General features: G+C 41.7%; 1 protein-coding gene across 7 annotated transcripts; it reads left to right on the forward strand.

The window, feature by feature from the left end:
- Nucleotides 1-1,457: 1,457 nt before the first annotated feature.
- Nucleotides 1,458-103,996, forward strand: ZNF462 (zinc finger protein 462). 7 transcript variants are annotated; one of them, XM_084627745.1, is made up of 13 exons: nt 1,458-2,061; nt 48,301-48,552; nt 49,390-54,866; nt 55,910-56,074; nt 57,718-57,989; nt 61,010-61,128; nt 65,283-65,474; nt 85,715-85,982; nt 87,693-87,829; nt 92,938-93,161; nt 95,441-95,573; nt 101,346-101,460; nt 103,748-103,996. In XM_084627745.1, exons 2-13 carry the CDS (start codon nt 48,333-48,335, stop codon nt 103,947-103,949), a joined length of 7,524 nt encoding a protein of 2,507 aa, XP_084483871.1. In that variant the 5' UTR covers nt 1,458-2,061; nt 48,301-48,332; the 3' UTR covers nt 103,950-103,996. The 7 variants fall into 7 exon arrangements, with proteins under 7 accessions (XP_084483871.1, XP_084483873.1, XP_084483874.1 ...); XM_084627746.1 differs by lacking the exon at nt 1,458-2,061 and adding an exon at nt 2,648-3,314; XM_084627742.1 differs by lacking the exon at nt 1,458-2,061 and having other exon boundaries at nt 57,721-57,989.
- The last annotated feature ends 40,183 nt before the right edge of the window (nt 103,997-144,179 follow it).

The following is a 144,179-nucleotide window of genomic DNA, read 5'->3' on the forward strand; positions in this document are numbered from 1 at the left end:
CAGAGACCTGCTGCCAGACACAGGCACGCCCTGGCCGCCGGAAAGCCCGTCCCTCCCTTCCCTCCTGCTCTTTTATCCGCTCCCGAGGCTGCTCCATGTGTCTGCGTGAAACCTCCAGAGTCCGTGGGAGTTCCCAGGCTTCCCCAGAACCCCCCCACGCGCCCCACGGTGCCCCAGCCACCCTCCTTCCTCCCCTTTCTACCGCCCTGGCCGGGGATGCTCGCCTTCGTGGGAGGACGAGTTACTGGGAGCACTCTGGTTTTTGCTTTAACCGAGAGCGATGTGAGGGATGAATGAGACGCTCCATTGTTTTAATAGCTGATGGTTACATGGCATGATCTGATTAGCATCTGTCTCCCTTCCTCGCTTGGTCTGTAGCTGTTGAGTTGGGATTTTAAAGAGAACAGAGCTGTAATAAACCACCTCCGTATCTCTAATAAAACCCTGGCACCTTTAAGAAGATCCTCTCCGTCCCGCCCTCACACCACAAAAGGGCTCTTCCTGTTCGCCCAAACTAAAGCCCGATCAAAAGAACCTTTAATTAAAGTTCTGCTTCCTCTCCTAGCCATATAAAGTGCAGCACAGCTGGAGGACAAGAGAAGTGCCCGTGATGAATACAGTCATGCCCTTGCCCTTAGATTGCTTCGGCATCCCTACAATGTATTGATGTTTGGAGACCGGACCCCTCCCAGTCCCAGATTCCCGCCCGGGGGGTGATCTAGAATGGAAACGGGGGAGGGAATCATTTGCAAAAGAGGTGGCTCAGAACGATTTTTGGAAAATTACACTAAACAAAAATTCAGGGTATAACAACTCCATCTTTGCTTTCTTGCCTTCAACATCATGACACCTGATCATTATGAGCCTTGATTGTTACTTTCCAAGGTTTAAAATGTTCAGCTACAGACAAGTTGGGGCTGGAAGGTGTAAAAGTTATTTTAAGTAGGGGATTTCCTCCCCCCGCCCCGGCCAGAACATTTCACAGATCTAGAAAGTAATGTTGGTGCTCGGTGTTACAAGCTCTCTTTTTCCTACACGCTTATGAGTAATGAAAACCTAGCAATGGCAGAGTCTTTATGTCCGGGAGAAGACTTCAAAATACGTGCCAGCAATGGACAATCCGAGTCCCTTTCCTCCCCATCAAATGCAGGCTGGAAGGGAGATTAAAAACCAACCACGTGGTGAATCTGGTTTTATACTTTGCAACCTCCAGCCCCATTATGTTCTTTACCCCGCTCAGGGAAGATTAGCCTCGAGATGGATGTGCCTGAGGGAATCAGCTTAGGGGCACATCTGCATGCAGGAACCGGTTTTTGCCATGGCTGGTAGAAAGCTATGACCCAGCAGGCGAGATCCATCCGAGCGGGCTGTCTCAGCTTCGCCAGGGCTAATGAGCGCTTCGGTGCAGGAGGCGGTGTGAAGGCAACAGCTTGGAATGGGAAGCTCTTTAGATCGCTTCTCCCCCCTCCACGTCCTCGCGCTGGCCTCTGAGTGACTCCATGTCCCAAACCTTAACTTTGTAACCACCTTCCCTCCTCTCAATCTCCTCCATCTTCACCACCTCCTCTATCAGCATCATCTTCTCCTCCTCCTCCTCCATCTCTTTCTTTCCCTCTCTCCTCCCTCCCTGTCCCCCCTCTTCTTGCCTTTTCCTCCTCTCTCTTTCTCCTTCTCTTTTTTTCCTCCTCTTCCCCTCCACGTTGTTGTTGTTGTTAGAAAGGCTTCGTGCACCCCCTGGTGCTCTTGCGTTTTGTGTGGTAGGAGAGGAGATTGTCTTCTTTCTCTCTCTCCCTCTGGTTGCTCATTATTCAGAGAGAGACACAGAGGGTGAGAGAGAGAGAGGGAGAGAGAGACGGATATCTCAGGTCATCTGCAGCTGCAGCAGCAAGCCAGCGAAGGAGAGGGGGGAAAAAGCAGGGAAAGATGGCGATCCTCCATTGCTGAGACCTGGCAAGGAGCACATGAGACTCACATAACAACTTCCACAACAAGCGCAAGAAGAAGAGCTAGACAGAGAGGAGGAGGAGAAGAAGAAAGCAGCGGCAGCTTCGGGACGCTACTGTAAGTTCTTGCAATTAAAATCCATCTCCGGTTTGGCTTTGGAGAGATCATCTCTCTCTCGCGCCCCGTATTTTTCTTTCTTTCTTTCTACCACCCCTTCTTCCTCTGAAATCCATTCATTCGAGGAAGGCGAGGAGGAAAAGAAAAAAGGGGGGGTGTTTTGTTTGAAAGAGAGAGAGAGAGAGAGAGAGAGAGAAGTCTCTCTTGCATGGAGGAGGAGAAGGAGGAGGAGGAGGTGCTGGTGGTGGTGGGAGGAGGAAGGCGGTTAATTAATTTTTTGTTGTTGTTGTTGTTGCATTAAGGGGGGGGGGATATGGGGCGATAAGTGAGAGATCAGCAGAGCTGGGGGGGATGGATGGATGTGTGTATGTGTTAGGAGTGGATGGTGCCTGGGTGTGTGGACTTGGATCAGAGACGGGAGAGACACAGAGGAGAGAAACGCTCCGTGCTGGCACGACCCAGGCAATCGGGTGACCTCTTTCTTTTTCTTTCTCTCCTTCCTTCTCTCCTCTTCCTCCTCCCCTGGTGCAACGCTGGTCCCTCGCCCAGGTATTTGCCTCCTCGCCCCCCCTTCCCTCCGCCTCTCCTGAAGTTGGGATGTGGGGGTCTCCGGCTGGGTCTCCGGGGGGGCTGGTGGTTTCTGAAGGGGGTTGCTTGGAGGAGGACAGCGTTAGCTGGAGAGGAGAAGCCATTACACACGCTCCTGCTCTCCTCTGAGAGGGAGAGAGAGAAAGGAGGAGGAAAGAGCCTCACTTCTTGCTCAGTTCCCCGAGTGTCTCTGTCTTCCAGCCACACAGGGAAGAAAGAGCGTCCCCCCCAGCAGCTTTCCCTCCTCTCCCTTTCCCTTCCTTTATCTCCCTGTCCTCCATTTGCAAGCTGTCTGCTTTGGTTCCAGTCCAGACTCCACCACACAAAGCTCCCCCCTCCCCCCATGCAGACACAGTCTCCAAGCTTTTTATGTCTCCTGGAGTAACCTTTCTTTTCTTCTTAGCATTGTAGTTTCTACCCTACACAGAGTGAGATCCTCCTGAAGCTCCCTGTAGATGAGATATGATAGGATCCCTCCCTCCTCTCTTCCTTTTTAAACAAAACAAAACAAAAGTTTCATTTGTTTTAATGTCAGCAACTGGAAAGACCTTCAAGTTTGGGGGCTTTCTGCTGCTGCTTTTCGTGTGTGTCTGTTTGTCTCATGAAGCGGCTTGCATGTCTAAGAGGAAGTGACTAGTTTGGCAGAGAGCTGTGATCTGAGTCAGGTAAGCCATGTCATGTTCTGTAGCTCCACCAGAAAATGGAGGAGAGAGACAGAGAGCAGGCTCCCAGTAGACAAAGCTGAGATGGGAAGTGCTCATTATGGATGTCTCTCCATTTTTTGAAGCTTTGCTGGCAGTGGCTGGCTTAATCATAGTTTATTTTTTCCCTTAAGGGTTCTTCAGTTTTTCAGTGTGCAACATTTTTGATGGTTCTTCTCTGTGACTTCATTCTATAAGGAAATGGAAGAAATTTCTTAGGCTCTCATCCACACAGAGAAACACTTCCTGAGGTTTTTTCTCTCTAATTTTCATGTTGAAGTCAACCTTTTAGATTTTTCTTCTGGTTGAACTTCATGGGATTTGAGATGTTGATTCAGTTGGCCAAAAACCTAATTTTTCTTAAGTATTTGGAGGTAAGTGTCTATTGCTTGAGGCTGCTCAGGTTCTGCTCAGGTTCTTCTGCAGAACACCATGAAATGTCAGTCATTACCATAAGGGAATGTTGGTAGCCTGTATTGAGCATTTTCATTTCTGAGGCTCATCAACATTCCTTCTTTTAGATACATTATACATTTAAATGAAACACTGTTGCCAACTACTTTGGTTCCATGTTTGCAATGCCACAAAGCTTTCAGAGGTGCCTTGGGGCAGGCTGGGAAGGTGAAGGTTCTTAAGGTACCATAAAGGATCTGGTTTCTCATTGAGGTTTCTCTTTTTCTTCATGTTGTCTGACTTAAAAACATCCAACAACTTTCATGTTTCCTGTGTCTTAAAAATGCTTATTTCTGAAACTGTCTAGCAACATTGGTGTTCTGGTTTATTTTTAATGACATTATGGAAACCTAAGATCTTAAAAAAATATGATGGCATATTTCTTCAAAGCTTATTTCTTTTTACCTTTTAATATGGAATAGTTGAGGATAGCCTTAAAAAAAGGTTGGATAGCTCAGTGGTTTGAGCATTGGCCTGCTAAACCCAGGGTTGTGAGTTCAATCCTTGAGGGGGCCATTTATGGATTTGGAGCAAAAATTGGGGATTGGTCCTGCTTTGAGCAGGGGGTTGGACTAGATGACCTCCTGAGGTCCCTTTCAACCCTGATAGTCTATGATTCTGTGCCCCATCACCCTCTCCCCACCAACCGTTGCAGAGTTTATGCAGTTCTTCAAAAGTGCAAACTGGAATCCTAAAACATTGCAGCATTTAAAGGAACTACAATATACAGTTTGGAAGCATGGGTCAGTAGAGAGGTGTGAGTAAAGTGCTTTGTACTGTGTTCAGAATATTTTGAAGAGCTCAAGAAAGCAATATGGCGGTCGTAGAAAATAATACACACAAAAGTAGAAATACTTGGAGACGGTAGTTGTTGGAGTAGAACTTGGTGATGCTAGCTGCTAGAAGGTTTTAAAAACATTTTCTTGATCATTTCCAATTTTTTTAAATGGTAGTGTACGTTCAACATTTTAGGTGGTGTGGTTCCAGAGTTTTGGTTGCCAGTGTGTCTTGCTCAGTTTCTGAAAGGCTACAGACATCTGTGTCTTTCTTTGAAACAGCACTTTTGTGGGATGAACTTTGGAACCCTAATTTCAGATGTGTTTAAGGTTACACTGAAACTCAGTAAAAAACAAGGAAAATCCATCTACTGTCTGATCAATGGTATGGGCCTGATTCAGTGACCACTGAAGTAAATGAAAAGGCACTCATTTAATTCCATAAGTTTGGTTCTTGTCCTCATTGTCCTTCTCCCATCCCTATAACTGTGAAACTATTTTTAGATATATACATTCCATAGCCAAAAGAGCAGTGAATTTCTAAAATGAGAGAAACCAAAGGGTTTGTTCCTACCTACAGAACATGAAACGTGTTATCTTGCAGTTGGTATGAGATTTAAGGTGAAGTACCTTAAGGGAGGGCTGATTATACATGTTGTAGTGATGGCACTATAGAAAATCCTAAATTAGTCACTATGAATGTAAAAGACCACACAACACTCTTCATGTTTGGAGGAACATGGCCTTATTCTCACAGGAATGTTCCTGCTAGTGAAGATGCTTACTCTGGATATTTCCAAGCAGCAACTGAAATTCACATCACAGCAAATGGACTAGATAAGTATGGAAAAGCTGGTAAACTTTAAAGTAACTTTGGAAAGAATGTCTTATTTTCTAAATAGGAAAATAAGTTGTTCTCTTGACTTTGATGCTCTATTCCTTGGTTTAAACAATAATTAATTACAAACCTAATAAAAGCACATACCACCATGAGCTATGTTGTTGAAGAACATGGAATGTAAAAAAAGCACTATTGAATATTTCAAGTTGATAGAGACAAGAGATGCTATTTCACTATCCAGGAAAAATAAAAAAGTATTAATGTGTATATATAATGAGTTCAGAATGTGAACAATCTAATGTGAGTGCAAAATTGGTTGGTTGATATGGAAACTAGAACAATCACAAGCAGAAGTGTAAGATTTTGGGGTGGGGGGGATTTATTGTTGCAACTCAGTAAAGCTAAAAAGAGATTTAATCATGTTATGCATTGGTTTGTGACTTAAAGGAAGACTGGTATTTGGAAGCCATTAACTGATTGTGAGGATGGCTGATAAGTATTAGGAGAAAATGCTCCACATAGATACTTAGACATCTGGCAGATGTTATGCTGGGCCCTAAGGAATGGACAGTTTAATTTTAGCACTAGAAAGGAAATAGGAAGTACTAAAATCTTATTATAGGTCAAACTACAGTTTGAGGAAGGTTATTCCAAAAAACAAAGATACTTCTTGAAATGCCGAACTCTCAGAAACAGAATAGTGAGCAAAAAGCTACTCCCATGATGGTTGTGTGGACTTTCTATAAGCACATGCAGGTTTACAATAAGAATTAAGCAAAAAGAAAAGGAGTACTTGTGGCACCTTAGAGACTAACAAATTTATTTATAAGAATTAAGATTGTTCTATTCTGCTCTAATACTATCTGTGCATGTTGTTGCAGGTAATTTGCCAAATTGAGCTAAAGAACACTGCTTTGTAGCTTTTAAACTGTGGAAGAAGGATGTAATCTGTAAAATTGGTAAATAATTAGGTAATATTCCTTAACCAGATTTGTCTTATTATAAATCTATAATTGACCAAACTCAGGGCAGAAAAATATACCCCTAGTTGTATACTAATCAAGAATAAGAACACTTAGTTGAGCTAAAATGTTGCAAAGAGTAATTTGGGGAGGTGGAGTAGTTGTGGGGAAGAAAAGTCTGCAAAGCACGTCAAGTTTTTATGTCATTTTAAGTTAGTTTGTTTTTCTGAACTTTGTGCTAAAGTTCTGTCACACCATGGAGGAAGCCTTATAGCAATATTTATCCAGAAGGTTCCAGTAGGCTCTCTTGGACTGAAAGAATACATTTTATAAACTGTTCCAAGTCTTCTACCAGTGACAGAATTCTTTAATTTTCATTAATAATGAAAGGGAGTAGATTTGTTCTGAACTTCTAGCTGGTGGCTTCCAAAAAGATATCCATTCCCATCAGTCTAAACATCAGTGTTTCTCCAAACACTGTGGTGTACTGAACTATCTTGCTGATGACAGGAAATGATTCTTATGGAAATCTTTCAGATAATAGTAAAATGTAATATGAGCCCATGGGATTTGAAGACCAAGTCTTGAAAGTGTTAACTAAAGAGTGGGGGGTGGGGGCACACTTTACTCTTCAATGTGCAAAAGTAATTCTGAAGAAAAAACAGGGCTGAGATAAGAGTTAAGATTGCTTAAATGTTCTAAAATGTATAAGACCAAGGAACATGAATTCTTAAATCTAAGAGGGTCTGAAGAAGGTGGTGTGATGCAAGTCTTCAGTTGCTGGCAGAGACACAGTTAACATTGTAAATGGTTGAACTTCAGCATGGCACTTCTCCAAACGAGTTGACTGTTGAAAATAAAATGTTCCAGAAGAACTGGGAGAACAGGAAAGAAGTTAAAATAGCATGGTTTGTATGCCAGTGCTGAAAGAAGAAAAAGGGGGAGGAAGGGAGATAGCTTGACTTATGATAATTATCTTGTTGGTTGTAGTGAAAAGGGTTTAGTAGAAGCTTCCAAATGAGGGGACTTGATTAATAAGAATTCAGACTTCCCTTATGCCTTGTGTTTTGGAAGCATTCTTTTGTCTACTCAGCTTATTTTTGGGAGGTTGAAATCACTGGGGGGAAAAGTCAAATGAGATTATTTTTTTCTTTTTCTTTTTTTTCTTTTAACTTTGGGAATAAGACCACAAGATTTAACATTTTGCCATTGTTGTCTTAGAGTTTTGTGAAGCTACATGTTGCAGTACAGACACAGCATTAGAGAAGCTTTAAGATATGGCAAAAGTGTATCTTCATTTTCCAGGTACTTGGAAGTACCCAGGCTCATCTGTGGTTTCTATTTTTACTGTTTTCTATCTTCAGCAAGAATACTTTCATTGGTAGAATTGCTTTGTTCAGCTTGGGGCACTGTTTTATTATTGCAATATTCTCAAACCATTCTTGCCTAATTGCTAATTGAAGAAACTTTTCTTAAGCTATATTTGGAAAGAACTCCCCCCCACCACCACAGTGGAAGGTCAGGATCACTTGGTATTTATTCTCTAGGCATAACCTGCTCTGTTTTTTCAATTAATTGAATGTCAATCCTGGATAGAGCAACAAAAAGCTGTGTCTTCTGACCTCCCTTTTTCTCCTTGTGCTGAAAACCCCAATGTTTTTGGACAATCTGAATGCAGTTGCTGAAACCATGGAAGATGAACATGCACAGTTAGCCCCTGAAGGGGGTTCATGATGTAACTAGGTGAGGCTGGTGTTGTAAAGGCGTAGTATTTTGTGAAAAGGGTGGGCTAGGAAGATCCCTCAAGGAAGCCGAACTGTTGGGACTAGTTTTTGCTAAAAGAGAATACAGGCAAGAGATTGCGAGGCACATAACTATTGCTCCCAGATGGGGAGTCACATACATTCCTTCTAAGAATAAAAGCTTCATGATGCAGTCAGGACAAAGAGCTGTAGTCACAGCAACAATGTCATCAGTGATTAGAAAGGACTTATGGAAAACTTAACTGGGTAATGACCATTTCAAGGCTAATGTAGTGAAAGCTCTAGAAGCACTTGATTGACTTGCGTCACCACAAGGGAGTAGGCCTGTCAATTTAAGAATCCAGTTTTCACCATGGATGATGCTTATATTTTTAATTGGGAAGAAGATAAAACTGAATTGTTAGGTTTGTGCTGAAGTCTGTGGGACTCTCCCAGGATCTTGTGGGTATGGGGAACAAGTAATCTTCACCCCATACATTGTGGGTCTGCCTTTTCCCTTCTCTGATGAATGCTATATGTATGCAGTTTAATAATTTACCAATTGTTAAAAAAAGGAATGGGTAGCAGCATAATATGGCATATTTGCAAGACATCTTACAAGCACATCTGCGACCCTGACCTGAAGATTAAGAAATAGGATATTTAAATCATTGCATTGTTATTGCTAATGAAAAGCTTTGGAAGGGACCTGAAAATTAGAATCCCAGCTGCTGTCAAGGTAGAGGAAATAAGGCCTTCAAAGGATGCAAGGATTAGAGTGTCAGGAAAAGCAAACAGTAGCATCAGCACAAGTAGAAAATAGGCAGGGCTGTGCAGCCAACAGAAAACTAGGCTAAGGCATGCCGTAATTATGTGTAGTGGAAACTTGCTGGTAATAGAGCAATTGCGTGGGGTAGAGAGGCATTAGAATGATTTGTGAGACAAAACAAAGCAGATGTTAAGAGGCAGAATGATATAGGGAGACTGAGAGAAATCTGTGCTCATGATAATGAGGGAGAAGACTTTACTGAAACATACTAAAAATGGAATTTTCTGATATAGAGAGAGAGTATCTCTTTCCATGATCTTCTGGACAATAAGGGCTTCACTGCACCAGCTGAATGAGCAAGCTCTCTCTCCCCTGCCCCTTGTGTCTTTTTGGGTCAAACTGTGTTACTTTGGGATGACATCACTTGTCATGGGATGAATTACCTTCCTGAACATTCTGGATGGAGATTAAATGGACCCAAACTGCTGGAATACAACAAAGTGGACATTGATTGCAATGCTAATGGATTCAAACCATGATGGTTTGTTGTAGGAGGCCCATAAAAGACTTCCCTTCCACATATTGCCAAACTGTCTCTGCTTATTGTCTAAGATAGAATTGTGTGCATATTGGAGGTGGTGGGAGAGGGGGGGAGAAAACAAAATCCTGTACTCTTGTTTCAAATGAAATTTTTTGAATTATTCCTTAAAAAGGTAAACAAAATAGCTAAGATGCAAGGGTTCATGTGTCTGGAGATTCACATCAAGAGGTCAGTGCCATTTTACATGCAGAGTATGGTGTATTTACCTTTTAACTACTTGAAAGTTAGTTATCTGTTGAAGACTTTAATTTAGTGTTTAGTTGGGAAAGGGATCATTAATAAAGGGCTCACTGCAGTCTGAATGTCAGAGTTCAGCTGTCTGGTGATGAAACTAAAAGAAAAGTAAACTTTTTTTCCCTTTCTGCCTCCTTCCTCCTGTTGTTAATTTAAAATTGACAGCTCCAAGAATTCCACATTTCCTAACTTGGGATAAACAAAAGTTCTAGAATAACTTGTGAAGTTGATTAATTTACTGAAGGTTTCTGCTAACCAGTATATGAAGTGGACACTCCAATGTGCGTTTTTTAAAAAAGTAGATCAGAAACAGGAATCAAATAATCAGTGGGGTCATTGATGATCAAGGTGCTAAAGGAGCACTCACAGAACACAAGGCCATTGCGGAGAAGCTACATGAATTCTTTGCATCAGTCTTCACAGCTGAAGAACTGTGCCAGATTAAAGTGTCAGTAGAGGAGGTTTTGGAACAAACTGACAAATTAACAGTAGTAAGTCCTGAGGACCAGGTATTCACCCAAGAGTTCTGAAGGAACTCAAATATGAAATTGAAGAACTACTAACTGTGGAATGTAACTTATTGCTTAAATCAGCTTCTGTACCCGATGACTGGAGGATAGATAATGTAACACCAATTTTTAAAAAAGGCACCAGAGGTGATCCTGGCAATTATAGGCCAGTAAACCTAACTTGAGTGCCAGGCAAACTGGTTGAAACTATAGTGAAGAACAGAATTAGCAGATACATAGATGAACATAATATGTTGGGAAAGAGTCAACAAGCCTTTTGTAAAGGGAAATCATGCCTCACTAATCTGTTAGAGTTCTTTGAGGGGGTCAACAAAGGGTGGACAAGGGTGGATAACGTACACTTGGACTTTGAGAAAGCTTTTGACAAGGTTCCTTACCAAAGGCTCTTAAGCAAAGTATGCAGTTGTGGGATAAGAGGGAAGGTCCTCTCATGGATCAGTAACTGGTTAAAAGACAGGAAACAAAGAGTTTCCTTTGTCAGTGGTCAGTTTTCACAGTGGAGACAGTTAATAGCAGGATCCCTCAAGGTCTGTACTGGGACCAGTGCTGTTCAACATATTCATAAATGACCCGGGAAAAGGGGTAAACACTGACGTGTTAAAGCTTGCAGATGATACAAGATTACTCAATACAGTTAAATCCAAAGCTGACTGTAAAGTGTTACAAAGGGATCTCACTAAACTGGGTGACAGGGTGACAAAATGGCAGATGAAATTCAATGTTGATATATGGAAAGTAATGCACATTGGAAAACATAATCTCAACTATACATACAAAGTGATAGGCTCTAAATGATCTGTTACGCTCAAGGAAGAGATTTTGGAGTCATTGTGGAGAGTTCTCAGAAAACATCTGCCCAATGTGCAGCAGCAGTCAAAAAAGCGAACACACTGTTAGGAACCATGAGGAAAGGGACCGATAATAGAAAATATCATAATGCCACTCTGTACATCCATGGTACTCCCACATCTTGAATACTGTGTGCAGTTCTGTTTGCCCCATTTCAAAAAACATATGTTAGAATTGGAAAAAGTACAGAGAAAGGCAACAAAACTTATTAGGGGTATGGAGCAGCTTCCATGCGAGGAGAGAGTATAAAAACTGGGACTGTTCAGTGCAGAAAAGAAACGACTAAGGGGGGGGATAGGACAGAGGTCTATAAAATCATGACTGGTGAGGAGAAAGTGACTAAGGACGTGTTATTGATCTCGTCACATAACACAAGAACCCCAGGGGTCAGCTAATGGAATTAATAGCCAGTAGGTTTAAAACAAACAAAAGGAAGTATTTCTTCACACAACACACAGTCAACCTGTGGAACTCTGCCATGTGATGTTGTGAAGGCCAAAACTATACCAGGGTACAAAAAAGAACTAGATAAGTTCATGGAGGACAGGTCCATCAATGGATATTAGCCAGGATGGGCAGGGATGCAACTGCATGCTCTGGGTGTCCCTAGGCCTCTGATTGACAGGTCCTGGGTCTGGATGACAAGGGATGAATCACTTAGTGATTGCCCTCTGTTCATCCATTTGAAGCATCTGGGCATTGGCCACATTCGGAAGACAGGATACTGGGCTGGCTGGACCATTGGTCTCACCCTGTACTGCTGTTCTTATGTTCTTATAAACTCCTGAGATTATACAGAGGAATGCTGGTTGAGGCACAGAGCTATAAGTCAAACATGAGTTTTTGTTCCCAGCTCTGCCAGACACTTCGTGTGTGAAGCTGGACAAATCGTTTGCAATCAAAATTTCAAAAGTAACCAGACTTTTTTTTTTTTTTTTTTTTGGCTGAGTGCCTAATTTGAGACCTTTGGGGCCTGGTTTCTTCAGAGGTACTGAACACTTATAGCTCTCATCAGCTTCCGCTGGAGTTGTGGTTGCTCAATGCTTCTGAAAATTGGGTTGAAGTGATCTCTGGTGGAACTGAGGAATCCAGTGTTAGTGGTTGTTTCTGGGAAATTTTGTCCCTAATCACTCTAAAAAACAGGGATAACACTTATCCATGTCAGAAGGGATATTGAGAGGCTAAACTTACTGGGCCAAATTCTTCCACTTTTACTCATGTTGAAATAGAAATAGTTAGCATCCCCTTCAGAGTAAGGAACTATTCATTGTGTGCAGGAGGAGCAGAATCTGACCATTGCTTATTAAGCACTCTGAGACCCTGGGATGGAAGGTGCTATGGGAGCCCACAAGTTTCATTATTTATCATTTATTACCACTGGGCTACCACTCAAGTACTCATCCAGTGAACCTTAAGTTGTGCTGACTGATTGTCTGTTTTCAGATGTGTATTTCTAGCTAGGGTTTGTATGGAAGAGGAGACTAAAAATATACACACTGTGTCTATGTAATTCTTTATTTGGTAGTGGCTTGGTAGGGCTGAGCGGCTCAGGAAGGGAGCAGCAACAAAGGGGTATGTGTAAGTAGTCTGCTGTTCTACTAGAATCAGTATTTTCCTCTGCGTTTATTTTGTTTTGCGAAAAGCAGGGGGGGAAAATGACAGAGAATTGAATAAAAGCAGAAATACTGATACTGTCTCTTGTTCTGGTGAACAGAAAGTTCTCGTCTTTGCATTTTAGTTTTTCTCTTGCTTGTCTTTGTTCTGGTAATTTGCTCTGGCTACAGGATATAGAGGTATCACTGTTGGCAGGTTCTGAAACCCACATGTGTAGTAGGACCAGTTCAGGTATTTTGGACAGTCCTCCATTCAGTTTAAGGAAATTAGCGAGTGCTAAATATTACAAGAGTATCCAGAGAGTTGTCTAATTAATTAGCTCCTCACTACTAAATGGTTGCTATCCTCTTAGTACAGTTCCAAAGGCCAGAGCTTACAATGAAGCAAGGAAGTGCTTCAGTTCCTGGTCAGAAGTGCATCTGAAAGTTAAATTCATGTAATACCAAGTCTATTTGTATCAATTCCTTTTAGTCTATTGACCTTTTATCTTCTGTTGCGGGGAGGGAATGGGGGAGAAAGGATATCAGCTTTCAGCTTTGTCAGGTCATATAGAGGTCAAGTTCCCTTGTCTATGATGAAGCATATTGTATGAAACAGCATTGTGTATGATAGTATTTATGTAGAGAGACTATGACTTTACCAGGCCCCCTGGAGGTAAATATCACTTACAGCCATTAAGTGAATCAACATATATGATGGCTCTTCTGGCCTCTTGGCCAGTGGTTGTAGGATAGGAAAAATAAGAAGCATGCCTCTCTGGAGGTTATAGCTGACTAGCTAAGCAATGAGTTCACTGGACACTTTCCATTAGATAAAGGAAAAGTTGCTTCTCAGGAGTATATGGACTCTGCCATCAGAGGCTCTGTTATCAGGTCAGATCTGTGAGATGTTTCATTCAAGGACAGAATCTTGTGACTTGCTGAAACTGTAGGGAGGAATGAGTCAACGTATCTGGGACTCCCAACCGCATGAACAAATAAGCACACCTGAAAATATTTGTTGAAATGAATGTATCAGATTACAGAGCAATAATATAAGTGTTAGTATACCATACACCTTCCTTTCCCTTCCACCTTCCCCAGTGTACTCCATAGCTCGCAATAAGGGGGAATATAAGGCTTTCAATGTGCTATGCTATCAGGAGGTCACAAGGAATCATATTAAAACTGTTCATATGTTAATTATGGTTTCACAACCTGAAAATGCAATCCAACCTGAAGCCTTGAATCAGAAGTTGCAGCGGCAAGGTGGTACATTGGTTGACTTGAAATGAGCAAACCAAATCTTATATGCAAATGATTTGAAACTTTTTCTGCTTTTTACTTGCACCACTTAAATACTTAGCTGTCCTCCCCTGTTTCCCAGTGCTAAATGGCTCTCCATAGGTTTATCCATATAGCTTCAGTGATGCACTGTAATGTAGGGTCTGCTTACCCGTGTTCCGATCTTCTCTGTGGAGATGTTTATTTTAAGAGTTCATGTCTACTTAATTTTGCTAATACTGTACTGTAATATCAGATGGGCTGTTGCGACCTCAAGGGGTGAGTATGCTATTTTTAGTGTGTTTGAAGGGTAGATGATGTTTCAGATTGTGGAATGACTTTCTGGAGGGTTCATTACCATATACTGAAGTTTTGTATGCCATGGCAATGGAGTTCAGTCATATGATTATGATGAGGCAGTATCTTAACTGGGACATAAAAAATGGAGAACATTTACTTTCTTGTATCTGGGAAATTTCAAAGGTAGATGGAGCTAAAATGCTACACTGGATATTCTTACACTTGCCATCTAAATATAGTGAGAACTTCTAATCTTCTTTACAGGTGAAATAAGTAGCCTGTTGACAGCAATGCTTGCTGTTCTGTAGCCCACAGGTTTACCCCCTTAATCAGAGGACGCTTCATATCCAGATGGCTTTTTAATTAGTCAGATCTCTTTGCTACCTTTTCATGTTCTGGTTACTACAGTCTGATGGAAAACAGCAGAAGATGAGGACTTATCCTGCAAAAGCTTATTTGTGTGTAGCCCTTATTCATGTGAGCTGTCCCAGTGATTTGATTGAATTTCAGTACGATAACTCATGTGAGTAAATGTGTGGCAGACCAGACCCTCAGTTCCAGAGTTTGACTCTTGGGGTTTGCAGTGATGCACTTGGAAATGACAGTTTAAAAGTGAAATGCACTTAATTTTCAACAGCTACCACCTAAATACATAAGTTGTTCATTTGTGCTTGCGGACGGGGATACTGATGGAGTTCATTTACGCTCTCTAACAAGTGCTAATGCAATAGATAATTCTTTCACTTCTATTCATACCTCGTTTTTTGCATTCCCACACTTTGCATTTTGGTTGGGGGGGGAGGTGCAATTTGGCGTTTGTCTGATAAATACTTAAGTTGGATTTCATTTAGTGCCTGCATATCCCTGAGGTATGATTTCATATAAGGATAAGGCTTAAAAGAACTTTCCCTTTGCTCTGTTGAGTGTGCGCTCAGTAGATGGTGTTTAGATACTTCATATCACCCTTATATATAATGGTATTTCTGGAAGCTGGGGATTTTGACAAGTTACTTTATTTCTGATTTTGAAATATAAGTGATTATGATAGATACTAATGTAGTTGTCAATGAAAATGGATCAGGGAAAATGCTACCAAGGCCCTTTGTAATTAGAGGTGTGTGTCTGTGCATAATATAAGTTGCTATCCATGTGGTTGTACTGCTATGGTACTTAATCTGGCAGATCATTTAAATATTTACTCCAAAAGATCTTGTTCCCTGTTGGTGTGAAGCAGTATTTCCAGTTATTTTTATCTTAGCAACCCTGTTGGAGATGAACCAGACATTCTGCTGTAAACTGTCCCTGCGTTTTGATAGAATTTAATAAAATAAAGTTTAATGGTTTGATCCCAAGGGGAGAACAGACCATCTGGTTAACAGAAGGTTAGGCCGAGTAATGTATTGCTGAGAGTGGCATAAACCAACCAAGAATATCTGGTAATGTGTCCAGTTGCTGCATGTATTAAGCATTGAAATGGTGCTTTCAGATCTGCAGAGCCAGCAGTCCTGTTACCACTGCTGTGACGCAGGAGATAATTCTGTTGGGCAAGCAGCAGCATGGGGGTGGATCTACAGTACAGGATGTGTAATGTCAACATGAAGCACTGGAGCTGGCAGTAAGAAGGAAAGCAGCCATTTCATGCCAGTGCAGGAAGTCTAAATAGATTTTTCCCTCTGCATCTTCTCCTTCTATGTTGCTTTCATTTCAGTATTAAATGATTACCTTGTGCTTTGTCATCTGAAAACTTCAGCCCAGCAGGGTTTCATTTCTTTCTCTTTTTGAACCTGTCTTTTAAAGCAACTGAAGTATACTCCAAAGCATGTATGATGGGTAAAAAAAAAAAGGGGGGGGAGGGTTTGAACAAATCTGGAGAATGAGAAGGGTTTAGTCATGTGAGTCTTGAGCTTCAGATGAAGTTTCATTGTAGATCCTTTTGTCTTTAGTGCAGAGACAGTTTGTTCAAAAGCAGCAATCATTTGAGAACATTGTACTGCAGCTGTGAAGTGAAGAAGGGTACAGAATATTGCAAGTGATACTGCATAGACTTTGCAATTATGTAATTGCTAAGTAACCATGGAAAACAGTCACAGTTGTCTTTGCTTTTCCTCTTAACAGGAAAGTCCTACAGTTTAAGGTTTCTTTTTCCCTTTTTGTAAAAGCCAGAGGTAAATTAACCATGCTACCAGATTTTAAAAGCCAAATACAATCACTGGAGTGAATAAATCTGCAGGAGGAGACTTCATAAATGAACTTGCCAGGCATTCTGTTGACTCAGACTGCAAAAACCTAGTGGCTTGCAGTGTTGTGGATTCTTCTGTCAGCTGAATAGGAAATGTCTTTCTTTCTTTTTTTAAAACGGAGACACCTTCCTGTAGTCACAGCATGGAGTATACCAGAGGTTTCTCAGTAATGGGCATGGCAGAGCTGTATTTCATAACCAGAGCCCTCTCAATTTCTGTTGCCTGTTCAGTGGGATTTTGAAGGATACTATTACAGCCTAACTTGAATGAATACTTGTCTTGGATGCTGTTTTGTGGTAGCCCTGCAAGGTATGAGTAGCTTCAAACGTTCCTGAGAGCTGATGACAGAAGTAGTCAACCCACAGGTATGTTTTTCTAGTAGCATTTTGGGGATGGGAGGAGATGTACATAAAATGAGATTTGTCTAGGAAGACTGTTTGTTCTGTGCTCTAATAACTTCATCCCTTCACCCTTCTGCTCACTCCACTGGCCCCATTCAGAAGATTTTTGGTTGAAGTACTGTAAGTCTAGGACTTATGCTTACAGTATATATTTGTGGTTGTTTTTAAAGCTCAACTAAAAATGACACTGAACAATTTATCTGGAACTGGAATGGCATTTCCCAATGCAGATCTTCTTCTAAGTTATGTAAAATAATCCCAGGTTACAGTAGTTATTTCTGTACTAGCCAGTTCAAGGATATATCTGAGCCAAGAGAACTTACTTTAATAATAGAAGATATGGTTCCTTCATCACTTCTTGTATAATTCTCACTCTACAAAGCTTTGTTTTCCATTGGCTGATTGTCTTGTGTTTTCAGTATTATTTGACAACTTCCTAGCACACTTTGGATGAACTCACAGTCAGGTGTGTTTTCCCCATCACAAATAAGAAATAATGTTTCATGCTGTTCCCAAATTTTTGCTTGGAATTTTTTTCCTTCAAACTTCTTTGTGTTGTAGAAATGCTCTAAAGAAATCATATTTGACTTTTTTTTAAACAAAATAAGTGATTCACTGTAAGAATGGTTGATTATAAATAACTTCTAAAATAATATCTTACCCACAGCAAAGTTGGCAGTCTTCCATTGAGTTAGCCTGTTTCAGCAAGGAGCTCTGGCTTAAGATATAAAGCAATCTGCAGGGACATATGATCGCACATACTGGCTGTTTTCTGTGTTATCATCACTTGCTTTAGCTGATGACTGGGAATTACAACCATTGTCCGGAAGACCAGTGGAATCCGCAGTATGTGACACCAGAGAAATGGGCCTGACCTGTAAGTATTGAGTAGGTAGGATGCTAGAGAGCTTCTTAAGGATTTTGGAGATCATAGTGAGTCTTCATGGCATAGTGTTGTGGAGCAATCATCTAAGTGAATGTTCTTAATAGATATCCTTTTTTGTTTCTGGCATCAAATACACAAAACAGGTCACACTAGGCAAAGGATGTCTTGATGAATGACTGTGTGATTGCCTGAAGGAATTGTGATCTGTACATAACCACAACATAGCTTCCTGGGAGATCTCTCTTCTCTGTGGTTTTTAATGCCTGTGGTGGTGGTGTGAGAGATCAAAGTTGAGATTTGTAATGTAGTGACTTTAGAAAGAAGACATTGTGCAGTTGGGTAAAAATATTACCCAAAAGAAAATAAGGAACTGAGCATAACAAGAGTCAGTATGCATTATTCTGAAGATATCACAAGACCAACATTAATGTCCTCATATGTTCCACTTTATGCTTTGATTACACTCACATGGCTTGGTAGTGACTTCATCTAAAGCTCTCAAAGTATAATACTGGTTTGTGGTATATGGCAATCCAGCAGCCATATTGTCTCAGCATTTATCTGAGAAATTTCAGTAACTACCATGTACAAAATTATTTATAGGTTATATACTCGTAAATAGAAACTTGGCAAATTATCTTTTTATTTCCATGAGGAGATTGGACTCCTTAACTCATCTCCTACTCTAGCTGAGCTGAGTGCTTATATATAGCTATCTCATATTAATCAGAATTTGAACTCATCCCATGTCACTTCTGAATTTCTGTTCCTTGGCACTTGTAATAATAACTGTAGGTTTCTGAGAAAACAGCCTCTCTTTATTGGTCTCTGTGTTGCATGTTATTTGGCACACAGTATTCTAGTAGGATAGCACACATAAAATAGAAGAACAGGACCACAAAACTGGAAGACTGGAATCAGTGTGTCATGCATGGTTTTATAAGAATCTTGAACTCTAGGCATTCTGAAAGTGACTGGCTGGTAGGATTGTATTGGGTAGAATACAGGTTGAAGATGCCAACAGTGATGTTGGACAGTGGTTTCCTCTTCCTTCCCTCCCCCTATTTTCACAAAATGCAATATTTGACAGATCACTAACTTTTGTAACATGCCATTGAGATAGATACAGATCAATGAAAAAATCAAACCGTGAAGAACTTAGTTAAAAACATTGATCACAAACTCTGAACAAAATTTATATTTTGCAAATGCCGCAATGATTCAGAGGTCGATTATCTGGGAGATAACTTGTGTGCCTATGAAGGAGAAGTATAGAATAAGAAGAGATGGCAACACACCTTCCCCAGGGTATTCTATGGTACAGTGAGAGATGCATGTTTTCAAAGATGAAATTGTGGGAATGTAGAGTAATGAGGGATGGATGGTGTTTATCCACAAACTGCAGGAAACTGTTGGAGCCTGTTCTCTACTGTTCTCACAAACTGTTGGAGCCTGTTCTCTACTGTTCTCTGAGCCAGGCTAAAATGCTCAGATGTGGGGGAGTCCATCATCTCTGTTTCTGAACTGGATGCTTTTGCACTTAAAAATGAGTTTGACCATTCTAAATTGGGCATGACCAGAAGCTTTCAAACTTGGGTGACCTTGCAGCTTTAAAGAAATCGACTGGAACTGTTAGCTTCAACCTTACTGAAGGACACATTCTGAAGAGCTAGCTCATTAAGCAAGCTTTTGAAGGGTGTGCTCTGCAGAGCAGCTTCCTGTTATTTGGTTAATGGTTGACCTAGTTCTATTGCCATATGCTTCCTGGAATGGATTCTAATACAAAGTATGTGCTAAAGCAAGACTGGGATAATAGCAGGAAAGTCAAAGCCTTTGTGAAACAGTAATCATGTTACTGCTAGTATATTTTGGAGGATACTATAGTTACTAAAAATGGCAATATATTCTCCAGGAACTGTTTACTGATTCTGATTGCAAACTGTTGAGTATTAATCAAGCCCATTTATAATGTTTTATACATATTTTTTTCAGAATCACCTTTGTACAAAAGGTTTGCATCAGTAATTCTCATGTGTATGTGTCTGAGGCTAAAGTTAGGGACTGAAGCACTCTGATTGAATTTATAGCTGCAAGGAAAGATTAGATTAGATTTGGTTAAAAGCAGGTGATTTTTCCTGTGGTGGGATATATTTTTTTTCATTGAAAACCATAGATTAGTAAATCCGTTGTTGTTGTTGTTGTTGTTGTTTTGTTTAAAGTCTGGCTAGAAGCCAGAATCTGAGAGTTAAGACATTTACCTGGAATCAGCTATACTAGAGCACATAATTTAAAGATAACAAAATATACAAGAAACCGTGGTGGATAACATTCAGTTTTCAAGCAGAATTTTTAGTGTGCAACCAAGTGAGGTTCTGAAGAACCTACAGATCTTGCTTTCTGGTGGAAGTGAAGACTCTTTCCCTAATGAGGATACAGGTGCGTGGCAGCAGTTCTTTCATGTGTAGCATGAATTATGTTGGGGGAGGGGAAAATAGAAATTACAACCATCCTTTGTTGCCTTTTGAAAGCTCATAGGAGTATCAGTAGATAAGGTGAGTTACTTTTCTGGTGTTAGTAGTGTGGAAAATTAAGCTGCTGACCACACCCACTGCTTGACTATTCATATTAGCAGTGGTTGAGGAAAAGAGGTCCTTATGCAATTTCCCTTTGTTCTTTACTAGTCCATAGCATTGGATGGCATTGTTATAGGATAGTGGCTGTGGAATGGAGAATGGGCTGATCTCTAATGGGAAGCCATCGGGGGGTGGGGAGGCTGTTTTGTTTTAATGGTGTGGGTCATGGGTGTTGGTGCAACTTGATAAAAACAAAGGAAGATGCCACTGCTGCAAGGCTTGAGAGGTCTGGAACGTCTGCTGCCTGAGGAAATGCAGGAGGAAACAATCTGACTTTTCTTTACCCGTTGTCTTTAAGGTGGAGAATGGTTAACAAGGAAGGGAGGTTGAGTTCACCTTCTAAAAGGTATTTCCCATCCTCCTCTCCCCTCTCTCGTGTTAAATGAGGAAATAGAGAGTAAGGAAATGGAGTGGGGGGGAGAGCGAGCAAGCAATAGTTATGAAGTTGTGGAACCTCTCTCTGTTGACACACTCAGCTGTATTGCCATGGGGAATTGTGGCAGTGGACCCGTAGTATTGAACATGTCCTTTTGTCTGTGTGTATTAATGCTTGTCTAGTACAACCTCTAACTGGCATTTTGAGAAGTTGGTGGAAAGAACTAATCGTGTCTTGAAGGGTTGGGCAGAAAGTGTTATGAGTGAGGAAATCCACTAATCATGACATGTTACTGAGAAGTGGTTAAGGATTTGCCTACATGGGGGAAATTGACTGATGTAGGTATTCCACTATAATTTATCGATTCTGGAATAACTCCCTCATTTGGACACATTATTTCAGACTAAAAGTGATTCTTATTCCAGAATAATTGCTCCACTCACAAAATAAAGTAATTTTTATTCAGGCATGGCAGAATTTGGTTTCTATATTTTGTATAATTTCAATGGATAATATTGATGTTTGTTTATTTTTAAGCATTTTTACTGATTTTTAAATTTTCACAGTTGCAGGAAATTATGGTGTGTGTGGGGGAAATCAGAAAATAATTTAATGACAGTAGCCACTGAGATTCAAAAAGCTACAGCTTTATAACCATTAAAACACAAATTGTCAATGTTACATGTTAAAATATACAAAGTAAATATCCTTAAATCAAACTCTTAAGTCCTCAAGCAGCATTTTTCTTATTTTGCTTATCTGTAGATTTCTGTTATTATCAATGGAAATATTTTTTTCATCAGTTTGTATGTACAGTATAAGGTGAAATTGACTTTTACTGGCATTTACAGATAAAAATCTAACCCTTCCAACCCTGCTTTTATTCCAGAATAGTGTGTCTACATGGGCTGCTATTCGGAAGCAGCTATTGCAGAATAGCTACATAAGTCAATTCTCTACCCTATAAACAAGTCCCTAGATTGCTGAATCGAAGAGTGGCTATGAACATCTACTTTGGTTGTCTCAGCAGAGCTGGCCTGGCTGAGTTTTAGAAGTATGAAGTAGTTTATGCTCAAATCCACACTTTAGAAATAATAATGAAAAAAAATTAAAACATGAATGCTAAAGTGTGTGTGTGTATAGAATTCAGGGCCACTACACATTCCAAAGACACAATGATTGACTCCCAGCCTCAAGGGGGTTTCTGCTGAAGAAAGAGAGGACTACGTAATAAGCTCTGGAAGCCCTAGAGTTGTTTAGACTTTTGTGTGTTGCCTCAGCTGGAAGGATTGTTGCCTTTATCATTATAAAAGTTTTTGAGCATGGCTTCTCAGACTTGAGATGCTTAAGATTATTCTTCCATGGGGAGAACCATTTTCCATTGGATCCAATTCTACAGACCATTGAGGCAGAATCAGACTTGTCAGTCATGTACTTGGGACTAAGCTCTGTCCCTCTCAAAGAGCTTGCCAGCTTTGCACCAGGGAGCAAGAATCCTTCAAACAAAAATTAAAGACACTCTTTACCTAAATTTCTAAACTGGACTTTTAAACCAGGCTTCTCTGACCTTGGGGACCTGCAGGAGCATTTCCCCAGGGGATCTTATCCTTTTTCTCTTTCTCAAGGCCCCTCTGCTTCAGAGACACTGCTGCAGGGTCTGTCCTCCACCCTACACCAGGTCACCATGGTGAAGGCACCAAAGAAAAGTTCCAAGGCCTTAGATTTAAGAATCTAAGTATGTTGCCTGCTTGTTTCACCTGCTTGAAAACCTGCACTAAGGTCTCAACCCATTGGCACAAGCAAATACTGGGAGGGTTCCACTTGAGCTGCCTCCCTCCAGTTCTGGAACTTGTTTCCCAGCAGAATGTTCTGCAGACTCTGTGGCCTCACTATCTGCCCCTGTTGGAAGTGCAGCCGAAGTGCGGCTCTTTCAAAGATGCCAGCAGGAGCCAGCAAAGATGCCTACTGCCCCAGACCATGGCTCTGGCAACAGAAGAAAATAAACACATCCACTTGGCGAAAGTTTAAATACTGGTGTAGGGGCAAGAATAATTCTTCCAGTTCAGCCCAAATCTCACAAACCCAGGAATTTTCTCCAAAACGGCCAGGTCTTAAGCCTTGAGGCAAAAGCACTGAAAAGACAAATATCGGTCTTGTGCTAAGTGCAGACACAGTCAATTGTATCTTCGAGAGACCTTAGTGACCTTCCTATTGACACCTCAGCAAGTATAGAAGCCACCCCATGGGATCTTGATCAGTTTTTAAAGCACTCACAAAGCCATCTTTTTGAGTCAGCATGACGAGTTGTATTTCCTAAGAATTGAAGTAGCACTTTTTAAAATAGAAGCTCTCCAGACAGAAGTATATCAGAACTAGAGGTTCTTTTCTGTGGAGTCATAATGCAGTACCTTCACACAGAAAAAGGCATACCAAGAAAAGACATAGCTTTTATACCAAAATAAATGCCATATTCCATAAATACCAGGAAGTTGTTGCATTCCTTGCATTTTGTCCAGATTGTATTCATGAAAAAGATAAACAACGGCATAGCCTAGACAGCTGGAGAGCCATAAAATATCTATGTTGCACAAAACCACTTACAAGAACAATGGGGTTTTGAGCTCTGATTCATCCTCTCAGTCAAAGGAAAGAAGGCATCCACAGTGTGGATTGCCAAATGGTGCATAAGAGGCCTATAAATCAGAAAGGGCTTTGCCTTGTATCCTTGAAAGACTATGGCAAAGTTATGGTCAATAAGACAATATGTAGCATAAGACCAACCTGAGGAGAGAGCGGGGAAATCAGAAGAGCCTAATGTCTGTCACATGCACCATCTTTATATTATTCACTTTTCATTGGGACTAAGTTGTTGGGTGAATTCCGCAGATGACATACTCAAAGATTTATCCAAGTGGAACCACCTGCTTTCTTATTCTTGCTGTTTCATTAGAGGAAGGAAAGGGGAGGGAGTGAATTCCTTGTACCGAAAGTACAGATAAGACCTTGAGCTAACCAGCCATTTTGTTCTTCTGGAGCCAGGAAGCATCTTTCTGGCTTTGCAGGGCAGAAATAAGCACTGACTTCCTTTCAATAGATCAACCAGATAATGTGAGTGTGTAAGGGCCTTTAATCCTAAGGAGAATATAAAGTATCTCCTTTTTCCTTTTGGAGCAGTGCCACCTCAAACAAAAGCATTCTAAAAGGGTTACCTTTACAAAATTTTTAAAGAGATTTCCCCCTCTTTTCTTCTCTCCTCCACACCAGTACTTCAGATTTTTTAGAAAAGAGAAATGTATCTAGACATAGGAGCTATCATCCCAGTACCATCCTCAGAGTGATGACCCAGGTGTCTTCTTTAGGTTGTCTGTAGTCCCTGTTCTATCTTCTTTTAGTCTATATCTGTAACAGAAATAAGATTTGTAAATATTCTATGTCTCATTCAAGAAATGACTCTGCATTACCTCTTTACATTCTCCATAGAGCTCTATAGAGCTTCCTTTCCCCTCTTATCCTTGTGTATGAATTAGGAAAAGAGTATCAATTATTTTTTATCAAGGTATAATCAAGGTCCAGACTCAAGAGAAAATAATAAAAAAATAACCAATTATGATAATAAGTAAATAAAAAGATTTTGGGGTCTGTTCAAAAGCATCTGGCAGTCTGGATTTGGCCCCCGGTCCACTTGTTGACTACCTCTGGTGTAGGCCATAATGGATTTGGCCCCCGGTCCCCTTGTTGACTACCTCTGGTGTAGGCCATACTTACAAGTAGGGGGACACTGTATCCTGGGAAGCAGTGGTACTGAAAAGAATGCAGAGGTAGATAACCAACTAAACATGAACGCTAAGTGTGAAGCTGTGGCTAAAAGGGCTACCAAAGTTATTTTTCCTCCCTTGGTATCCTGCTGTTAATTGAATTGTCTCGTTAGACTGACCTCACACTTGGTAAGGCAACTCCCATCTTTTCATGTATTTATACCTGCTCCTGTATTTTCCACTCCATGCATCCGATGAAGTGGGTTCTAGCCCACAAAAGCTTATGCCCAAATAAATTTGTTAGTCTCTAAGGTGCCACAAGGACTCCTCGTTGTTTTTGCTGATACAAACTAACACAGCTGCCACTCTGAAACATAATCTTTGGATGTATGAACAGGGAAAATATTCAGTAGGAGAGGATACTACCTCTACTGGTAAATCTACTGAAAAAGTATATTCAGTTTGGGGGTCAACACTGTGTAATCTAAACATAGGCATAACAAGATCCTATGGCTGGAAGCGGAAGCTAGAAGACTTTGAATTAGAATTAAGGTACACATTTTTAACAGTGAGGATAACTAACCATTGGAATAGCTCACCGAGGCACTGGTGCAGGAGATCATTTTAGCACATGCTTAAGTGCTTTCCGGAATCAAGGTCTAAAGGCTGTGTGTGGTACATTCTTCATCACTTTGAGACTTAGTATCTTGATTTTCTTTTAAGGTGCCCATGTCTTTTTCTAAAATAAGTTCTATGTCAAATATGAGTCCTTCATCTCAGTGTAGGAATAGCTGGTTGAAATTCTATGGCCTGTGTCCTGCAGGGCACAGGCACCAGTTTCCAACTTTCCCCGGGGGTGCCCCATCTCTTCTCCGACTCTTCCCGCCTAGTTTCACCCCCTCCCCTGAGCGCGCCCCGTTCCTGCTCCTCTCCTGCCCTCCCAGCGCATCCTGCACGCCGTGGAACAGCTGATCCACAGCGGGCAGGAGGCACTGGAGGGGAGGGGAGCTTGGCTGTCGGTTGGTGCTAAGCATCTGCTAATTTTTTTGGAGCACCCACCAAGTTGGTTCCTATGCTGCAGGGGGTCAAACTAGATGATACAATGGTTCATTCATTCATTCATTCATTCATTCATTCATTCATTCATTCAGCAGATTCCCAGGAATCTCTTTGGATTCCTCATCAAGTGACAGCTGGATAGCAGTGGGCACAGGTCCACTGCTTAGTAGGAACAAAGGAGACAGATCTGAATTACACAGCCACCAGAATCCTCTCTCACTGGAGAGGCAGTGCTTGCCTACCAGAGCAGCATACACTGGAGGCAAGCAAAACATCAAGGCTGACTAAACACTGGAACAGGTTATCTTGGGAGATGGTGGAATCCCTGTTGGTGGTTTTTAAGAACCTGTAAGACAAACACCTGTCAAGATGGTCTAAGTATACTTAATCCTGTCTCAGAGTGGGAGGTGGGGATGGCCCTCTTGAGGTCCCTTCCAACCTTACATTTCCATGATTCTAGATGCCTTCTCCTCCACAGGGACGGATATTCGTGTGTGCTTTGCCCCTGTTTCTCCTAATCACCATGAAAACGTGACAGGGCAGCATCTAGAATTCTAGCCACCCAGTAGCGGCCTCATAGACCATCCTAAAGATGGCCATCTCCCCAAACCAGAAACTTAGTTTCATCAAGAATCTTCTTCACCAGGAACCCACTCAGTTATCTGGACTTTTGCAGATTTGATTTTTACAGCCTGAAACCTGAGAGTCTGATGCTTCAGGTATCTCTGTGGTGACTGCAGCATAAAAACTAGCCTAGAATAGAGTTCAGCAACATGGTTGCTCCTGGAAATTGGCTATTAAAGTCTTGGAAACCTTCTGTAATGAGTGCATTTCAAGCAGACCTGAGGGACTTGTTCAGTTTGTATATAGACCTCAGCCTAAATATATTCCAGATGTCTGTCCGTCATCCCTTGTTGCCGCATGGATGATCTCCATAGTGGATTTAAGCTTCAATTAGCCTAAAGTTTCAGTCTTCGGTCCTTCATTGTTATGAATCAAAGACTACTAGTATCAGCTTTGTCTTCACATCTTCAGTTTCTTTGTAACTGTTGCTCAATCAAATCTGCCAATTGAAGAACGATGCATCAACCTGATTCCGTAAGACATCTTTTAATTATCTAGTGAGGCCTTGCTGTATGTGTCTATCTCCTTTCTTACAGTCATTACTTCTGCAGCAAGAGTAAATGAGTGGGGGTTCTCCAGCTGATAGAGCTTCTATTGTAATTTCAGCCTTGGAATTCATCTTTGGGACCCAAAGTGCAGCGCTGCAGAAGTCTAGCTGTCTGAGTCAGAATTCAAAGGGGGAAAGAAGGGGAGGAAAAAAGCCTTTTGTTTTTGTTTTGGAATGAGCAAATCTAAGCCATGAGTAATATCCTGACCAGTGAATGTCTTTCATTAAGAAAAGTTAAAATCAAAGGTAGGGGACAAACTTTCTGTCTTCCACTTGGCTGTGCTTTTAGCACTTCTAGGAAAATCCTACTTCCAGACCTGGTTGTGACTGAGAAGAGGAAACCTTTGTCTCTTACCTGAATGTTTACTTTCCTGTCTTCTACTATTTAGGTCTGCAGATATAGCTCAACTGAGTTTGTGTGCTAAACAGAAACCTAACTTAAAAAAAAAATTCGGTGATCTTGCACTGCAGGTGTCTAGATGTGTAAGATACGAGATAAAGTTAGTTAAATTGTCAGCTCTGGGACAAGGCTCTTCAGGAGGGGCATGGCACCAAGGTTTGGATTACAAAGACCTGAAGACCCATTGCAGGCTCTGTGGAGATGGATACTAGAAAAATACAGTCAGGTAAGAAACTTTTTTTAATTTTATTTCACATTTGCACCTCTCCTTTCACACACCTCTCCCCCCCAGCAACCACCACCACTGTGCCATAAAGAATCTAGTCACTTAAGATCAGTTCCTTAGCTGGTATAAATTGGCAGAGCGCCATTGAAGTTTCTGAGATGCACACTGCAGAAATCTCTAAAAGTATAACATGCAACATTCTAAGACTTGCACAAAATTCTGCAGTTAATAAAATAGAGAAATGGGGTGAGGGTGATACATGAATTAGTCAGACTATCTTGCTGTGATCTCTTTGTTTTACGGGTGAGGCACAGGGGAGGAAAAGCTTCAATGCATAGGAGAGGACTTTGCTCCTGTTCTGCTTGGTGGCTTGCATCTGGCTATTTTTTTTTTTTTTTTGAAAACTGATAGCAGAAGAGTATCTAACCTTCAGGAATGAAGCCCTTCAATGTGGACTATGTGACTGGATCCAAAGTTTAAAAATAAAATACCAGACTGCCTTTCTGAGGATCCAGACATAGTATGCACACACACAAAATCTTGATTGACCAAAGCTGTGTCAGTTACTAAGTACAGAGGAAAGGACAATGAAAACCCAAAGGGATTCTTGTTCCTTAAAAGGAAAGAGGAAGTAATTTAAGACTTCTGTACCTTCAGATACCAATTTGTAATGCTCCTCCTCTTCAAGTGAACTGAGAGACAGCAGCGACAGTTGCTTGCTAGACTGACTTCATTGGTGTTGTCTGTCTGGCTTTTCTTCCCCCCTCATTTCCTTTGTGTTACTGGGTAATAGGTCTGAGTGGAGCACCTACTTTTCAAAACATGCTTCTTTGCAAAAGTAAAGTCAAACAATTAAAAGGAAAAAGCAGAAGACGCTTCGACTTTGGCTTTGACCTGGTCCTGATCATAGTGGGGCCAGTGCACTAACCGTGTTCAGAGGAAGAAGTAGAAGAATTCAAGGAGCCATCTTACTACTCTATGGCTGCCTCATATACCTGTGGAGTTAGGAGGCCTTGCTGGTAGGAGGTGGCCAACTTTTACCCTTTCCAAAGACTTAAGAGATCAGAGCAGCTTCAGAGAAGAGGTCAGATCTCCCCTTAGGGCAACTCTCAGTTTACCCTCAGGGAAAACTAAACTTGTTAAACTAAGAACAGATGGGGAGGGTAAGAAGAAGGAAGATATGAGCATTCATTTAGAACAGAATTGAGATGTTAAACCAAACTAATCAAGGAACCAAAGGACACGAAGAGAAGAAATAATTTAATTCCCTGAGTACACCAGTGCTAGGAACCTGGGTAACAAATAAGGGGAATTGGAATTGCTCATTTTAAGAGCATAAATTCAATCTAGTTGGTAGTAGTAAAACCTGGTGGAATGTTAAAATCAATAGTTATAAATTATTTCAGAAAGATCGAGTAAGTAAAAGGGGAGGGGGAGTTGCACTCTGTCAAAAATGACATTACCTATTTCTGAGTCATTGAAAACTCAGACGAAAATGATTTTGAATACCTATGGATCAGTGTCTTAACCGGTGAAGCACAAGATGAGGTATTAGTTGGTGACTGCTACAAACACCAAATCACACTAGGGAACAGGATGACCGTACGTACCTATCTATAATGTGTAGGCAAGAAAGCTGCATGATCATGGGGTTATTTCAATTTGAGTGATATATGCTGGAGGTCTCATGCTGTCAGTACTAAAACATCATTGGAATTTCTAAGACTGAGAGATGACAATTTCCTAACTCAAAAAGTATAGCCACCAGCAAAGGTGAATTCTATATGACACCTCATCTTGATAGCTAAAGATGAACTGATCACAGAACTAAAAATTAATGGTAGTTTAGGTACAAGTGATCATGACTTCATTACATTTATAATGTGCAAGCAGAATAAAGTCCAGAACAGTAATTATATATACAGTCGATGCTTTAAAAGGGCCAATTTCACAAAGCTGAAAACAATTATGAGCCAGATCAGCTGGGAGGAAGAATTTAATCAGAAATAGGCGAATGATTATAGATAATTATTTACTTTATTAGATGCCTGAAAAGCCACTGTCAAGGAAGAAGGCCGTTTTAGTTAAAAAACTAACCTGGTTTAGAGGGGAAGTGAGGGCACCTATAAAAATAATATATAACAAATGGAAGAAAGGGGAAGTTATTAGTAATGAATATAAATTAGAAGCTAGGAAATGTAGGGAAGCAAAGGGACACAAGGAGAAAATCTATGGCCAGCAGAGTTAAGGACAACGAGAAGGAGTTTTTAAGTACGTTAGGGAAAAAAAGATTCTTGACAACAGTATTGGTCCATTTCTATATTGAAATTGTAAAATTATTAATAATAATGCAGAAAATGCAGAAGTGTTCAATAAATATTTCTGTATTTCGAAAAAATGCGGTTGTCTCATATCGCAACAACACTTTTTTCTTTTTTTTTCTTTTTCCCCCCATTTGACGAGTATCTCAGGAGGACGTTAAAGAGCAGCTATGGAAGTTAGACATTTTTAAATCAGCAAGTCAAGATAACTTATATGCAAGAGTTTGAAAAGAGGAGCTCACTGGCCCATTAATTTTGATTTTTCTATAAGTCTTGGAGCACTGGGGAAGTTCCAGAAGACTGGAAGAAAGCTAATGTTGTGCCAATATTTAAAAAGAGTAATTACAGGTTTCTCAGTCTGACATTGATCCTGGGCAAAATAATAGAGCAGCTGATATGGGACTTGATTAATAAAGAATTAAAGGAGGGTAATATAATTTAATGCCAATCAACATGGATTTATGGAAAACAGATCCTGTCAAACTTGGTATCTTTTTTTGATACGATTACAAGTTTGGTTGATAAAGGTAATAGTGTTGATGTAAAACACGTTTGTATGATGTTTGACTTGGTATTTCATGGCATTTTGATAAAAAAAACTAGAATGATATAAAATTAACATGGCATAGAGTAAATGGATAAAAAACTGGCTAACTGATAGGTCTCAATGCATCTGTGAATGGGGAATCATCACTGAGTGGTGTGTTTCTAGTGGGGTCCCACAGAGATCTGTTCTTATTATTGTTAATTAATTCTTAATATTGTTAATATTTATATCAGTGACCTGGAAGAAAACATCAAAATCACTGATAAAGTTTGCAGATGACACAAATTAGGGGAGTGATAAATAATGAAGAGGACAGATTATTAATACTGGGCATGAGCAAACAACATGCTTTTTAATATGGCTACATGTAAATGTGTATAGGAACAAAGAATATAGGCCATATTTACAGGATGGGGGACTCTATTATGGGAACAGTGACTCTGAAAAGGATCGTGGTGGATATTCAGCTGAACAGAGCTCCCAGTGTGATGCTGTGGCCAAAAGGGCTAATGCAGTCCTTGGATGCATAAACACGGGAATCTCAAGTACAGGTAGAGAGGTTATTTTACCTCGGTCTTTGGTAGTGATCCGACTGCTGCTGGAATACTGTGTCCAGTTCTGGTTTCCACAATACAAGAAGGATGTTGATAAATTGAAGAGGGTTTGGAGAAGAGCCACAAGAGTGATTAAAGGATTAGAAAACATGCCTTACAGTAATAGATTCAAGGAGCTAAATTTGTTTAGCTTAACAAAGAGAAGGTTAAGGGGTGACTTGATTACAGTCGAAGTACCTACATGGGGAACAAATATTTAATAATGGGCTCTTCAATCTAGCAGGGAAAGGAATAACATGGTCCAATAGCTGGAAGTTGAAACTAGAGAAGTACAGACTCGGAATAAGGCATACATTTTTAACTGTGAAAGTAATTCATCAATTGGAACAATTTACCTAGGGTTGTGGCGGATTCTCCATCACTCCCAATTTTTAAATCAAGATGGGATGTTTTTCTAAATGATCTACTCTAAAATTATTTTGGGGAAGTTCTGTGTTCTGTGTTATAAAGGCCGGATGATCACAATAGTCTCTTCTGGCTTTGGAATTGATGAAACTAAAAACTAGAAAAATCTCCTTAACACTGGGATGTGTTGTGTTGTGGGAATAGGTCTCTAATGGTAACATCTTTAAAACTGATCTCAAGATAGTGCTAAAAAACTCCAGGGCATAATTCTACCTTTGGGAGGAAGGCAGGGGGAGAGATGGAAGAGACGCAACAGGTCATTTACCCTAATTGTTATGATTCTGTGAAGTTGCCAGTTCTGTGATGGTCCCCATTCTTCCTACCAGCTTCCCCCCAAAAGTTGCTGCTCAGTCTGCTACTGCCAAACCCTACCTAGCACTATGAATGGAACTGGCAAAGAATGGGGAGCCCAGGGTCCCCACTAGCCCCCATGAAGAAATCTGAAATCTTTCCCACTCTGACCTCGGCAGTCCAAGAGCCAGTCAGTTGACTTGGCTCAGAGAGAAAGGAGCTGGGCCCGCTACCCACTGGCAGTATGATGGTTCCTTCAGGAATGACATCAGCCACACAGAACTTACTACTAGCTAGGGGTTTAGTGAATGGGAGATGGTCCTCTTCTGGCTGTACCCCATGCCACCTGAACAGTGAAGATGTAATCTCCCTGTTTGCCTTGCCCACCCCACAGTAAATATAAATTGGAACACCTAACCTTTTAGCTTGGCCCTCTCAGACTGTGGTAGCTGTTGGTGTCTTGGTCTGTTGTTGAGTAAAAACCTGAAGAAGTGTTGCCATTTGATGTTTTCTCTCTAGGAAGAATCTCAAATTTGCAGCTCCCAGCAAATACATATACATTAATTTTCCTTTGTCAGCAATGCAGGGAACATCTCTGGGGTCTCGGGATCAAGCCTATCTATTGTTATCCCTTCAGAGAAGTGCTACACCAGTAATGTCTTTGATAAGAAGAGAGAGAGTGGGGTGTGGGAGTGGGGAGGATGTTAGCAAGATTGGATTATTCCAGATCTGTGTCTGTCCATAGAACTTGGATTCATAGGGAGCGGACTGCAGAGTTCCCGTTTGAGTTCCATGACTTCTTGCAGGCCTCAATTCAAGTTTGCAGAAAAAGATCTTTGCGATAGCTACCTTTCTGCATGACGCAATCTCAGTGGTACCTACACTTGTGGCATGGCATTATGAGCTACAAGAGCTCTGTTGCTTTGCCTGTGTTGTGGGAGCAATTGTTCTCCTGGTCAGTCCTTGGACCACAAGTCGTTAATGATATCTGAGAACTAAAGGTAGCCGTGAGAAAATCCCAGTGTCCAAAGAAAGTGGTAGGAGTGCTTCAAAAATGGAAGCCTTTCTTGAAGATATTCCAGCCTATGCTTTCAAAAGACATGGTTCTCTCTCTTGATGCAATTTGAACCTTTTTGAACCCACAAAACATAAGGGCCTTGCTTTTTGTTTTTTGCCGCAGAAGTGAATGGCTGGTGCAGCCACCAGCATTTGGAAAAAACTAACTGTTGGATTTGTTCCCACACTTTTTTTGATGGGTGGGGTGGTGAGAAACCCAAGGACGTTGGAGATGTTGGCACATAGGCAGCATGGCCTAATTGACAGGGATCTGGAGTAGGAGTCTGGAAACCAGGATTCTGTTGCTGGCTCTGTCACTGACCTGCTCTGTGACCTTGGGCAAGTCACTTCCTTATCTCTGTCCCTCTGTCTCCATCTATTTAGAGGGCAACATCTTCATGGTATGGACTATCTCTTACTTTATGTTTTTGGATAGGGCCTACCACAATGGGGCCTCAATCACTGAGGCCTGTAGGCTACTGTAGTACAAATAATTAGCAACAGGGTAGGGGAATATTTGTAGTTGTGCAGACATTATTTGATGTATTTTACCTTCTCTTTCCATTCTTGTTGTATCCTCAACAGGGTAGGATTTTTGTGGTTATGTTAACTATTCCAAAATATTTCAGCCTGTGAGCTAGTTGTGAACTGTTAACATGGACTTCAATGACTTGTTCGTGGTGTATGACTGGTCCCAGAGTATTGTTTCTGCTCCTTGGTTGGAAGCTTTATAAATGAGATTTCAACATGTCCACGTGAACACTTCCGGCATAAACCACTGAGTCAGTGAATTCACATGAATATGAAACTTTCACTTTCCACATTCTTGCAGACAAACACAACCCCCCACATGTGTATGAATGCTTTCAGGAAATGAATGAAAGGGGATGCAAATACGTCTCAGCATATTTGTGGTTTTTATTCAAACAAATATTCACCAATAACTTCTGGAGTATTAGCCCAGGTCTAGAATGGACTCTAAATATTTTAGAGTTTAACTTTTGATTATGCTTTACCTTTGGTATAGTGTTAAGGGCTGGGGTGGCATGTAAACAAGAGGTCCCACAAAACAGATTGGTATTTACATTTGGGTCTCATACAGTTCACATAACCATCTTTGCATTGAAAGACCAGTGAATTGGCAGGCCTGAATAGAAAGTGGTGTTACTGAACATTGTGTCTGACTGGCAGTGCAATCAGTTAAGATCTTATTTGAAATGGATGCCCTTGATAATAACACAGAGAGGTCTATTGTCATTTCCTATATGGGATCATCCATTGCTCCATTTCCCCTTGTACTTGTAAGCATGCACCCAGAGCCTTAGCTGCTGTAAATAAATAATCATTGCTCCAGCAGAGCGAGGCTGACTTCAACCAATTGAAGCTCTGGCCCATGTGGTTTTTTAATTCTTTATTCCTCAGTTCTTAACATGATTTTTTTAGAAATGCAACCCTATCTTAAATCCTGAGAGAGCCTATGCATAATGCATATTTTACAGCACAATGTCACAACAATATGTGCATTGCAAACCATTGCCATCTCCTCATCTGTGTCCAGTTGAGGTGGAGGGCTCCAGTGCTGTGAAGTGCTCTTCACTCTACCAAGTGAAGCTCTCAGGAAAGTGGTGAGGAGGAAAGTTCGGGGATTTGTTTTCCCGTGGGTGCAACATTGTTTAATTTTCCAACTAGTTGCACAACCATCAATAAAATCAATCTAAGTCATGCCCTTTTTATGTTGGAATACAGTAGCGTAATTTCTGCAGCACATCCTGTTTACCGTTGTGGAACATTCTCTCTTGTTTAACTGCCTAACCCAGGGATTCTCTTCTTTGTTTTCAGAGCATCTCTCTTGAAGGTTTCAGGTACCCTGAATGGTACCGCGATGTATTATGTACTGTATGTATCTCACTGGGTTTGAAACTTCTGTTGGGTGTCCTAGAGGGTCATGGGCATTTTGTTTGGTTTTGTTAAATGAAGAATTGCAAGTGCCATCTTTGCCATCTGACTACTCTGATCACTGTGTAAGACTTTCCTCATCCTTTTGTACCTATCTATTCTGCATCTGGTATGCCCTGAAGACCGAAAACCTGAAGACTGAAGAACAGACGAGAAGAGTGTGCCAAGATAAACTACCCAAGACTGCTGCAGGGATTGTAGGTTGTATGAGACCATGCTGAGAGGGAAGGACAGAATGAGAGGAGTGGCCATCTTGGTAATACTAAATGGGTGTTACACATGCACATTCTGCAGAGATTTCATCTTATTTGTGTCTTGGTGAAGGAGCTTGCTAATATTTTTGGCAGCTAAGAGTGTTTTCTTTCCTCTTCCATTGTTGAAGAATGTTACAGCAACCCCAGGCAGCTAATAGTGCTGTGGAAACTACAGCAGTTGTTTCACATGGAGAATTAATATTACAGCAGTTGAAAACGAGACGATAACCAGCACCTTGTGACTAGGGTCATGGACCAAGGGTGAGTGTTCATGGGCCACTGGTGGTCTGCAGAATGACAGCTGGGAAGGTCTGTTCTATGGTGATCTATTTGATATTTGCATTTTTAAACTTACGATGGTGTAAAGAGTCAGACTTTCAGGCCAAAGCCTAAGAAAATGCTGCTTCTATTCTCTTGGCACTTTGCTTTGTGGCTCTTCTCAGACTCATCTTCATCATTTTTAATAATTACATCTGAAAATAAAATGCAAATGCAAATCTAGCGCTGTCCCCCACTGCGCCCTGTAGAGTAGGGGACGGCAGCTCTTTTCTTGGATTGATCTGAATGTCTTGGGACACAGACCTTCCAGGCATTTTTTTTTCTTTTGGATAGGTTCCCATTGTTGATTAAGCACATTCATGAGAGCTTTCCAAAGAATCCTCTGGGACCCATCAATGCATTTTCTTTTGTTAGGGGAGGAAAAGTGAAAATCTGTTCCTGTGTTCACCTTGCCTTAAAGAAAGCATTCTCATAGGACAGATCTTTTTTTTCTTTTTTCCTTAAAAAATAAACATATAAATTAAAATTGAGGTTATCTGTATAATCTGAAGATTAACTGGAACTCCTAAAATGAAGACAACTGAAATACCTACAGAGCATCTCTCAGGTGGGCAGTCCTATAGATTTTCTTTCTTTCTTTCTTTCTTTCTTTCTTTCTTTCTTTCTTTCTTTCTTTCTTTCTTTCTTTCTTTCTTTCTTTCTTTCTTTCTTTCTTTCTTTCTTTCTTTCTTTCTTTCTTTCTCCCTCCACCACCCATAGAGAAGACAGGCCTATCTATTTAAGGGTTTTGAATAAGACATGTGGGCCAAGTCTGGAACTGATGATGGTCCAAGGTGGCTAATAGAATTAATGAGCCATTTGTAAATTATTAACAGCTGTTTGTCTAATTCAGTAGTAATGTAGAAAGATCAGCTGTGGGTGAAAAACGTAAGAACAAGGAATCCAGAGTACTGTTACGTTATTGGGATCTGTCTCTTTCAGTTGTGATAAAATAATCCTGAGATCAAGAAGGGTCAGTGCAAGTGAGGTAAATAAAATGTATATCTAGATATAGATATATATTTAATTTTATCTTTTTACTAATCTGCATATTTATTGTTAATGGAGTATGGTTTGAGTATCTGACCACTAGCTTCATAATGTTTTACCACCTTCTATCCAGCATCCTGTTCAGACAAACAAAATTTAACCCACTATGTTCTCAAAGTAGGAAAAAATTTAAGATGATAGGGGGTCAGCTTTAATCTTGAAATTGTTTCTATGTGCTTAATTTTAGGTCCAAAAATTTAATATTCTAATTCATTTACAGTCTCCCTATTTTTCCTGCTTTTGTATCTTATGGGTTGGTATTCCTACTGTACTTCTGTAGTGTCTACAAACTTGTAGTGATTCTGTCTTTGTAAGGATGCAGTCAGTAATCATCTCTGATTACCTGCCTTAGCTATGGGCCTCATTTACAAAGAAAGTCTTAGTTATTTTTTCCTTTTTATGGATATTTCTTTGAAGAAAGAAAAAGAAATTGGATCTCACTGACTGACCCTCAAAGAGCTTATTTAAGGCAGAAAGGAATAAACTGGGACAGAACTCCTCCATTAGAGCTCTGGCATCTTACCTTTTTTGATATAACTCAGTTTAAAAATAACAGGTTTCAGAGTAGCAGCTGTGTTAGTCTGTATTCGCAAAAAGAAAAGGAGTCTCCAAGGTGCCACAAGTACTCCTTTTCTTTCAGTTTAAAAATGTTTCTCTTCTTAACTTGATTGTGTTTGGAGTAGTTAAGGGAGGAGGACAGGTAACCTCTATTGGAGTGTAGTGATTTGACAGATGAGAAGTGAGTTTGATGGAGATTTGTTCTGGATTTGTGCTGGAAACTGTTCTGAACAATCACCTATGTAATGGAGTGCACACCTCTTTTGCTGAAGACACCCTTTTTATGGGGCAGGGCAAGGCAATGCTGCTTTTACTTACTTCAGTGTAACAGTTTCCAATGCCTCTCTAGTCAAAAGACTTGCTGGCTGGAGATGTTCCGTTAACCTTAGTCGATAGCTAGTATTGTGAGCTATTACTGGCAATGCTGTAATTTTTATTTTTTTTATTTTTATTTTTTTAAAGTACAGGAGTTTTGTTTTGTTTTGTCTAGACGACATATGGTGCCTGTGTGTTATACCAATTATAAAAGTTGAACCAAAATGTACTGCTCTTTTAAAAACACTTTACGTGTAGTCTTCCTATACCAGCTTACAGAAACTGGTGCTGATTCACTCCTTTCAGTGAGTGGAGGCAGAAGGAAAAAACTGATCTGAATGAACCAGCAAGATTCTCATGGAATATGAGGGTCTGATGTCATCAGAGCTTAATTTTTCCCATCTCCAAGAGGTGAAAGCACCCCTTTCATTCTAATGCAGATTTCCTTCTCTTGAAGAGTTGAAGCTTCTAGTAGGCAGAGACTAGGGATCACAAAGAGATCCTGAAGATGCTGTCTTTAGAGTTGGTGGAATGTTCCAACTATAATTGGCATCCACCTCATGGCACCGAGGTCATGAGATGGACCTGTTGCTTTTCACAAAGCCTTTCCTCAAGAGGCAGAGCTTTCTTTTGGACACCATCCTGTTCATGCTAGTTCAATCTAGTTAATGGCATTGGTGGTCAGTAGAGTCAAGAGTGAGACTTGATGGCTGTTGGTAACCTCCATCCCCAAAGAGACAAAGGAACGGCTCCCGGTTAGATGCAGCAAAGTGTAACCCAGTGTTAAGCACTGGTCCAGGTAAGTGCTAATGGCAATTTGTCAAATACTCCATCTTTTGAAGTGCACTGGGAAGTAAACTGGCTGAATTGTTTTCTCTTATCCTGCCTGAGGCTATGACTAGGCAAAGATCCTTGCTGGTATTTTGCCAGAACTCAGTGGGCAAATGATATTGCATCCTGGGTTTCATTATAAACTGGTCAGCAGTATGTTGCATCGACCTGAGGAAACTTGTTGGCCAGTTGGCGGAAGATTGCACTGTTTGTCCAAGGTACGTGGCATTTCAGGAGACTTTAGGATACGAGGAAATAAGCTTTAAATAAATAAGCATTAAAGTAGCAGTGAGAAGAATGCTTCGTAAGATTGTGGTAAAGAGTAGAGAAATCACTGTTTTTACCTGAGGACTTGAAGCCTAATCAAAATAGTCATCTTTAGAGACTTTCTTTTCCATAGGGAAACTTCAGCCACTGACAGTACTCCTAGGCCTTATACATATGACATGGGCTCTGAATCTCAGTGAGATAACACTACACAGCATATAGGCTGCCCCTTACTTGGCTTTGTCAACCAGGTTCCAATTTAATTAGACTTATTGATGCCTTGGAACATGGCTGGTGGTTGGCAATGCTTTGGTTTTATCATTTGCAATTTGGAAAGTTACAGTGTTAAAACCTTACTAGTAACTACCCTTTCTCATCCTCCTTGGAAGGCTTCTAGACATGTCAACTCTTTTGAACTAGGAGTAATAAGATGATAAATCTTTACAGGCATCTAGAGCTTTCAGAATGCTGATTAAGAAAACCACACCCTTCACTCTAGAGGCCTCATTTAGTTGAGCTCGTGGGGAAGACATTTAGTTCACTTCATGCTCATGAAGAAAAGAGTCTGCAGATGCTCTCCATGGAACTGATCTATGTGTAGTTCTGGGTTTCAGCCCATGCTTTGAACTTCATCCAGCTAGGAGCCTAGTACTCGTACCCAAGTGGACATTGCATAGCAGTTGTTAGAAACAACCCCAGGAATTTATTTAGGTGTTCCAGCCACAGTATTACTTTGGGTCTCTTCCCAATATACCTATAATATATATATATATATATATATATATATATATATATATATATATAAATATACCAATATAGCACTGGGTCTAGGTCTCAAGGTGGCAGATGGAACACTTCTCCAGCAGAACTCCTGTTTGTCTAGTCTTTGAGAGGCATATCTTTTCATTATTCTGTGTTTCTCCTTGTTGAGGATTTTTGTAAGCATCAGGACCAGATCCGATCTCTGCTTTTTGGCTGGCTGACCTTGGGGAAATGGAACCTCCTGTTTTATGGCCATCATCAAGTTTCAGATCCCTGGGCCCATAAAATAATGTAGTATTTCAGGGATCTTTATTTATTTCGCAAATACATGAGCTGGGCCTAGCTGTGTCATCAGTTTGAAGTGAAAAGAGTACATACGGCATGTGGCCTGTGTAAATCGAGCTTCTTGGATACTAAAATCAGACTTTCCTAATGCACACACATAGGTTATCAATCATGCACCCTAAGCAGTCAGACCTTTATAACTGGGACTGGGACAAATGGTCAGATGGCTGGGTTAGGAAGTATCTGTGTCTGTCTATTGTAGGGATTACTAGGAGCAGCAGAGTAACTGGGGACGAGTGTAGCTTTCTGCTGTATGATGTTTCTGCCCTTCCTGACTCTTTGGACTGTTTTTCAGAAAGCATTATCCTGCCAGCTATATCCAGTTCACCACAGAGGGAACCCTGATTATATAACCTGGTAGTCCTGACTTGGGTTCACTTGTTGACTTTCTTGGCAAGACAGCCAACTTTAATAAGGTTCTGCCGTGCTGAAGAGTCTGGTAACACATTGTGTAATGAGCTGCTAGAGAAAATTATTTGCAGGGCACAACAAATAGTTTTATTGGTTCTACAAAACCCGGCTTTATGCTGTTGTGTTCCTGAGCACTATCTCCAGGCACCTTATGTATTAAGTATATATATACACAGAGTGTGTGCTCTTGTAACAGTTTGCATGGTGCATAAATTGGCATTTATGGTAACCTTCCAACTTGCTATTAATAAAAAAGATCTTTCACTTGTTTTCTACAATGTGAGAAGTACACTCAGGTGGCTGGTGCAAAAAGCCAAGTCGGTTTAGTTGTTTGACTCTGGTATCAGAGTGTTCACAGGAGGGCCAAGACAATGTCTGTTTCTGACAAGTTGAGAAGTCAGTGGGTGCCACTGAGGCAGTCAGAACAACGAGGAGTCCTTGTGGCACGTTGGAGACTAACAAATATACAAGAACTCCTCATTGTTTTTGCTGATACAGACTAACACGGCTACCACTCTGAAACCTGAGGCAGTCAGTTCTCCTTGAGCACTGAGCACGTGAATAGGACAACTGGCCTCATTTGCCGTCTAGATTTTCTCCATTGTCCTGTTCCTATCATGGCCCGTTCCTCTTGGGCTCTTACAAAATGTTTTAGCTTAATGTTTCCTTTGGAAGATGGTTTTGTCTAATAGCATCTTCCTCTGAAAGGCACTTACTAGAATCTCAAACCTGGCTTAATAGAATTATTTCCCGGGAGGGTTTTCTCCAGGAAGAGGATTCAGTACTTTTATTTATTCACCTGCTGGGAAGAGGAAGCAAACCCGCCTGTCTGGGCTTGTATAGGAGAACTAAAGGAACCTGCAAGGAAATTACCGTTTCCCCTTCTGGGTAAAGCAGTTGTTCGATCTTCTTGCAATATATGCTCAAGGAAGTATTCTACATATTGATTCTAGGGAATTTCCTTTTACCTAGAGAGACAGTCTCCTCCCCCCAGCTACAGTTATCCAGTAACACAGGTAAGGATAGGGTGACTAGATAGCAAGTGTAAAAAATCGGGATGGGGGTGGGGAGTAATAGGTGTCTATATAAGAAAAAGCCCGAAATATCGGGACTGTCCCTATAAAATCGGGACATCTGGTCACTCTACGTAAGGAACTACCTAAATTTTTAGGGAAGAAAAAGTGCATTATATCCACATCTTTGTGGAGGATCAAATTCTTATCATTCACCTCTCCAGACATAGGTGCCGGAACTAGGGATGTAGGGGGTGTCACCACACCCCCTGGCTTCAAGTGGTTCCCATTGTATACAGGATTTACAGTTTGGTTCAATGGCTCTCAACACCCCTACTATGTACATTGTCCCAGCACCCCTGTCTCCAGACCCTTTTTGGTATTGTAAGGTTAACTATCTTCCACATGGCATTCTTCTGAGGGTCTTCTTTTATCCTTTGAATTACATGGCAGCGATGACTGAGAGTGCAACTTTTTGGGGGTCAAACAGGCCTGAGCATCTAATTTTGGGAGACTCGTAAACAATCTTTCTGTGTCTGATTTTGTTATGCGGAAGTCCGGTTGCCCAAGGCCTGAGTTTTCACTTGGTTTCTGGCAACTTGACTTCAATAGATGAAGGCTGAGAGACGTGTCCAGAACCAAACTTTGTAGCTTTTAATAAACTGCCTTAATTTTTTGTGGCAGCATATCTGCAATCTGCCTTCAGTTTTACAATTTTGAAATATCTTCCAGGAATTCAGACAGCAACTTAAGCTGTTTCACTTCTCATTCATATGTTTGGAATTCTGAGGCAAAAAATCAGTTGAATTATTATCATGAAAACTGCCTGTATTAGGGCAGTTCGAACTAATAAAACCATCTGGTGTTCTCATGGAATTCAAGTAACCTATGTCTAAACATACCCCCACCCACCCTCCCCCCTGGTTTCTTTCCAAGTAACACTTCGGTTCAGAATTATTTTAGATAATTTTGGGCTTTGTTTTCAATGCCAAATTAAAGCATGTTGACCACGGGACAACTAAGAGATGTTAGCTGTCCCACTGTAAAACCCAGGTGGTGACAAAGCACTGTTTGTTTTGACTGCAAGGTAGCTAGGCAAAGTGACCTTGCCTGGGTACCTTGCAGTAGAAATGACAGTGGATTGTCTCCACTGGGGTTTTAAACTGGGATAGTTAACAAATGTCAGGTACCCTACTGTAGCTGAAATCCATCCATTTTGCAGTGAAGACAGCCTTGGAGAACAGGTTGAGCCTGTAGCACTTTATCTGTTGCTCTGACCTGTTTGCAGTAGTGGTTTCTGTATGTGTGAGTGTCAAGGTCTCAAGAAGAAAACACCCAGAGCTTTTCTGAGAATTGAAGTTTTTGCTCACTGAAAGGTCTAAGTACTTTATGTCCTAACTCCCAAAGCTGCTGTTGTAAAGTTTTCCTCTGTCTCATAAAAATACAGCTCTCACGTAGGATTTTTTTTCCTTTTAAGGATAGAAGGTTTTGCAAGCTGTTTAGTAGCTTGAAAATTCTCTTACTTGTATTGCACTGACCTACTGTTATAAATGATTTGCATGTGACACGGACTCACACATTGTAAAGGGCCAAATTGAGCATGGGTATAAGTGGATGCAACTCCACTGACATGAAAGAAGATGCAACTCAATTGACCAGAATAGAATTTAGTTGTGTATCTCTATGTGTGTGTGTGTGTTTATGCTCACATGCATTTCTTGCTCCTTGTGGAGCTTCATAGTGCCTGTTTTTTATAACAATGTGGTCAACCAGAATTTCAGCATATACTAGGTAGACTTCATTTTGTGAAACCTGGCTTGAAGCTCATGCCACATTCAAAATATTGTCTAAAATGTATATCCAAACACTAGCAGAGGTGTTTAGGTCTTTTATTGCTGCTATTCAAATTGTGGTTTTATTATTTATTATTCGTGGAGTATAGCACATCTCTGATCACAATAGTTTATTTTCCTGAAACCTTTGTTTTGTGACACATTTGTATCTTTCTGAATTTCTTGATTATTCATGCTGTCTTATATGTTATGTCTTTTCAATATGGGTAAATTGAGATCACATAGGAAGCTGGATAAGCGCTTAATGGCCAAAATGTGGTGAAGCTGCATGTATGACCATCATACACAGTCAACTTGAATGGTGTTTGACTGATGGATGCAGATTTGTTTTATATATTTTATTTTCAAAAAGTAATGCAGAAGACTTAACCATTGGGTTAACATACAGGGAGTTTGACTTTATAGTCTATACCCATGTTCTGAAGGCAGAATTTAGCTTTAGAGTCTACTGTACCCAAACTGAATCTCTGAATTAACTAAGGAAGTGGGCTACTGCAACCTATGTAATAACATCAAAACCTACAAAAATGAAAAAGATAAGGGAAGAAAATAGATTTTATTTTTCATTCCTAATACAAAATGGAAGAAAAAAAATACCAACAAAGGTCTTGAGAGGATTGAGTTTGCTGCTAAGGAAACCACTTTAGGTTGTCCTTTTGAAAGAAACCACTGACTCAAGTGAGATTGCATCGATATAACTGAGGGCACACATTTGGTCTTTCATGTCCTCATTCTTTCTATTCTGTGAAGAATATAAATGACAAGACACACCCTTTTTATAGCACCCTTCAGGCTTACATTTCTCAAACATGTCAGCTTTTCCATTGCTAGAAAGTCCCATAGTTTTATTCAATGGTGTCTTGAATGGTTAAATGTAGATAGTGTTTAAAAAAAAACAACTTAAGAAAATAAGATCAGAAGCCACACATGCCTGGGCTAAATAAAGCATTTCACAAGTAATCTAATCTGTAGTAGGAGAAGGTTCTGCAGCTGTGAAATACTGGCATCTTTTAAAATCTAGATTTCTGTATCAGGAAAAAACGCATACCCTATGGTGTTACTCATGAGATTTAAGGTTCTATTTCTTGAAGATTTTGTAATGTCTATAATTAGGTGCTGGTGAATCACATTGCTGTAGTGTTTCATAGTTTATTTCTGGGAGGTTAAGCTCCAGCAGACAAAAAAAAAAAAAAAAAGAAGACCAATGCTGAGGCCTCCTGCACTTTGTTAGAGGAGAAGTTTGCTCAAACGCACAAATTCAATCTCTGCTAAAACCCTTTGTTCATGCTGATCTGTTTTGGCCAAGTAAAATGAGTCTCCAAGGGAATTTTGTCAAGTTGTAGCAGGTTTAGCAGCAGTGCATCTGTAATAAACTATACAACCCTAGGGTGGCTCTGTATTAACTTCACCTTGGCAATAAATAAAATTTAAAGTGAACAAAATGAAAACTGTGTTTGCCTTCTGTTTCTTAGGTCTAAAGAAGCTTCTGATCTTCCAAATGTTGGAAAACTCAGAAAATTGGAGTACTCATTTTTAAAGGCGGTGATACTAAAATTGAGCTGGATGTTCAGTGTGTGCTCAGCATGAGCTTTTCAGTTGTGGTTGTTCACGTACGTATTCTTAACTTGTAGACGCACTGTTGAAACAGAACAGATGGGTAGTCAACCCTAGAAGCTCAGTTTTGAGGTCACAGTACTTTAGGCTTCACAATTAATTTTGTATTTTGAAGCACCAAAACCACATACTTTAAAAAAAAAAAAAAGTAAGTCCCTCAGAACTATTTGTACTGAAGTTCAGTTGTTGCCAAGCTCTAGGAGAAGAAAGGTAGAGAGAACGGGAGACTTCAGCCTGAAGCTTTAAAACTACAAAAACTTGGAAATCTGTTTGCTCAAGTTTCTTTCCAGTTGGAAAATCAGAGACTCTTTTTTCATGGGAAACAGCCATATAATTTAAGAAAAGGTTGCACTCTATGTAGACCAAACAAATTTAGACAAACTTAGACATTTTAATTTTAATTTTTCCCTAGCTGCATGAGGAGAGTAGCCTGGCATTAGTATGGGTATTTTAGAAGCTATGATATCTGTAGTTAGCATGGTCACAAGGCATGGGTTGGAATATTGTAGAGGTCTTGCTTGACGTATGGATTCCTTGAATGGTTTGTTATTTTGGGGCTTTTTGTTTTTGGTTTGTTTAAAACTTTGCTTTAGTAGTTCAGAAGCTTCCTATTCTGCTTTTGATTTTGCTGATTTGGTAACAAAAATAAATAACTAAATCTTGCTGTCATACTATCTGGAAATAAAACAGATTGTGTGTTGACTAAAAAATCGGAATGTAGAAGACAGTGTTGGTATGTGTACCTATGGAAAATGTTGCCTTTCCTGCCTCATGATGGACAATTGTGCAAATCTTGCTTTATCTCCTTTATTTGGTGCATGACTCAATGGAGTATCAACATCTGCACTGAAAATGTGCTCTTTTTTGCTTGCAGATAGATGGGTCTCTCTCAGTTCCATATCCTTTGTTGATAAGGAAAAAAATAAAGATGCATCACATTTCAGTTTCTTTGGATAGTTTAGCCCAAACTATAAGTTTCTGATTTTTTCCTTCATACAGCGCTTGAATTTTAAAGAGAAATGTGTAAATAGTAAGGCAAACTGCTTCACAAAATACGATTCATTGTGATTTCGGTACATGCCTTGATGAAAACATCAAATTGAAGGCCATTCAACTGTACCTGAGGCTGTTTGTTCGTTTCATCTGCTGTGAGATTAACCTCTTCCCTGACTCAGTGCTGCTTTTGTGGGAGAGGCCCTAGTGACATTAAAGCTAGAACCCATTAGAAAGGGTCTTTTGTCATTTTTTTAAAAATCCGTAGCTTTTACTGATCTCATAACCCTTTAATTTGCTTTGTAGCAGAACAAGGAGACGGTGGTTCAAGTTCATCTGGACGACAACTAGCATCCTTGAGAATAACTTCAGAAAGTGCCACAATACTAAAGAACTGTAACTTTATATAATATAGATGCTCTAACTATGCACTGCTGAAGCCGTTGCGTTTATCTTGTTCAGAACCTCAATTTTTCTTCATTCTGGTTTTTGTTTTGTAAACCGGTCTAAATGTTCCCAAAAGACACACAGTAGCAAGCCTTTTGTTATGTTCTTTCTAAAGTGACTGAAGTTTTAAGGAAAGAGATTTTTGTTTTTCCTGTCTTCCACACAATGGAGCTTTCAGAGAACCTCTTTTAAAAGGAATAGCTCCAGCCTTTGTGTTGAAGGGTGTGTCTGTTGGCAAAGTTTGCTGAAGCAGGCAGGCTGGCTGGTGATTAACAAAGGTCATTAGACTTTGGAATCTGGCAAGCAGAGTCATATGGTATGTCTTCTGTGCATAGAAGGACGACTCTCAAGAGGCTGAGACTTCTGGAGGGTTCCTTCCCCCCATACCCCTCCCCCTGTTTAAGAGGGCTGCTTCAGTCTGTAGGACAGTTTGGACAAGTGTCTTGCTTCAGTAATACTGTTGTGCTGGAACTAATCAACACATTTATCATTCATGGGATAAAAGAACTTCAGAGATCTTTGCAAATGATCAGTGAGGGAGAAAAGGTGCTGGTTTTGACAGTGCATGGGAACAGCAGATTCTCTGTTGAAAAAGGTAAATCATAAGAAGAAGGCAAGTAGTGTTCTTATGAGGATGCTTTTTCTAGCATCACTCTAGCAAAAAAAAAAAATCGTGTGTGCTTGAGATGAAGCTCAGATAAGTGAGGCCATGTTGTGCACAAGCTAGAAGCTATGAGCCTCTGAGTGCATGAGTTGTCTGAGCTAAAATGGCTGCTCCTAAAGCTCAGAGGACTAGGGCAGCTTAGTGAGTCTTAAAGCTTCAGTGACGCAGGAGCTCATATCTCTTGAAAGTGTGATAAACACATTCAGCAGAGCTGTGGCTTGTTTGGCTGAGATGAAAGGACTAAGCTTTGGGGGATGGGCAGTGAAAACTGGATGATCTGCTTTTCTGTGAAGTGCTCTAAATGCAGGAGTCGTCTGCTCCATGGAAAAAAATTGTTTTCAGGTCTAATGGACTGTGCTAAAGGAGACGTGGGGTGGGGCTTCACTCACTGCTGTAATTTGATCCAGAGCAGAGATAGCAACCTCTTCCACACAATTTGGTCTGGTACTTGCAGAAAAAAACTTGAGTATCTTGATTATTGTGTCTTTGCTAGCTGAAAAGAAGCTGGTGCAGTGTTCATTTTCTTTATGGGGTACTAAGGAGAAAGGGGACAAAATGCAGTGTGCACAGTAGTGTAGGTAAACATCTGGAGTGTCTGTGTGCACAGTCTGTGCAGCATTTGACTTGACAGAAGTTTATTTTAGCAGGCTATCAGGAGGAACATTCTTGTATGTAAAATCCTAATGCAATGCCCTCTTTTATTGCATTGACATAATATTATTGGACTTTGATCTTGCTGTAGAAGTAATTTTATATTCTACAATAAATGAATGGAATTTTCATCATAAAATATTTTGGCTGCCGTTCCCTCTATCAGATCTCTGGAAGTCCTAGGTTAATCTAGCCCAGTGGAGCATGTGGGAAACTTAAAGAAGTAATTCATTCATTAAGATAATAAGTTGCTACTGTGCCCAAGAAACATATGAGGTAGGAGGACCTCTGCCTTTGACTTTTTCCCCTGTGTTTATATATTCTTTCTTCTACAGCAATCCATAAATTTTGAGCACAGAGACAAATTCTCCCCCAGAATTATGTCTCACTGGATTAACTGGTCATGTACTGAACTACATTGACTTTACCAAGATCAATTTGTTATACCGTATATCAAATTAGGGTTTGTGGAGGAATCTAGGAAGTCATGAAACTTTGGAGCGGGGTCTTTTTTATTCATATTTCCATTGTGCTGTTGCAATGTTTTTATTAAATGACAGCAGAAATCCCTTCCTCTCCCATCCACCACCCCATCAAAATCCTGATCCCAGAGACAGGGTATAACTCTGGGCATAATTATGGGAATTCCAACCAAGAATGTAGCTCTCTTCTGTGTTTGGTGGAATTGTTAAGGTGCAACAATCTATCAAAAGTCAGTGTATCCAGATCTCTCACTGCCATATTGTCTCTTTTTTCCATTAAGGTCAAAACTGACTAGATGTTTTAAACTAATTGAAAATGCAAGTTTCCAGGGGAGGCTTTTTAGTCTTTGGCAATGAAGTAGTCAGTAGTTGTCTAATCTAGAGGAAGGTTAGTGCTGGTTGAAAAGAGGCAGAAATCCTATTTTCTAATAGTAAAGGTCAGTGCATGAATGGCTGGGAGTAATGAAGCTGCTCAAATCACATGTGCTTCCCTCATCTTTATTTGAGACAGACTGTCAGTGTAACAATAAGCCCAGGCAGAAAGAACCTGAGTAAGGGAAAAGCCAAGAAGGCAAGGTCTACTGAATCAACATCCATTTGTCAGAAGGCTTGAATATTTGTAGAGCCCAGCTCAGCAACTCATGAGCCATTTAGGTAGGATTTTCTGTTAATTTGAATTTCCTTGATGCCTTTCAACATATTGAGCAAAAGTTGAGTTCTTACTTCTGTAATGTTAGCATTTCTGGAGGTTACTAAACCTTATTGCTGACCAGCTTGGTTTTATATATTAGTCAGGGTTCACTGAATGATGTTTCTGTAACAAGTGCTTCTCCCCCATTCCTTTTCTTTCAGAATTTCCTGATGTGAAAGTATTATCGAGGACCATGGAGGTGCTGCAGTGCGATGGCTGTGATTTTCGAGCTCCATCCTATGAAGACCTTAAAGCTCACATTCAGGATGTTCACACTGCTTTTTTGCAGCCAACAGATGTTTCTGAGGAAAGTCCTAGCCAGCCAAGGTCTGGCTCCATGAATGCTAGCAACCAGACAGAGGTCGAATTTTCTTCTGTAAAAGATGAATTTACAATTGCAGATGAAATTGCAGGTAAACGTAAACCTCTCTCTTTTTTGCTGCCTGTCTTGGCATATTTTAATTTGTAATTTTCATTAATTTTATTATAATGACAGCAAAGTGAGTATTGTTTGGTTACTGCCTTATCAGTTCTGATTATTGCTTTGTATGTAACCACTGAAATGGGTTGGGGATTTATCTGTTTTTTATCATCAAGAATTTTAGAAGTTATTTATTTATTTATTTATTTGGGGTGAACGTCTGAAACTAATGTCAGGTTTCACAGTAGCAGCCGTGTTAGTCTGTATTCACAAAAAGAAAAGGAGGACTTGTGGCACCTTAGAGACTAACAAATTTATTTGAGCATAAGCTTTTGTGAGCTACAGCTCACTTCATCAGATGCACTCAGTGGAAAATACAGTGGGGAGATTTATATACATAGAGAACATGAAACAATGGGTGTTACCATACACACTGTAATGAGAGTGATCAGGTAAGGTGAGCTATTAACAGCAGGAGAGAAAAAAAAACCCTTTTGTAGTGATAATCAAGGTGGGCCATTTCCAGCAGTTGACAAGAACGTCTGAGGAACGGTGGGGGGGGCAGAATAAACAAGGGGAAAACTAATGTGTTTATTTAAAGAAACTTTGTTTTAGAAGTAATACATAGACCACGTTACGTCCTATATGTCAGAGTTTTGCAGCAGGTACAGAAGAGAATCGTAAATGAGATAGTCCAGTGTATTGCATGCACTGGAATACTGATGGACCCAATGGGATGTGATTTTTGTTGAATATTGTATTATATCATTGAGTGGTAGGTGGAGAAGAAATTGTATGTATTTATTCCTTGTGGGTTTTTTTCTTTTAGGGCAAAATGCAGCTCAGATGGGGACTGGAAGTTATTATAGCCATAGCCAGAGTTTTTATAGCCAGCACATGGCCCCAAATCCTAAACCAACAAACAAGTTTTTCCAGTGCAAATTCTGTGTGCGTTACTTCAGATCCAAAAACCTTCTCATAGAACATACCCGAAAAGTGCATGGCACACAAGCTGGAGGGAGCTCTGTGGGACCGCCTGCTGCTGGATCCTTAAATTACAACATCATGATGCATGAGGGGTTTGGCAAAGTTTTCTCTTGCCAGTTCTGTACCTACAAATCGCCAAGGCGTGCAAGGATTATTAAGCACCAGAAAATGTATCACAAAAATAATCTAAAGGAGAGTTCAACTCCCCCTACTGCCACAGCTGCCATATCTGAATCTGCATCCGCATCCGTGCCGGTGCAGGAATCCTGCAAGGAGCTGCCTGCTGAAGTAGTAGAGCGTAGCATCTTGGAATCCATGGTCAAGCCTTTAACAAAGTCTAGGGGCAACTTTTGCTGCGAATGGTGTAGCTATCAGACCCCTCGAAGGGAACGCTGGTGTGACCACATGATGAAGAAGCATCGCAGCATGGTAAAAATACTGTCAAGCCTGAGACAGCAACAGGATGGAACCAGTTTGCCTGATGTGCAGAACAAAAGTGCACCAAACTCTGCCCCAAACTCCAGCTATATCTCTATGAATGCTACAGGGCGTGAGATGCCGAATGCCAACGTCTCAAACTTCAGAGGCTCCATGAGTAACTCCCTTATCAGACCCAATTCTTCTACATCTTCAAAGTTTTCTTCTGTGTCTTATCCTCAAATGAAGCCTAAGTCACCTCATAACTCTGGTATGGTTAATTTGTCTGACAGATCCCGCTATGGAATAGCTGACATGACAAATTCTTCTGCTGACCTGGAAACTAATAGTATGCTAAATGACTCTAGCTCTGATGAAGAGCTAAATGAAATAGACAGTGAGAATGGCTTGAACTCCATGGATCACCAGACCTCAGGAATGTCTGCAGAGCAGCTGATGGGATCTGATGGTAACAAATTATTGGAAACAAAGGGGATCCCCTTTAGAAGATACATGAACAGGTTCCAGTGCCCTTTTTGCCCTTTCCTCACTATGCACCGCCGAAGCATCTCCCGCCATATTGAGAACATCCACCTCTCTGGGAAGACGGCTGTATACAAGTGCGATGAATGTCCTTTCACTTGTAAGAGTTCATTAAAACTTGGAGCTCATAAACAATGTCATACAGGTACAACATCAGATTGGGATGCTGTGAATTCCCAGAGTGAAAGCATAGCCTCCTCTCTGAATGAAAGCACAGTGTCTTATGAAAGTGGAAATATAAATGGCAGGAAGTCAGGCGGAATGATGGAATCTGTGCAGCAGCAACAGCAGCAGTCCCCTCAACCCCACTCTCAGCACCCCTATAAATGCACGCTGTGCAACTACTCCACAACTACTTTGAAAGGTCTCCGAGTTCATCAGCAACACAAGCATTCTTTTTGTGATAACTTGCCAAAATACGAGGGACCGTCATCCAATACTCCACAAGAGAGTGAGGTGGATGCCCATGCTGCCTCCAGCACTGTGAAGAAAAGCCAGACCTCAATTCTTGGGTTATCATCTAAAAATAACTTTGTAGCTAAGACCTCTCGAAAACTGACAAATGACTTTCCCCTAGATCTATCGCCTGTGAAGAAGCGAACTAGAATCGATGAAATAGCGAGCAACCTACAGAGCAAAATTAACCAAAACAAGCAACAAGAAGATGCAGTGATTAACGTAGAGGATGATGAAGAAGAGGAGGAAGACAATGAAGTGGAGATAGAAGTAGAATTGGACAAGGAAGAAGAACAAACAGAGCCATTGATGGAGGTGTCTAGTTCCTATGCACCCCAGCAAATGTGGGGAAGAGATACTAATGATTCTCAGAAGGAGACTAATTTCAGGAACATGCCGCATGATTATAATTCCACCAATGGGGCAGAAATTGAGCTAACTTTATCTGAAGATGAGGAAGATTATTATTGCTCTTCTGTCAACATGAAGGATCATCAAGGGCCTAATGCATCTCTTCTGGGCAGCCAGTCGAGTATGTATGGATCTGATCAAAACAGTGAAAACGCAGAGTTTAATGATTCCGGACGGCTTTATTATTGCAAACACTGTGACTTTAGCAACAAATCTGCGAGGAGTGTTAGCACCCACTACCAACGGATGCATCCTTACATTAAGTTCAGCTTTAGGTATATATTGGACCCTAACGATCACAGTGCTGTGTACAGATGCCTTGAATGTTACATTGACTACACCAACTTTGAAGACCTGCAGCAGCATTACGGTGAGCATCATCCTGAAGCTATGAATGTACTCAACTTTGATCATTCTGATCTGATCTACCGCTGCCGCTTTTGCTCTTACACTAGCCCGAATGTTAGAAGCTTGATGCCGCACTACCAAAGAATGCACCCAACTGTTAAAATTAACAATGCAATGATATTTTCAAGCTATGTAGTCGAGCAGCAAGAAGGGTTAAATGCAGAGTCGCAAACACTGAGAGAGATCTTGAATTCTGCTCCCAAGACCATGGCAACTTCCACCCCAGTGGCCCGCGGGGCTGGAGTTCCTGCTACATTTAACAAAAATGCTTCAAAGAGTTTTAGTCCAGAATGTGAAAATCAGAAAGAGCCTTCAGTTAATAGCGTTGTGGTGTATGACTGTGATGTGTGTTCGTTTGCAAGCCCTAACATGCATTCTGTTCTGGTGCATTATCAGAAAAAACACCCTGAAGAAAAGGCTTCATATTTCAGGATTCAGAAGACCATGCGGGTGGTGTCTGTCGACAGGGGTTCTGCCCTAGCTCAACTGTCCTTTGAGCTGGGAACTCCCATCTCCCCAAAACTGTCCAACATGGCTTCACAGCCACCACCTCCCCCACCACCACCACCAGACCTCACCACTGAACTCTACTACTGCAAGCACTGTTCATATAGCAACCGCTCGGTGGTGGGAGTGCTCGTCCACTATCAGAAAAGGCATCCAGAAATAAAGGTCACTGCGAAATACATTAGGCAGACGCCCCCCACAGCAGCAATGATGAGGGGTGGTGAAATGCCACCTGGCATTCAGAGGCCACCAGCGTCTATGCAGCTGAACAGGGGCAGCTCTGAGAGCTCTGTGGCTCCCCTTGAGAATGAAATGTTCTTCTGTCAGCATTGTGACTATGGAAATCGGACCGTTAAAGGCGTGCTCATTCATTATCAAAAGAAGCATCGTGACTTCAAAGCCAATGCAGATGTGATCAGACAGCACACAGCCACGATTAGAAGCCTTTGCGATCGTGGCCAGAAAAAATTGTCCAGCAGCATGCCTGTGCCCACTTCCAATGCAGAGCGGGACAAGGCTAAACTAAGAGCTCTCAAATGCCGGCAGTGTTCCTACACGTCGCCTTATTTTTACGCACTGAGGAAGCATATTAAGAAAGACCATCCAAGCCTGAAGGCCACAGTTACATCCATTTTACGATGGGCATTTTTGGATGGCTTAATAGAAGCTGGTTATCACTGTGAATGGTGTATTTATTCACATACAGAGCCTAGCGGTTTGCTCGTGCATTACCAAAGGAGACATCCTGAGCATTATGTTGACTATACATACATGGCCACTAAACTCTGGGCAGGTCCAGATCCTTCCCCTCCAGCCCTAGTGATGCCATCAGAGGCAAAAACCTATAAATGCAGAGACTGCATTTTTGAAGCATCTTCCATTTGGGATATTACTAATCACTATCAGGCTTTTCATCCTTGGGCCATGAATGGGGATGAATCTGTGTTGCTGGATATCATCAAGGAGAAAGATGCTGCTGAGAAAGCTGGTACTCAGTCCGATGAAGTTGGGACTAGGGTTAATTCTGAAGACCAGATAACCACATCACAGATGGAACAGGACGTGGATTGTACAGAAGACTCCAGCCTCCCCCAAGAAAAAAATGTCCAGCTGGCCTCTGCAAACCCTGCGATATCCTCCACGCCGTATCAGTGCACAGTATGCCAGTCTGAATACAATAACTTGCACGGCCTCCTGACACATTATGGCAAAAAACATCCTGGCATGAAAGTTAAAGCTGCAGATTTTGCACAGGACATAGACATTAACCCAGGAGCCGTGTACAAGTGCAGGCATTGCCCTTACATTAATACGCGCATCCACGGTGTCCTTACACACTACCAGAAACGGCATCCGTCAATAAAGGTCACCGCTGAGGATTTTGTGCATGACGTGGAGCAGTCTAATGACATGTCCCAGAATGATGTGGAAGAAACAAGTAGGATTTTCAAGCAAGGGTATGGTGCTTACAGATGCAAATTATGCCCTTATACCCATGGCACTTTGGAAAAGCTTAAAATTCACTATGAAAAATACCACAACCAACCTGAATTTGATGTGTTTGCGCAGTCACCACCAAAGGCGTCTGCGGCCATGGAGCCGGAGAGTACCCCTGAAATAAAGGCTTCTCCAGAAATTGCTGCTGAGGACATCGGAGAAGTCGCCGTGCCAGCTTCTCATTTCTCCAGCTCTCATCTCGTGTCTCACACAGTATTCCGGTGCCAGCTGTGCAAATATTTCTGCTCCACCCGGAAGGGGATAGCCAGGCACTACCGCATCAAACACAACAATGTCCGGGCGCAGCCAGAAGGCAAAAACAACCTCTTCAAGTGTGCTTTGTGTTCCTACACAAACCCCATCCGCAAAGGGCTTGCAGCACACTACCAGAAACGGCACGACATTGACGCTTATTACACTCATTGCCTGGCAGCCTCCAGGACGGTAAGTGACAAGCCCAGTAAAGTGATCATTCCGTCTCCTCCCAAAGACACCTCTCCTCAACTGAGCGAGGAGCTGAGGAGGGCAGTGGAAAAGAAGAAGTGCTCGCTTTGTTCCTTCCAGTCCTTTAGCAAAAAAGGCATCGTGTCCCACTACATGAAACGTCACCCTGGTGTTTTCCCTAAGAAGCAGCATGCGAGCAAGCTAGGGGGCTACTTTACAGCTGTGTATGCTGACGAGCATGAAAAGCAGATCCTAGGTGAGGAGAGAAATGATTTTGAAAAGTCTGAGGTGGAGAATGAGACTCAGGAAATCGAGTGGCTTCCTTTCAGGTGTATAAAATGTTTCAAACTGTCCTTCAGCACCGCCGAGCTGCTGTGTATGCATTACACTGACCACCACAGCAAGGATTTGAAGAGAGACTTTACCATACTGGGATGTGGCACCCGCTCTCAGAGCTCTGCCTACCAGTGCAAGCACTGTGATAGCAAACCGCATAGCATGGCGGAGCTGGCCTCGCATTTGAACAGTCACAATGAGGAATTCCAGAAGCGTGCCCAACGTCAAGAGAGGAGGAAACAGCTTTTGAGCAAGCAGAAATATGCAGATGGTGCTTTTGCAGATTTCAAACAAGAGAGGGTAAGAGAGTGTGTGTGTGTGTGTTCTCTCAACAGCCCCAATCCCTCCCCGCTTCTTCTTATTAGTGTCCCCATGCATGTGCTCTTTGGCAGCCAAATGGCTACAAGCAAGCAAGTGACTTAGTGTGCCAGTGAGTTCTATAAATCAATTAAATGCTCTAGCTTGATTACATCTGCCCCCCCCTCCCGCCCCCTTCTGTATCCCTTTCTAGAGCTTCCTAGGGGATTGCTGTTTCCTCCTCTCCTCCTCCTATGAGTAGCCTCCTTATCTGGCACTTAATTATGTGACTTTCTACTACAAGGCCACTGGCCTGTCTCTTTCCCAATCCCCCTGGTCATGATTCCTTGTAATAACACAAATTTCCTTCTCAGGAATAGCCTACTCAGTAAGACATGGTGTCAGCAAAATGGGGGTAATATATCTGACATGGGGCCTCATCCAAAGCCTATTAATATCAATGAGTATCTTTCTAGTGACTTCAGGCTTTGGATCAGGCCCCATATGAACTTTGGACCAAATTTTGTTCTGTTTCACTGGTGTAAATCTGGAGTAACTATTTACCATTGCGAAGGAGTGACTCATAGTTTATATCAGAGTCACCCAATTACATGGCATAATTGGGCCATGTAATTAAAAATTAATAAAATTGTCACTAGGCAGAAATTCAGAGTTCATACTATGGAAATGTTTTACCTGTATATTTTAAAGGCATTAACGAGGGCTAATTGAAAACTTGAGAGGAGATTTTGCAAACCAGCCTAAGGGATTTAAACACATTATCCATCTATGTTAATGGATGTGTGTGTAAGTCATTTAGACGGCTTTGCAAAATCTGTACCTTTGTCCTTAAAGTGCCAAGAGAGTGGGCCTTTTTCTTTTCTATTTGAACAAACAAAAATGGCTTGCCTAATTGTTTTGGTTTTAAAATCCATGCTGTCTCAGAGTACGTTTGTAATCTCTCTCTCTTTTTTTTTTTTTTGGTTAAGTTAGTTCTGGAAGCAAATTTCAGTGTCTTTGTTGATTATACTGATGTGTTCCAACAGACATTCGGTCACTTGGAAGATGTATCAAAATTTAAGGAGAGGAAAGTTGTTGGATACAAATGTAAATTTTGTGTGGAAGTTCATCCCACCCTTCGAGCCATCTGTAATCACCTTCGCAAGCATGTTCAGTATGGGAATGTCTCGTCTGTGACAGCTACCGTAAAGGTGAGAATTATAAGAAGTGGCTATGTGTTTGTTTGAGATTAAAGCCTGATCAAAAAACTCACGGAAGCCGATGGGCAGACTCTCTCATTAAGTTCAATTTGGATTAGGTACTGATTTACTAAATCCATCATCCAAATCTAATGGACAGTTTTCTGTGTTGTCTCTGGATTATTTTAATGCTAGATTTTTTCAGACGTTAGTTACAACTTTCTTCTACCTTTGATTCAGGACATGAAGACTATTTTTTGCCACTGAGTGTATCCCATTTCTCTTGCATAAAGGAATTTGTCTTGTCCATGGTAGAAAGCGTAGGCCTCTGAGCAGGAAGCTCTTGTCCAGCTGTTCTGGGCTACTTTTCTACTATCTTTGCCTCTGAAGGCAAAATTTTCAGAAGAGGAAGCCTGAAGTGTGCATGCACAAATGTACATGAAATTGTGTGTTACATGCTTGCATGCGTAGTTACAATGACACAAGCAAACCGGGTGTTTGTATCTGCAAACAGCCATTCAGATGGCTAATTAGTCATTTACCGGAGCCATTGGCCCAACTAAAGAGGCCAATTGTAAATGCACTTTAGTTTTCATGTGCAAATGGACTTTTGCTTCTAGGAAATCAGGTGTGCAGGGGAGGACTGGGGTTTCCTACCTAACAGCAGGTTCTTCAGGATATCAACTGGGGCGTGTGCATGCAATCGTGCGGCAGGAGCTGTGAACACATTCCTTTTGCTGCAGTGAGAATTCAGAGTGGGTTGAGTAGCAGAGCTGACCCCACAATCCCGTGTTTCTAACCCCTACTGCATACTGCGATAGGGCAACTAAATCCAGAAGGGTCTGAGCTGCTCTACCTAAGAGGGCTTTTATTATTTTGTTGTCCTTTCACTGCCCTCCCCTTTTGCTTACGTGATGCTACAAAAGAGATTGTTCCTTTTCTCCTGCCCAGCTATCCTTTTCAAGCATAGCTTACAGGACCGTTGCCATCTTTTTGAGCAAAAGGAAATTACTTAAGTAGTTGAGCAAGAAAGCTGAAAACCAAGGTCAAATGAATGTGGTGTTACACTCTCTACCAATTTTAAGCTGCTGATCACAACAAAATATGTGCCGTGGTGAATAATATTAAGGGAGGGGAACAAGAAACAAGTAACTATTTCTGAAGAGGAGTAATGTTTTCATAGAGTGCCTGTTGTTTCTCATGAATTTAGTGCTGGTGGAAAGTGTCTGCTCAACAGCCCTGGAAAGGGGAGGTCTGGGTTAGCCCAGAGGCAAGGACAATGCAAGTTTCCTCCATACCACCTTCCTATGTGTCTCTAACCTGTTTTGTGGGATCCACTTCCAGGAGTTAGACGGTAGTTAGTTCAGTTTCTACTCCAATTCCATGGCTTTTATGATGACATTGACAATATTACTTAGGGCCAGTTGTGAGATTTAGTCTTTTTTTAGAGTAGATTTGAAACTGGGGGACCGTTTCCTGAAGGAAGCCATTGATGATATGGGAACGGTGCAGGGATATCTTTAGAACATGGATGTAGTCGGATTCCAGGAGACATTCTGAAAAGGGAAGCTTAGATGGGAAAGTTAACACATGGGGAAGACCCAAGGCAGAAGGGAGAGAGAATTGATGGCTTTGGGGGGGTATGTGTTTTTTAGCAGGAAGCGGAAGATTCTTCAAACACAACTTTGGAGGGTTTTGAGGGAGCAAAAGACCATGGCATGGTGGAATTTACAGAAGCTGAATCTGGAGCATCCTTGGAAGATGAAACCAGGCCTGGGGGATACCACTGCAGCCAGTGTGACCGGGTTTTGATGTCTATGCAGGGTCTGCGATCTCATGAGAGAAGTCATTTGGCTCTGGCCATGTTTACCCGTGAAGACAAGTACAGCTGCCAGTATTGCTCCTTTGTCTCTGCTTTCAGGCACAAGTAAGTTTTTGCAATAGAAGTACAGACCAGTGATACTGTTTTCATATGTGCTGACATTAATGGGGGCACTGTACACTTGAAAACTGGACACCTTTACTGTTTAACTGCTCCCCTGCCCCTTTTTTCTAGTTTTCAGGTATTCACATTCTTCTGAGTCCCCTTACCAATGTCTCTGATTCTTTTCATATTTTTTTTTTTAAATATTCATTCTCCTTTTTTCTGTGGGGGAAGAACACACAAACAAAAGGGGCAAACTTCCTACACAGAGGAAACAATGAAACTGACCTTCTACGCAGTGCTGTCAAATTAATAAAATAAACAGGAAAGAAAAGAGGGAGATACTCATAAATAAGGAACCTGGGTGTTACCTGTAGCAACAGTTTTCAGATAGCAGTGTGATTTTTTGTTGGTGGAGTTTTGTTGGGTTGATTTAGAGAGATGTAGTCTCTTTAATGCTGAGCAGTTCTCAAGAGCTGAACTTAAAAAAATCTTGATTTTTTTTATTCTGTTATGTAAATTGTTCTATGAAAACATTATCCACAAGAGTATAGGGCTCTTCTCTGAATGAGTTCCACAACATATTCCATTTTCTGATGCAACAGATTAAGTATTAGCAGAAATAAACAAACTTCTCACAAAGTGTGTGCTAAAGGTTTTCTTAGATTAGGGAGAGAGGTAGCTGCTTAATTGGCATTTTAAACTTTTTGAAGGCCTGCCACAAAGAAATGTACTCCGTAGGATTCGCCCACACCAAACCCCCATTGACAGGCTTGAGAACACATGCATGCTTCATCTATCCTCCAAGGAGACTCCTACTCATCCAACGAAGGAGGGAAGAGCCATGCTCTGTTCTGTCTGAAACATTTGTGGCATCATCCACAGCATCGTAAGTCAGGCTTAAGTGTGTCTGCTCTGCAACCAAATCCAAACCAGGGAGAGAGCAGGACACAGAAAACAAATCTTGTGTTCTAGACAGGCGACACTTCCACCAGCACCCTAAGTGTGTCCAGCTAGGTTATAACCATAATCTGTTTTACAGGCTCTGAGAGGTAAAAGGACAGGGGCATCCCCCGGTGAATGTGTGTTGGGCACAGGGGGCCTCTTCTGAGCAGAGGTATTCCGATACTGAATTGGCAGGCCTTGGCAGGACTGCATTGGTGGAATACAGACTGTGCCACTTTAAAAGTGTAGGGAGAACCACTACTCTCTGTACTAAAATAATCCTCCTCCTCCCCCCCCCAATCCCCCCCCAAAACTCTAGCACTGAGGTTGCCTGCACTCTTCCCTGGCAAGTGTTATATTGGCTGTGAGTGAAGAAGATGCTGGGGTTAAATAGGGAGGATCAAGCTGGAGTTCTATAAAATTGTGGTTGCTGTAGAAATAGGTTCAATCAGATATTGTGTGACTATCTACGTCATCTCTTTAACATGGGTAAAATAGGTAATTGGGAGAGAGAAAATCCGTAGTACAAGTTTAAAAAAAAAAAAAACCTAAATAAAAGCTGATTGGAAAAGAATCTCAGAGGTGGGACCTATGGTTTGAGTTTAATTGTATGTGGTCCTGTATGGACTAGTATTATATATTATACCTCTTTGGATGGACAATCTGCTTTAATTGTTAAGCAAGCTTGTTTCCTTGTCAGGTATTTAAGACGGGGGTTTTGTTGTTATGTGAAGTATCGACGCAAATGGATGCTCCGCATATTTTATTCATTGAGCAGATTTGTTGATTTCACTGGACTGGCAGTAATTATAGCTCCTTATTGAATTTACAATAACATTATTTTGCTATGAAGTGCTACTGTAAATAGACATACTGTACATTTTGTTACTATCAGGTGTTAATTTGAATGGACTAAGAATGCAGCTTTTGCACCGATGAACAGGCATTTTTATAGATTAGGCTCTTTTTGTGGTAGTACAGGATGAAAAATGTAGCAGGAACTTCTGCATTGTGTGTGAAGGTGCTGATATTTAGTAAGAATTTGCCAGTTTAAGTGAAATACAAGCAAATTTGAAAATAAAACGGAAGCACTTCTGAGACTAAAGACTGTTTCCCCCAACCCATTATCCTGTTGCCATGCACCTCTTGCACATGCAGGCTGAAAGTAGGACAAGAGTCAAACATGTTAACATACCATGAGAAGGGGCTGTTGTTGGGGATATGTCTAGTCCAGCCTAAAGTTGGTGCTTGCTCGCTTGAGATTTGTGAACTTGGGAAGATCAGATGGTTTAGAGAAGCTTCCAAACTCTGGGGTTCTTATTCAGATACTATGATGTTCACCTAGTGCTTCATTCTTCTAAATCAAATGTAATTATGAATTGAGCTGTTATATAAAGATTGATTAGAAAGAGTCTGGAATCTGAAAGGGTTTCTTAACCCCCTCTCTTGCTTTGACTTCTCACAAAGAAGATCCTAGCATAGATGTTTCCTGCTACCCACACTTTTTTCTTGGGCTCCATACGCTGTCTTCCAAATCTCTCTCTAAAACCATCTTTTTTTTGCTCCTGGAACTCCTTGGTTGGCTCCTGCACAGCCTGCTGGCATCTTCCCCAGAACAGACTAGTCCGTTTCTATTCTCTTTGCCAAAAGAAGGCTTCCTCAATAGAGCAGGTTGAAAAATTTCAAAACTTGCTGATTGGAGGGGGAAAGGGGGCAAACTTTTCACAAAGACTCTTGTCAAACCAAAAATTGCTGTGGTTTGTTTGGTTTTTTTTAACCAGCTCTGTTCCATAGCATCTATCCTGTTACACTCTGGATAAGACTGATTAACACCTGATTTTTCCCAATTATCCTGTTTAAGTGGCTTGCATTCTGCATAATGTTGGGCTCAGTTCTCCCACCCTTCCTCACGCTAGATACTACCTTGCTTTGCAAGTTGCCTCACAGGATTAAGGTGCTACCCAGCATGAAGAAGGGTGGCAGAGTCTGGCCCGTTAGGTTTTCAGCCTGGCATATGAAGGAGTAGCTGAAGTTATTTAATATTTTGTGTTTCCTTTTTCTGCCTCTCCCTTGCCAAGTTTGGATCGCCATATGCAGACTCACCACGGACACCATAAACCATTCCGTTGCAAACTCTGCCCATTCAAGTCTTCCTATAATAGCCGCCTGAAAACTCATATACTCAAAGCTCATGCTGGTAAGTCTCTGTCAATTTTACAATGCAGCAACTATAACCAATGTCTTACTCTCTTTGCCACTGTTACCAGTTAAACTTTTCATTGCCAGTTTTGGTTGGGATTTTCAAAGGTGGTTCAGCACTGGTCAACTCTCTGCTCCCATTAAATTCAGTGAGAGTCTTAACATTGACTTCAGAGGGAGCAGAATTAGGCTAACACTGAGCACTTCTGAAAATCCTGCACTTTTTGTTTCTAAAAGTGTGCTCAGTCATTCAGCTTCTAGTAATGGTGACCAGTCACGTTTGATACTCATATGTTGATGATCTGCTGTTCTGATATGTTTATATTTTAAATGACTCCTGAAATGAGCTGGGATTTGCATTTTGGACTGTCATGTGTTGGCTTCAATGTGCAAACTGAACTTGGAGCCAGATCCTCAGCTGGTTTAGACTGGCATAGCTCCATTGACATAAATGGAGCTTATGCTGACTTACACGAGGTGAGGAGTGAAGTATTTTGTAGACTTTTTTACCCTGCTGTGTAGAATATGTACATACACCCAACACACTTGTGATAGTTGGGAATTGGGAAAGTGATACGGGGAGGGAAAGGATCACAGCAAAATATTGCACCTGTGACTGTCTAAAGGTATGAGACACAAGATTGTTCAGAGACTGATCTTGATTTCCTGCCCGCAGCCATGTGACATATTTCTGCATTAAAAAGGTTATCACAGGACTGGGGTCAATATCTACTTACTCCTTTGGCTACTGTTACAGCTTCCTTTAAAAAAAAAAAAAAAAAAAAGGCAGATCAAATCAAAAGCAGATAAGTAGGCTGTCAACCAACACTAACCACCACACAGTAAACTAGCTAATTACTAAAACCCAATGGTGTTAGACATCTGTCAATAACTACATCTCTGAACCTCCAGGGATTGCTGCTTACATGGTCACATCTTGTTCTCATAGCAGTTCCTTCTGCCTGTTCTGCAGTGGCACAGTTAATACAGTAAAATTGGTTGTAGCCCACTAACAAGAAGTTAATCTTTCCTGTTAAATTCAAATAGATCAAAATTAACCTTGGACGAAGGGCAGTCAGGAGGCGCCTATAGTTTGGTGCTGCTCTGCATTCTGTTTCCTATATTGATTGCAGATTTCACACTTGGGCACCTTATCTGCAATGGCAGCATTCATGCCAGGCCCTGTTCTTACACCTCTCAGTATACGGCTGGGCACTGAGAATTAGTTTTAACGTTTCTGGCCTCGTGCTGTGTGGGATTATGAGAGACCCATTTTAAACAGCGATTTCAGTTTGTATACTCCCAATAAGTTTTCAAGTGTGGAGGTGCCTGGATGTTTTTGTTGGCCGTCCATTTAGAATTAATCTCTCAAGGTTGGGCTATTTTGTATTTCCTGTTTGAGCTTGTCAAAATTTAGTTTAAAAATTTGTAAGTGAGCCATATTTCCTCCAAACTCCTTTTTCTATAGATTCTTGATTTTGCTATATATAGGTGATCTTGAAACCATGTCTGCTCTGAGAAACTCCTTACAGGGCCTGTATCTCACATTTTGGAATTTTGTGGTCACTTTCTGGAGTGTAGGTGGTGCTTTGCACAATGGTTTGTGTAATAGGATTTCCAAAGTTTCATGGTCTATTTCTGCTTCAACCAGTGTCTACCAAATAGACATTCATGAAACCAAAAAGTTGCTAGCATTTTTTTTCAATCTAAGCATAGCTCTGTTGTGTTTTTAGTCAGCTCTCTGGAAATATAAGTAATCACCTTCCAGGAAGGCTACCCCCCTACCCATGTGATTTTGAATCAACCAAGATCTTAGACTCGTTCTAATCTCAAAATATTCCAGTTTTAGCACTTCCATGACAGCTTTTTTTTTTTTTTTAAATTTCCAAAACTTTTTCTCTCCCTGATCAGACCAGTGCTAATGTGTACAAATTTAGAAGTGAATTTGCTTAGATACGTTAGCCTGCTTCTTATTCTGGGTCTTTCCATTTGTACAATTGCCTCCATCTTTCTGACTCTGGTCAAACTCCATTTGTCATGGAGTACGTACTTTACATTCACGCCTCTCTGGCATTTGTTCCTGTTCAATGTAATGTTCTTTCTTTGGCATGTTACGGAACGTTATGTGGTGCCTCTTGTGGTGTTGTTGTCTTCACCCCAAATCAGCAGATTGTTTAAACAATTACTTCTACCCCATCCACATTCTAAATAATCTGGATCATGATGCTTTGGTACATCTCAGGATCTGAGACAGTCCCAAAGGGATATTATTTTTATATATATATATATATATATATATCTTCAAAATGGAGAGTAGAAGATAGGTCTTTGTAGTTTTTCTATTGTCAGACTTTCAAAAACTCTTGCCTTGCATCCAAAACTGAAAGTCCTCTTGCATTTTGAAGTCCTAGATACAACCACCTCAGCTGTTTTCATAGAGTAGTGCTTGGGTTTGATAACCTTATTCAAATCTTCTTGATCCATAAGAGTACTTAACTTGTTTGATTTCATTATGATATCCTTAATATTAATAAAGTCAGTTGGGGCCGGTATTTATTCAATAACATCTAATTTTACCATATCGTGAAGCTCATCCTTCTTGCTCACTGTATTTTGGACAGCATGCTGGTGTCTATGTCAATGGGATGCATTACATCCTTAATGCGTCCTGTCCCACTAAGCAACCAATCATATTCTGGAAGAATAACATTTGCATATCATCTGTAAATGTGTTGTACACCTTTGTTAATCAGCATTTGCAGATGGGACCACATGAGAATTCTTGTTCCACTACTTCGTACTCTGAGTGGTCTGTCCTTCTCCAGATACACCAGTGTGTGCTTGCCATTGTCTTTTACTAAAGAAGCTTAGCTGTTGTTGTTTTTTAATTTTAGCACAGGGTGGTCTCTAACCTTTTTGTTTATGCTTGCTGTGATTATGTTACACTGGGCTCCAGTATATATTTTCAAATTCTCTTTTTGTTTATTTCCGTGTCACAAACTCAGTCTGTTCCAGAACCTTGTTTTCTAAATTTATGAAGAGACCCCCCACAAAAGAATTGTTTCTGCATCTTCATTATCAAAGCTTTGTCCTCCAGCTAATGTTCATAAATACTTTACACTTATTTTTGTCTTGTTTTTTTGTGGTTTGTTTGTAACCCATGCTTATTCAGTGTGGTGCTTTGTTCTCCCTTCCAAATAAGAGCGATACTTGCATGTGTAACACCACAACCCTTGTGTTGGACAACTTTGCTTTGTGTTCCAGTTGCCTCCGCACTTAACTGCAAACAAATCTGGTCTCTCCAATTTGTTTATCCTTGTATTCCATCTTTATGGCTTGGAATGTACTTAGAATTACAAGCACTTCTGTTCTTTCACTTCTTCTTCTTAATGCTTTCCATAACTGTTTTCGCTAGCCTTACAAATATCCACATTTCCTAGTAATGTCATGTCCATTTCTTGTAATAATCTTGCCTTGATCTGGTTATCACTTATACCACACATAATTCACGTGACTTAGCTTTGTTACATGATGACCAATGATCTTGCCTGACAGCTTGTTTCATGTCAGGAAAATATACCTTTCCCAGATTGCCTGGATCACGATATTCTTGAAGATTTTGAAGGATTTTGGCTAGCATCTTGTAATGCCCTTCGTGCTCCTTCTGTAATGCTTCCGGACCTGCCGCATGTAGCAGTATGGAGGATTCCACCCTCTCCAATGACTGTGAAAGGCCTCTTGCTTCCAAGAAAATTTGGAAGTCCTGTACCCACCGCTTCCAGCTCTCTTTCAGCTTGAGGGATTCAATCAGCTCCATTTCACCAAAGATTGTTTTCTTCCAACACCATGCAACAAAGCTGTGATGCACGTGAGTGCTGATGAGAGACTGGTCTTTATTTGCTGGCCTCTAGTCATGTGACAAGGGGGCCAGGGTTTCAAAAGGGCAATACCTTTGTCATATGGCAGGTGTCACTATCCATAGACTCCAGTACCGACTGTTCCAACAGGAAAACTAAATAGCTGGTTTTCTTTGGAACCAGTCTTGCACCAGAGGAGTCAATGGGAGTTTTGCCATTGAGTTCAGTAGGAGAAGGATGGGGCCCCATTATTTCTTTTGTGAGCTGATGACTTGCCTGTATTTCGCTCACCCAGGTGAACATGCCTACAAATGCTCCTCCTGCTCATTTTCCACCATGACAATCAGCCAGCTGAAAGAGCACTCCTTGAAAGTGCATGGGAAAGCACTGACACTACCAAGACCCCGCATTGTCAGCCTTGTAGCCTCACTCGCCCAACACGCCTCCAAGAACCACACTCCTGCTGAAGAAGTGGAGGACTCTAATGGTAAGAGGTGCCTCAGAGCAAGATCCTAACTGTCTAAAGTGCTGTTTACACACCCACCCACCCACACACATATATTAAGGCAACAGCCTGCCCCAAAGGCAGTTTCTTTGGTCACTTTGTAAAGGAAAATCTGAAGTTCCTTCTAAAACGAGAATAAATTTGTTTGAAGCTTTAGTGTATGATCTACGGAAGAACCTCACTAATTCATGCTCCTCTAACTTGTCCAGCCCATAACTGATATTCAGAGTATGTCAGGGTGTCTTCATTTCTCAGCAAAGTTTATTGGGGAGATTTTTAAAGACACAATTAGATTCTTAACTCCCACTGAGAATCAGTGGGAACAGGATATCTAACTCCCTATCTGTGCCTCTGAAAATCTCCCCCTAAAAGCGACAGGGTGTGTATAAAAGAAGTCCAAAATATTGGCTGTATCAGGATGGTGGGTAAAGATGGTGAGTGAAGTCAAAGAGGCATTGTTTTCCCACCTCCCTTATGCCCATTGTAAGAGAAGCATGCTGCTTGGGGCTCTGGGAATTTTGGTCAGTGTGGTTGAATAGAGCAGATGCAGAACTGGAGTATGGATGCTATATATGACAGAGACCCTAGCAAGCTTATAGGGAGATAATGCAGCTGCAGTGTCAAGCTCCACATCTTGAACCCCCAGGCCGGCAAGGGAGTTGGTACTTAGGCAAGAAACTACTATGGTTCCTGAGTGAGCCATATTGACAAAGAAAATAGATGCACAAGGGGCTGGGCAGAAGTTCCAGCTCTGTGTAGATCTTCCAAGGTTGTCTGGGATTTCCTCAGATCAGATTTTCCATGGAAAAGCTCGAAAGAAATGTAATATTGTTCCAAATATTCCATAGAATGTTCTGGAATTTTGTTTTGTTTTGTCGTTGTTGAAACAAAAAGTTTCATTTCTAATCACTTAGTGTTTTTGGAAGAATGGGGGGAATGGGAAAGAATGAAAGAGGACTAAACCCAGAAAGGCAGAAACCCCAAAAGACTAAAATAGAAACTGGTTTTTTTTTCAAAGAAAACTTGTAAAGATGTGAACAGCACAAACATGTTCCAAAAAGGCTGTTTTTTTTTTTTTCTTTTTTCAAAAACATCCTTTCAGTGAGACAATTTTGACCAGCCCTGTTCAGATCCCTTCCTTTCACAGGATGGTGTCTGGCACTGGGCAGTGAATACTGACCGAGCTACTACTAATGCCATTTTTGCTAATACGAAGCTAGTCCAAGGAGTAAAGTATATCTGGTGTGCATTATTGCGTTTTAAAAAAATATTTCTGTGACTCTTCAGATTTCAAAACTCAGTCGTTATCAATGGAGCTACCAATCTTTAATGTGAATTAGCAAGGTTCTGCTAATGATGAAGGTATCAAGAGATGAGCAGAGTCAATGTTATGGGCTTTGGAGGGATGATGCATTTGCTTTCTATTGCTCACACTCAGAGCTCCAAGTCTTGATTACAGGAGCAAGGCATGAATTGCAGTTATCCTCTGTCACCTGTTATGTTTTCAGTATTGTAGCCTTTTTATTTTTAAAGAGGAGTACATATTAGTTAAAGTGTTCTGGTTAAAAAGTTTTAGGTACACTGAAACACACCCATTATCAGAGGTGTCTCTGTTAAACAGTCCAGATTTGTATTGAGACCAGAGGCCAAGACAGAATTTGTCCCAAATAGCTTGATCGTCTTTAAACTAGGTTAATAGTTAAATGACTTTGAAAATAATAAAAGCCACCAGCAGCCAATTAGAAGAGCATAGGTGAAGTAATAATCATATGAACATTCTCAGTATCACTTGGGAAAGGAATAACATGCTTTTAGTAATTGTCGTGACATTGCGGAGTTGGTTACAGACTAAATTGATGATTGCTATGCTTTTGATATGGTTCATTTTGGATTTTTAGAAGGGGCTGAATAGAGTTCTGTGTAACTCAGACCTGTAAGCTGCAGGTGATACGTGGAATAGATAAACAATTGGTCAGAATAATGGAAAGGAGGCAGTACATGTGAAAGGTGCTATTATGCCCCACTGGGGGAAGTATTAAGTGGGGTTCGCACAATACACAGTAGTTGGACCTCCACTGTTCTAACATATATAAATAACCTTCCCCTGGGCTGGCTATAATCTAGTTAATTTGCTGATGACACAAAATTGGATCAGAGTGAGAGTAAGTGGCAAACATGGATATTATATCAAATGAATTTGAACTTGTTTCATGAATCAGTAGCTATATGGCAACAAAGTACAGTTGAAAGCTTATAAATCAGGCCTATTTACTATGCACGTGCATTAAAATGAATGGAACAGAACTAGAGCAGGATGGCTTGAAAGAGGAGTGGGAGTGGAGAATGTGGAGCCTGAAAGAATACATTAAAGAAGGGGGGCAGGAGAGGTGCACAACCAAAATGGCGAAATGCACATTTGTCACAGCCTTGCTGGAATAAAATGGTTCTGTGGCGAGCGCCCAGTAGAAATTTTACCTCCAGGTCAGGCAGAATTTGTTTCCCAAGGCACCACTTTTAACGGTCCAAAGAAACACATTTAGGCTGGTCCATGCATTACAAGGCATGAAGGAATTTAAATCTGTATGGCTCATTTATTTTAGCTTTTTATTGGGAGCAATGAGCACAGCTTTACAGTGTATGTCCTGGAGCCGAGATGTTTGAGTGAGAGTAGACTTCGAGGGCACTTTTGGTGGTCTGGTCCTTGTTGGCTGTGTTGTCAGTAAAAAGAAGAATCATAGAAACGCTATAATGCTGATATAAACTGGTCCAGGTCAGCAGTAAGCAGTTGTTTGGAGGTCTGTGGTGAAATAACCTGATGGACTGTGTTGGAGGTGAGGTGAAGGCCTAAACAGGCATAGAAGCAGAACTGCCCTCTCAATTCCAAGAGGGGTAGGCCCTGCAGGTCAATATTGAATCTTATTAGTGAGACAACATGGGAAGCTGATCCTATTTATACCATACCTGGTTTGTGGAAGGGGGACTTCTACATGTGCACAGTATTTCTGGTGTAGAAGGTGACTGTCGCCATGGTATCAGGTGCTCCTTAGATGGGAATCGGTACATTCTGTAAGCATAAAATTCTCTCCCCCGCACAAACTATTTATTTATTAGGAAGTTTTAACAGCTTGCCATGTAAATATCATAAACAAAACAATAATCATTGCAACACTGAGCTTTTGTTCAGAGAAACATTATACAGCAGTATGATCATCAGAGCTCTCTCTTTAATAGGGTTTTACCATGTTAGTGAGCATCTTTACACTACCCCCAACATATCAGTGATTTTATTAAACTGAGTGACATCTCTGAATACACACATTGACCAAACTAGGCATGTCTGTCTAATGTTAATAAAAAATTGGACGGGAAGCACCAAATTCTTTTGAAAAACAAAAATGAAAGGCCTGTGTAAATACTGGACATTAAAGTGCAGTCTTGTGTGTAGCATGATCCCTTGTAGTCTGTTGCTGTTTTAAACAATAATAATCCAGATAAAGGGCCAAATCCACAGCTGTTACACTGCTGAGCTTCAGTGGAGCTATGCTGCTTTCCACCTTTCCTTCTGGTTGTTATGAATTAGAAAGTCAGGTCTTGGCTGGCGTTGTGGAATGGATAGTGACTGGCATGCTTGTGAAATGATGATATCACAAGAATAAGGAGACTCAAAACTAAGCATTTGAGAGTTTGTTTTTGTGTTTTGTCAAACCGTTTTTGTGTTTTTGGTGGGTTTCTTCAAACCTGTTTCACTTCCAAGTCTAAAGAGCAGGTTGGAGAAAGGATGTCTTTAGCTCTGTCTCTAGTAAGGCAATCCACACTAGTTCGTTACACCAGCACAAACTCGTAATGTAGACACACCACTCTGGTGCAAAGTGGGGCTTTACAGCTGTGCAGCTTAATCCAGTAATACACAGAAATAAATTACACTGGTTTATCTATAACAGTGCAAATTTCCTTACTGTAGGCAGGGCCTGAGTTATAGATTAATTACCCCTTCTTTCAGGGTGAGAGGTCATACTACACATGCTCTGAGATCCTCCAGCAAAACTAGGGAAAGCCTGATTGGACTTTCCAAGGCAGTACCACACCCTGCTTCATCCCTTTTAAAGATAAGCATAAATCTTTCAGTTTGCCTGCAAGTAGTTACACTAGGCCAGGACTTAAGTGTTTGCAGGACTGAGCCCGAAAATCATAGAATCATAGAATATCAGGGTTGGAAGGGACCTCAGGAGATCATCTAGTCCAACCTCCTGCTCAAAGCAGGACCGATCCCCAATTAAATCATCCCAGCCAGGGCTTTGTCAAGCCTGACCTTAAAAACTTCTAAGGAAGGAGATTCCACCACCTCCCTAGGTAACGCATTCCAGTGTTTCACCACCCTCCTAGTGAAAAAGTTTTTCCTAATATCCAACCTAAACCTCCCCCACTGCAACTTGAGACCATTATTCCTTGATCTGTCATCTGCTACCACTGAGAACACTCTAGATCCATCCTCTTTGGAACCTCCTTTCAGGTAGTTGAAAGCAGCTATCAAATCCCCCCTCATTCTTCTCTTCCGCAGGCTAAACATCCCCAGTTCCCTCAGCCTCTCCTCAGAAGTCATGTGTTCCAGTCCCCTAATCATTTTTGTTGCCCTCCGCTGGACTCTTTCCAATTTTTCCACATCCTTCTTGTAGTGTGGGGCCCAAAACTGGACACAGTACTCCAGATGAGGCCTCACCAGTGTCGAATAGAGGGGAACGATCACGTCCCTCGATCCGCTGGCAGTGCCCCTACTTATACATCCCAAAATGCCATTGGCCTTCTTGGCAACAATGGCACACTGTTGACTCATATCCAGCTTCTCGTCCACTGTAACCCCTAGGTCCTTTTCTGCAGAACTGCTGCCGAGCCATTCGGTCCCTAGTCTGTAGCAGTGCATGGGATTCTTCCGTCCTAAGTGCAGGACTCTGCACTTGTCCTTGTTGAACCTCATCAGATTGCTTTTGGCCCAATCCTCTAATTTGTCTAGGTTGCTTTATATCCTATCCCTACCCTCCAGCGTATCTACCTCTCCTCCCAGTTTCGTGTCATCTGCAAACTTGCTGAGGGTGCAATCCACACCATCCTCCAGATCATTTATGAAGATATTGAACAAAACTGGCCCAAGGACCGACCCTTGGGGCACTCCACTTAATACCAGCTGCCAACTAGACATGGAGCCATTGATCACTACCCGTTGAGCCCGACAATCTAGCCAGCTTTCTATCCACCTTATAGTCCATTCATCCAGCCCATACTTCTTTAAGTTGCTGGCAAGAATACTGTGGGAGACGGTGTCAAAAGCTTTACTAAAGTCAAGGAACAACACGTCCACTGCTTTCCCTTCATCCACAGAGCCAGTTATCTCGTCATAGAAGGCAATTAGATTAGTCAAGCATGACTTGGCCTTGGTGAATCCATGCTGACTGTTCCTGATCACTTTCCTCTCCTCTAAGTGCTTCAGAACTGATTCCTTGAGGACCTGCTCCATGATTTTTCCAGGGACTGAGGTGAGGCTGACTAGCCTGTAGTTCCCCGGATCCTCCTTCTTCCCTTTTTTAAAGATGGGCACTACATTAGCCTTTTTCCAGTCATCCGGGACTTCCCCCCGATCGCCATGAGTTTTGAAAGATAATGGCCAATGGCTCTGCAATCACATCCGCCAGCTCTTTTAGCACTCTCAGATGCAACGCATCCGGCCCCATGGACTTGTGCTCGTCCAGCTTTTCTAAATAGTCCCGAACCACTTCTTTCTCCACAGAGAGCTGGTCGTCTCCTCCCCATGACTGTGCTGCCCAGTGCAGCAGTCTGGGAGCTGCCTCGATGCCTTCATCCTCCCCAAGAGAAGCTTCTGAGACCTGTAAATCGGGCTGTCTTCCATGCAAGTTCCAGTCCTAAACAAATATATTTAGAAGTTGAAGGCAATGTTATTTCATTTTAAGAAGAAGAGAGACAGAGAAGTACATGAGTGGGTCCTGTAACATTTAAAACCCATTAAAAAATACCCAACAGCTTAATAAATGGGTTGGCATTTGTATTATTATTTCATGCACATTGTACTTAAAAGCAAAGTCAGCATGGCTGCTCACCTGTGCTCATTTTGAGTGATACTTATTTTTTTGAATAGCCGGATTGGTTTTTGGTGGGACTGCAGAGAAAGGTAGGAGTACGGATGGCAGAATCTGGAGATACCCTTTGGAAGCAATACAATGCACTTTACGCACACTCCTGCGACTCAGTGGCCATTCCTTTCCCTCCACGCATGCCAAGAAAAATATTTGCCCCTCATAAATACAGGCACACATTACAGAATACATACAGAGTCAGTAATGTTCAAAACAGAAGCTTTTTTGAGTTTTACTTTATGGTATGCATGAGTGTGCTCACTTCTTTTTTTTTTTTTTTTTTTTCTTTTTTTTAAAGCAGCAACTCAAAACAGACCCAACACCCCAGTTTCCAAAAAAAAAAAAAAAGGCAGATGCAATGATAATTAAATTCACCACTAAGCAGCAATATCTGAGCTCCATCATTGTCCAAAGCACCCAATCCCATGTATTCCAGCTCTTCTTGAACTTTGTTATTTTCCCTTTGATAAAGGCCATAGCCTCATCTGGAGACTGAAATATAAAGACATGTCTGTCTTGATTCACCGGAGCCTGGCTGGGCATAGAACTGCTCAGCTGAGTCCCTTCTTTTAAGCTGTTGCCTGAAAGGTGCAAATCTGTGTTTTTTTTTGTTTGTTTGTTTTTGTTTTCCCCTCCCATCCCCTTTTCAGAAGTGATGCTGCGTAGTCAGGAAAAATACGTATCTCATGTGCTTTGACATCTGAAATCCCCGTGGGCTCAGAGGGCCTTCCAAATATTTATTAGCGTGAGTTGTCGTGGCACCAGAACCACACAAGAAGCCTGGCAAGGAGAGGGGTTCTCAGAAGACCAGCAAGACAAGAACAGATCCATTGAGCTGCACAAAGCTAGTGATCCACTTTTCCCACAAAAAACAACAACAACTTGTCCGGGCAGATCTTTCAGCATACTCAGAGACTTCAGCTGTCCCTTGTTTTTTTGCGTAGGCCTTAGTTTCTAGCTCATCTTTTAGGTGCAGTGTTGTCCTCCTTCAAAGTGTTTTAATAGTCTCCTATGCAGAGGTCTCTAAATTGATCCCTCCTAAGGCCAGTCCTTTAATTTTCACTTTAGTTATTTCTCTAATTTTATTTGTTTGTTTGTTTTGCTTGTAGCAGCTAGTGCTTTTTGGACATCACTGCCTTTTTCATCCACGCTTGTAGGTCTGTTCCACTGCTAAGTTTCAGCAGACTAATATCAGAGTATATTTCATAGGAACATTGTTGCTGTGGGAACATGGAAGTATCCTTTTCACTGCATGGGCCTCACAGGTTTTGAAAGAAACCCTTTGAAGTTGGCAGTCCTTTATTTGGCTTCCGTTTGATTGGGAAGGCACAGAACCAGCGAGGACAAAAGTGCAAGTTCAAACAAAGCTTAAGGCATAATTGCTTAAATTGCAAGGCGAGTTGGATGTGCAACTGCACAGAATATCTTTGGTGATCAGATAACATGGTGTGATGAACATGCCGTTAAAACAAGTGGATGTCACCATGTGCACACCCACAGTCACATTTGATAGGTATATCTGCACACTTGATACTGAACTCTTACGGGTTTTTTGTGTGTATATTTGTGCTGATTTCAGTGAAAGTGTGAGTCGAAACAGTTACTGCCCGGGCACAGTAAAAGACAGTCAGTTGTTACTAACTTAGGTCCCAGTTCAAGAAAGCACTTAAGCATGTCCTTAACTTTATAGACACACAGTGGGCATATTGAACTCTAGGAAAGACATTCCAGTACATGAAGTTAAGCATATGCATAATTCTTTGGTCAGGTCCTTAATTTTGCTGGTTTAGTGTTTGGCTTTTTTTCATCAAAAAAATCACTTTGGTTTGATTAATACTCTCCTAAAATTTATTCTTTTTAAAGCAAAACGCTTTGCATTTATTTAGAGTAGAGAAACTCCTAAAATGGAGAATTTGCTTATGATTTTTCTTTTCTTTTTGTCTTTGCTTTATTACAACTTAAAGATGTCCAGATAGACTTAAAAGAGCAAAGCAAAAACTTGGAAGGCTGAAACTCAACAGAAATATAAAAATATTTTTTTTCTTAATGGTTTCTTGCAAAGCTCTGGTCTTACATCACATGTTGACTTCCAAGTAACCACTGAAAACAGTGGTTTAGTGGCTTGATTAAGATTTACAGACCTTCTGATAAAGGGCACTGCTGCAGTGTAAAACTCCTTTATGCATTTTTATATTTTATACCCAACCCAAAATTTGAATGAAAAATTGTGTGGCTAATGTATTGCATGATGATTCTGAAAGGAAGTTAGCCTGGAGACTTAATATTTTTCAGGGTGGTGACATGTGAAATTATATATGCAAACCTGAGGTGGTCACAGGAAGCTATTTCCCCAGTAAAATTGGTTGAGGGTTTTTTGTTTTTTTAATTATTTTTAAACTAATGCTCTGTGGTTCACTTTAAGCCAGCAAGTGCATTTTGACCGTATTATACAGCTTTGTAAAGTACACAAGAGGGACACATCTTAATCACCTTTCAGAGAGCGAGAGAGAGAGAGAAGCTGAAGGGGGAAAAGTAGTCAAAAGATATGGAGAATGACAGTGATTGTTTAAAAATAAAACACTTCACTTCCACTATCACTTTAAAAAACCAAACAAACAAACCTGAAAATAGCGAAGGTGCAGTTTTCAAAATCATTCGGCATTGGTCTAACTTTGCTACCATTGAAGTTAATGAGAGTTTGCTCTGAGCCGCTGCCACACTCTCTCAATGCTGCCTGTGTTTGATGATGGCCCAAAATCCAGTACAAGTGATGCCAGTGCTAGAATTCCGATTAACGCAAAGTCTTTGTATCTATTTGCTGGACTCAGGCCGCATGGGAAAGCGTGGCTCCAGTATGTCAGCCCCCTGTGTTAGGGCTAGGGTTGCCAACTTGGTAATATTTAAAAACCGGACACTCCAGCAGGAGTACCAGAACCTCCCCGGCCCCGCCTTTTCCCTCCCAATCCCCCCCCCCCATTTGCTCCTCTTCCCTCTCCACCCCCTGTTGCTCGCTGCTTTTCCCCTCTTTCCCCCCTTTTTCTTCCCCTCTGCTCAGGTTGGGAGGGACTCAAGTACGGAGCTGGGGCAGCTGCCCAATGCAGGTAGGAGGCGGCCCCGGTTGAATAGGGGCTGGTGCGGGTGATCACCCGGTGCCTCTCCGCCTTCTCCACCTGCATTAACCAGCCTTTTGGTGTTCGGTCAGTAGATCTGACCAGATGCTGTCAGGTCCCCTTTGCGACTGGACTTTCCAGTTGAAAACCAGACACCTGGCCACCTTAGTTCAGGCCCTTCATTATTGCTCCTTTGTACTGCTCTAGCACCTTCCATCAAAGGATCTCACGGAGCTTTGTAAAGGATGGTCAGCTTTATGTCCATTTGATGTATGAGGACATAGGTGCACAGAGGTTCATATCAACACTTTTGTGCCTTGGTGCCTAAAGTTTTGGCACCTACATACTTATTTAGGCATCTGAATATGTAGTTTGATTCTTCAAGTGTCAGTGAGATTTTAGCACTGAAATGTGGCACTTGTGTTTGAAAATATTGACCGAAGTGGCTTAACTAAGGTTGCACAACAAATCACGGCAAAGTCGGGAATAGAATCTGCATCTCCTGATATTCAATCTATTGACAGTAACCTTGTGTGGGGATCAAGGTGTGGATGGTCAGAACTGGTGGTCAGAGCCAGAGTTAGACACTAGGAACCAAAGCCAGAGCTGGAGTTGGAATTAGGATCACACCAAGGGTAGAGACTGGAATCAGGGTCAGTATTTATGCCAAAAGTTAAGTCGGAATCAGTCATGCCAAGGATCAATTCGGACCCAGGGAACAGTGCCTGTGGTCAAGCCAGAGTCATAGCCCAGTACAGCATCAGGTCAGGAGTTCACTCAGTTGCTCAGACAACTTCCTGTTCCTCTTTCTGGTTTTAGAATTGCACCCAGACCAATCGGAGGGGCTGGACATCAGGCCAATCAATGGGGCTGGACACCCGGCCAATTGGTGGAGCTGGACATCTGCTCCAATCAGAAGCTCTGTGGGCAGAGTCTCTGGTGGGCCAGAGTTCTCCAGAACCAGCATGGGAGGGGACTGGCAGAACTGTCAGGTAACAGTTGTGGTCTGGACACTTCTTGGCAACCTGTGGGCCCAAATTCAAGACCTGTGATCCTTCACACCTTGCCCAGCTGTTCACTGTTAATCTTGATATTCTCCAGAGCAAGTTTAGTCAGAATAACAGGAGTTGCCAGACTGGATCGGACTGGGTGTCCATCTAGTCCAGAGAAAGGTGCGAGAGGAAGGTGCAAGAAACCATGTAACTGGAACTTAAGGACCTGCTTTTGGGAGAAGTTTCTTTCTAACACCCAATAGTTAGACAATGTCTTAAACCTTGAAACACATGGCTTAAATGTAGGAAATGCAATTCAATGACTGCAGTTTGTGTATATGTGTTTGTACATACACACACACACAAATGCACATAGACCCAGAACAATGAAGAAACATTTAAATACTTAGTGTTTGATGATCATGCTTATTAAACAGGAAGGGAATCACAGAGCAGAATAAAATAAGTCTGAGATGGTTACAAGTTCATAAGACACAGCTCAGCCCTTTATGCTTGGAATGAGGAATAAATGGTAGATGGAAAATTTACATAAATTAAGAAACTAACCATTACTGATCACGCCCAATTGTTGAATGGTTAAATCTCTGTCTCACTAGATCTATCTCGTGTCTAACCTCTCTGCTTTGCTTTTTCCATCTAGTTCTAAGCGGCACACTTCATCCCTTGGGTAACTTCATTTGTCGCACTGGAGCTGCACCATGAATGCAGTTGGCTCAAAAGATTAGAAATAAATGGACAACTTTTATTTTAAAATCTTTGGCGATAGTGTGTGTATTGAGATCTGACATTTGAAATACAAATACATTTTGTTTATTTCCAAGTCCTATTCCATGTTTAGACTGTGGAATTTTTATCACTTGAATAAATACATGGTTGAAACCTGACCTGTGTATTGAACTGTTAAGCCAGTACATCCAGGTGGCAGCATACTCCTAGCCTACTGCAGTGCTCAGACTTTAACCAGCAGTCTCTGACTAAACATAGATGCCATACTTTCAAGCAGGTCATTCAAATGTGTAAAGTTATTCCGCGTGCATCAGTCCTATATAATGAGGAAAATCACAGTGAAGAAAACACATTCGACACTAGAATTCCTCTCTGGCCTGAAAAAATAGTAAGCAGGGAGCTTGTTGCAGAAAAATGTCTGGAATAACCTGCTTTTTAATGAATGGAATTGTGCTTGGCATAAAATAATAATAAACAAATGTTTGGAGGTAAAGTTAAAGGATAATAAGCTAAAAATAAAACCAAGAAAGCAGCTTGGGGGAAAGGGGGGATAAAGAAGCAACAAAATTAATGGCCCAAGACTGAATAGATACACAGAGAGCAGTGTCCTTTCCCACCTAGAATTGGTCATTCCAAATCAGCACTTTCGTAGAGCAGCGTAGGGATGCAGATAGTGCTGCTGGCCACGTTGTACCTACTCTGTGGATAAATAGAGGCCTTGAATGCCAATGTTAATAGAAATTCCTGGCAATATAGGAAGCTTTGGAATAGGAGGGGACAGGAAGCTCTTTGGTTGGTCCCCTCCCTGCAGATAAAAATAATATGGTACAACTTCTTCCTCCAATTACTTTTCTCTCTTCTGAAATGTATATAGTTCCCATTGCTTTTCCTTGTAATTGATTATATAGTGTATTATTACTACTGTATACCTGATCCTGTACCCAGTGAAAAATCAATTGGAGAACTCCCATAGACTTCAATGGGAAGCAGTATGGGTCCCTCGCTGTGTAAAATAATTTTACCTTCTGAGTTTCACCTTCTAAATTCCTTTTGTTATTTTCTTCTCTAGATTAAGTGCATGTCCTTTCTAAGTGATTTTGACACTAGCACAAGGAGTTGTGCAACATCTATCCCCTCTTTGTTGTGTTCAGAATTAAGTGTGTGTCTATAACTCAAAGGAAAAAAGGAGATTAAAAGTTACAAAGGAGCATGGATATAGTCTCTCCAACCTTTTTATTTGATCAACTAAGATCCTACAGTCTGTGTATCTTTCTGGTTGCCCTCTGCTGTACCTTCTATACATCTATACTATCCTTTTTAATGTTAAAAAAATGGCCAGAACTGATTGAAGCATTCCAAATGTGGTCTTGATACACAGTGCTGGAATAACTTCCTCCAGTCTATATTCCCCCCCCCTCTTTTTTTTATGCATCCTCAAATGTCAGTTGTTTTTCTCTGCTGCATAAAGCAGTGTGTGGCGGGTTTTTGTTTTCATCCCCTCAGATCTTTCTCCTGCTTATTTCTTGGCAGTGCCTAAATGTTGAGGGCCTGATTGTCATTTACACCATGGCCACTTCAATGTTGTTCTGACAGAGTAAAGGGGCCCCTCTGTGTAAATGAGAATTAAGCCCAGTGAGTTCAATTTAAAAAAAAATAAAAAAAAATCTGGTCATATTAAATTTCCTTGCACTCTCAGTATTTTCCACAAGCACCCATGCTTCAAGTCTGTGTTGAATCCTTCTCAGTCTTTTCACCCTCCTTTTCCTCCCCCACTATGTTTCATCTTCAGAGTGTTTCACCCTCCCACGTATTCCTGCTTCAGGTCAGTGATGTGTGGCGTCAAGTGAACAAGTGTGTGTCATCTTCGTGATCTTTGTGGAACTCCACTTCCCCACCTTCCCACTTCTCATGCTGTTGCTGCTACATGAGTAGAATATCCTCTCACCGCTCCCTAAGCTGGTCCTTGGAGTCCGGTTGAGTTTCAGTGGGATTCATATTTTGAAATCACAAAGACTCTTTTCAAAATCGCACCCTGATGTGTTTTTACTTGCTCAGTGTCTAGTATCGCATCTTGATTTGGTTTTTTTCTTAGAGGAGAAACCATTTGCTTGTATTTTTTCTTTCTCAAAAAAAAAAAAATCTGACTCTTCCTTATTACAGTCTTCCCTTCGTGAATAACATTCTAGGGGCTTCCCTGTTACAGGCTGTCCAATATGTCCTCAATGCTGAAGTTGCTGTTCCTATTCTGTATTGCCTTGGATCTTTCCATGGTATCCCATTTGCTTCTTGCTTTAGTTCATCATCCCATTTTTGCCCAAAGAGGCTTTTAAATACATGTTGAAGTGTCCCAATCTCTTGCACTTTCTTTGGTCAAAACTCGAGCTGGATAAGAGCTTCTCCAACAAGAGCATCCGATGAAGTGAGCTGTAGCTCACGAAAGCTCATGCTCAAATAAATTGGTTAGTCTCTAAGGTGCCACAAGTACTCCTTTTCTTTTTGCGAATACAGACTAACACGGCTGTTACTCTGAAACCTCTCCAACTTCTGATTTCTTATTTTGTTTCATTCCTCACCCTCAACCCTCCACAAGAAGATGATCGGTGACTTTGTAGTTTCTGTTCTGGTATGAATTTTACAGGGAACTAATGTCTTTATTTTTATCCATCTCTCTCTCTTTGGTCATTGATCTCTCTCTCGCTATCACTTAGAGGCTAGAGTACTCTTGTTCCTCATGTACTCAGTCTATTGCATCTCTTATGCAATATTGTATTCTCCATCTCTGACTTTAATGCTAAAAGCACTGAAGCATATGTTTAATGCTAGACATGTGTAGCCCATTGACTTCAGTGTCTGAAAGACTGGGGCACTCATTTGTATATTTTTTTATTTTTAGTTTAATTGTATAATCTTCCTATTGCTTCTCTGTGCCTGATGTTTAAACATTTTGCGTTTGTATCTCTTAGCCTAAACTGGTGTTTGCTCTGATGTGTTTGTGTCTATAGACAGATCTTATATGTTAGACTTCTGTATGGTATTCCAACTTGATTTTCTTGGATTTTCAAGTACATTATAATATCCTGGGATGAAAAATTAAGTTTATTTTTCCTTCCTCAAAAATATTCTATTTTTCCTTTTGTTAAATTAAAAAAAAACAATTTTTATGCACATTGGCGCACGTACATTAATTTGCCCAAGACTGGCTATGGAAACTTGGGAATTTTCATTCTTATCTAGTATTTACTGCACTTTTAAATATTTTTTCCTAGTATTTCTCTAATTTTTCCACAATTCCATGGTATATGTATGAAACTGTTGTTTTCTCTATTGCATCTCTTCCACTTGCTTATTTCAGATATGCTTCATTTCTTTTGGAATAAAGAAATCCTCTTGTACCTTACATATGATATTTATTGTTAATATGTTAATACAGAAGAGTTTTCTCATTCTCTTGAGTTATGGAAGTCCAGGTGTTTCCCCGTAGACTCCTGATACCATAATTTTTAACAAACTCTGTAAACAGTTAATGCCATTGCGTATGGCTGTACACATCAGGTATGGTACCATGGCAGCCAACCATGTGTTAATTTTTCCAGTGTAAAAAGCAGTAACAAGTCACAACACTGTTGTTTTTCTGTGTTGCTAGGATCTCCTAACTGGGATGGCCAATCTTACTCCTTCCTTTCGTAGGCCTCTTTAATTAGGGCATCCTGTATGCACTGGCCAAAGTGTTGCTGAAATGATCTGATTGCATATCCTCCAGGCACTTTGGGTCAAATTTTCAAAAGTGCCGGAGTTTCACTTAAAGCCTATGAGATTTAAGCTCCAAAGTGACTTAGGTGCTTTTGAAATTTTTATCCTTTGCCCGTTACTGAGTCACTACTAAGAGAGTTTCCCAGAATGCAATGGTTAAGAAACGTGATAGGCATGGATGCACAAATATAGTTAACACAAATATAGTTAACACAAGAGTCACAGCAACTCTTCCCCATCCCACCCTCCAACTTGTACTGGATATAACCAGTTCAGATGATCACTTTGCCATGTGGTTACGAGCACACAGTTTATTTCTAGACGGGATTTTCAGAAGCAATCTTTGGTGACCAAAACTGCTCCCTTTGAAGTCAATAGTAAAACTTCTCCCTTTGAAGTCAATAGTAAAACTTCCATAGATTTCATTGAGAACAGAATTAGGTCAATGGTGAGCACTTCTGAATATAGGCAGGAACTTAGTTATCTGCTACTCTTATGGCACCACCTATGCAGTTAGCCTATTGGAAAATCTTACAGGTTACATTGCAAGTCACAATATTTCTACCGTGACCACTGTTCTTCCAAGTTTTGTTGTCTCAGTTACTACCAATTCTTCCTTCATTGGTGTGGCTACTGCTGCTCTTCTTTTTATGTCTGAACATTCTATATTTTCTCTGAATAAACTTTTGAAGTAGCATAGTATGTCTTGTATGTCTTTTGTGTAAAAATTGTTAATAAAAGCAAATCTCTTTGGGATTTGTTTGAATATTTGACTATTTCGCCCTGGTTGATTTGTTGCTTGCCAGTCGCATTTCAATGCAGTTTCCAATATCTGTGTACAGAAACGTCCCATATTTTCTTTGTCATGTTAGCCATTCTCCTGTTTTGAATTTATTTTTTAAAAATTTGCTAGTTTTTCTTATCACATGCTCAGCCCTCATTCATGGTTGTTTTTCCTGTTATGAATCTTTCAGGGCCTCTCTTTTGGTTTTCTGTATTCCGTTATTTAATATAATTTTCTAACTGCTCCCTGTCTGCTGAATGTCTTTCTTCTTCTTCCTGGGCTTTGATGCAAACTTGGGATACCATTTTTTTTGCTTTCTTCAAACCTGGATTGCAGATCCCTCTGTCTACTCTGGGCTGAGATTGCAAATGCCTTTTGGGAGTTTGCCCAACCCAACTTTTCCTCTGGATACAGCAAAAGGCTGGCATGTAATTTGCATCATTAGTAGGACCCTACCAAATTCACTGTCCATTTTGGTCAATTTCATGGTCATGGGATTTTTAAAATAGTAAATTTCATGATTTCAGCTATTTAAATCTGAAATTTCACAGTGTTGAAATTGTCGGGGCCCTGGCCCAAAAAGGAGTTGTGAGGAAGGGGTGGGGTCGCAAGGTTATTGTAGAGGGGGTTGCGGTACTGTTACCCTTACTTCTGCGCAGCTGCTGGCGGTGCTGCCTCAGAGCTGGGCACCTGGAGAGCAGCGGCTGCTGGCCGGGAGCCCAGCTCTGAAGGCAGAACTGCCATCAGCAGCAGCGCAGAAGTCAGGATGGCCTGGTAGGGTATTGCCACCCTTCTGCGCTGCTGCCTGCAGAGCTGGGCCCTCAGTCAGCAGCCGCCGCTCTCCAGCCGCCCAGCTCTGCAGGCAGCAGCCCAGAAGTAAGGGTGACATGGTGTGGTGTTGCCACCCTTCCCTCTGCCCTGCCGCTGGCGGGGCTCTGCCTTCAGAGCTGGGCATCTGGCCAGCAGCTGGCGCTTTCCAGCTGCCCAGCTGCGACGGTAGTAGAGAAGTAAGGGTGGCAATACTGCACCCCCCTAAAATACCTTTGTGACACCCCCCTGCCCCCGAAACTCCCTTTTGGGTCAGGACCCCCAATTTAAGAAACACTGGTCTCCCCCATGAAATCTGTATAGTATAGGAGTCCAGATTTCACAGTCCGTGATGCGTTTTTCATGGCCGTGAATACTTTGCTGTCCAGGGGTGCTTAAATACTTTGCTGACCAGGGGTGGGATTTATTACTCACACATATAACTGTCTTGCTGAGTTGGGGCTATACCACCCCTTCTCCTTTGTATTGAATGCCATTCTTTTGCTCAGAATAAAGAACCTACCCAGTCATTAGTGTATTACACCAGCTCTTTTGTTTTACCCCTAACATGGCTTTTACCTACATACAGTGCTTGCTGTCCTATGCACTAAAGGCTTGATCCAAAGCCCACTGAAGGCAATTATGAGTCTTTCCATTGACTTCAGTGGGCTTTGGATCAAGTACTAAGGGCTTGGTCTAGAGCAGTGGTCTTCAACCTGTGGTCCCTGGACCCCTGGGGATGTCCAGACTGTCTAAGGGATCCGCAAAAGTTTGTCATTACCATAGAACAGTGGTTTCAACCTTTGGTCCATGGACCCCAGACTACGTCTAAGATTTCCAAAGGGGTCCGCACCTCCATTTGAAATTTTTTAGGGATCCACAAATGAAAAGGTTGAAAACCACTGGTCTAGACCTCATTGAAGTCAGTGGAAAGACTCTGTTCCATTCAGTGGCTTTTTGGACTGGGCCCTAAGTGTTCTTGGTAGAATCGTGTCTGTAAACATTCCACCTTTGATCTAGAATATTACATAGTCTTGCAAACTGCTTCTCAGAAATCAACAGAAGCCATGTATACTCACGTTAATCCTAGTTGTTTTCCTTCAGGAAGCGCTAAATCTTGCACTGCTCAAGGAATCCAAGAGAATTAAAACATATTGGCAAAAGAAGAGGGGTGAAATATCCATGCAGAGCTGTAGGCATAAATGTTAACATTGTTTAAACATGAGCGTATAATCACAAACTACAGTGGTGTGTGGATAATTTATTTTCTATAAATATTGAAGTGCCGATCAAGTGTAGAATATTTTCATCAAAAGACTATAAACCAAAAATAGAAAACAAATGCACACCAATCCCAGGTGAATGAAGAAAATTCAAATATAAATGCACATTATGTTCCTTTTGGGTATTTCCCATGATAAGAACGTTGACGTTTGTTTCAACTTTTACCTCCTGTGGGTTTATAAAAGTGCCTCTTTATTTCTGCGGGTTTCACAGGGCAGCTTCCACATACATATGTAAATACCAGAGTTTAAGGCTTCTTCTTTTTTTTTTTTTTTCTTTTTTTTCAATGAGGCAGCTGGAGTAATGTGCAGCAGACTCTAGGGAGAAGGAAAATGTGTGAAATAAAGTATAATGGATCTTCCAAAAACCCCACTTCGGGTTAAAAGATCAGCCACCTTTTTACCAACGGCTAATATTCAAAACATTGATGGGTGAAAATGTGGGCCAGCTTCTCAGCTGTTATAACTACGCCTAGCTCCACTGGAGTGGATGAAGAGGAACCCATTTATTTCTGCTTAAGATCTGGCCCAGAATGCTGAAGATGTGATGGAAATTGTCAGTCTCCTTGTTGCTAAGTAATGGATCAACAAGGTTTTGTTCAGTGATTTACAGGAGGCCTGAATGGCGCGCGCACACAACTGCCTGCTGTGACATCAAAATTATTAGGATGCCAGGCCCTTGTATGGGAGGCTGTGTCTAACTGGGACGTTAGAACGGTTGGGTCACATAACCCAGACGTTAGTTGCTTCCCCTCTTTGAAAGTTAGACAGTATACAATGAACTCTTATGACTTATTGACCAAAAGCAATGCAAAGGAGCACTTTGCCTCCTCTCTCTCTAAGGAAGTAACGGCTTTTAGAGAAGGCTGCTTCAGCTCTTAGCTTGCTAGACCTGTGCTAATGTGGAGGGTATACGGGTCTGTTTCGAACAAAAGGAAAACAAACCTTGAGATTTTAAAGGCGGGGGGGACTCTGTAAACCACTAATGAAATGGTAAACAAACTTGCTACAGAAAGAATGAATGCACAGCTGCTAAATGCTGCATTCTGGTCAGGTCTGGGTTCATGAGATTTGGATAGAAGAATGTAGGAGAGAACTTAATGCATTTTACCAGGATCCTTTATGTCTATTCCTTTGTCCTCACTCTACACCTGGTGATTAACCAAGGGAGGCGTGAGACATTATTTAACTCTTCTCCCTGTTTTGTTTTTGTCTTGTTTTGTTTATCATTTCTAAAGCACGTATATTCCCCTTTTTGGCAGGGAGAAAGAAAGAAAGCGTTGTACTCTTTTGAAGACAGGTGGGGAGAAGTCCCCACAGTGAGTGCTATGTAGTGCTGCTTGCCTTTTGTTTGTCTTTAGTAATTGGTTAGAATGGATGGTATTAAGTTCCATCGAGTATGGGTGTTGGAGAATTCCTACATATCCTGCCTCAGGGAATTATACTTTGGAAAATTAAGTCTCCATCAAAGCAGGAGGTGGCTTGTACAGTTTGTAGTCCCTCTTCTTCTTTCTTTCTTTCTTTCTTTCTTTCTTTGAAAAGCTTAAGAAAAGAGCCCTTTGTTTTCTTTTCAGGAAAGTTACACTGAAATTCATCTGTGCTGTATTCATCTGCCTTCATTCGTGCCATTCATGGGCAGCTGTCGGTTATATAGGACAAAGCTGATGAATTCCTAACCTCCACATTCAAAACAGTGTATTGGGAAAGGTTCAAGACCTCTTTTTTTATGTTGGGAGGAAGGAATACTGGTTTTCAGTTTGTGTTCTGAGATTTTTCCCTCCTCTTCTCCTTCCTCTCCTCCCCCAATCAATTGCATTTCTCTGTCATGATATTTTAATGGCATTTCAAAAATATCTTTCAAAGAAACCTGATTGGAAATCTCTTTTTAGTGGGATTTAGGATTAAATACCCTTTTTAATATTGTCTCACTTTTAAACATCAGTCACAGGAGAATATATCTGATTTTTATATGTTAAAATTAAAATCATTTCAAATGTTAGGATGTGAATAGTTAGATATTATAGTGAATTCTCCATTCTGGAACATTTTGTTTTAACTAGCTTTGCTAAGGGGTTTCTCCAATAATTCCATGAATTTCAGGGGAAATAACTGTAAATGCTTTAAAAAAAAAAAGAAAAAAAAAGGTTACTCGTAAACATCAGGGGCTAGATCCTCAGCTGGTGTAAATTAGCATAAATCAATGGGAATGCACCAATTCACCCCATCTGAAAATCTGTTTTGGATTACGCATCATGTATAGAAGAATGCTCACAGTATATTAACCTGCCTCTATTTCACAGTTTACAGATGTCTTGAAACTAGGCTCCTTTTTATACTGGCTCCCTTTTGAAGCCTCTCACTTGATAGATTAAAAATGATCATTTCAGTCAACAGCCATAAACTGTGAAATATAAACTAGGGTTGAGATTATAGAGATGAACAAGTACCATTCTTCCCTCCACACCGCTTCTGAAAGAAGCGTCCGAGATTTCCATGCTTTAGGGCTTGATCCAACTCCAATCCCAGTAAACGGGACTTGGACCAGGTCCTTAAAACCTCAGATTCTCTGACCAGCTGCTATAACTTCCCCTTCACTTTCTCCCCAGATTCTTCATACTCCGAACCTCCTGACGTTCAGCAGCAGCTGAACCACTACCAGTCAGCAGCTCTGGCCAGGAACAACAACAACACTAGCCCCCTCCCACTCTCTGGGGCGGCTGCAGGAGCTGAACAGAAAACTGAAGCCACCCTAAACTGTGAATTTTGTGAATTCTCTTCGGGTTACATTCAGAGCATTCGGCGTCACTACCGTGACAAACATGGAGGGAAGAAGCTCTTCAAGTGCAAAGATTGTTCCTTTTATACAGGCTTTAAGTACGTATTGTACAAAACAGATAAACTGAAATCACTTCTAACACTTTAAAAGACAAGCACACTAGTTCCTGAGATGGCTGACCGGAGCTGAAGAGAAACATAAGAATGGATGATTAGGGAGAAATACAGAACTGCCCTTCCAGATCACGACAGGATTAATCTAACCCAGTTTCCTGTCTGACAGCATTCACTACTACCTGCTGCAGAGGGAAGGTGCAAGAAATCCCTGCAATAGGTTGTTACAGAATAGTGTGTCCACAGAGAATGATTCTTCCTGATCATCTGTGGTTAGAAGTTGGTTTATGCCTTGAAGCATGAGGGTTTACATCCCTTCTGAAAACTCCTGTGTGTGTTGTTGGAGGGCGTTAGAAGCTAGCATGAGAAGAAAGGAAGGCATATGTTCTAGTGAAGTAGCAGAGTTCCAACACTGCCTGTCTAAAGGAATCTTTACCATGTAACTTTATAATTTCCTCCCTTTTTCTCCATCTAGTTCAGATGGCAGAAGTGAAACACATATCCAAAAGTGTGTGACAGTATATTTGAATATTTCATCAAATCAGTTAAACACCCGAAAATAAAAACTCAGTTATTTCCATGTATTTCCAGTTCCAGGGTTTTAGACTGTTTTTCATCACTTATTATTATTATTATTTTATTATTTATTACTCCTTTCTCCAACCAATAACACTGGACATAACAAAACTCTCTTAAATCAACATATAATTGATAACTTGTGACATGGAGGTTTGCGTTCCTTAATGCAGTGTTTCTCAAGCATTTGGGGATTAGGTCTTTCTTCTCAGGAATGTAGAAAAGTCCTGTCCTCTATTCATTATGGAGAGTGAAACACAGAAGAACACCCATTGAAGTCAATGAAAAGACTCCTATTGACTTCAATGGCCAGTGGATCAAGCCCAAAGCCAGCAGAGTTTATCATTTCCTTGCTGTCAAGCCAACAGGGACTGTAAATTCCTTAGTGAAGAGTTAAGCAGCTTGCTGCATTTATAGATTCCACCACTCCTTAATCCAAAATTATTGAACCACTCAAGTTTACAAACGCCTCCTCCACAGCTGGCCTTGTAGCCAGATAGGTACCTAGTTAACTTCCTAGGTCTGAGTGTGCAAGTGTGTCTGTCTTCTGCATGTGCAGCTAGTAGTATACCTTGCTGCAAACGTTTAGTGCTAACGAAAGTCTATGTATCTACCAGATCTGGAGCATAGCGTTTCAGCTGGTTTTGAGTTAGGCCCACAAAAGAAAGGTGGCGAGAATGTTTCTGCTGTCAGAAAGACATTTATCTTCAGCCATGTGACTCCAGAACAGTTGAAGGAATTTTGCTCAAACTTTCCAAACATGGTTCGCCTTTGGCAGAGACCAAGCATGGAAGTTTTCAGCCCAAAGACCTTTTGGGCCTGTGGAATGGAAATTCTTTTGCTGCATTACCTATAGCAGCATGACCAGTGCAACCAGTGTAATAGAATATTTTGTCAGAGTACATGATGGCTATGTAGGAGTAAATCCTGCAAATACATATGCACGTGTGTTCCTCGTCTGAGGAGTCCCACTGAAGTATCATGTGGCTTTATACAGACAGGAGTAAGTGGCATCTGTAGCACTTTAAATAACACTTCAGTGACAGAGCTGTGGCACTTGAAGTGTGTAGATGTAAGAAATACTGATTTTTATCTCTTCTGCTTCTCCTTACTTTATAGATCTGCTTTTACTATGCATGTGGAAGCTGGGCATTCAGCAGTTCCTGAGGAAGGACCCAAAGACCTTCGCTGTCCTCTTTGCCTGTACCACACCAAATACAAACGTAACATGATTGACCATATAGTCCTGCACAGAGGTAAAGACATCCCTTATGGTATTTGTGTCTGACAAAGAAAACCTTGAGCAATGCCTGTTTATTTCAGGCCCATGAAATGAAGTTTTCATCTGAATGTGAGCATTAAAGTGTTGAGTAGCCCGGAAGCCCTTGCACGTATTTTTAGTAATGCATTTTGTTTCTTTTCTGTGAAGTAGAAAGAATTAGACCAAAGTGGATAGAGGCAGATTTGAAATTGCTGTTTAGAATTTCTGCCAGAAATGTTTACAGTCATTTGACACCTGTTTAGAGCATGTTATGCTTCTCCTATCACTCTGTGGGGCAGGATAGCACCCTTCTGACTCAGGAACATGTTTACCGTGTATATGTATTTCTAATGAGCCCATTATCTAATAATCTCTGTTCCGTATACATTGTTAAAGGATGGCTCTATTCCATCTGCACCGTCCCCTACCCTGGACACTTCAGAGGATCCCATGAGGACTTAACATATATTTCTTCACCACATCTGCATCAACTATTCTTAGGAGCAAAAATGGCTAAAACTTTTTAAAACAATTAAGAGCTGACTTAGAGATTATCCTACTCTATTAACCACAGGCTTGAAAGTTCAGAAGAGACAGCTGTTTGGACACTCTGGGCTGGGATCCCTGCCGAGAGTTATCGCACTTGATGCTTACAGATGGTCTGTTGGCTGCCTAAATCCAAACCCATGTGTTGTGCTGGCACCCTGCCTACTTGTAGGTTAAGCAGAATCTCGCAGTACGATATTGATGCTGACCAAACGTGTGTTTCAAATGCCATCTTTTCCTGGAGTCACACAATATACTTCACTATATTCTGGGCTGCTTCAGGTTTAGAAAGGCTCCAAACAATGAAGTAGATAGCATTGATAGGTACTTCCGGCTTTTGGAAAGACTGTGTTGAAGGGGCATCTGGGAAGATCATACAGACCTTCCCAGGACTCAAAAGGCATGTCATAGAGCCAGCTCAGTGAGTTTAAAAGCTTGGCAGGCAATGAAACTCAGTGCTGAGATCATCCTCCAGAGGTATTCTAGCACTAGACAGCTCAAGTCTGTTGATCTGCAGGATCCATCTTCAATGGCTTTTGAGAAGAAGGTGGGTTAGGGTGTATTTGGGCTAATAGAAGCATCACTGAGGAATGTGTTTATCAGCATTTCTGGGGTACTGATTGGTCAGAAGAGTTCACTAGGAACAGTTTGTGCGAGGAGTTGTTATCATTACTTGTGTTACCACACATAGGAGCCCTAGTGATGATGTTCTCTGTCCTGTGTTTGTATCTGGACCGTGCGATTAGGCACAACTTTTAAAGTGGGAATAAACAAATGTAGATAAGACAATGGGTTGCAGTGCGCTAGACCTGGTTGGAAAACTTCCACTAGTGCAAGATTTTTGAGGAAAACTGCAAATGTTCAATAACCTTTGGTAGCACTTTACATGTTCAAAGCACTGTGGAGACATTAATGAGTAGATCCTCACAACATCCCAAGGAAGCAGGTAGATAACTCTTTTGTGAAACTGTGGGTCAGTTCCTTGGCACCGCTGCAGCGACTTTGCAATGCTCCAGCCATGCAGAGCAGCCTTGAACCCCTGTCGTGGTGAGTCTTCAGGTAGAGCAGAGCTGCCCAAGTGGCAGCTGTGAAGCATCTCTCTGCCCAACTGCCAGAACAGTCCCCTAAGAGTTACTGGTGTCTGTAAATAATAGAGACCAGACCGTTTGCTAGATGGGACCGTGTGTGCGCGTTTGCACATTTGCGCTCCTTGCTGAGCTGCGCTTCTGTTTCCATTTTCCAACAAGCTCTATAAGATAGAGAGCATTTTTCATCTCAGTTCTAATCTGGCCCTGTGAAAAGAGACGTATGTTTGTCTTTTAATTTTATCCAATTTATCCAGTGTTCCTGTCTTAGATCTCTAGACATACAAAATAAAAACCTGAAAACACAGACCAAATAAATGAACTTGATAGTCAACACTACTAAAAGACCCCTCCAAAAAAGGGAAAAAAGTATCCAGACTTAAGCAACTTCTTTTCCTCTCTCCATGCCCCCCATCATCCTTAGGCAAAGCTTCATTGTAAATAGCCTTTGTGAACATTGTTGCAGTGAATCCTACAGAAATTCCCTTTTATACCATTTAGGCAGTATAAAGAGGCCTTAGTGTAAATGAGACTTGGGCCTGGGAAGAGTCAGATGATGTCCGCTTTCAAGGGCCTACGAAGAGCCGTTCTTCCATACACATAGCTCCCAAATGCTAAAGGACCGCCAGGGTCAATGCCTGAATCAGCCATCCAAGTCCTCCTTCCTGATGAACATATGACAGATCAAAAACCTCACCATGGTGTTTGACACTAATTATGGCGGCCTCAGTAGAGCGGTCGAGGGGTTAATGTGCGAGGGCACTGAAATAGCTTTGGATCTTGAAAGCTAAGCCTTTCTGGACAGGAGTGCGGCATGGGGTAGCTGCCCTGGTGCAGTCTGTTCTGAAGCCATTGCAGAGACAGACAGAGGGCTTGGTGTCAGGCTGTCTGTCCAAGCACTAATTTTGCAGGGGGTTGAGGGTGAGTAATAGATGCTGTGCATAAAAACAGTGGAACTATGCTAATTTACACCAGCTGAGGATCTGGTCCAGTATGTTGCTTGGTGCCCCTTCTCCCTCCCCAGTGGATAACTAGTTACAGGTGTACAACCTTGTACTGGCTAATTCTCACTGTGATGTTCGTTTCTTTGCCATGTGGCACTGAAGGATGAAAATGCACTGTAAATATTGTTTCTGTTGAGATGATGTCCAGAGGCCCCAACTGGAATGAAAGGTCCCTGATTTCACAGGATGTAGCTGACACTTGACAGCACGTCATCTTCTCTTTAGCCCAGTGAATGGCTCAACTTCTATCACCACCCATTAACTGTGGTGAAATCCATTATGAGCTAGAGCATCGAATGGTTTGTTAGAGAAGTTTAAGCAAGGAGTATGTTTCCCATTAAAAGTTATGGGCGCAGGATGTTGTTAGTCTGCCCCTCAGAGCCTTCTGCCATGTGTCACCTACTCAGCTCAATCAGTTACACATCGTCAGTGTGGTTTAACTTCCCTTTTTATAGGCACAGAGGAGCAGTGATTCTGTGCCCTTTCCTAGTCTGAAGGGGGAAGGAATTTATAGGACCAGAGCCTGCATTACAGGCACACAGTGATGAGGAGACTTCTGAGTCACTCTTGGGCTTCATGGCAGTCCGATTTGGAGAGTCCTTGGAAGTTCTGTAACTGGAACCGGAGAACTCCAGATCTGTGCCCAGCTCAGCCATTAGCCTTTAATTTAGCCCAGACGATGCAGTTACATTTTACTGGCCATTCTCTGATGGGCTTTCCTATCCAGCATATGACGAAAGACTCTGATAGTTTTCCAGTGCTGAAAGCAGCTTTAAAGCCGGTGCCTTGATTCCACAAGTCCAAATGCACAGAACTCGGAGGGAGCCTTCGAAAATAGCTTTCCAATGCCCCCAAATGGTCACAACTTTAAATCCTGTTATCTTGTAGCCTCCCCACCACCACCGGCTTTTTCTTCCCCTGAAGGGCCTTGCATTTTTACAGGTGGAACAACTGTCACTGGTGCAGGAGCAAATCTTACTTGTTCTGAGCCTTCAGCAAGAATAGCTTTGGGGGAAATTCCACTTTTTGGAGTGATTTGAGGAGAAGGAAATATTTCAAAATCAAGTTGATTTTTTTTTTGTTTTGTTTTTGTTTAATAAACAGATGCTTGAAGGAGCTGAGGGGGTTGGAATATTTAAATATTTGAAAAATAGATTAATGGGCAGAGAGGGTACGTGATGAGCAGAGAGGCATGATAAATGCATTTATTATATGCATATCACTCCTGTACGTGTGTGTGTGGGGCGGGGGGTTGTCTAGGAATTCTACATGTACAATAAATTACTAGAAACCAGGATTACTTTAATTTCTCCAAATGGGAGGCAAGAGACCCCATGTTTCCACTTTACCAAAGAAACTGATACATTGATCTGGATCCACCTCTTGTGTGGCAGAGCTCCGTTGAAATTTATGGAGCTACACCAGTTTACATTAGCTGAGAATTGGGCCTACTTCTTTAAAATAAGTTGTTAGTGATTCACTATGTTACAAACATTGAACTGCCTCTTAACCTGCAGTGCTTAAGGAATAACAGTCTTAAATTCCTGTGCCCTAGTTCAAAAGGGCAGTTAAGTAATGATGACCTTTTGGTGACCCTATATTGAATGGGGGATTTCCCTTGTGTGCACACAATACTCAGTGGCCCATAGTGGATGAAGGAACCAAATTGTAGGATTCTAGCTCAGTGGAAACATGGAAAACTTCTTATCGGTTACATTGTTACATGAGTGCGTGCGTGTGTGTGTGTGTGTGTGTTATATACAATATATACACCTGTCTGTGTGTGAGTAATATTAAAATTCAGTAGAATAATTTTTCACTATATATTTAAACTAAAACCTGAAATGTATATTAACACACTGGGCAGGTTGGCATGAAAAACTGAATTGGTAGAATTAAGCACCTGGGTGAGAAATGAAATGGACGTTAATCTCTAGTCTTACAGTCACAATATTTAAAAGCTAATCTGTACAACATCTAGTGCAGTGGAGTCCTGGTCTGTGACTAGGGTACCACAGTAATATTTAAAGGCTCTTCCCTTGGTATGCTCAGCTCAGCCATCATCAGAAAGACCCACCATCCTGTCAACTGTGTCCTACCCACCAACTCCCAGACTCTGCAGCCCTGACTCCTGGCCACACCCCTTTCCTCTCTTCCTTCCCTTTCTCCCACCTAATTAGTGATAGTTTTCAGGGTGACCTCTGCATTCACTGCCTTGAAGAGAATTGACCCTACCTTTGTGGAGGGAATGTAGTTGCATTTCTTTGTGTCAGTCCAGTTTAGCACCCCCCTCCCCTCCCCCATCTTATCCCACTCTCAAGAAAACGTTGCAAACTACTTGCTGGTAAATGGATTGTATACAAACATAGCAAATCTTGTTTCTCGGGGGAAAAGAGAGGGAAGGCTGTGGATACAGTGCTGACGTTTTTAAAATGAAAATGCTCTTCTCAACACATTTATCCCAACAGAAGAGCGAGTTGTTCCCATTGAAGTCTGCCGATCCAAACTGTCCAAATACTTGCAGGGAGTAGTTTTCCGCTGTGATAAGTGTACCTTCACCTGCTCCAGTGATGAGAGCTTACAGCAGCACATAGAGAAGCACAATGAACTGAAACCTTACAAATGCCAACTCTGCTACTATGAGACCAAACACACGGAGGAGCTGGACACTCATCTTCGAGATGAGCATAAAGTAAGTTCTTAGCAGGATTTTCTCTGGGACTATGTACACATTGCAAGTGGTAAGTTGACTTGACTTTTAGCAAAGATAAGTGATTCAAGATTTGGAAATGACCCCCAGGATGGAATAATTTTTTTGTGAAATTCCTATTTTCCAAAATCTTGTTTGTTTGTAGGGCTTTTTCCTGAATTTTGGGTACCCCTCCTGAGCCATTCAGATACCTGAATGTTTATGTAGAGAATGTACCTTATTTTAATAGTTATGAAGCAATGATTAAGGCAGTGTGATCCAGTCCCATAAAAGGTGGGAGATTTCAAAGTTGAGATTGCTCTGGAAATAAATAACGTCAACAACATGGCATGCAATGCATATTTTAATAACCGTGTGATACATTTTAGTTTACACTTGAGGAAAAGATACATACAAAATACATCACGTGTACATCATGCTAAGTTAAGGGTGCTTTAGCAATATTAATTTTTATATGGGTGTGACCCAAACCCTTTGAAGTCATTAAGTATATGTCCAGTAATATTGGTTGGCTTCAGATCAGGCCCTTTAATTCTAACTCAAGATGTTCTTGTGAGGGATGATCCTCTCCAGGATTGAGGCTTTGCATTGCTTCAGCTCAGAATTTTAGGAATACATATTTTTTGTCAGATTTTGTAGGGAAATAACCACTTAACTCTTGTTAACAGGAGCTAAGCAGTTAAATCCCCATGCTGGAAATTTACTCCCACTACTTTTGCTAAACAAACCAAAAATGTTGTTGACAAAATGAGCGCCAAAAGTGTCAGCAGAATCTGTTTTGCCCTAAAAGTTATTCCACTGCATTTTAAAAACTAGCTCTGTGAACTGCAATGCGTTTATTTTCCTTATGTCAGCTTGTTAATAATTGGCAAGCTTCTGTCCCCTTCTCTTTACTGCAGCTTTAGAATCTTTCTACTCCACAATATACAATTTTTAGCTCTCACATTTCCCCCACTGATCATAGCCTGGGTGCTGGACCAGGATTCACTATGCCCCAGGCCTTTGATTTGGTGCTTCATTATGGGAAGATTTTACCCCGTCCTGGCTCTTGCCAGAGGTGTATTCTCCTTGTCTCTAGTCGTAGCCGAAATAACCCCAGTAGTTACTTTGTTCCTGCTGTCTCACACTCTCTAAAAACTCGTTATTTCAGACTATTTTGTGCGCAGTACTTGCATCTCGCAGTGCTCCTTAGGTGTAGGTGCTATTGTCATTTCCCTCTGGGAAAACACGTCACTTTGTAAAAGTTTCTCAGAAGTAAAGTGACTTGCGCTTTAAATTCATTCCAATTCCCCACCCAGAAAACAGCCGTGCCAAGCTGTTACTTCATCCAAGGTGCTGCAGGAAATGTTGTACTGGGTTCACCCCACTCTCTAAGTCAGTACTGGATCAGAGCCTTGGCATAATGCTGGTGCTACAGGAGGTGCTGTCGTTTCAGATCAGTCTGGATCCAAAGTCGTGACCGCTAGTGGTCATTAAAAATCCCAGGGCGCTGTTCACATAAAAGGTATTAACCCCAGTGTCCTGGTCGCATTTCATCTCGGGTAATTGTATTCTACGCCTCTGTCGTAAATCTTTGTCCACAGTTTCAGTTGGATACACGAGTTCTTCACTTCCCATCCTAAAGCTGTTAGGTACTATTCCTGTGAGCTGTTAAATAGCTGGCGCATTTCACCTGAGGGTTAGCGGAATTTGACTGCTGGGTGAAGTGTTCCCTTTATAGTTTGTAAATCAGTTTGTGAAGCACTTAGCAACCCTTTGTAATGAAAATTAATCTGTTACTAATGAGTCACTCGGACAGCAGACATGTATAGTTAAAGGACCCATCTCCCATGTGAATGAATGAATCATTCATAAAGGATTCTGTTGCATTAGCGTGGTGCTATATTAATATTATACCACGTAAGATTAGTAATCCCCTGCAATGATGAAGACTGTAGAATGGTTGGGGATTAATAGTGGTGCTTGTATTATTATTATTATTTATTAGGTTTAAAACCTGCACATAAGGGAAAAACAAGGAAGATCCCTCAGCTAAGATGGTTGCAAGGTGAAGCATGGAGAAATGCTGTATAAAAAAACTTAAGCAAAACAATTAGAGGAGTGGCTAATTGTGTTTCAAGGGAATGGGTATTAACTTGACTGAGTGCTGGTAAAATGGCCTCTGGCAAATTTTACTCATCAGCCATTACTCTGCAAATAGAGGTTTGGGTTTTTTTAAACAGACATGAATATTAATTAATGTTTATATTGTTTCTTTTAAGGTGAGTCGTAATTTTGAGCTGGTTGGACGGGTTAACTTGGATCAGCTGGAACAAATGAAAGGGAAAACCGAGAGCTCCAGCAGTGATGAGGAAGAAAAGGAAGAGGAGATGAGCCCCAAGACTGAAGAGAGAGGTCAGTATTGCTTCCTTTTCTCCCAGGCTGGGCATAGGAATGTCTCTGAAAGCCCCGTAGAACAAGATGAGCCATTGACTTAACAAGAGGTTTTTCAGGAACCATAGACACATGTCAGCAAAGGCCTAATAGACAAGGTGCATATAGAGAAAAAGCAGATCACATCTAGGCAACTGAGATCTTTTGTACATGTCAGCAAATTGTTCTGTACCATTTGTATGTCGGTAACCCATATGCAACCTTCCTGTTCCATGTTAATGCTTTGTGATATCAAAGTTAGTGGAGAAATTTATTTTTGGACCATCATCATTCTCTTGTCTTGCTCTTCGTTAGCTTTTTGTCCTCCCCCTCCTCTATGCGTGACTCCCCTTTTTAGGTTCAGACTGGCTGGCAGCTGTGAAGCAAGAATAACAATGTGCTCCATCTTGGAAGCACATTACCTATTAAGACCCCAGTTCAGCAACATACTTAAGGATGCGCCTAACTTTTCGGATGTGAGTACTCCCATTGGCAGTCAGACAATTCACTTGCTTCAGGCTGAGAACTTGGTGAAGTGAGTGGCTGAATCAGGGCCTGAATCATCTGTCAATTTCAAGTTACAAGAGCTAGGCAACCTAAAACTGACATTTTTCACATTTTCTTCTAGTGAAATTGACAAAACCTTTCCCAAAAGAGGTGCCAAGGCTGAACACCCTCAGCCTCTTCTCTCTCTGCCCCAGCTCTGGGCTGGAGTGACTGAGTACCTCAGCTCTCTGCTGCTCTAGCTCCCAGAGCTGGAGGAGAAGTCAAATGTCCCGGCTCTCTGCCTCTCAGGCAGGCAAGTTAGACGGCTCTCATCAGTTCCACAAATGAAATTTGCAAGAGCCTTCTTGGCAGGCAGTCAGAAAGTTCCATATCAGTTCTCCCAAGATGGAATTGTTCTCAACCCTTCCTCTGAAAATTCTCACTGTTTTGATGTTTCATCCTGGTTCGGGACAATTATTTTTTTCAAAAATATGAAATTTTTCTTGGAAAGAGATTTTCCATTTTCTGGCCAGCTCTTCTGTGCAGTCCTACTCTATTTTACTCAGTAGCACACTCTGTTCATAAAGCGCTCATCAGAAGGAGAATGGCATTCTTCTTTTCTGCAACTGCTGATCCTGGTAATTTAACCAACATTAGTTGGGAGGGAATATGAAAGAGAAATCTTCTATTCATAATACTGGGCTTTTTCCTTTAATATTTCTAAGTCGATTTAGTGTAATTTGCTAGACCAATGTAATTTTTATGTAATTTGCTAGACCAATAGCCCCAAGAACTGAAGTACTCTGTGTAGTCTCAGAACCCACCCTATATTGCGTACTTCTATCAACCAGACATAATATGGCAGCCACCGCTAACCAGGGTTCATTTTGAACTAGTGACTCTCAAAGATGAATCTCATTACCAGTTCCCTATGCCATCCAGTTCCCACATTCTATCATGCTGCTGACTGGCAGGTTATCAATTTCTCTCTACATCCAACTAAAAGAATGCTGTAAATTTTTTTTGTGAACTTAAAAAGAATTCAGAATTGCATTCAAAAACGATTTCAGAAGGGAAAATACCCATCTCCTTGAAGTTTTTTAAACTTATTGCTGTTGTCTCACAGACAACGTATAGAACAGAATGTGGGTTTAGGTTATGTCTTTCCTTCCAGTGAAATCTCAGCATGTTAGCTATTTTAGTATCATGGTACAGTCCATAGTTAGGACATTGCTTTTTAACAGCTTTTGTGCTCAGTGATAACTCACCCAGAGCTTTTTTTTAATGAGGGCAGAGCCCTCCATAGGGGACGGCGAATCAGGGTGACCGCTCTGGGCCCCATGCTTTTGGGGGGGCCCCGTGGGCTGGTGCAATTAGCTGGCCCCGCATGGGCGGTGGGTGAACCGCTGGCCGGGGGAGGCTACCCCCAGCCCTGCCCCTTCCACCTGAGGGAGAGCGCGCCGGGAGGGAGAGCCACCACTGAAGCCTCCCCAGCCCCGGGAAGACAGGCAGCATAGCCTAGCCCCTTGGAGCCCAGCGGCGATATTGAAGCGAGGCCCTCGGGGGGCGGAGTGTGAGCAGGGCCAGGCTGGCTGTTTGGGGAGGCACCGCCTCCCCAGCCTCCCCTACCTGCCCCCGGTGCGGTCGGTCCCAGAAGTGATGTCACTTCAGGCCTGGACCCCGCACTCTCCTAGGGATGGTCCTGAATGAGCGGGAGGAGTGTTGGTTAAGAAACTACATAGCTCTTATCGAATCTTTTTTCCATGAGATCTTTGATGGTGGCACAAGAGAAATTAAAAGATCAGCAGAAGGGATGTCTTTTTCACAAATACTCAAAAATATGGCATCTGTAAAGGTGCAGCATCCCAGGTAAAAGTGTAAGTTAGTGTCAATGTAATTAGTCCTGTCAGATCAACAGTGGGTTTCGAGCCTAGGAGCTGCAGTGCTGAAAGCATCAGCCTGTACTGACCGCTTTAGCGAGAGGACCAGATCCCCTGACTTGCAGCTGCAGCAGACCTATTACCTTCTTATGTAGACCAACACAGTAAACATTTTGTTTTAACTTGTGTTCAGGATACTTACATCTCTGGATGCTTTTTATTATGCAAATACAAGATTAGAACTATCCGGATTGGGGTTTTAATAATCAGGGACAGTAGAAATATCTACATTTCCCAAAGACAGTGGTTATAATGTGGAGAGTATTTCACCATTTTATGTATATATATTTTCACTTGCAGCTGGGTCTCTCCATCTGTGAGTGGTTAAAAATAATCCATGTTTGATCAAACAATGGGTCGAAAAATCATACTTTTTTGAGGATTTTATTTACCTACCATTCTCTGCTGATTACTCTTTAGGAAATGATCTCTCTTCTCTCCCTTTTAGCTAGTATCAGCTGCAATAGTATCCATGTAATATCTGACATGGTACATACATCCGCTGTTAGAGACACTGTGGGTAAAATTTTCAAAAGTGCCTTTGTCCCATTTTCAAAATAACATTAGGCACTTTAAAAGTCCAAGTTCCATTGACTTTCAATGAGACTTAGTCTTCTATGTCATTAGGACATGAAAATTTCACTCTGCATCTTGTGCCAGGGACTGGACTTTACATAACAGGCCTCTTTCAACTGTAAGTACCATGGATGAAATTCTGCTCCCTGTTATGTTCAAAACACGCACAGAGAAAAGTTAGAAAAAAAACATAAGTGCTCTTGCTGGAAGTTTGTAGTATAACACTATTTTTATTTCTTAGAATTAAGAATAGTTACACACAAGAACCCAAAAACAGAGAGAGAGAAAGCAGGCTGCTCCCTAAAACAAAGAGGCACAAGTCTCCCCATCTTACTGTAGCCTGGCTGTCTGTAGACTGACTGCTGTTAGGCCCAAATCTCATGCTTCCCTATAAAGCCCCCTATCCTGCAAACCGGACCAGGAAAATCCCCTAAAAGTTGAGTGACTGTAATTTTAACCCAGTTTTAATACACCACAGCCCCACTCAGGTCAATGACTTCAGTACAGTTGGGATTTCTCACCATGGGCTAGGTCGTGACTTGGCCTATAAGTCAGCACAGGGAAGTAAGAATCCCTGTCACATCCTTGTGTGGGCTGCTGGAACCACAGAATCCAGGAATGCAGGAGTAAGCAACGCTGTGCAACCACATATTGCTCCCTGGAGAAGATGGGTGAAGGGTGGCAGGGAATGGATGGAGCCTGGGTACAACATGTCAGCACAGATAAGCTGTTGTGTGCGGGGCTGGGGGAAAGGAATAACTTGGTGTAGGACAGCAGAAAATTAACGACCCCTGGAAGCAACAAAAGGGAGGGGAGGGACGATGTTCCTTTCCTGGGATGCTTCTGAGACAGAGCAGCTACGTGCCACCCCTTGCTAGAAGCAGTGTTCTAGACACACAGTCTCTCCCTGTGAACTTCTATCCTTTGATCTTAGAACTCAGATTGTGAAATGATTCATACATTAGCAAACAAGCAATGTATGCCCACAAAATAACACAGAGTCAAAGGCAGTCAGATGTCTTGAGCGTGTACAAAATATCCTTTTCCCCTTGGAACCATGTCATATACCCAGCTTGATAGATCTGAGATGACCTTACTGCTTTCAGCTTGATTTGTAATTCAGGGAGCCATCTACATTTACAAACCTTAAAACCAAACTGACCGGGAAGTCATGGGGAGTGGGAGAGGAGAACATGGTCTGTTCAGAAAGGGTGGAGGAGTTCCTAGGCTAACACTCATTAATGTTAATGGGAATTACAAGTCTAAATCCCCCTCATGCATTTGAACAAAATAGGGTCTGTTGTCTGCACCTCCTCTGCACAGACCCAGAATAAATTTCCCATTGGCTGTTGTACTATAGGTGTATTCTTGAACATAAGAGCAGCTCTTGCCCCCCAAAACTTCTTACTCTCTGTAGGTGATAGACTAGTCCTGGTGCAGAGATAAGATGTTCTAGTGATGCTTATAAGTTTGTACGACACACATAAGTGTGTATGACTAAGCTTAGGGGCCAGAGCTTCAACTGGTGTAAACTGGCCTGCTGCCATTGACTCCATGCTGATTCACATCAGCTGAGTATCTGGCCCCGTGGATCTTAGCCATATAATGAAGGGCTGCATCCTGTGAAATCTGAAGCCAGTTCTCCTTCAAGGGGAAAGGATAAAAGCTGTGGAAAGGAACATTCCCCCAACAATTTAAACAACTGATGAAGGTTACAAACTCGTAGCAACACACATCTGTACAAAACATGCATACAGAGAGTGGGAGTGAGTGTGTGGGTAATTTTGAGTCATAGCTTGAACTTGAATGGACTACATTTGAAAGTGAAGAAACCAGGCAAGCAGAGATCAAAACGGAACGAAGCAAAATCCCTTTTCTTTCATTATGTAGTTGGGGAGGAGTCAGAAAGGCATTCTGTTGATTTCTTGCTCAAGATAATCCCTGCTAAGGAATTAATGCTCTGAACAGATGGTGCTGTCTCATTTCCAGTGAAAAGAATCAACTGAGATAGTCCATGCAATTATTTTTAATGGCTTGTGTGGCGATCTTCTTAATTTGTGAGTGAAGGTTTCATCTTTTGTTAAAGCTGGCTCCATTCACGAAGGGCTTGGTTTTTAGACGTGCTGAGTGTCCACAGCCTCCCCTGACTTCAGTTGAAGTTGTAGGTGCTTGGCACTTCTGCAGATCAGGGCAGTGACATTTTGTGTAAAAGATCTGGATGGGAGGAAACACCGATCCAGTTAAATATCACTGGAGAATGGTATCAGTACTGCTCTACGTATGAGATATTATAGACATGGGCATGAGGGACTCATATTTGGGGATCAGATGCCTACTATAATGAGACTACGTCGCCCAAAATGAGCTTTGTGACTGAAAAATGTATTTAGACTTGTATTTATTTTCTTTCTTACAAGCTGTTTCCACATTAAGCTTCCCTCATAAAATTGATTTTGAACTCTGAGGGAGGTATGCATGTTCTCTAGCCACTGAAATGTGGAGAAAGGGGATGTGCCTGTGGGTGGCAGACTTCATCACATTGGTTTGCAGAGACGTTTTGAAGATGGGGAGCAGGAATCTTGAACTGCAAAGTGTGTTGAGAGTTTGAGCCATCTTTTTCAAAAGGATTCCTCTCCACACACACACCCTTTCAGAAGGATAGCAGAGGAGGCCGCACTAGCTTATCGTAATTGCCCCTTCTGGCCATAACATTGATGAATCTGTGAATGACATTTCTTTTACTCTTTCTCAGATTCCATGATGTTCTCTGACAGTGGCGCTCCTGAGAAGCGTTTTCCATGTGAGTTTTGTGGGAGGTCATTTACAGAGGGCTCTGAGTGGGAACGGCACGTACTGAGACATGGCATGTAAGTTTGTTTACAGACTACTTTTCATCACAGCTGAGGGCAACTGTAGATTTTTGTTTCTCCCCATCCCAAGCCTAGTAAAGGCAAACACAGGGAGGTGAACAAAGAATTCGAGGAAGTCACCATAGGAGTCATTGTGTGAAATTCTCTGGTCTGTGTTATAAAGGAGGTCAAACTAGACAATCATAATGGTCCCTTCTGGGCTTAACATTTATGAATCTAGTGAACCCAGAATTCCAAGGTGGCTATGGTACTCAAAATGGATCAGAACCAAAACCTCAGTCTAACTCTCTCTATTCCCCCATTATTGGGGGGGCTGGATGCAGACACCAGATGTTAGTGTGTTCCCTTGCAACTTCAGGCCTGGATCAGATTCCAGGCTGGACGGAACCTCTTTTCGAGATGTGGCCCAAGATGGCAGAAGTCTCACAAGTACAGCTCATCTTCAGAAACTTCCACCATTTTGGTCCAGAATCTTGTGTGAACAGCTCCAGGAATACAGTGCTATCTAATCCAAACTTGAATCATGGGACCAGGTTGGCCTTAAACCAGACCTCAGAATCCAGTGCTAAAAGTCCTCCTGATCCGAACATCACTTCATTGACCTAATGAAGCTGGAGACTACTGTTGCCATTTTCGAGCTCATAAGCCAGCATTGAAGATGCCTACAAATCATTGTGCACTTTCCGCATGGGCTCCACTCTTTTGGTTTCCCTTTCTAGTCTTTGTCTTAGAACACTGATCTTAAACTTATGGTAAATTATGTGCACTAAAGTTTTGAAATCTTCAGGCAGAGGACATCTCTCTAAAAGTCATACTCTGAGGTTAATAGCAAATGATTTTATATTGTGCACTCATTAATAGCAGTCCACACTGTTGCACGTGGATGGTGCAGTCAGCTGTGGTGTTTGGTACAGTCACTTACCTTTGAGAATATTTTTGTCTGAAATCTCTTAAATGCTCCTTACGCAATCCAAAATGGAGGGTTCTTGCAACATTACTGTCTCTTGGAAGACACGTTAATGTTTTTGTATATTGCTAGGCTGACAACCTTTTGGGTAGGGTTACCGTATTTCAGGGTCCCAAAAAGAGGTCACTGCTGGAGGGGGAGGGAGCTGAAGAGGGGAGGACAGCTGGGAGTGCTGGAGGGGGTATTTGGGGGGTACTGAGGGTGTGGTGTACCGCGAGGGGTATCTGGAGTGTGTGTACTAGTGCCCACAGGGGTACTCACTGGAGGCGGGGGACAGTGTTGCTCCCTGTCATATTGACAGGGTGGCTGGCACAAGCCCAGGATGCAGCGACAGCCATCAGTCAGCGCCTCCTTGTGGGGCCCCCCGCTCCCCCTCACCCCAGGGCTGGGGGCCTGGGGTGGGCGGGATCCAGCAGCTGTGGCTGCAGGGAAATGGACCAGTTAGGGCTATTTCTGAGCTGCAATGACTGCTCTGCAAAAATCCCGGACATTGCCTGTTATTTGAAAAATCTGCCCAGACAGAAGGCGGAGGATCAAAAAAGAGGTAGTGTCTGGGAAAACCCAGACGTATGATAACCCTGCTTTTGGGGATAACAGACACTTCAGTGTTCTTATCCTTTGTCTTGTTTATTTAGATAGAGTCTCTGCCGTAAAGTGCTTACACTGTGTTTGACAGCACCTCGCGCAGTGGGGCTTTATCATTGTAATGACGAGTGTACTGAGTTTAAAGACTGCAGCTCATTAGGCACTTCAGTGGTTGAAAAGCCATTAGCCTTTTTAGACTGTTCACTCTTCAGGGAAGGACTGTCTTCACGCTCACATACCTATCATAGAATCATAGAATATCAGGCTTGGAAGGGACCTCAGGAGGTCATCTAGTCCAACCCCCTGCTCAAAAGCAGGACCAATCCCCAATTAAATCATCCCAGCCAGGGCTAGCAGACTTTGGGACCAATTCTAATACAAATGATGAGTACAAGGGGAAAGGGAAAGGGGGTTGACCTTTCAGTGACCTCTAATGAAAAGGTCAAACATCAAATTTGGGATTATTCCTGCCCCTTATGTTCAACAGCCCATAATGAATAAGTACCAAATATCAAACTCTGAATGAGCAGAAATTAGTGTTTCATTGTGTCACTTGTCCTGTTGCAAACGTATGTATCATATTAGATGCTGGATGTTTGACCAGTTGTATTCTCTGTGAATGTCGTTAGAGGAGAAGCGAGCTGTTTTTCCCTGCTGCAATAAGTAAAGGAGGGCTTTGTTTTCTGTGGGTCTGATCGAAAAGTTTTCCACTTTCTCTTGCTCAAATTTCAGGGCCCTGAATGAAAGTAAGCGAGGGACCAGGGAGGATGAACAGCTGAAGGAGAACGCAGAGGAGAGTGTTAAGGTACCATCAGCAGAAGAAAAGGAAAGCAGTGAGGAAATGGTGGACTTTTCCCACAAGAATGAAACTGCAGTCCTTGGTGTGGCTGCCGATAAATCTCTCCAAGAGAACACAGAGGCCAAAAACGAATAAGCATTTGGTGTGATTTTAATTAACCTACTTGAACAGTGATGAAAGGGGTGGGGGGGTGGGCTGAAGGAGGAAACAAAGCTGCTTTTAGGACTGAATGATCTATTTTCAAAGCACTGGTACCCGTGTGAGTGTGTGTATGTTAAAGTTATTTAAATGATGGAATAAGTGGCTCCATTACATCACTGCATCTTTTCTTCTGGATTTTGACAATGGGAAGTTACATTCATCTTGGACTAACGAAGCAACTTCCCGGGTTCCTACATTACACAATGTGCTTTGCAATGGAGACTTGGATTGTTTGAGAATGGACGCGTCGTGAGCATGGAAGAAGGGGGGACAACTTTTTGACGCACAAATTTCAGTGCGTTTTTCTAGTTTTAATACAGTACACTTTTCCAGACTGAATGCAACTGCTTTAGAAAAGAAAAGAAAGGATTAAAAAAAAAAACTGCTTTGCATAAAACAGTCACCTGTTTCTTAGTACCTCAAAATTAACCAAGGGAAATCTCTGCATTTGTCAGTACTACCTGTTGTCGTTGTGGTTAAATGTAGAGACTGCTGGCTGAGATGGTGAATGGAGGAAGAAAAAAAGAAGTTTTAAAGAAAGGAAAACAAATTGTGCTTAAAATCCCAGTGTGGGTTTTATTTCTTAAAATACTGTGATTTTTTAATTATTTTAGTAAAAAAAAAATACAAAAAAAAAAGAGAGAGAGACTTTAATTCCTAGATAACTGTTTGTGAATTGTCATCCTTTATTCCAGGTAAGCTGTTTGTTAGTATTCAACTATAATTTTAGGGTTTGATAGATTCATGTGACTGATTGTGCGGTTTTGTTTGCCACATGTTTGTTTTCTATCTGCCTGAGGTGTTACAAATACAGCACAATTAAGTTTCTCATGTAAAATTATTTCTTTTTCAGTGGGGGGGAAGGGGGAAAGGAGACTTGTTCTTGCGAACAAATTTTTTTTTAAACATGGAAATAACAAAGAAGTTTAACTTTTTTTAAAAATTTAAACTAAAGAACCAAACTTACGGCACAGCTATGCAGCTTGCGGACCAGCCACTTAGGTCCTCATAACCATTCTGTTGCTTGTCAAATTAACATTGATCAGTCTCACGCCAGTAACTTTTCGTTAAGATTGGCTGCCTTTTTGTATGTGGTGTGTGGTTTTTTCTTTTTGTTTTTGTGCGGTGGGGAGGTGGGAGGGGGTCTCTGATAACACGTGTTTTTGCAAGGGAAGGTGAAATAGTTACATACTACATGGAGCTTGAATCTAACTCGAGTCAAGACAGGAGTTGCTATTTTTCCCTCCTCCTTAGCATGAGGGGAGCAGCATAGAATAAATAGGAATCTACACCCACGGGGAAGGATCCTGCACTCTTTAATTCCCCCCACCCACTTTGGTGAAATGCCCACTGACGTCTGTGGGAGTTTAGCCTGAATAAGGAGTGCAGAATCCAGGTCCATGGTATGTTCTGACCGTGAACAAAAAAGAGTTTCTTTCCAAAAAGTAGAAAATACTTGACTGAAACCTAGTTTTAGAAATGCATGTGTCTCTTTGTTTTTTTGTTTTTGGGGGGATGTATTGGGAGGGAGGGGAAAAGACAGGAAGCTAGTGAGAAGACGGCATCCCACAGAGCTTCACGTAAAATTGATGGCAAAAATGTTGCATTTGTGGAATAAGTGCTACTTGAAAAGCATGGTGTTTTTGCTTTTAAGGATTCATCTTCTGAGGGGTTTCTTTGGAGGTGGGAGGGAGCATCATGTGGAAAACACAGCAGAGGGACAAGTATAAATACACATTTTGTGTCTGTATTTGTTTTTTTTAATTGGCCTCATTTCAAATGTATTTAAACAGTTCCATACCTGGATTGGGTGTTTGTAATGGTTACCAAAAACGAAAAAGAAAAAAAAATGAAATAAATGATTGTGACATGCTTTTATCACTACTTTATTTTTCAAATAACATGTAAATATTGTAATCCATTGGATTTTGTTTTGCTAACCTGTTAATAAAAATATGGGACCATTATCCTTTTAACAAGCCTAGAATGTCATATATTTCTTTTTTTTCTCTTCCCCCCCCCCCCCCCGACTCCCCTCCAATGTATACCTGATATATTGTGGACACCACATTTTAGATGCATTATTATGAATTCTGTTAACTGTAATGATGACATAGAATTGAAAATAACATTTTTTTCATTGTTTAATTTATACAGAGGACTTTTTCAGAGTTTGACAGAAGGAAATAAAATAGCAAAATGCTAACCCATCGCCTCCAGCACTCAGTATTTCCTGATTTTAAATTACTGCTTACTGATGGGGGAGGAGGAGGGAGATCCTAAATTGTTGCACTGATGGGTTTGGTTTTTTGTTTGTTTTTTTTGTTTTTGTTTTTTTTGGTTGGTTTTTTTAAGGCAATGAAAATGAATAAAGACTTTTTAAAAGTGTGTGTGTATATAGTTCTATCTTAAGTACTTTTAATGGCCCACATTACTGTAGCATTTGTCCCTTTCAACATCTGAGGATCTCTCAGATGCTTAATTGATTTTGCACTTTGCCTTCAGCAAATATGATTTCAGCAAACTGTGGCTGGCTTTTTTACTCTTGTGTTTCTGCTGAGAATCTAGAAAGGACTTTGAGTTCATGACTGAAGACTGATCTGGAATCTTGTCCTTGGCAACCACAGATATTTAAATGCATTGGAGATTTGTGGCAAGTGTTCATTTTTTGGGTATCGGTGTCTCAGCTCCTCCTATAATGCCAGAAGTTCCTTTGATTCACTGGGAGCAGAATTGGGCTGATTGCCTGGGGTGCTAAATAGCACCAAAACCCTGATAATCACATCACCTTATATGTACCCTTCTCTTTAGGCATTTATACCACCCAGATCAAAATAATGTGGGGGCTGAAATACATATTCCCTTGAACTATAGAAAACAAAACAATATGTTTAAGGGTTTCTGTCACTGTCTAGATGCTTTTTGGAAACCTCTCATCTTTTTATTTGTATATTTTATTGATTTACAACATTCTGTAAACTTTTTACCTATTCCATCCCAGAGTGAACCTGAATTTGTAAAAGTAATTGTCTAATACTAACAGCAGTTACATTGCTAATGTAGTATGAGACTGGGACAAATTCTAGTCTTGTATTACACTGGTATAAAGCTCCCGGTCCGTTACAATAGTGTAACTCCATTGACTTCATACTGCTGGAAATGAGAGAAAAATCGGACCCCTTGAGCTTCTGCTCTGAGTTCCGTATTTGTACTGGGCAGCAGAGCGTGCCTCAAAGTTCAACTGATTCAAGTGCCTACACTGAATTAAAGCGCAGTTTAGGAAACTCTTAAGTACAGAGAGAATGTTCAGGGTCCATCTTTCTTAACTTGGGGGCAATTCACTGGTTTTCTGGAGAGCAGTCAGTCCTCTGAGAACTCTCATGTTTTGGGCTGGTCTTCTGTTCACTCATGCTGTGCTCTCGAGGACTGGTTCCCTTTTTGCCTTCTCAGGAGGTCTGTGTAAGCATTTGGGCCTTTATGTCAACTTACTGCCAGTTGACTGCTTTGATTTGGTTCTTTTTGTCCTAACGATTACAATCCGTGAACTCCGTGTGCTGCTCTCCCTGGTCTTGCACCATTGTAAGTCCTCGTGAGTTACATGTACACCAGTGTGAAGGGAGATGGTCATCTGGGCCAATACATTTAAGCTCCGTCACTCGCTGTCATTCTTCATGGAACTTTACCTAAGGAAAGCCAGAGCCACAGGTGCGCATCATTCAACCTGGGCATGGAAAATTGAACGTCTGGATCCCACAACCGGTAGGAATACTACACGGTCATTTGGGTAAATTTAAATACAAACTGAACTCTTTTGGCCCAGCCACAGAAATACTTTTACTCAACACTTGTGGGCTGATGCCATAGCACTTTCACTTTCTGGTGAGAAAAAGGAGGAGCTATTCTCTCTGCCAGTTGTGTTCATCAGGCTAGCGGAAAGTGGCTGAGGGAGAGTCAGTCAGAATAATTAACTTCAGGAGTTCAGCTGACGCCTGTTGTGTCAAGGGAATGTCCCTGGCCCAACGAGAGACAAAGCATTAATAAAATCCGGGTTCGCTACAGACACATTTGGTTTTGTGTCACGTTGTCACTGGCCACGCCCATTGTAGCAAGCACCATTACAAGTTGGGTGTTTGTTAGCTTGCACGGCTCTCTGGACAACAGGCCCCAATGTTCCAGGGCTGTGATACTCCGACTGAGGCTCATGAGCTGCAAATGGCTCTTTAAGGTGTCTCCTGCGGCTCTTCGCAGCACATGATATTAAAACACTGTGTGATTTAATTATTAACCAATCTAAGTTATTAACCAATCAGGATGCTTTTGCTATGTTGCTAACCAATTGTAGTTAATAAAGTAATAATACTTGGTCAGCCATTTTGCTGTGAGAATTTTATTTCCCTGTCATGCTGTTTAAATATGAATATATAGTACTGTAGTAAATGAAACAATGAATTCACGCTCCTGTGGCTCCTTTGGGGAATGTTGATTGCTAATTTGGCTCCTGAACCACAGAGGTCTGAGTATCCCTGCTCTAAGGTTGATCTTTTGATGCCTTTTCACTTTTGTCTTCCCAAACTACACTCACTCAAGCAGGCGGATCTTCTGAAAAGTGGAAGTGGATTTAGCAGAATAATCCAAGGTAGCTGTCCTGGGAGGAAAGGAAGGAAGTACACTTATTTGAATTAACCTGGGGTTTGGATTTAGGTGGCGGTTCAGGGCACATCTCACTCTTGTGCTTCCGAGACGGAGATATGGGATTGTTACTTTCCTTGTGGAAACTAAAAATAAGAGACTTAAATACAAATATCAGAATCTGGAACAGTTCAAGCAGTGTGAATTACTGTGAGACCATGCCAGCTAATTCATAGATGGATAAGGGATTATTAGATCATCTAGCCTGACATCCTGTATATTATGTGTGTAAGTATATTACAGACTTTCACCCAGTTACCCTGCATTAAGCCCAATGACTTCTTTGAAGCATGCCTCCATTCAGATGTATTCTTACCAACACACAATGCACATCAAACCTGATGGCGTTCTCTTCTTATAATCTCTAAACAAATTTTAAACGTGAACATTTTCTCTGCAGGTTTGTTTCATTAGTGGATGGGTAATGCTGAATATTTTTAAATCTGCAAATTAGCTTCAATGGGAATGGATTTGTTGTGACAGGATTGTACAGGAGAGGATTGGGAGCTGAATCACTTGATTTCATCTTGGACAAAACCTCTTGATTAGCTTTGTGGTGAACCACACAATCTCCCCCTCCCTCCTCCCATATCTGTTTCAACAACTTGCCTCAAATCAATTGAAATTAAAAGTTTTCCCAATGTTCTTTGTTTTTGCTTAGCTGGTGTTCGCACCTTTTCTAGATGGAGGAATTCAGGCCTAAGTTACAGAAAATTTGGATTAAAAAAACAGGATGTAGGTGAGTTTTTCATAGCGTCATTGATTATGACATTTATTTTTCATGTGAGAATTATTTTGTTCCTGAAATACATGGGAGTTGCCAGGCTCTATCAGACTCATAGTTCACCTTGCCCAGCTCTCGTTTTCTCCCAAGAGGGCCAAGCACCCGTTGCAAGATGCAAGAAACCCTGCAGTGGGCACATGTGGGTAACCTGTCCCCCATGAAAGTATCATCCTAGTCCACAAAGGCTCTTTTAAGAGCCTTTGGGTTCACGTACAGCGAGACGTTTCCCCCAATAGTTAGTTTGACTGAAGCCCTGGAGCATGAGTTTTCAGAGTCCTTCCAATTCACACGTCTCTTTCTTAACATTAATTATTCAGAATATTCTTGCTATCCAACCCCAATTCAAAACTCCCTAAACTCTTGGCCTCAATGATGAAACTCGACAGAAAAAAATTATACTCATCTTTTTTGCATTTTAGAAGTATTTTGCGATTTTGTTCCCCTAAAAGGAAAAATCCTCCTATAACTTAGTTGCATTGTGTCTTTCCTATAGTGTTCATAAAATATATATAAGTGCTGTGACAGAGATCTGCTCAGCTCACTGCTCTGCAGTGCCGCCCTGTGGCCCATCTGGGGAATTATGTCTTCCACATTCTCTGATGCCCCTCCCTGTGGTTACTTAGTCCGTCATTCCACTCACTCATTCACTCCATGGCCTCTCATGTGCCTGGAGCTGCAGCACTTTCCTCTTTATGGCTCAGCCCTCTGGCTAAGTCATATTAAAGTTCGATGATACCCCGGAAGGGAGAAGTCTGCTTCTAGACTGCTTCCAGCCATCCCCAAATGGGCTCTCCCTAGTCAGTGTGTCACTCCAGCAGTGGTTGGTAGGGGAACCTGGACCCATCCTCTACACTGGGTTCCAGTCCAGGGACCCTCAACCCAGCAGCTCTGGACTTTTACTCTCCCAGCCCTCACTGCTCCTTCCCTGGATTACGTCTTACTCTGTCCTTACAGCTTCCTGCTCTTGCCCCTTGTATAAGGGGGTGTGACATTATCTGATTAGAGTATGACCATGCAAATCATTGTTGCTACCACTGTTATATAATTGCAATGAATCTTATACAAAAGTATGACACATAGCCAGAAAGGGTTAAGCAGCTTTAGAGACATGTTAGAAAAGTATGTGAATGGAAATTAGGGCCATTCCACGGTAGATAGGCTAGAACTTTGAAAAGCAAACCTATACTGTTAGAAATTAGAGGTGATACTAATTGTGTGTGTGTACTTATATCTTGTTAAATTTTAGCCATGTAAACAGACAGTTCCTGTCTGTCACTATAGCTATTGATTCAGAGATCAAAAGGGAATATTAACAGTTCGATGAATCTTGGGTGCAATAATGTCATTGTCTATATATCTCTTTAAAGTTTGTGATAAACTGCTTAATGGATAAATTGCCTTATGTAAATTACCGGTGATGCTTAGGAAATAGGTCTACTTCAAAGCATCCGTGATTGTCTATTGTTCGCCTAAGGACTCTGAACTGTATAAAGATGCCTTGGGTCTTTATACAGTTTATACTTTATACAGTGAGCAAGCGAACAGGGACCGCTAACAGGAAGTTTCGAGAGGGAGTTCAGAAGGGGGCGAGGTACACTTGCCATTCTTTGAAACCTTTAAACTAAATTATAATCAAACCTTCTTGATTTTAAACAAAAACCCTATCATTAACCTAGGTAGCTGTAGAAGAAATGGAGGCAGAAGCCCAGCAGCCGAGTGGGGGCTATCCTGTTTATTGCGCTCAGTGTAGCATGTATGATTCTGCCCTGTGGGTGGGTGGCGTGTGTGTGCATTCGGTGCCAGGAGCTCCTGGCCCTCAGAGGCCGTGTGCGGGCTTGGGAGGCCAGGGTGGTGGAACTGGAGGAGCTAAGGGAGGCAGAGAGGTACGTTGATGAGGCTTTCCGGGACACTAGATTTGTCCCACCTCTGGTCAGACAGCCCCTACGCTGTTAAAGAGGATGAAAGGCCCAGAGAAGCAGAGCAGTCAACGGGAACAGAGGGAAACCTACCCATAGTTGGGACCCTCCTTCCAGATGATGTTGGGATATCCTCTCGCACTCCGGGGGAGGGAACTCCAGTCATTAGGAAAAGGCAGGTGTTAGTAATGGGAGATTCGATCATTAGAAACATAGATAGCTGGGTTTGCGATGACCGGGAGAACCGTATGGTGACTTGCCTGCCTGGTGAGAAGGTTGCGGATCTCTCGAGGCATCTAGATAGACTTATGTGTAGTGCTGGGGCGGAGCCGGTGGTCTTGGTACATGTAGGTACCAAGGACGTTGAGAAGGGTAGGAGAGACGTCCTGGGGGTCAAATTTAGGTCGCTAGGAAAGAGACTGAAATCCAGGACCTCTATGGTGGCATTCTCAGAAATGCTTCCAGTCCCACGCACAGGGCTAGGTAGGCAGGCAGAGCTTCAGAGTCTCAATGCGTGGATGAGACGATGGTGTAGAGAGGAGGGGTTTAGATTTATTAGGAACTGGGGAAACTTTTGGGATGGGGGGAGCCTATACAGGAAGGACAGGCTCCACCTAAACCACAGTGGATCCAGCCTGCTGGCACTTCACATTACAAAGGTCGCAGAGCAATCTAAGAGATGGGGGCGGGGGGGGGAGGAGCTGATGGCTGCAGAGGCGCACATGGATCGGACAGAGACTTCTCTTAGAGGAGAGTCTAGTGATAGAGATTCTCTAGGTTTTAGTCAGGAGGAGGGGATGGAAGAGGATAAAGTATGGGCCAGGTCAGACAAGAAACATTCACATAAAGAATCTGACACATCAGAAAAGGGCAGACAAATAAGCAGTGACGAGTTTTTAAAGTGCTTGTACACAAATGCTAGAAGTCTAAATAATAAGATGGGTGAACGAGAGTGCCTCGTGGTAAAGGAGGATATTGATATAATAAATTGATATAATAGGCATCACAGAAACCCGGTGGAGTGAGGACAATCAATGGGACACAATCATTCCGGGGTACAAAATATATCGGAAGGACAGAACAGGTCGTGTGTGTGTGTGGTGGGAGGGGGGAGTGGCGCTATATGTGAAAGAAAGCGTAGAATCAAATGAAATAAAAATCTTAAATCAATCCACATGTTCCATAGAATCTCTATGGATAGTAATTCCATGCTCTAATAAGAGTATAACAGTAGGGATCTATTATCGACCACCTGACCAGGACAGTGATAGTGACAATGAAATGCTAAGGGAGATTAGAGAGGCTATCGAAATAAAGAACTCAATAATGGGGGGGGATTTCAATTATCCCCACATTGACTGGGTACATGTCACCTCAGGATGAAATGCAGAGACAAAATTTCTCCATACTTTAAATGACTGCTTCTTGGAGCAGCTGGTACAGGAATCCACAAGGGGAGAGGCAACTCTCGATCTAGTCCTGAGTGGAGCGTAGGATCTGGTCCAAGAGGTAACTATAACAGGACTGCTTGGAAATAGTGACCATAATATAGTAACATTTAACATCCCTGTGGTGGGCAGAACACCTCAACAGCCCGACACGGTGGCATTTAATTTCAGAAAGGGGAACTATGCAAAAATGAGGAGGTTAGTTACACAGAAATTAAAAAGTTCAGTGACTAGAGTGAAATCCCTGCAAGCTGCATGGACACTTTTCAAAGACACCATAATAGAGGCCCAACTTAATTGTATACTCCAAATTAAAAAACACAGTAAACGAACTAAAAAAGAGCCACCGTGGCTTAACAACCATGTAAAAGAAGTAGTGAGAGATAAAAAGGCATCTTTTAAAAAGGGGAAGTCAAATCCTAGTGAGGTAAATAGAAAGGAGCATAAACACTGCCAAATTAAATGGAAAAATGTAATAAGAAAAGCCAAAAAGGAGTTTGAAGAACAGCTAGCCAAAAACTCAAAAGGTAATAATAAAATGTTTTTTAAGTACATCAGAAGCAGGAAGCCTGCTAAACAACCAGTGGGGCCCCTGGACGATCGAGATACAAAAGGAGCACTTAAAGACGATAAAGTCATCGCAGAGAAACTAAATGAATTCTTTGCTTCAGTCTTCAAGGCTGATGATGTTAGGGAGATTCCCAAACCTGAACCGTCTTTTGTAGGTGACAAATCTGAGGAATTGTCACAGATTGAAGTGTCACTAGAGGAGGTTTTGGAATTAATTGAGAAATTTAACAGTAACATGTCACTGGGACCAGATGGCATTCACCCAAGAGTTCTGAAAGAACTCAAATGTGAAATTGTGGAACTCTTAACTATGGTTTGTAACCGGTCCTTTAAATCAGCTATTGTACCCAGTGACTGGAAGATAGCTAATATTTAAGAAGGGCTCTAGAGGTGATCCTGGCAATTACAGACCGGTAAGTCTAATGTCAGTACCGGGCAAATTAGTTGAAACAATAGTAAAGAATAAAATTGTCAGACACATTGAAGAACATAAATTGTTGCGCAAAAGTCAACATGGTTTCTGTAAAGCGAGATCGTGTCTTACTAATCTATTAAAGTTCTTTGAGGGGGGTCAACAAACATGTGGATAAGGGGGATCCAGTGGACATAGTGTACTTAGATTTCCAGAAAGCCTTTGACAAGGTCCCTCACCAAAGGCTCTTACGTAAATTAAGTTGTCATGGGATAAGAGGGAAGATCCTTTCATGGACTGAGAACTGTTTAAAAGACAGGGAACAAAGGGTAGGAATAAATGGTAAATTTTCAGAATGGAGAGGGGTAACTAGTGGTGTTCCCCAAGGGTCAATCCTAGGACCAGTCCTATTCAAGTTCTTCATAAATGATCTGGAGAAAGGGGTAAACAGTGAGGTGGCAAAGTTTGTAGATGATACTAAACTGCTCAAGATAGTTAAGAGCAAAGCAGACTGTGAAGAACTTCAAAAAGATCTCACAAAACTAAGTGATTGGGCAACAAAATGGCAAATGAAATTTAATGTGGATAAATGTAAAGTAATGCACACTGGAAAAAATAACCCCAACTATACATACAATATGATGGGGGCTAATTTAGCTACAGCTAATCAGGAGAAAGATCTTGGAGTCATCGTGGCTAGTTCTCTGAAGACGTCCATGCAGTGTGCAGTGGCAGTCAAAAAAGCAAACAGGATGTTGGGAATCATTAAAAAAGGGATAGAGAATAAGACGGAGAATATCTTATTGCCCTTCTATAAATCCATGGTACGCCCACATCTTGAATACTGCGTACAGATGTGGTCCCCTCATCTCAAAAAAGATATACTGGCATTAGAAAAGGTTCAGAAAAGGGCAACTAAAATGATTAGGGGTTTGGAACAGGTCCCATATGAGGAGAGATTAAAGAGGCTAGGAATTTTCAGCGTGGAAAAGAGGTGACTAAGGGGGGATATGATAGAGGTCTATAAAATCATAAGTGGTGTGGAGAAAGTGAATAAGGAAATGTTATTTACTTGTTCCCATAATATAAGAACTAGGGGCTACCAAATGAAATTAATGGGTAGCAGGTTTAAAACAAATACGAGGAAGTTCTTCTTCACTCAGCGCACAGTCCACCTGTGGAACTCCTTGCCTGAGGAGGTTGTGAAGGCTAGGACTATAACAGGGTTTAAAAGAGAACTGGATAAATTCATGGAGGTTAAGTCCATTAATGGCTATTAGCCAGGATGGGTAAGGAATGGTGTCCCTAGCCCCTGTTTGTCAGAGGGTGGAGATGGATGGCGAGAGAGAGATCACTAGATCATTACTTATTAGGTTCACTCCCTCTGGGGCACCTGGCAGTGGCCACTGTCGAAAGACAGGATACTGGGCTGGATGGACCTTTGGTCTGACCCAGTATGGCCGTTCTTATGTTTTTATGGGTCCCAATCCTTTTTATCTTAGATCTGCTTGATGCTTTATGCAGGGGAAGCTTTAGCCCAAGATTGAGATCTTCAGTCCTAATCTGGAATTACCCTGAATATGAACATTGGACTATAGCCTATGAACCAATTCTAAAAGAACTCTTTGCAGCTACAAAACTCACCATCTCTACTATGAATTTAATCTCAAGAACTGTACTCTTGTCTATATGTATATTGATCTTTTAACGAATACTCTCTCTCTTCTTTTTTAATAAATGTTAGTTTAATTAATAAGAATTGCTGTCAGCATGTATTTGGGTAAGATCTAAAAAATTCATTAACCTGGGAGGTGATGTGTCTGATCCTTTGGGATTGGCAGAACTTTTTTATGTGATGAATAAGATTTTCAGTAATCCTCATCCTATTTGACTTGGGTGTCTGGGTGGACGCCTGAGGCTGGGTTACTATAGAAGCTGTTTTGTGCTGGCTTGGTAAATCTAAGTATTGGAATATCCACCAGCTTTGGGGATTGCCCTCCCCATTCTTTGCAGTTCACCTTAATTGAGTGACTTCAGTTGACTCCCCTGGGACTCCGGTCACAGGGGGTATGACTGCAGGTTTTCTCCGTGCAGCCTATCAACTTCCTTTCTTCATAGATCCCACTGAGTTCCTCCCCCACCTGGACCATATCGGCAATTAGGCCCTGGCATTCCCTGGGTTCCTTCCTGGTGCAGTCTAAGGTTAATTGGCCTAATTTCCCCATTTAGGCCTTGTGTGGGGTGGACACCCCATCACAACTGTCCATAGATTGAGGTTGGGGGGTAATCTGCATGTACATAACAGTCCATGGAGAACTCAGAGCGATTTTTTTTCAGTTGGGGTGCTCAGGAAAAAATAAAGTCAGCTGTTGGAATGAGAAGGGAGCCACTTTATCACCTCTGCTTCTCCAGTTATTTGGCTTTTTGAATAATTGGTATAAAAGCCAATACGCCGCTTCTTGATTCACAGATTCTCCATTGAGTGTTCACTTCTGTTAATGAAGAGCTGAGCTTAGCCTAGCCAACCAGAGGATTGCCTTCCAAATGGGAGCGAAATGTGTCTCTGCTGCTGAGCTGTTGCCCTCTAACCAAGAACCTTATTTCCCAGGCATGCCTCAGAAATCAGGGTCGCTGGAGTGAAAATGGTAGATTGAAATTATCACTTTTCTCTGCAGCTGGAAGAAACCACGTTGAGTTACTGGGCCTAAGTCTGCTCTCAGTTACACTGGAGTCATTCTAGAACAAACCCACTGAATAACACTGCAGACTTCCACTGTTGGCAAGCTGGCTCATTGTTTCTAGCTGAGGACTGTAAATCACTAGAAGAGAAGGTCCATAAGATACTTTGGGAGAGTTTTTCCTTCTGCTTTAACGCTCTCTAGAATCTCAGTTATGAGATGTTAGAAAACAGGTACCTGTTATTTTTAAGTCTCATGCAAAATCAGGAGGGATTCAGTTTTGCAGTAGTATATAGAGAGCCTGGAAAGGCCATCACCTGTGCAAAGAGGGGCTATCTCTGAGCCCTTTGGAGATCCACCCTGCTACGACTACAGGGGTGTCTCCCTGCTGCTGGCACTTCACATCTTTTCACAAAGAAATGTTTGCCTCACAAAAAGCAGTTAGTGGAAATGTAATCCCTCGATGCCCCCTTTTGAGAATACCCCAAAAGTGAATGTGAGAGAGGGGCCTACCATACTGCTCTGGAACGGACAGGCAGGCTCATGTGCCCTGCAGAGGAAAAAATTCTGGCACTCCCCAGCACTGCCATCTCTTGGCTGGCCAAGCTGTGGATGGCAGCCATTGTCGGGCGCCCTGGGCACTCCATTTTCTAACGTGTCCATGGTGAGTTTTGAGCAGAAAGAGCCGAGCACCAGCCCTTGGAAAATCAGCCTCTAGTGGTTTTGGAAAGTGTAGGCCTAAATGTGCAGCTGTCGGTTGTTGGAACCCCTTCTGTGAGGAAGTCTCTCTCAGGAGCTGGAGGGAAAAGTCCCCCTTTACCAGTTTATCTCACCCATACCCTGTGGCCTTTCCAGTAGGCCAAATCTTTGTGTCCCTCCTTAGGTGCCTTCTTGCCTACTGCTGTTAGCCTGTGATAAAATCCTGGCCCACTGAAGTCAATGGGAGTTTTGCAGGCCCATTTACCTACAAATTTGTTTTCTGTGATTGAGTCAAGATTGTGCAGACACCGACCTAAGAGGAATTTGATTCCTGGCTGGATAGGGTGAGGTGTGTTTTCCACCAAGGTAGGAAAATAGAGTAATTGGATTTATTACGGAGCAGAGCAAATCAACCTGGCAAGTGAAAAAGATTCCCTGGAAGTGCCTTCACTCTGATTGGTCACTGGTCCTGCCTCTCTGCTTCAGAGAGCCGGGATAAACCAGGGTCTGTGCTGCTTTGACCCAGTCACAGCCAAGTAAAATTTCAGGTGAATGAGATTAAATTTTGTCTTCCTGTGGGCCTGCTCCCATAGTTATGAATCACCAGCTCTCTACTCCTACACCCAGACGTCAGAGGTAAAGAGACGCTCAAATCTGCATATCAGATCCTATGCAATTAATTTAGCCGCTATCAGCAACAAAAGTATAATTCCATTCTTATCAATGGAGTACACTTCCATCATTACTTAAGCCGTTTAACATACGTACTTAGCAGCTAGGACTTCTTTCTGAAGGAATTTGTGCTGTAACTCAGATTTTTTTCTGTGTCACTGAACTGGAAAACTGACAGGAAAACACTGGGCTCCCCCCTAATTTATACAAAGTTGATGTCACCCCTGGGCTGTGCATAGAGAGATTCAGCAGGAGAGCAAGCACTAGAGGGCTCACGGAAAGGGGAAATTCAGAAATACCTGCTCTGCACTACCATGCTTCACAAATTCACATTTGCAAAATGAAGTGTGCCCATGTATAGGTGCAGATGATCGTTCTGAGATTATCCTTTCCATTTGCAAGTCAGATTCTGCAAAAGCCTATCACATCCATGGCACTGACAGGAGGGTAAAAGTGTGAGGTTCATCGTTTTAAAAAAAGATACATATCCCCAACTGGATGGAAGTTAAATCCTACCACTAACTCAGCAGCTATCACGGGGTGGGGGAAGGGAAAGGGGCTGGCTTCACAACTGGGTGTGGCTCTGTGCGGGGGGAGGACTTTCCACAGGGGGCTCACCCATTACAACCTGCAAAGCCCAGTTGTCTGAAAAGGAAGGATGGGCTCATAGTCAAGACGCTGGCCTGAGACTCAGGAGAGTGGGGTTCAATTCTGGCTCTATAAGGCACTGTGTGTGACTTTGGACAGTTGCTTAAGGCCGGATTTGCAAGGGGATTTAGGCACCTAAAGGTGCAGATTGGCACTTACCAGGATTTTTTCGAAGTGCCTGGACACCTGCATCTGACTGATTTCAATGGGATTTAGGCACCAAGGTGCTTTTGATAAACCTAATAGGTGCCTATCTGCATCCTTAGGTGGCTAACTACCTTTAAAAATCTGGCCCTTAGTCTCTGTGGCCCAGAACCTCAAAGGTATTTAGTCACTTAATCAAAATTAATGAGGGTTAGGTGCTGAAATATCTTTGAGGATCTAGGCCTCCGTACCTCAGGTCCCCATATCTGAAATAAGGGCAACACTTTCCTTCTTCCACCCTTTGCCTGCCTTGGAGCTTTGGACTGTTACTCTGTGCTCATGCTCAGGTTCTGTCCGTTGGTGCTCCTACAATTCACAATAACTATGGATGCTCACAGCAAAGCTGTGGTTGTCTGGGGCCAGGGTAAGTAGGCCAGGGCAGGCTGGCATACATAGTAAGGGCTGGAAAATCACCACTGTCTTCCCATAGAAGAGAGCAGCAGTGCAAGAAACACAGGCCAATTTGCTGAAATCAGTGGGACTATTTGTGGGCACAGAGTTACGTCAGTGCTAAGCAGCCTGGCTGGAGCTATAGAATCTTCTAGACGTTCCTCTTGCTCCTAGACAGGCCAAACTAATTCCACACAGTGACTCCAGCCCTGTCTCGCAGCCCGGAGGGCAGGAGTCCAGCTGCTTCCTGCCATGGAGATCATTGGTGCTCAGCCAGCAACGTCAGCTTGGCGCTTGAATGTGTCCCTAAGGGTAAGAAAATTACTCACTCATCAGTGTGGCTCTTGGGAGGCAAACACTGCTATGACATACATAGAATTGGAGGAGTAACACGGGATTGTATCTGGCATCAATCAGCAATGGCAAACACTCTGTGACCAGCCAGTTAATTTGTTCTGGAAAAGAGATGGTGATTTTGATTCTCATGCAAAGGGTGCCAGGCAACATGAGCCTCAAAGTTTCTCCAATTAAAATGATCATATTAAATATTAAAGAGTTCAGTTCCAATCAGGGCATTAGCAAGATGGAAAGTGAAATAGCAGGGATGCCATACCAGTGAGTCAGCATCCAGGTGATTTCTCACTTTGCTCGAGCTTCCGGAGTGAATTTGCTGTGCTCTTTGCAAATAACTAGGAAATTCATCTCATGGTATGGTCTTCTGCATACGCAGGTGGTTTGTCTTGTTAGCATGATAACTAAGGCATTGGAATCCAGGCAGGATGTTTACTTTTTCCAGAGGTCTGAGGTCATTGCTATTGAACATGCATTTGTGTGGGTGTTTTCTTTTCTTAGTGGTAGCCTTATGACATAACCAAACACACTGGATCATGGTCCCTGTTCATTTTTTAAACATCATTGTAGGTCACTCTGTTTTCCTGTAAATAATCGTGATTCTTAGCTCTGATACAATGCTTTTAGTCTGCTGACCTCAAACCACTTTACAAAGCGAGGTCAGTGTTATTGCCTGCCTTTCTCAGATGGGAAAAATAAGGCATGAGGTGGTTGAGTTGCCCGAGGCCCTTTGGATCAGTGGCAGAATGCAGGTCTCTTGATTACAAGTTCAGTCCAGTGCCTTCTGCACTAGATCAGACTGTCTCCTCAATGGCAACTTAAAAACAATCCGTTCTCCATCCCTAGTCTCCTGCTCAGAATACTAGGAAATCCTAGCAGTTACAGCAGAAGAGTCATCATATCCAAACCATTTCAACTTGTGTCACTGATCCCCTGCGGTATTCCAGTCTGAGTACCCTGATGTCTTTGAAATGGAAATCAGTCTGAACCAAAAAGCCCAGATCCATACACTCTGAACATTTTGGAGAAGTCTGGATCTAAACATGGACCAGCTGACCTGTTGCAGTTTAAACCAAAACCTCAGGGCTGAACATCCCTGAATTTTGGAAAAGTTTTAATCTTGAACAAAACTTTGTGGCTCAAGTCCATCTCTATATTGAACATTTAAATTGATGGTGCCCCCGAATGACCTCTCAATGCAGGTGTTCCGTTGTTGAACTGCTTTCATCCTTAGAAAAAAGAACAGGAGTACTTGTGGCACCTTAGAGACTAACAAATTTATTATAGCATAAGCTTTTGTGGGCTACAGACCCCTTCATTGGATGCATAGAATGGAACATATAGTAAGAAAATATATATATATATATATATATACACATACAGAGAAGGTGGAAGTTGCCATACAAACTGTAAGAGGCTAATTAATTAAGAAGAGCTATTATCAGCAGGAGAAAAAAACTTTTGTAGTGATAATCAAGATGGCCTATTTAAACAGTTGACAAGAAGGTGTGAGGATACTTAACATAGGTAAATAGATTCAATATGTGTAATGACCCAGCCACTCCCAGTCTCTATTCAAACCCAAGTTAATGGGATCTAGTTTGCATATTAATTCAAACTCAGCAGTTTCTCGTTGGAGACTGTTTTTGAAGCTTTTCTGTTGCAGAATTGCCACCCTTAAGTCTTTTACTGAGTGGCCAGAGAGGTTGAAGTGTTCTCCTACTGGTTTTTGAACATTATGATTCCTGATGTCAGATTTGTGTCCATTTTATTCTTTTGCTTAGAGACTGTCCGGTTTGGCCAATGTACATGGCAGAGGGGCATTGCTGGCACATGATGGCATATATCACATTGATAGATGCGGAGGTGAATGAGCCTCTGATAGTGTGGCTGATGTGATTAGGTTCTATCCGATGAAGTGAGCTGTAGCTCACGAAAGCTCATGCTCAAATAAATTGGTTAGTCTCTAAGGTGCCACAAGTCCTCCTGTTCTTTTTGGTTCTATTAGAGGTAGCAATGGGCTTTGTGGCAAAGATAGGTTCCTGGGTTAGTGTTTCTGTTGTGTGGTGTGTGGTTGCTGGTGAGTATTTGCTTCAGGTTGGGGGGCTGTCTGTAAGCAAGGACTGGCCTGTCTCCCAAGGTCTGTGAGAGTGAGGGATCATTTTTCAGGATAGGTTGTAGATCTTTGATTATGCGCTGGAGAGGTTTTAGTTGGGGGCTGAAGGTGACGGCTAGTGGCGTTCTGTTATTTTCTTTGTTGGGCCTGTCCTGTAGTAGGTGACTTCTAGGTACTCTTCTGGCTCTGTTTTTTCACTTCAGCAGGTGGGTATTGTAGTTTTAAGAATGCTTGATAGAGATATTATAGGTGTTTGTCTCTGTCTGAGGGATTGGAGCAAAAGCTTATCACAACAAAAGTTTTTTTCTCCTGCTGATCTTAATTAATTAGCCTCTTACAGTTTGTATGGCAACTTCCACCTTCTCTGTATATATATATCTATATCTTCTTACTATATGTTCCATTCTATGCATCCGATGAAGTGGGCCGTAGCCCGTGAAAGCTTATGCTCTAATAAATTTGTTAGTCTCTAAGGTGCCACAAGTCCTCCTGTTCTTTTTGCGGATACAGACTAACACCGCTGCTACTCTGAAACCCATCCTTAGAGTTTTCCAGACATCTTTAACTGTCTACAAATGGTGAAGAATCTTGCTTGCTTCAATGATGCTCAGTAACAGTTTTCCATCATAGTTTTAGCTAGCAGAGTTTTCATCCAAGGACAGGCTCTGGTTTTTAAAGAAAACAGCTATGCCAGACTAACTTCCCACAAGCCTTAGAAAACCTTAGAAATCTGTAATATTCATGTTCTGTGTTTTCCTAAAGATCTTGTAGAGGAAGATTTACACAATTCTGAGTCAAAATTCTTAGCATTTGATTCCCATTGATACCACTCTGGCAGTGTAAAGGGGCTTCAAAGTGGTTATAAATATTACCCAGTTCGACCCCAAGGTCTCTTCGAACTGCCAGTGTGATGTAAAGGGGCCTTAGTGTAAATGAAAGACCTTGGAAACTCCATTTGTGATTTCAATCTTCCGCTTTTAATATCTACCTCTTTTTGGACTCATAACAGAGGTTCTTCGGCTATGATTTCAGCAAAAGCTAGTAAGTACATGATTGTTTTATCCTCTTCATCACATTTTGATCATGAAAAGCTTATAAATCAGGTCCAAGAATGAGGAAATGGTTAATATTTTATTTGTATTACAGTAGCACCTTGAGATTGGGTCCTCATTGCGGTAGGTTCTGTACATACACATAGTAATAGAAAACCCCATCCCAAAGAGCTTGCAGTCTAAAGGCTGCACAGACTGTAAATAGACAAACCCAAGTGTAGAAGAGAGGAAGGTTTCTTATCCCCATTGCATAGGTGGGGAATTGAGGAAAAGGGGTGATTTAGTGACTCACCCACGGTCCTATAAGAAGTCAGTGGCAGGGCAGGGAAATAAACCTAGATACCCCGACTCCCAGCTGAGTGCCTTAACCACTAGACCAGCCTTCCTCTCTTTATCGGAACAAAAATATCCATATTGTCCCAGATAGTTGCAAAATCTGTGCAGGCTTGGGGCTAAAAACATTACTTCTCTGATCTGAATTTTTTTTTTAAAGTCTTGTGTCTTATTTCTCTCTAAACTTTTGGTAAGGAAACAAAATATTTGCTTTATAGGTTCAATGTTGCCAAGACTTTTCTTTCTACACTGTCTTCACTGGTCAGCTTGCCATGAATTGAAGCTATCCCAAGCCCTGTCCTGTATCTGGGTGCATTTTCTATCCAGTCTGGTAATAACATATTAAGAACATAAGAACAGCCATACTAGGTCAGATCAATCTAGCTAGCTCAGTATCCTGTCTTCCAACGGTGGCCAGTGCCAGATGCTTCAGAGGGAATGATCTGAACAGGGCAATTCCGAGTACTCCATCCCCTCTTGGCCAGTCCTGGCCTCTGGGAAGTTGACTAACTTCTCCACATTGGCACTTCCCATTGCCAAATCTTCATGGTCCAGATCCTCAGCTGGTGCAAGCCAGCACTGACTTTAAGGGAGCTACATCAGTTTGCATCGGGTGAGGATCTAGCCCATGTGTGGTTTTGTCCCTTCTGGCCCATATTAAGCCCTGCCTGCCGCCTCCGATGCCTGGCTGGAGCATTTCCATGGTTGTGACTGCAGTGCTTCTTGATAGATAGTTACACTGAACACTATATTATTGTCACCTCTGACGGAGGGCGTCGGGGACATGACGCACATTAAACGGTAATACAGAGCACCTGTTTGCTGTGAGGACCTTTGCACCTCAAGCTACAGGTCTGTTAAGATGCTGATTAAAGAGATCAACAAGTATTTTGGCAATAATTTGATGTTTAACTTTCCGCCTGCTATTGAAATGCTAATGAAATGTTTTAAGGTGTCAGACATGCTTTTATGGATTAATAAGCAATAAGTGTAAAAGTTACACTTTTTATGTGATTTAGAATTAATTGCAGGGTGGTGAGATTTTCTCCTTTATATACCTATTAAACCCGCGTAACTGCTCTTTTTACAGTTGATTGGTGTTCATTTAACATACAGTAATTGCTCTTTAAAGGCTTTAGTAAGTGCATATTTGAAACAATTTACAGTGTTAGCAATTTCCTGGTGGTATTCCTCAGAGGTATAGGAAAGCAAATTGTTTTCAGCTCTGGGATTCTCCTGCAGTATGGCATGTGTGCAGAGCGGCGTGCCATTGGGACTCTACCTTGAATGATGGCAAACACGTAAGGAGGCTCTTCTTCTTAGCAATGAGTGATAACGTAGCATGCCTGGCAGTAGCTAGTTGAGCAAAGAGGATATTGGGGTGTGTCACTAGAAAACAAACCAGAAGGGACTAAGGAAGAGGCCCTGGGACCTAGCGGATAGAGCACTGGGCTGGGCGTCAGGAGACCTGGGTTCTGTGGCTGACCTGCAGCACCTAGCACGATGGGGTTCCAGTCTTGACTGCACTTTTAGGCCCCACTGTAAGGTAAATGATAGCTTCAGAAAACAGCTGAGGCAATGTAAACCCTCTCCTCTCTATCCATTCCTCTTCCAGTATTCAGACTCAACCACAATCTCTGGGAAAAGTTCTGAGTGATAAGGATAACAATAGCAAAAGTGTGTGGGCTTTCCTTTCCCACCTAACCAGCTGTGGGAGAGCTCTGCCTTGTTAATCTAGAGGACACCAAGGTGTTGCTGCCAATGCTTCTGAGCTGTGGGCACAAGACTAATTTGCACTGGGGAGAAATGGGAATCTGATGTGGGGCGCGAGGTTAAAGGCTTAAGCAATCCTGCAGTGGGACTAGTTGCATACACAAGTGTGTTTGCAAGACTGGGGACTTGCACAAGACAGAAGCAGTTGAGAAGAAGGAAGATGGAGAAAGCCTAGAACATTTCACTTCAGGAAATGGGGGAATAGATATGAGTTTTCAGTCTTTGGATGCTCAAATTGCAGGACTCCTACAGCAATGAAAAGCTGAGTCTATTTGTTACCTATTTCCTTTCCCTGACCAACTGAAATGCTTAGGTGTAGAATATAGTTATATTTGCTGTGGAGTCTGATTTGCTGTAATAGCAAAATGGGGTGGGGGGTTCAATTCTAAGTGTTTACTGAAATGTGTTTAATATGGACGTAGGCCTTGATCCTCCAAACACTTATGTATGTTCTTAACTTGACTCATCTGCATAAAATTAAGCATGTGGTTAAGTTTTTTGCAAGGTCCGAGCCTTATTTTTGTCCTCCTTCTAACTAAAAATTTCTTCTTATAATTACTCCACAATTCAGACTCATTCCATCTAGTGACCTAAAAGGAACTGCATCAGATCATGTATTAAAAATGCTTTATCTTTGACACATTTCCCATTTAAAACAAAAACCCATCATTTTTGGCCTCAGCCCAGTTAAGTACGTGCATAACTTTAAACATGCAGTACATGACTGTCGGTGGAACCACTCAGATCTTGTGCTTCCTGTTATGCACATATTTAAGTGCTTTGCTGAGTAGGGATGGACTGTCTGATGCAATGCCCATTGAAGTGAACAGGAGTCTTTCCACTGACTTCAAAGGACTTTGGATCTGGCCTTTCATCCCTAACTTGTCATCAGGTTGCTGAGACTTGTTGCCATATTGGACATCTTAGCCCACTCTGACTCTAGCTTGGTGGAAGAGGCCATGTTCTTTGCTGGGATTCCAATTTACCAAATATCAATGCAGGGTGAGTGTCTAAATTGATTTCTAGGGTTTCTGTTGGCCACAGATGTCTATGGATCTTCAGGTTTATTTTGTGTCCTCACACAGAAAAGGCATTTGGTTAGCGTCTATCCCTGTATTCGCCTTCTCAGGGCACACACACTCTCATATGCTGGGTCTCCCTGGAGGATGGTCTCGTGGCTAAGGGCATTAATCAAGTACTTGGGAGACCTGAATTCAAGTCCTTGCTCTGTCACAGACTTCCTGTGTGATTTGGGGTAAGTCTCTTAGACATCTGCATTGCAATCAGTGTTGTGATTGAAGCTCAGGTAGGTTAAACCCATGTTAGCTTGAATTTAGCTAGCACAGCTAAAAAAATAGCAGTGAAGATGCAACGGGACATGTGTACTAGTGCTCTCAACCCATGCCATGGTCTGCTCTGCCTTGTCTTCACTGCTCCTTTTAGCCAGGCAAGTTAGAGTAAAGCTAGGCAGGTATGTCTATGTAAGATGCAATCGCAGCTCCAATAGCACTGTGGACCTCTCCTCATCTCTCTGTACCTCAGTTCCCCATCTGTAAAATGGAGATAATAGCATGGCTCTGCCTCACCGGGTGTTGTGAGGATAAATACATTAAAGACTGTGAGGTCCTCAGATAATATGGGAATAGGGGCCAGCTAGGTAGGTACGATAGATAAACAGGCATATGCTATAAAGCACCCTCATCCCCATCTATTGAGAAATCTAGAGAATTTGGGGGGCAACAGAAAACAGATTACTGCTGCTTAAGTAACTGAGACTGCAGGATGCATAATGTCTGCCATTTAAGCGACACCAGTATCTGAAATCCAGTACACAAGGCGTAAGTGAAGGAAGAATATGGCTTGAAATCTGTATGCTGGAGAGGTAGAGCACATTGAAGAGAAAGCAATTTTTGTTTCACATCGTTCCTTTTGTATCCTGGTGACAAGGCAGCATAATAAAGCTTAACTTTTTTTCCCTCCCAATTGCTGCCTTAAAAGAAAACAGGGAAGACCTATCTTTAGCATCAAATGAACAATGGGCACTCTTCCAGAGACGAGAAGGAGCTGCTTTTGAAAGAGTTGTGGAGGAAAGTGCAAAATGTTCTAACTTCACATGAAATAAATATTTAAATGATATGCATTTGGCACATTGTCTTACAGATGTCAGTGTAGCATTTACACTTCAGGTTTATACAAAACCCTGGCTCGGTGGGGGACGTGGGAGACAAGGGAGCTAGAAATCTCTTAGCATAGATAGGAATACCCAGAGATCCACTAACACATGCTTTTCATGTTCAAAACACTTTAGAAACAGTAACTAATTAAATTAATAGTCATATTACAAGCTGGTATATTTCATCCTATCAAACAGTATAGCTGAAATCCTCAAGGATGGGGCGGTGCTGCCTCATAGAGCCGGGGGAGATGCCGCAGTCACAAGGCACATGCACGGCCCCTCTGTGTACTGCTAGGCAAAAGTCTCCACCTCTGGGGCACTGGGCATACACACACCTACATGGAATACACGTCTACCTTACATCTCGAGGAACCATGGTTACAGTCAGTAACCGTTTCATTTTCAGAGCTGCCTAGGAGATATGGACACATTAAGTTGAATGGGATTTGGGCATCTAAATCGTTTAGGCAGCTTTGAAAATTTCAGCAGAAGATCTTGGGCCGATCCAGTTTGCACTTCGGAAGCCACCTGGAACAACTGAAGTACTACAGAACGTGGATTCTACTTACAGGGCCAGATTCTCAAAAGTCAGTGGAGCTGAATAACACCTGCTAGGAATCTGGTCCCCAGAGTTTGGGGGTTGATCCAAAGCCCACTGAAGTCCAGGGAAAGATTCCTATTTACTTTAGTGGGCTTTGGCCTGGGGCTGGGGCGAGAAGTTCTTACCAACTGGTTCACTGCTCCCGGGTTGCAGTGCAAAGGTGGGTTGTGCGGGGGGCAAGAATGTTTTTCCATCGAACCCTCTCAAATTGCTGCTGCGCCGTCATGTCTAGCCATGCTACCCGCACAGGCTCCGAGGGGATCAACAAGCCATTACGAACAAGCAATAGGCACCCTCATCTTGCAGAAGTGAAAAGAAAGCCCATGCTCCCTGCACTGTGTCTCCCTTTTATGGTGCAGGATGGATAATCCAGGCACATAACTTGCCAACAGACACTTTTCTGGAGCTAATTTTAAAGAGGTTAGAGCCGGTTAATGGATGAGCTTGTTCTCTGTGTTATCAGGATAGATTTGTTATTTTTGACAGAACAATGACCGGGGTTTTACATAATCCACTTCAGATGGGGCAGGTGGGATTCTGCCAGTTTCATTCCACTGTTGAACAGGCATCTGTGATTCATAGCAGAGCCTATCACACCAAACCATGAATAGCTTCATTTTATTAAAAAACAAAATCCCATAAATCTGGGTCACGCCCCTAAGAACTCAGGTAAAAAATATAATTTTAATGGGTGTGTCGCACAACATCAAACTGTCTAGATTTTCCTAAAAGACTAATGTCTCTGATAGCAGATGCCACCAGGGCAGCTCAAGCATTGTGGGCTATTTATCTTCAGGGTATGTTTTCCCTTTTCAGAGTAACAGCTGTGTTAGTCTGTATTCGCAAAAAGAACAGGAGGACTTGTGTCACCTTAGAGACTAACCAATTTATTTGAGCATAAGCTTTCGTGAGCTACAGCTCACTTCATCGGATGCATACCGTGGAAAGTACAGAAGATCTTTTTATACACACAAACCATGAAAAAATGGGTGTTTAACACTACAAAAGGTTTTCTCTCCCCCCACTCCACTCTCCTGCTGGTAATAGCTTATCTAAAGTGATCACTCTCCTTACAATGTGTATGATAATCAAGTTGGGCCATTTCCAGCACAAACGCAGGTTTTCTTCCCCCCCCCCCTTTTTTTTCCCACACCCACAAACCCACTCTCCTGTTGGTAATAGCTTATCTAAAGTGATCACTCTCCTTACAATGTGTATGATAATCAAGGTGAGCCATTTCCAGTGATCACTTTAGAGAAGCTATTACCAACAGGAGAGTGGGTTTGTGGGTGTGGGAAAAAAAAGGGGGAAAGGGGAGGGGAGAAAACCTGGATTTGTGCTGGAAATGGCCCAACTTGATTATCATACACATTGTAAGGAGATTGATCACTTTAGATAAGCTATTACCAGCAGGAGAGTGGAGTGGGGGGAGAGAAAACCTTTTGTAGTGTTAAACACCCATTTTTTCATGGTTTGTGTGTATAAAAGGATCTTCTGTACTTTCCACAGTATGCATCCGATGAAGTGAGCTGTAGCTCACGAAAGCTTATGCTCAAATAAATTGGTTAGTCTCTAAGATGCCACAAGTACTCCTTTTCTTTTTGCAAAGACAGACTAACACGGCTGTTACTCTGAGGCCCTGAGGATAGGGAGAAGAAAATACTGAGGCTGCAGGGAAGTGGCCCTGTGAAATAGACTGAGAGGTTGGAGGGAAGCAGCACGTGGCTGCCACCTACAGGGTCCCTGGTCCAGGACCTGGAGTAGTGGGTGGGCCCGGGTCCCACCCTCACGCCCACTTGCCACTGAGGAAATGTCTTGACAGTTGGATTGCGATACTGTCCCCTGGAAGCGGGGAGCAAGCCCTGAAGACACCGCGGTCCTTGGAGAAACACGGATCCAGGAACAGAAGTGACGGCAGGCGAGATACCACCAGGAGTCAGCGTGCCGACTTGTGGAGCTGATCCACAAGACGACCAGTAGGAGGCGCTGGCATGATGGGTCCCACCCCATCACACTGAGGGAGACTTGCTTGTATTTACTGGTTGAAAATTTTCCAGTGGACCAATTTTCTGTTTGAAAATGTTGATTCAACAAAATTGAAAAGTTCTGCAGGGGCTCATCAGTTTCACTAAAAAAAATTTAAATGATTAATTTAAGTAAAATCAAAATGAATCATTTCAGTATTTTCATTTCAAAATAACTTTTTTGTTTCAAATTTTATTTTTGATTTCATCTTTTATGCTAAACAAAAGTTCTGATTTTATCTAAACAAAATGTTTCTATTGACCCAAACCAATCTGTTTTGGAATTTTTCATTTTGTGGAAAATTCAGAATTTCTCCATTTTGTTCTGATTCGGAATGAAAGTGGATTTCAAAACTGTGGAGTTTCCAGTGAAATGGAAATGTTGGCTTCTTCACAGCTCAACTTGAAAGCTTTATTATATTTACCATATTCTGACAGTAAAATAGACCCACACCGTCTAACTCAGTTACGTCACTTTTACATTGATTTAATTAATTTAATAGAGTTATATCAACATAATACTGGTGGAACAGAGCTGAAAATCAGACCCATACGTTGAGGCCAGATTCCCATCTGATGTAAATTGGAATAGGGCCACTGTTTTTTTTTACATGGAGCTATGTCAATCAAAAGCAACTGAAAACGTGGTCCTTTATGTTTTGTATTAGTATCATAACATTTTTTAACATAGGTTTCCATTGATCTTTTATGACGAGATTGCAAAGCTAAGTCCTATAAGGTGTTTGATTTCTGGTCACTGCTACAATAAAATTAACACGAAATGACAATATTTCACATGAATGTTGGCACTACAGCTGAGGATATGGTGGGGGCGGAAATCTGCAAATATCTGTTTGAATTCTGGTTTACTGACAGACTAACTGAGTGACTCAGTATGTGCGGATATTGAACCGGAGGATCATGTGTGTATGGTTAACTCAAGGCCTGCCCTTGGCAGATTCCTGAGAATGTGTGTTGTGCACATTAGTTACATTCTCTAGGGCTCTTTCTGGAAATTTTGCACTCTGGTGATGGGTTGCAGTATAAAAGTATAAGATAGAATTCAACTGTGTTCACTTCCTTTCTCTAGGAATGCATGCTAAAACAATACAATTTAAGAAAATGTTGTATGCTATTCACAGAAAACAAGTTATGAATATTGCAAATGTGAGCATTTGTATCAAAAACTCTGTTCAAAGAGTGCCGCCCTCCAGTCAAGGAACAGAATGTACCCTGTTACTAAGGGGTGTCAAATTTTGAATTTCAAATATGGAATGCTTGCAAAGAACTGCTTTACCAATATGCTACAGGCGAAGAATTCTTTGTTACAATTATTGGGTGAATAACTTCAAATAGCAAATGCACTTGAGAAAGTTGCAAGTTTTTGCAACTCTTAATATTACATGGCAAAATTGGGCAAATAATTTTTTTCCTCAGCTCTGGCTGATATTTGGAAGGTGACACATATACAGTAAATGGAGCGCTAGTGAAGGTGTCTTATGCACTAGATTTAAGATGTGAGGTGAGGTTTTAAGATAATAGAAATGTAGGACTGGAGGTGACTTCAAGAAATCATGTAGGTCAGCCCACTGCACTGAGGCAGGATTAAGTAAACTCCTAGACCATCCTTGACAGGGGTTTGTTCAACCTGTTCTTAAAAGCCGCCAGTGATAGGGATTCCACAACCTCCCTTGGAAGTCTATTTCAGAGCTTAGCTACCCTTCTAGTTAGACAGTTTGTCCTAATATCTAACCTAAATCTCCCAGGATCCTCTCTAACCACAGCCAGGATTGACCCCTCTAGGCCCCACTAGATACGCCCTCCCAGACTGACAGCAAACCATGGATAGCTACTCTTTGAGTATAGGCTTTCAATCAGTTTGCACCCACCTTCCAGTAATTTCAGCTATACCTCATTTCCCTAGTTTGCTTATGAGATGGGAGGAAGGAAGAGTCAGAGGTTAGGGTACTAACTTGGAAGACCTGAGTTCAAGTCCTTGCTTTGTCATGGACTTCTTATGTGACCTTGGGCAACTCACTTAGCTTCTATGTGCCTCAGTTCCTCATCAATAAAATGGGGAGTGTAGGACTTCCCTACCTATACACATTAAAGATTACGAGACATTCAGATACAAGTACCATAGATAAACAAGTCAATTACAATAAATGGGAAAGGTGTTATCACAAAATAATATAGGAACTCTTATCCTAGGTGTCTGGACATTGAAACCAGTGGGAGTCAGATTGGCCCCATAGTGCCTTTTTAAATAGATAAATCATTTCAAAGCTTGTTCCTCACAATGTGCTGTGCTGTGAAAACCTTTCCCTTTTGCCTGCTATGGCTGTCTATATTACCAATGTATCTCCCCAGATTCTTTCTGGTATGTCCTCAGAGATGAACCCAGAGTATTTCCTTAGCAAATAGGATGTCACACATACTTTCCTTTTCCTTTTATTGAGGAATAAGGACATGGGTAATACAAGTCTGGCATTGACTTTGCTGGGAAATGATCAATACAGCAGCCACTTGCAGTTTCTCTGTTTTAAAAAGAATCTTTTAATACCTAACTCTATCTACAGTTAAGCCTGTGCTACCTCGGCGATGTCAACAGGCAAGTGTGGACATAATGAGGGCCTATTCTGGCCCTTGATTCAAAACTTAACATGGGCCAATATTACAGTGGACAGACAGGAAGGAATAAAAGAAAACATTAAAGGAATAGGTTTCAGAGTAGCAGCCATGTCAGTCTGTATTCGCAAAAAGAAAAGGAGGACTTGTGGCACCTTAGAGACTAACACATTTATTTTTATTTATATTTATTTATTTTTAGTCTTATGCTTGAGCTTATTCTCAAATAAATTTGTTAGACTCTAAGGTGCCACAAGTACTTCTTTTTTATTAAAGGAATAGTCACCGTATTGTAGTAATAACCCCCTAACCTCTTGCTAGTCGAAACCTAAAGTTATCTTGGAAAGACACAGCAATAAATAGTAGGGCTGTCGATTAATCGCAGTTAACTCATGCGATTAACTCAAAAAAACTAATCGTGATTAATCACAGTTTTAATCACACTGTTGAACAATAGAATACCTATTGAAATTTATTAAATTTTTGGATGTTTTTCTACATTTTCAAATATATTGACTTCAATTACAACACAGAATACAAAGTGTACAGTAATTGCAAATATTTGCACTGTAAAAATGCTAAACAAAGAAATAGTATTTTTCAATTCACCTCACACAAGTATTGTAGTGTAATCTCTTTATCATAAAAGTGCAACTTACAAATGTAGACTTTTTTTTTGGTTACATAACTGAACTCAAAAACAAAACAGAGTAAAACTTTAGAGCCTATAAGTCCACTAAGTCCTACTTCTTGTTCAGTCAACTGCTAAGACAAACAAATTTGTTTACATTTACGGGTGATAATGCTGCCCGCTTCCTACTTACAAGGTCACTTGAAAGTGAGAACGGGTATTCGTATGGCACTTTTGTAGCTGGCATTGCAAGGTATTTACATGCTAGATATGCCCCACATTCATATGCCCCTTCATGCTTTGGCCCCCATTCCAGAGGACATGCTTCCGTGCTGATGATGCTCATTTAAAAAAATAATGCATTAATGAAATTTGTGACTGAACTCCTTGGGGGAGAATTGTATGTCTCCTGCTCTGTTTTACCTACATTCTGCCATATATTTCATGTTATAGCAGTCTCAGATGATGACCCAACACATGTTGTTTGTTTTAAGAACACTTTCACTGCAGGTTTGACAAAACGCTAAGAAGGTACCAATATGAGATTTCTAAGGATAGCTACAGCACTCGACCCAAGGTTTAAGAATCTGAAGTGCTGTCCAAAATCTGAGAGGGACAACATGTGGAGCATGCTTTCAGATGTCTTAAAAGACCAACACTCTGATGCAGAAACAACAGAACCTGACCCACCAAAAAAGAAAATCAATCTTCTGCTGGTGGAATCTGACTCAGATGATGAAAATGAACATGCATTGGGTCGTGCTGTTTTGAATCGTTATTGAGCAGAACCCATTAGCAGCATGGATGTATGTCCTCTGGAATAGTGGTTGAAGCATGAAGAGACATATGAATCTTTAGCACATCTGGCATGTAAATATCTTGTGAGGCCAGCTATAACAGTGCCATGCAAATACCTGTTCTCGCTTTCAGGTGACATTGTAAACAAGAAGCGGGCGGCATTATCTCCTGCAAGTGTAAACAAACTTGTTTGTCTGAGCAATTGGTTGAACAAGAAGTAGGACTGAATGGACTTGTAAGCTCTAAAGTTTTACATTGTTTTATTTTTGAATGCAGGTTTTTTGTACATAATTGTACATTTACAAGTTCAACTTTCGTGATAGAGATTGCACTACAGTACTTGTAATGGGGGAATTGAAAAATACGATTTCTTTTGTTTTTTTAAAGTGCAAATATTTGTAATAAAAAATAAATATAAAGTGAGCACTGTACACTTTGTATTCTGTGTTGTAATTGAAATCAATATATTTTAAAATGTAGAAAACATCCAAAAATTTTAAATAAATGGTATTATTGTTTAACAGCCCGATTATTAATTAATCGTGATTTTTTTAATTGTGCAATTAATCAAGATTGATTTTTTTAATTGCTTGACAGCCCTAATAAATAAGTCTATATTCTTGTTGGTGCCAGGTAGAGGCTGTTTAGCATAACTGTGCCACATTCCACTCAAAGCACTCACCTCCTTTCCTTCATGTTTCCCAAGGTACCATGGATATGAGCAAGTAAGGCTTTGGCTGTGTGTGGGTATTTCTTTCTCAAGGACATTAATGTGTATCCATTGGGGGCTCAACTGAGGCTTTGGGTCAAACCCTGAGCCACGGGCAGCATGTCGTTGCATGGCCCCAGGAGCAGTCTGGGAACTGGAGTGTCACAATCGAGTCCCCATGCTCGAGAGGAGAGGAGGGGAGCCATTTGTACCAGCATGGCACGGTTGATTATTTATATTTATTACTATAGTGCCTAGGAGCCCTAGTCATGGACCAGCAGCCAACCAAACTAAAAGACCATCCCTGGCCTGAGAAGCTGACAATGTAATCCTATTCCCACCCCCCCCACCTCCCGCTAAACCTCAGACACCCCCAGATTGCTGCACAAAATAAAATTCCCTTCAAATTAGGGAGCTCTTTAAGGTTTAATTAGTTTTGATTAAAGTACAGCACTAACCTGTGTTCTTATTTTGAACTCTCAGGTGGTGCACATTTTCACTGCAAATCCCCTTTTCTCTCTGAACAGGACATCTGGCACCCTCGCAGACCTGGAGATTTAATTAAAGCGAAATTGACACCTGGAGGTAGGAATCCACATTCTCAAATTACTATTAAAGCTAATGAAAAAAAAAAAAACCACCCCGCATGCTAATAAAGGCAAATGTAAAAGGCTGGATTGAAGTGATACTCTCTCACCTCTGTGGCATATCAGATGAAGGGAGTTTGGGGGTTGAATTCCATCTCCAGTGAGATCAGGAGAATTAAGCTGGAAGGGGTGGGAGACAACCACTTTTTGACAGCTTTCTCCAGCTCTTGGAAATGTGGCAGGCAGCCAGTTGACAAGATCCTGTTACCACTGTAAAAGGCCGTTGAAAGGGGTGCTCTAAGGATTGCAGAAAAAGCAAAGGCAGAGATCACGTCAGTATTGTGGCAAGATCTTGCTCAGCTCAATTTCTTACCTACCAAGTTCTGAGGAGGACACCCAGAGGTTACACTGATACCTTGGAGCACAGGCGGCTCAAATATTCAGGCACTTCAGCTTCCTGGCATTCATCTTGGGCATCTCAAGAGTCTGAGCAAATCTGAGAGTGCATCATTGCCCATAGTGTGCACCAGCTCGTCCGTCTGTCTCTCTTGGAGCGATGAGCCACAGTTAGAGGCACTGAGTTCATCCAACAGACCGGTGACACCTGGGGGTGCTGGGGTGTGTTCCGTGCTTTGCTGCGTGAGAGCTTTGTTGAGATCAGATGCCCTTTGTCAGAAACCACTTCCTGCCCTGCACTTACTCCTGGCTGCAACTTCCTGCTTCTGCTAGCGTTTCAGTTTGTCAGAGAGATGGTCTCGTCTGAGGCATCAAGAGGTCTCATCTCTAAAATAAGACAGTAAATATATTCAAATTTTTAATGCTAGAAAAAAACAACATTGGAATAGGAAAAAGTTTTTCAAAGGAAAAAACCATTCTATTGTTTTGGAATCCTGGGGTCTGGGTTTGCATGAAGGGATCCTACTGACTTGTTTAGAGGATTGATTGTGGGTGAAGGTCCCTGTCACTTCCCAGTATCTTCCACGAATAGAGGATAACCCTCATGATGGCTTGGAATGAGCGTCCAAAGTGTTTTCAAGCCCTTGGAACTTCCCCAGGAAACTAAGGGCCAAATCCTTAGCTGGCATAAATCAGTATAGCATCATTGGCTTTGATGGATCTACATCAATTTACACCAACTGAAGATCTGGCCCAAAGACTCCAGATACCCTTCATTGCTTTGTAGAATAAACTGCCATGCAGATCTGCATGGCCAGATGGGCAGATTTTCAACCCTGACGTTCTGCCTGTTAAACACTTAGAAATTCCAATAATTGGTTTCAGTGGCAAAACGACTCATCCTTCCAATCTTTTCAGTGTCTTGTAAGGTGTTCAGAACATGATGTAAATAGCTAGTTGGATCTAGCTCTGAGTGTCTCTAAAGTCATTGTGGAGAAGTAAATTCTGTAAGTATCACATAAATTTGAAATGTTATGTAAGCCATGGTTCCAAGTATTTGAAAATGTAAGACAGGAGTTGTCTTAGGATCCAATCTCATACACAGTGGCACAAGCAAAATTGCATAACATTCTGCTTAGCTGACACTTGTGTAGTAGTGCTGAGTGCTTCCGGGGGAAGTAGGACTGTCGTACGGTAGGCCACAAATCCAGACTGTGTATGAGTGTTGCCTTTTGAGGTTGAGTAATACTTTACACAAAGGTATCCAACATGCTGTAGGACGAAGGCAGCACTCACTTTGTGTTCTGGACCCTGGATAGTATTCCAGCAAGAAACATGCACTACAATAATACCCTGGAACCAATAATGTGTCCGACTGATGCATGGTCTTGTCCTTTAAAGTATGGCTCTGAGGAGTGACTGAGAAAGGGCATCATGAAGCTGCATATTCATAGTTTCTCAACTAGTGTCTGATCAATTTTGCCCAGTTTACAAGTACGAAGCTTTTTTCCCCCCATCTGTCAGCCCCAGGAACTCGATCCCAGATCTGAGACCAAGCTGGTCCATTCCTTCTCATTCATTAGCAGCAGAAATAAAGGCCAAATCTGATTCTCAGTTACACCTGTGCACCACCATGTCTTGAGATGATGCCCTCCCCATCACCTGTACAATCCCATCAACCTTCAGGGGCTTTGCACAAGTGTTGGCGATGGGAGCTCAGTGAACAATTCTGATGGTGATCCACAAGAACGAACCAAATCCACATGTACCCTAACTAAGGCTGCTTATAGAATGAGGAGCTACTTAACAATCGGTGAGGTGGCAGATCAAGACGGGGGGAGAACAGAATCAGGCTCTCAGTTAACTAAGAGAATGGGCCATATCCTCTGCTGATATTAATCAATGCAGCTCCGTTAACCTCTATGGTGCTATACCAGTTCACACCAGCTCAGACCCTAGCCTAATAGATATTTCATATAATAATGCGTTTAGAGCTAAAGACCTAGAACATCATTTCGCACAGTTTTTATTGCTCTGACCTGAAAGCAAAGCTATTTATCTCTCCTTTTATCTCACCTTGACACAATGCTCTGGAATTATGGGTTGGTAATTTGGGACCCTAACAGCATCCCAAGAGCAGGGAGCTCCTTGGTATCTAGCAGTGGGTTTCAGCTGGCTTAACCAATGTACCCCGACTCATTGGTGTCATGATCGGTATCTAAAAGGCCTCATGTAATATGTCATTGAAAAACTAATGACACTGTAGATTAATATCAATGGAAAATGTATGTATTCACACAGTATGCGGAGGTAAGGATGTTCTCTGATATTATGTTTCAAAATCTGTATTTGAACCAAGTAGAAAACAGGTCTGCCCAGGTCTTGAACACACCTGAAGTAGGGTTGACGAGTGACAAGTGGGATTGCAATTTACACATGCAGTAAACAAAACCATCAAAGCTCACAGACTAGTTTGGGAGTCAGCATGTCTAGATCACAGTAGACTGTGCGTTTGCTTTATGCAGTGTTGATATAGCCATGCTGGTCCCCGGATATTAGAGAGACAAAACTAGTGAGGTCATATCTTTAACTGGTGAGAAAGACAAGCTTTCGAGCTTACACAGAGCTTTTCTTCAGGTTTCTGTGTATTTGCTTGTCTGATCAGTGTGGTCATCAGGCAGAGAAAATGGAGAAGAGCATTTAAGGCGCTCCGGGTTACAGGGCAGGTGGTAGGATAACCCCCCTCACTGGTCTGGATTGCACCCCAGAAAAGGATAGTCATAAATTCAGATGCTGATCTTCAAACCCGCACATAATTTTCTGTGCCAGGTGCTTCAGGTGAATGATGAATATCTGGGGAGTAACCCAGATCCAGGTGACAAGGAGTTAAAAGCTTTGACATTTGTCAACAACTATGCTGAGAACACATACTTAAAAAAAAAAAAAAAGAAGGAAGTATCTGCCACCTGTTGAAATCATTCACTGTTTAGATGACGTCAGGGATAGCAAATCACCTGACAGCCTGTTTGCCATTGGTCAGGGCTCTGTTTTGATAATCGAATAAACCTTCTGATTCCACTTGTGAAGGACAAGAGTGGAAAGCTGGCTGCAGATGAGGTTGCTATTTGCCAAAATTTAAATTATATCTTTGCCACAGTGGTCATGAAAGAAGCTGATTGGAGCATCCTAGAGAGTAAGCTGCATTTTCCTGCGGGTGGGGGGAGCAAAATTTTGAAAGGATTTATTGTTGCATCTGAGCAGCTAAGGCAATGCAAAAACTATGGGAAGTTATGAAAGTACCAGGGTTGGAAAATTGTATCTCAGAACTTGGAAGGAAGTAGTAAACGGCAGGAAAAATTTTTGCTGAGAGAGTTCACTGAGAATGGGAAAAGGAACTATGGAGGCTTTAGGAAATGACTGATCTTTTACAAGAACATTGATAAGCAACAAGATTGAAAAAAAATTCAAGTATGATTTTCATGAGTTTAAAAATCAACATCTGTGTCTAGCTGTATCCTACTTTGCATGTGCATTAATCACAGCTGACTGTTTTAAATGAGGCAGTTGTATGTTTACTTGGGTTAGCGTACCTGGTTATGCATACAAATACTCATTGCACATGCGGTTTCAGCAATTGCAAACACAAAAATGCAGGCTGGATCCATAAGAAAAGCATGGCAGCTAAGTTCACTGAATTGCTTGTGTTGTGCTGCAAATCACTTGTCAGAGAGGGAACTGGATTTGTTACTGTTATTCTAATTTATGTTACAGTAGTGCTTGAAGCCCTAGCTGAGATCAGGGCCACAGCGTGCTAGGCCCTGTACAAACACATAGTGACAGGCAGTCCCTGATCTAAAGAGCTTGGAGCATAAGTAAACAGGACAGACAAAGGCCAAGAGAGAAGTATTATCACTATCAGGGTCCTGCGTCCTCTTTGGCGGAATTCTGTGGCAAAAACTCTACATTCCATGGCAACATTAATTTATTCTGTCACTGTGAAATGCCCTTCTTCCCCATCCACCCCCATGCAAACTCAGCTATGACTCAAACTATATTCAGTGAGGGGAAATCCACTGAGGAGAGAGATCCATTGATGGAGAGAGTCCAGCGGAGGGCAATGAAAATGATTAGGGGGCTGGGGCACATGACTTAAGAGGAGAGGCTGAGGGAACTGGGGTTATTTAGTCTGCAGAAGAGAAGAATGAGGGGGGATTTGATAGTAGCCTTCACCTACCTGAAGGGGGGTTCCAAAGAGGATGGAGCTTGGCTGTTCCCAGTGGTGGCAGATGACAGAACAAGGAGTAATGGTCTCAAGTTGCAGTGAGGGAGGTGTAGGTTGGATATTAGGAAACACTATTTCACTAGGAGGGTGGTGAAGCACTGGAATGCGTTACCTAGGGAGGTGGTGGAATCTCCATCCCTAGAGGTTTTTAAGGTCAGGGTTGACAAAGCCTTGGCTGGGATGATTTAGTTGGGGTCAGTCCTGCTTTGAGCAGGGGGTGGGACTAGATGCCCTCCTGAGGTCCCTTCCAACCCTATGATTCTATGGTTCTAAGATTCTATGATTTCTGAGGATGAGTTTTTTCCCTCTTATGCTCTCCATGCATTCTAGAGAGACACTCATTTCCCAGGTCTCAGCTCTCCCAATGTAGAAGTGGTGCCTGGCCTGGAACATCTTTCCCTGCCATGGGGGAGCTTTTAGGCAGCTTCAGCCTGGCCTCTCCCTAGCTCCCCAACTCTCAGTGGCTATGAACACTCTGGGCAGCCCAGTTCACCAGCCTGCACTTCTGCTTCCCTACATTCACTGGCTATAAACTAGACTCCAGCCACAACTCACAGCCACCCTGCTGCCTGGCTCTAGAACAGGCCAGGGAACCATGCAATATAACCCAGTGAAGTCCCCTTCCAAAGGCAGTTGAGCAAGAGTCAGCTGCAGAAAAGTCCCAGCAGGGCAGGGAGATAGAAAACAAAATGTCAGGTTGCAACAAAATGGCAAATTCCACAGTGCCTTGACTGAAATGAAGCAGGCAGGTCACAAAGCTCAGAGCAATTCTTTTGGGCTTTCTGTGCATTCAGGAAGCAACACTTAGTCAGCTTGTGTTCAGTTCACAGGTTTGTGGTTGCCTGGCTGCTGTAAGGTCAGAAATCTATGTTTGCAAATGATAGCTGAGTGCTTAGAGCACAAGTAGTTGTCGAGGGGTGAATTCTGCCATCACGGAATGCGTGGTGAGCTGATTATTATCTTCCCCAATTTACAGCTGGGGGACTAAGGCACAGCAGGATCAAGGGCTCGGTTTTTTTCCCCTTCTTGTGTCCACTTTGGGCCTCTCAGGCAGATCAAAGTGGCAGTATCTGGGCCTAGGTGACCAGCAGAGAATTGCCCTGGTATAGGGGCACTCTCAGCTGGCATAAAGCAGCATAGTCAGCTTCTACACCAATTCTCTCCCACCCTACGTACCCGCTATGTAGGAGACGCACAGATGCACTCTGCCCCTCCCTCTGCTGGTACTCAAATGTCATAAGGCCCCTTGGCTACCACAGCCAACTGGTGTGAGTTAAAGCAACCCCGTGAGTACATATCTGGACTTGGGCTCATACTTAACACTGGTGCTACAGGGCAATACTAGGGAATGGCTGCATTGTTAGGGATGCGTTCCTTCAGATGAAATAGGAAATCAGGGTCCTTTCTACTAATCCTGGGTGCTGTCCAGATGCAAGTTATAGAGGCCTTATCAAATCAGACAGTGTGTGATAACCACAGTTTCCTGCCTAAAATTCTTCCTCTCTGTAAAGCATGTTGTAAGAGGTGCATTCAGTATTGTTGAGCGCATAATGGCTGCTCTGTTTGCCCGCACAGTAACTGCAGTTGGCAGTATGTATCTAGTTACTTGGAAGAACATTTTGGGATAGCCCGGTATGAAAGGTGCTGTATGAAAATTAATTCTCCTCTGCTCTTCCATTCTAAAATGATGTGGATACATAGATGAGGTTTCCTGGGCTGATGAATGACTAATGCAGCAGAAGGGATAGGAAATGAGGTAAGGGGCCAGAAATAATCCTAGAGACTAGAGCTTACAAGGAAGCCCAGTATAGTCCAGAAAATAAAAGGCCTACAGTGGTGTGACGTTAAGACCATCTGGACAATATTTGGCAGCCGTCGAAAAGCAAACACAGTCTCAAGATGTAATTCTAAAAGTGAGGAGCATATAAATGATGCGACTATCCAGCAAGTCAGATCGTGTTTAGAAAATGCTGTACCGTTCTGGTCTGCTTGGACGTTACTGAGATCAGAAAGGTGCTGCCAAAGACAAGTTAAAAATTAATCTGGATATTGTGAGAGTGAGATATTTGAAGAGGGATTAACCAGCACTGGCTTGTGTAAATTTAGAATAAAAGGAGACTTGCAGGGAAATCTGACTGAGGTACAAAAGAGCTAGAATTGCAAATAGTGCATTAATGCCAATCAGCTGTGTCATCACAAACCAGGAGCTCATCAGCTGAGGCCGCAGAGTCTAATAAAGAAGTGCTGTACAAATACAGAAGTTTAACACAATGGGGTTCTGATCCATGACTCAGGCATCTAGGCATTACCACAATGCAAATAAATACATTAATACTATTATACCATGGAAGGAGGAGCATGAAAGCTTTTGAATTCCTAATTAAGAAATATCCCCACCAGAGCATGGTGGAATTTTCAGTTTCTTGGCAATTTTGAAAAGTTTAAAAAAAAAAAAAGGACCCGAACCAAAAATTCTCCAAATGTTTGGTGAAATGAAAAGTCGAAAAAAATTACTTCAGGTCAGTGAAATCAACATGAATTTGCAAAATGTTCTAGTATTGCTGAATCTGTATTTTTTGCCAAAAATTTTAGTCAAAAACTTTTGCCCAGCTCTAATTATGACTTTTATTGATGTGGGAGTCTTACTAAATTGTGGTTTATCTAGCTGTTTCTGAAAATTGTCCATTAGCATCATGGGAACATTTGAAATTTTTCTGCTTTTTTTTTTTCTTCTTTTTTTCAAGATTTCCTGCAATTTTCTTTAGATTTTTTTTAATGAAAACCCAAACCAAAAGTTTGTTTGTTTGTTTTTTACCAAAACCCAAACATTTTACTGAATAATATTTGAGTTTTGGTTACCAGTTTTTCAATGAAAAAGAACACAGAAAATTTTGACCAAAACAAATTTTCTCTCTTTCTTTCCACTTCCCTGTTCAGGGTCAGCAACTTAAATAGCCTTCTTCCAAAACTCATGACTATAGGCCTGGCTGTTGTACAAACTGGTCTCTCCAAGTTCTGGTGATATCCAGTCCACGTACCGAGTCTTTGGCCTCCCCTTTGTTCATCTTCCATCCATGATCATTGCAAGAGCCATCCCACCAATATAACTGTCAGGTCTCCACCGGACATGTCTATACCAAAGAAGTCTAACCTCCTCAACTTGTCTTCAGTTGGGGCAACCTGCATTAGGTCCCTCACAGCCTCCTTTTGTTGCCTAGCACGAAGTGTCCAAATAGTTGACAAACTCAACGTCTTCATTCCACGGTAGAGAGTGTGATTTCTTGTTGCTGACCAAGTGTCTGTTCCATATGCTAGGATGGGTCAAATTACAGTTTTTTACACTGTGCCTTGTGACTTTTACTGGCATCTTTTTATCAGAGAATTGGGGTCAGCTCCCGCCATTTGGACCAAGCAACTTTGATAAAACGCCAGCATTGTTCAGGAGGGCATCATTGTCAGCAATCATCGATCCTATATATTTACATTCTTTCTCTCTTTTAAGTTCTTCTCCTGTAATATCCTTTATGGTGGTTCTTCCTCCCTCCATTATCATAGCCTAAGTCTGACTAATGTTCATTCTAAGGCCAGCCTTCTCAAAGCTGTGTGACCACTGTTCAGAGTTGATTTGCAGGGTCTCACAATCTTCCGCACATATCGTAAGTCATCAGTGAACAGCATATTCCAAGGCAGCTCCCTTTGAATATTCTCAGTTACCACATTCAAAATAACCACAAACAAAAAGAGCTCAACCCTGATGCCGATGCAGGCCCACGTTTTCTGGAAATTCTCTGCTGTAGTCCCATTTGGTTTTGACTACCTAGCCACTCCATTTTATCCATCCAGTTTGCCTCTCTGTCACAAACACCACCAAACTAATTCTCTTGGTACGTGATCGTACACCTTCTCCAAGATGCAGAGATCATGCCAGTTGCAGTCTCTTGACTCTGAACTTCTTCATGAGGATTTGCACTGCAAATATGACATCAGTGTACTACTCCTCTGCATAGATCCATTCGGACCCTTCCAAATGTCAACTGTTCCATGCCAACACTTTTCAATAATCTTCTCCCACACTTCCATAGCGTGGGACATAGGCTTAATTGGGCATTAATCAGCACAAAGTGTATTATCTCCTTTATTATTTAAAAATGGGCACCACAAAGACTTAATGCCATTCATCTGGCATTTTCTCTTTCTTACGAATATCATTGAACAGACTTGTAAAATACTTGATGCCTTCTCTTTGTAATGATGTCAGTGCAGCACATCTGCTGGTACTTCATCCAGGCCAAGTGTTTTCTCCTTTTTCATTTTCCAGAGTCCCTCTACAACCCCTTCCTCCTGTGTGCAGCTTATTGCGCTCAGGTTCGGCTTGTGTGTTCTTAGCTCCTCCCTTAGGGTCTCATCGTTCATTACTGTTTCAAAATATTCACACCTGACTTAATGGGTTGATTAACCATTGGTTTGCAGTATACCGTGTTCATTTCTAATCTAAGTAGAAACTGTTCACTTTGGTCAAAAAAACATTTTTCTGTTGTTGTAAAAATTCCAACTAGCTGTAATCCTAAATTATGTCCACTGTCATACAGCTGGCCCT

This window comes from Lepidochelys olivacea (assembly GCF_965140295.1).
Source record: "Lepidochelys olivacea isolate rLepOli2 genome assembly, chromosome: 5".
Classification (NCBI taxonomy): Eukaryota; Metazoa; Chordata; order Testudines; family Cheloniidae; genus Lepidochelys; species Lepidochelys olivacea.

What these genes read in the sequence shown, in the direction of transcription:
- ZNF462 (XM_084627745.1), top strand. Translation starts at nt 48,333, where the DNA reads ATGGAGGTGCTGCAGTGCGATGGCTGTGATTTTCGAGCTCCATCCTAT. An exon ending in TATACTCAAAGCTCATGCTG is followed by an intron (nt 61,129 to 65,282) that starts GTAAGTCTCTGT and finishes TCGCTCACCCAG; the next exon opens with GTGAACATGCCTACAAATGC. An exon ending in CCCCAAGACTGAAGAGAGAG is followed by an intron (nt 95,574 to 101,345) that starts GTCAGTATTGCT and finishes ACTCTTTCTCAG; the next exon opens with ATTCCATGATGTTCTCTGAC.